At 42.7% G+C, this 144179-nt stretch overlaps 2 protein-coding genes across 3 annotated transcripts; one reads left to right on the forward strand and one right to left on the reverse strand.

Moving 5' to 3' along the window:
- The first annotated feature begins 5795 nt into the window (after positions 1–5795).
- Positions 5796–74353, forward strand: Zdhhc17 (zinc finger DHHC-type palmitoyltransferase 17). 2 transcript variants are annotated; one of them, XM_059245255.1, is made up of 17 exons: positions 5796–5914; positions 26907–27010; positions 27906–28028; positions 36933–37010; positions 37522–37666; positions 41882–41946; positions 42555–42717; positions 49020–49145; positions 56478–56620; positions 57772–57872; positions 61988–62112; positions 63122–63184; positions 67550–67643; positions 68682–68765; positions 69789–69946; positions 70571–70665; positions 71595–74353. In XM_059245255.1, the coding sequence occupies exons 1-17, from the start codon at positions 5822–5824 to the stop codon at positions 71731–71733; spliced, it is 1899 nt and encodes a 632-aa protein (XP_059101238.1). In that variant the 5' UTR covers positions 5796–5821; the 3' UTR covers positions 71734–74353. The 2 variants fall into 2 exon arrangements, with proteins under 2 accessions (XP_059101238.1, XP_059101239.1); XM_059245256.1 differs by lacking the exons at positions 5796–5914; positions 26907–27010; positions 27906–28028; ... (2 more) ...; positions 41882–41946; positions 42555–42717 and adding an exon at positions 47772–47864.
- A 3014-nt stretch (positions 74354–77367) lies between these two features.
- Positions 77368–96800, reverse strand: Csrp2 (cysteine and glycine rich protein 2). Its single transcript, XM_059245216.1, has 6 exons — positions 96713–96800; positions 84755–84867; positions 81724–81892; positions 78935–79064; positions 78206–78299; positions 77368–77669 (listed from the first exon to the last, which is right to left on the reverse strand). Exons 2-6 carry the CDS (start codon positions 84864–84866, stop codon positions 77593–77595), a joined length of 582 nt encoding a protein of 193 aa, XP_059101199.1. The 5' UTR covers position 84867; positions 96713–96800; the 3' UTR covers positions 77368–77592.
- Between the last annotated feature and the right edge of the window lie 47379 nt (positions 96801–144179).

Genomic DNA, 144179 nt, shown 5'->3' on the forward strand with positions numbered 1-144179 from the left:
TGTGGGTAGAGGACAGGAAACTAGAAAATGACTGAGGATGGAAAAAAGGAGGCTTTAAGGGAGGAAGGTAGAGGAGGCAACAGAAGACATGAGATACAAAAACAGAAGCTCCTACGGGAGCTGAAACGCACATCCGGGAAGCAGGAACGAGGAGATGGGGGAGAGGAGATGGGAGGGACTCTACGTACGAAAATACCAGAAGAAAACCTACTATTCTGTAACCTAATAAAGAAAACTCTAAAATGTAAAAACCAACCAACCGACCAGACACAGAAAACCTAAAACAGCAACCGGCGTTTGCAAGGAAGTGGAGAAATGGGACCCCTTGCTACAACGGCTCTTCTTGGTTGTCAACTTGATTACACCCGGGACTCGTGAAAATCCAAGGGGCTGGGTACACCTGTGGGAGATTTTTTTTTTTTTTAATTACATCGTTTGATGTGAGAAGACTGACTTCTAATCTGGATCTTTAGAGGTGGGAAGATCCACCTTTAATCTGGGCCACACCCTCGGTGGGTAGCCTAAATGGCATGGAAGAAGGAAGCTTGCTCTCTTACATTGCCTTCTTGCCCTCGCTCTTGCGGGCAAGACCCTCAGAATACTGGCATGTACTGAACATCAGCTGGGACCTTCAGCCTCATGGAATGAACAACTAACTACAGGATTCTTGGCCATTGGTAGACAGCCATTGTTGGATCACAGCCTGTAAGCCGTTCTAATAAATCCCGCATTTTGTTTTCCAAAGTGACTGCACCATTGTGCATGTCAACCAACATTGTTCGCAATAGCCAAGAGATGAAGTATGGGGGCATACAGAGGCTCCCTACCTTAGTCAAGGTCAGAGAATCTGTGCTTGGTTTACTCAGCAGGGCTGCATAACGGGATGATTTGGCCACAGGCGTGGTTACTAGGTGTTTTGAAGGGTCTACACTTGGCTGTATGTTGTGCTTTGATCTTGAAATGGGAGGTTTTCTGCCTCTTCCTTTGGTAGTGTATAAAAAGACCATTAGACTAAAGGACGAGGGGTTGGGTATTTAGCTCAGTGGTAGAGTGCTTGCCTAGCAAGCTCCAGGCCCTGGGTTCAGTCCTCATCTCCTGGAAAAAAAAAAAAAAAAGGACGAGGCAGCTGGGTAATGACCCAGGGCCCTCCCAAAGCTATCCTGTGTCTCTGTCTTTCTTGTCTCTGCCGATATTTCTGTCTAATACTTCCTCATTCCTCTCTCTCCTACCCCCCAAGAACCCTTTGACAGGTCAGAGCTGGTCTCTGACAATGAAGAACACTCTCTGCGAGGTGAATGGATAATGCAAATGTGCTGTGCAATTACAGTGGAATATTGTTCAGTTCTTAAAAAGAAGAAATTGCTATCATATACAACACAGATAAACCTCCGGATTACATTATGTTAAGCAAAATAAACCAGCCATAGGAAATACTACATGCTTCTACTTAAGGAATATGAAGACAGTCAAAAGTATAGAAGAAGAAAGCATGGTAGTTGGCAGGAGCTAGAGTAGTGTAAAGATGAAGGTGCTGGGGTTGGGGATTTAGCTCAGTGGTAGAGCGCTTGCCTAGCAAGCACAAGGCCCTGGGTTTGATCCTCAGCTCAAAAAAAAAAAAAAAAAAAGAAAGATGGTGTTGTTCAGTGGGTATAAAGTATATCACCTGCCAGATGGTGTTGTTGGTTTTTGCTCTTTTTGGGGGCTCACCACCCAGCTCCCAAATAAGTCACACACAGAGGCTTATTATTACTTATGAATGCCCGGCCTTAACTTGGCTTAGTTTCTAGCCAGCTTTCCTTATCTTAAATTATCCTGTCTACCTTTTGCCTCTGCGCTTTTCCTTTCTCTTACTCTGTGGCTGGCTGTGTAGCTGGGTGGCTGGCCCCTGGAGCCCTCCTCCTTTCCTGGCTACTACTTCTTCCTCCCAGATTTCTCCTTCTATTTATCCTCTCTGCCTGCCAGCCCCACCTATCCTTTCTCTTGCCTTGCTATTGACTGTTCAGCTTTTTATTAGACCATCAGGTATTTTAGACAGGCACAGTAACACAGCTTCACAGAGTTAAACAAATGCAACGTAAACAAAAGTAACACACCTTAAAATAATATTCTACAACAAGATGGGATCTAGGGATCTGTGGCACAACATTGTGCCTACAGTTAATAGTGCCGTACCGTGCAGTTAACAGTTCACATCTCATGTGAAATGCTTTTTACCATAATTAAAAAAAAAACCCCACTAAATAAGGGCTAGAGAGATTACTCAATGGTTAAGAACATTTGCTGCTCTTCCAGAGTTTGGTTCCTAGAACCCACACCTGGCCCCTCACAACCTTCTGTAATTTCAACTCAAGGGGCTCCAATACCTCTGGTCCCCATGGGCAACTACACTCACATACATATACTCACACGCAGACACACATACCTGTAGTGGGTAGCCATTCCAGCTTTGACCTGGAAGTTCCAACCCCCATTGAGGCTTCGGTAACTGTCACGCCTACAAGGCGGGGCCGAGAGAGAGCCCTGAAGACCTGAGATCCTGATGCGTGGGCTCTCTTGGTTCCTGGACCTTGGACGCTGGAGGTAGACCGAGCAGAGTTCTCCAGAGAACACCGCCGGACTGCGCCACACCTTTCCCAGACCCTGTACCCTATCCCTTCACTTGTAAGTTACTCCACAAAATAAACCTCCCTTTTAACTATGTGGAGTGGCCTTAATAATTTCACCAATACATACCTACACATAATTTTTCTTAAATTACCTAATAAACTAAATAGTTCATTGCAGACAATTATAACAGAAGAAATATGGGATGGCAGTAAAGTAGTAGACGAGGATCCTCAGGCATCTTCCAGATGTAATTATGTAACAGCCTGGTTGTGTGGCTTTAAGCAAGTCTCTAGACTCCCCATCATTTGACCATTTGTGAAATGGTGACATTGGACTAGAATTAAATGACAGCTAAAGATTGCCTCTCAGGTTACCTATTAAACCATATCCACACCGCTGGAGCCCATTCCTTCCACTCTTCCTGTCCCCACACCCACTTCACTACTCTTTCCTTAAGAGGTCAATACTTCTCTTTCTTATCTATGGATGCCATTCCTTCATCATCAGTACAATCAGCACACTTGCTGTACTTATGGTCCCTTGGAAATGTTATCTCAGATTCAGCCTGTGTAGATAAGAACCCTGCAATGACCAAGGCGGAGCCTGCTCAGAGTCAACAGCTTCATTTTGGTCCGTACTGAACCTCGTCCAATCTAACATGCTTTCCCAAGACCAGTTGCTTTGTGTGTGTGTGTGTGTGTGTGTGTGTGTGTGTGTGTGTGTGTGTGTGTGTGTTTTGAGACAAGAGTCATGCAATGAAGCCCCGGCTGGCTAGTAAACTCCCGATTTCCTTATCTTCACCTCTGGAGTGTGCCACTGGGTGAAGACCAGCATGGCTGCTTTGGCTCCTGGTTTACCAGTTGTCCCTCTAGTAATTTTATCTCCACCTTACTGTAGGGAGGAAGGACGACATGGATTGTTCATTTTCACTTTCCGTTTCATTTCCCTGTCAGCCACTTTTGGCATTAATATTTTCCTTGATAAGTTGTAGATTTCTCAGAAGTTACAAACATAAATGTCTCCTATAATAGCCAATCAGATAATGAGTAAGGCAGGACTATGCCCGGCAGTGGCGGAACAAGAAGGCTCAGGTACCCCATGCTCGAGACTTAGACATTCTTTTCAGAGGAAGGTTTATTTTGGTTCCCAGTTTTGGAGGTTTTGGCCAGTAGTCTTTATCTTCACTGGTTCTGGGTCTGAGCGACGCAGAGCATCGTGGTGGTGGGAGCAATATGAGGGAGGTTGTCCAACCAATGATGGACAGAAAGCAAGAGGAGCCAAAAAATCTGCATTTTTAAAAAATTGAAACTTTTTTTTTTTTTTACTTAATTTTGGTTATCTAGTTAAGCTGTATTTTGAAAACTACCAGACTACTATGTGGGCTAAATGGTAGATTTTTGCTGACTCAGTTTGACTCTGACCCAAACACCCTGGGAACCTAGGGTTCCCACCCTGAACACCTCTTTTATGACTATTCTCACTACGTCCTGCACTAACATTTCTAGTCCATGGGCACTCATGGAATGCTTTTTTGTTTTTTGTTATCTTCATGTCTATTTTCCTCATTCACTTCATTCAATGTGGGATTTTTGTTCGTTTTAATCCCACAGCCCCTCCCCGTACCTTTCACTCGACTTTCTCTCTTTACTCTTTTCTCTAGATTTAAGTAAATGAAAAGAGCGTCAGGGTAAGGAGATGCGGCCCGGAATATGCCGATAAAACGGATTCTGTCCATGTTGACGCATGATTGAAAAAAAATAAATGGAGCTGTAAACGGAAAACTCGAAATTCTGTTTAGGTTTGCATGATTCCTGGTGTCTGCCGGACTAAAAGAGTGAAAATCGGTCCACGCCCGAAGGAAAGGCTGTGCTGAGGATACACACGGATACCGCATCTTTTCCCCCACCAGAAGCAGCTACAAAACAGCATTCATCATTTCTGAATGATCACTGCTCTTTTACCCACGAACACTAGGTGTACCTTGTCATTCGCGTTTGTTATGAAATTGTCCTAGCCTCATGATCGCATCCAATGCCTTCCTATTCCCCGTTTTTCCTCACCTCCTCAGAATCGAGGTCCAATCCAGAACCGATCCCAGCTCTCCCTAGACCCTCCTCAGATTCTTTTGGCGGGAACCTAAACCTTACAAAGGGGTTTTCTCCTCCATCTCCCTTTTTTTTTTTTAAACTTCTGGCGCCTTCCTCCCGATTTACAAATAAATCTGGTTTTGTCCGATTGCAGGTTTCTTCCTGGTGACCTTTGGTTGATTTGGCTTTAACTGGCTAGTGTTAGGATCTCTAATCGGTCGTTTCCCGGTCGCTCTCTGCTCAATGTGCCCCGGGCGCTGTACAGATTTACAATCCCTCCTAGCCCAAACCAGAAACCAAATCCTTTTCTACAATTGTTCCATCAGCCTCCCTCCCAGCCCTAATATCCTCTTAAAGATGGCTTTAGTCATTTTTATCTAGGTCACACTCCGGGGGCTTTCAGTTCTGAATTCCTGGGTCGTATCAAAACGTAGCAGATGGCAACGTGCGGGGCTTTGACCTTGCAAAACAATCATTTAGAAACGCACCAGAGCTCAGCACCAAAGCGGGCGTCCCATAACAAAAAGCTTTCCCAGGAAGGCAGGTTCGGCCCTTGTTTCTTCGGGTGTCCCCGAGGCCAGGGGCAGAATGCACCCTTGACCTCGGGGGTGGGGTGGGGTGGGGGTCATGCCCGTGGCCCTCGGAGCTGCCCAAGGAGGAGGGGCCCGGCCTTGCATTGCACCGCTTTTTCTGGGGTGGCCGGAACCAGCCGAGCAGCATCGGCCTCGGACCGGGGACCGGGACCGGGACCCGTCCCCCGGACCGCGGCGAGCGCCCACGCCCAGCGCGCGGTCCCGTTGTCCCGGCGCAGTGCAGCAGAGCGCACACACTCTCCCGGACCGCGCAGGCGCACGCGCATCGGGACCCGCGCCCTGGGCGAGCGGGAGGGCGGGGCTGAGGGGGGGGGCGTCCCGGGGGCTTGGCGCGGGGAGGAGGAGGAAGAGGTGGAGGAGGAGGTGGAGGAGGAGGAGGAGGAGGAGGAAGAGGTGGAGGAGGAGGAGGAGGAGGAGGAGGAGGCGGAGGCGGCCGCCGCGTCGCCCTCGCCGGGGCTCGCGCAGCGCCCGCGCGCTCGCCCTCCGCCTCCGCCTCCGCCGAGCCCCCGCGCGGCTGAAACGCTTTCTCCCGGCATGCCGCGGGAGGAGGGATTTAACACCAAGATGGCGGACGGCCCGGATGAGTACGATACCGACACGGGCTGCGTGCCCCTTCTCCACCCCGAGGTGAGCGGGGCCCGACACCGCGCCCCGAGCGAGCGCCTTCCGGCCCCCCGGCCCCCCTCCCCCAGGCCCCCGGGGCCCACGCGTGCGGCCCCGCGGTTCCCCGCTCCCTCCGGCCTCGCCCAGGGCGGCGGTGGGCCGTGGGTTGGTGGTGGTGGGGAAGGCTGGAAGGAGCGAGTCCAGGCCCGAGCGCCGCGGCGGCGAGCGGATAACGGGGGAGGAGATAGCGGGGCGGGCCCGGGCCGGGGCGGGCTCACTCATGCTGGGACGCCGTCCCTGGCGGTGCCTGGATGGAGGAGGAGGAGGAGGAGGAGGAGGGCAGAGGTGGGGATGTGGACGGGTCCGCTTTGTCGCCGAGCTGCTTTGCTGCTGGTGGGTGCAGGGGCGACGCGGACCCTTTGCAACCTCAGCCGGAGACCCCTGGGCGCCTCGCTCCAAGCCTCGCCAGGGCGAGGAGGGAGCGCTGGCCTGCTTTTGATTTTTTTTTCTTCTCCATCCCTTCTTCATCGTGGGGAATGACACTCCTCTCTCCGTTAGTTAGTTCACCCGTGGTGACAGGGGGCGGGGGGAGGTGGGGAGAGTAGTTTGTTGGGCAAAGTGATGTCCTTCCAGGATATGTCACAGCCACCACCGCGCCGCTCAGGATGTCGAATTTCGGTGTTTTAAGTATTTGCCTTTAAGCCATTAATAAAAAGAAAACAAGACAAAACAGGGGTCAGAACTTTCGGGATAACCCACCCCCACCCCACCCCCGCACACGTTAGGTTGTCAAAGTATAGCTGTTTTAGGAACCGGGTGTGTGTTGGGGAGGTTAGACAGTGCAACACGTTTCCCATCGTTTCTTTTGTATCTTCTCATGCAAGTGAACGTTTCTGTCCCAGATCGGTCACGTCCCGTAGTTGTTTACCTCCCGGTGTGTGGCCGAGTTGGTGTTGAGTGAAGACCTGGAAGCAATGCTTCATGCACTCGGGGGTTTTTAACGGTGCCCCGGTGAGGTGCGGGGAAGGGAACAGGGGTAGCGCAGCTCCGTGCAGAACTCAGGTCGTGTCTTGAGGTTGGACATCGTGCCCAAATCTGTGGTGTTCACCGACAGGGTGAACAAAGGTGGTTACATGGTGTGACATTGAGTTTTCTTTCTGGATTTTGTGTCTTGCGAAAATTGTGAATATCAAGGACCGCTTTCTCATCGTATGTTCATTCTCCGTCATCATCTTCATTCATAACTTGATTATACACACACACACACACACACACACACACACACACACACAACTGGACAGTTTCTTAGAAATATATGCTTAGACAAGTCCCATTAGAAAAAGTGATTTTGGGTTTCTGACAGAACTATGCAGTAGAATAAACTTTGTAAAAAATTGGAGTGGTAGGGACTGGAAAAATGGCTCAGTGGTTGAGAGCACTGGCTGTTCTTCCAGAGGACCTGGGTTCAATTCCCAGCACCCACATGGCAGCTCCCATGTGTCTGTAACTTCAGTTCCAGGGGATCTGACACCCCTACACAAACATACATGCAGGCAAAACACCAGTGCACATAAAATAAGAATAAATCATTAAAAAAAATTGAAGTGGTAACAGTCTTAGGTTTGGCATTAGAAGTATTTCTTTTGGTTTACACTTAAGCCCTAAAAACATGTCCAGAAAGTTTTCAGACATTGCGTTGTAACTGTGGTTAGGGAATATTTCTATTCATCTGTTCCTGTGGGTATATTTCAAACACTTAAAGTATTTTATATATTTTATTGTTCTGTGACACTCAGCGGCAGTTTGGAGGTGGAAAGAGTGGGATTAGGCATTCAAGACTATCCTTAACAGTATAATGAGTTGGAGGCCAGCTTGGGCCAGCTTGGGCTAAATGATACCCTATCTCAAAAAAATCAGACCAAACTAAAAAAAAACTTTCAGCTTTGTAAAAGTGTATGTTGTTTGTTAACCTAAACATAATTTTGCAGGGCGTGGTAGGGTCAGGAATGTCTCTGAGTTTGAAGTCAGACTGGTCTACATAGCAAGTTTCAGGCTATCCTGGGCTACATAGTGAGACCGAGTCTCAAAAACTTTTTTGGTTTTTTTTAGCCTGCTAATAAGTCTAGAGATTGGTCGATATGATAGAAAGCTTGAAGTTTAGGTGTCATCAGTCTGTTATTTAATAGATGGTGTATTACTAGAAAGTCAACTTCCCTCCTGTTCAGTTGAAATTGGTATGGTGTAGATTCCTTTTACCAGTACGCACAAGGTCTAGTGGTTTCAGTTCTGGAACTCTGGGGGCGAACTGAAATGTCATTATTTTCTCTGGTTAGTTTCTCGCACCTGCTGTAGACCTGGCATTACTCTGCTCCTTACATGTGTTAGGAGCAGAGCAGGGCATGCTGTTATTTCTCTTGAGTTTGAAATTGGGACGACGACGACGACGACGACGATGATGATGATGATGATGATGATAATGATATTTATGCACTTCACTAATGGTCCCTTAAGGAGGTTAAATGAGATAATGGAGAACACAGGCTTTGGGGCCAGAATGATTGGGATTACACGTCTGATGCTTCTGTTTTATCTCCTCCTCTTCCTCCTCTTCCTCCTCCAGACAGGGTGTCTTTGTAGCCTAGCTTCCAACCCCCTATGTAACAAAGGATGACCTTGAGCTCTGATCCTCATAACCTGGATCATAGGTATGTGTAGGTATGTGCCTCAGCACGGTACTGGGGGTTGAACCCAGTGCTTTGTGTACACTAGGCAAGTGCTCTGCCAGTGGAGCCTCCTTCCCAGGCCTGGGTTCCAGTTTGGAGTCCTCAGCAATGAAATGATAGGAAGTCAAAACTTCTTGAAGCTTCTATTTGTTCATGAGAAACTGTTGATGTTGCCAGAATTTGTTGAGCTGTAAGAGAATATATGTTGGAATATGAGTGAATGCGCTTTAGGCGCTCTGTTAAGGCTATCTTTCCACTCACTACCAGAAGAATTGTTACTTTCTGAGTAATTTAGAAATGCATGTGGGTTTTTATTTTGTCGGCTTTGCGTGTTGTAGAAGCGTTTCATTTTACTTTTTTCTTTAGATTTAATACTGTCACAAAAATAGTTTCTAAGTATTTGTTAAATAGATGAATTACTTGTAGGATAGAGGGTTTAGCTGTTGCCAACATGGTAGAACACATCTGTTATACAAATACTTGAGGAGCTGAAACAGGAAGATTGTGAGCTCCCCACTAGCCAGGCTACAAGGCAAGACTGTCCCGTCTACTTTAGCTAGAGAGACTCCAGATAGATAGTCAGCTATTGCTAAATCACCAATTGTGTGTAAACGACCCACTGTTAAAACTTGTTTCAGACAAACAGGGACAATGACATAGTTTTAGAGATATTTTTGGTAAGAAAACCTTACTTTTTAAATGAGATGCCATTTATTTAGTGAGTTATGTAAATACTTGTTTATTAGATTTGGACCAGGTGTGTGTCCTGAACTCAGAATTGTGTGATTGTGCGTGCGTACGTACGTATTCAAGAAGAGGCACTAGAGGATACTGGTTAAAAGTGGGTTTTGCTGTTCACTGTCATCGAGGTCAAATTATATTTTCCTCATTTGTAAAGCTAGGTTGCTGTTACCTACCTTTTAGAGTCACTGTGAGCATTCATATTAGACAAGCTATGTTTGAAAAGCAGCTCCATCACACATTCGGACAGATCACATAGTAAATACTGAAAGGGAAGCTGATATTACCATTGCTCTGTTGAAATAGGTGATAATTCATTTTGTCACAGAAGAAGAATTAGAGGCTATTTGGAACTAGATAAATTGTCCATCCGTGGATTAGGGCTGGTCCTGGCTCTGTAACACTGAGTTAGCAGATGCTTAACTGCTGTGAGTTTCTTTGCTTTTTAGACAAAGAGACTAGACTAGATGATCCCTATGATCTCTTTGAGCTCTGATGTTCTGATTGAAGTCGTGATTGTTTTTTTTCAGGGTAATCAACTCGAACATCTAACTGTTGTAGCAGTTATAACAACACTATTTTAGATCATGTGAATTAAAATAAAGTGAAATGGGTACTGTTTTCCAGAAAGTAATAATCTAGTTGGGAACGATAATGTCTGTCAGACCCTCGATGGAGTCCAGGTCAGTGCTGACTGAGGTAGTAGAGCCTGCTGTCAGTGTCAGGTTCCCGTCACTCAGGCTAACCTGTCAGGAGGTGTAGAAGAGGGACAGACCGTGGGCTGGTCTGCAGTCCAGCAGTCTCTCGTTTCATTGTAGCGGAGCTTCCGCAGATCAGATCAGCTCTGTAATAGATGATCACAACACCCCTCTGCCAGCATATCGTGGAGCTCTGTGCTTCAGAAATCTGACAGCATTGGACTGGACTGCCTAGATCATCTGGGCTTTCCACTCCCTGCTTTCTTCCTTCGTCCCTCGTTTTTAAAGTCTGATACTGCATCTCCTCCAACCCCCATAGCCTGTGTATTTTAAATGGGGGCACTTTATTTTACATTTGTTTCTAATCCATTTTCTTTTCTCATGATTTGTCTTGGTTGAATAGTGAAGTAAAACATTACTGTACTTGCTGACTTCACAGGTTTTCTTCATAAAGTCTCCCTTTTCAGGCTTTAGTAGTGATGACTTTGCTTTTTTACATCTGTACGTTCCATTCTATTATGTAGTTGTTTTCTTATGTTAGGTCATTGGCAACTCTGTCATCAGATTCGTGTTTGTAGACGGTCGATAGGATCTCTTTTTTCTTGTTAGCATTTTTTTTTCCCTTGAGACAGTGTAGTTTTGGTGCCTGCCCTGGATCTCTCTCTGTAGACCAGGCTGGCCTTGAACTCACAGAGATCCACCTGCCTCTGCCTCCTGAGTGCTGGGATCAAAGGCGTGCGCCACCACTGCCCAGCTTAGCATTGTTTTTTAACTGGGTGTGGTGGTGCACACCTTTTTTTTTTTTTTTTTTTTTTTTTTGGTTTTTCGAGACAGGATTTCTCTGTGTGGTGCACACCTTTAATCCCAGCACTCGGAGGCAGAGGCTGGTGGATCTCTTGAGTTTGAGGCCAGCCTGGTCTACAGAGTGAATTCCCAGACAGCCAGAGTTAAGCAGAAAAGCCCTGTTTCGAAAAACAAAGGAACAAGATTTATTTTTATTTGTTTATGTGCATTGTGTGTGAGTGTGTGTGCATGCTTATGGAGGCCAGATGGGGGCAGCAGAGCCCCCTTGAGCTGGGCAGTGTGAGTGAGCTCTGTCATGTGGGTGCTGGGAACCGAACATGGGTCCTCTTCAAGACCAGCAAGTGCTCTCCTTCTCTTTTTTAATTGAAGCAAAAATGCTCTAAATCATATCATTGTAATTTAGATTTTAAAGGCATAATAACTACTGAGTCTCTTATATAAATTGAAAACAAGATTAACCATTGACCTTATGGAGTGTAATAAATTCAAAGTTGAAAAATATTAGGACCAAAATTCTTACTTGGTTTGAGAAAAATAAAATACCATTTTTCTGTTATATTTTTATTTATTATTATTATTATTACTATTTTTTTTTTTTTTTTTTTTTTTTTTTTTTTTTTTGGTTTTTCGAGACAGAGTTTCTCTGTGTAGCTTTGCGCCTTTCCTGGGACTCACTTGGTAGTCCAGGCTGGCCTCGAACTCACAGAGATCCGCCTGGCTCTGCCTCCCAAGTGCTGGGATTAAAGGTGTGCGCCACCACCGCCCGGCTATTATTACTATTATTTTAGGCAGAGCCTGATGTAGTTCAGGCTGGCCTGTAGTTGACGATGTAGTTTAGGTTGACCTGGAGCTCCAGATTCCTTTCTCTGCACCTCCTGAAGTACCTGGCTTACAGGTGTGGCCCAGGTGATGGTTTATTTTAATTGTCAACTTGACACAATATAGAATCACCTGAAAAGAGTCTCATTGAGGAGCTGTCTAGATTAGGTTGGCTTTGGAGGATTGTCTTGACTGCATTAATTGATGTAGGAAGACCCAGCCTTGAGAGTGGGTGACACCATTTCTGCTGCAAGCCACAGGAAAATGTAATGGAATTCAGCTACTATCACAAAAGCTACTACTTGGAAAAGTCAAGAACTTCTCCATAGGTCAAGCCATGGCTTAAGAAGTCTTGGTGATATTTTAGCTTGTGCTCGTGTGTGTGTGTGTGTGTGTGTGTGTGTGTGTGTGTGTGTGTGTGTATGTGTGTATTAGCTGGTTCCTAAAATGATTTTCTTGTGTGCTTCCAAGAACTCCTAACAGTGTATTTATCTAAAATGCCTATCAAGCACCTGTCTCCTAGGTCAGGCGGATAGCTTTATTTCTTGTGCAATTAATTTATGGTGAGACCCTCTTTCCTTACAGCCTTACTAATAGACCCCTAACTTCTTGCCTAACCACTTCTAGGAATGTAGACTGAGCACATAGATCCCCTTTTTGGTATACTAATCGGTCATTAGCACTCAGTTGACCTCCTCTGTTACCACTCCCATTTTGGGTGGTAAAAGAAAGGCTGACAGTCACTGCCTGAGGGAAATTCTTAGCTATCTTTATGACCCTGAGAATTCAAGCCTGGTGACCTTGCTCCGATTGCTTGGGTTTATAACTGGATTCCTGAGATACTTGGGGAGAACTGAGAGGGAGAAGGAGGATTTTAACTAGAGAACTTGAAGACGAGAAGGAGAAAAGATAACAGGAGAACTAGATGGGGAAGAACTAGATTGAAGGGCTAGAAGAGAGTACTAGAGGAACGAGATGGAAGATGAGGAAGAGCCAGATGGGGAAGAACAAGATGAAGAAGAACAAGATAAGAGAGAAGGAGATGGGAGAGGAGCTGATATGGGAAGGAACTAGATGGATGAGAACCTAGAAGGGGCAGAACTAAGATGAAGGAATTAAGATAGAACCTAGAGGAGAGAGCAGATAAATGTAGAGAGAAATCAGGCAAGAAAGGAGCTAGGTGTGAGAGCAGGACAGAAGCTTATAGAGAGAACTGACACAGAATAATAAAGTGTATGGACTAAGGAGTTTCGTGTGCATAGATTTATTTCTTATCCTCAAAGATTCAATTATCAGCTGGTTGTAGATTCTTCCCAGACCCTGGGAGGACTATCGAGGGGCTGGACCCCCTAGTCCCGTTACATTCCCCCAGGTTAGGGTCCTGGACAGTGGGCACTCATGCATTCTCTCTCTGCTCTTGACTGGATGTGACTCTTCCTGATTTCTTGACTTCCTGTTATGACTGACTGTAGCCTGGAATCATGAACTACAATAAACCCTCTCTCCCTTAGAGGTTTTTTTTGGAGGTGGGATGGTGTCAGGGCATTTTATCATAGCAACAGAGATGAGAGTAGGACACCCAAATTCTCAAATTATTGAAGATGATTTGTGAGAATTATCTTTAAAGTCTTGAGTGGACCATGGAGTGTGTAGATAGAAAAATGTGAGTGTGAGCAGTGAAGGAAGTTAGGGTACTTGTATTCAAATCCCAGTTCTGTTACTTACTGTGACCTGGGCAAGTTTTGAACTCTTGTGTACCAGCTGTCTATGCTAACACCAAAATATAATAGTAGATTATTGTAATGACTAAATGAGCTGATTTATGCAGTTTTGTGTCTAGCCGTTGATAGATTAGATCTTAGCTATTAATGTAATCGTCTTAGTTACGGTTTTTATTGCTGTGAAGAGATACTGTGACCATGACAACTCCTATAAAGGCAAACATTTAATTGGGGTGGCTAGAGTACAGTTCGGAGGTTCAGTCCATTATCGTGGCGAGGAGCATGGCGGTATGCAAGCGGACATGGTGCTGGAGCTGAGAGTCCTACATCTTGCAGGCAACAGGAAGTCAACTGAGACACTGGGTGGTATCCTGAGTATAGGAATCCTCAAAGCCTGTCCCCACAGTGACATACTTCCTCCAGCAAAGCCACTAACAGTGCTAATAGTGCCTTCTAATAGTGCCACTCCCTATATGAGGTTATGGGGCCAATTCATTCAAACTACCGCAGTAATAATAGATAATACCCAGACTGACAAATTGAGCAGTAGTGGTACATCTCTACATATATGTGCACACACACACATACATGTTAGGTTAGAGACAAGAGAGACTGAACGACTGAAGTAAGTAATACTGATTGTCTTAAGGAGAAGCAGAGGACTTTTTGATGAACCTTTTGCCTTACTTTGTCGTCTTAACTTGTATGAGTGTTTGTAGAACATCTGAGTATGACTTTGACCCTTTGGTAAGTCACAGAGTAATGAAGTTTGTGAAGTAACACATCGTGAAACAAAGATTGTAGGTTTTCAGATATTTCAGGATAGATGAAGAGGAGTGAGATTGAACATTAAATTTAAAAAGTGGATTGTAGGCTTCTAGGGTTTGCTGAGGGTGCTGTGGTTGGACAGTTAAGGTGTCTTTAAAATGTAAGATGGCCCAGCAGGTAAAGGCACTTACTGACAGCCTGACCACCTGAGTTTGATCCCAGGACCCACATGGTAGAAGGAGAGCGCTAACTCTAGAAATTGTCCCCCACGTGAAGGCCGTGGCACCCCCCCCCACGTAAAATAATGAATAAATGTAAAAAATGTAAAAATATATTAAGTGTAACGTGCTTTAAGCAGAATGCCAAATGATCTCAATATCAGTCACAAAAATGTTTTGCTCTTAAGATGCATAAATTCTCTTTAAAAGCATCATGTCAAGATACATGATGTGAAAAACACATAGAATAAATAGAAAAGCATCACGTCATTGTATGACTATGAAATCAGTTGAAATAAAGTACGGTGAAACCTTAGGCTCTGTGAAAGGGCCTAACTGCAAAGAAGTCAGTCCCTGGGACTGCCAAGAGTTAAACAGTAGTTTCTATGCAGAAAGGAGTTTCTAGTTCCATCAAAAATAAAAATTCAGAAGAAAAGAAAAAGAAAACTTGCCACTCAGTCCGCTTTCTTTAGAGTTAATCCATGCCTACTGGAGTGCTTCTCTGATACTCACAGTGTGCTCCCCAACGGGTCTGAGTGTCACTGTCGATGTGGAGATGAGATGGCTGAGTGGAGCCAAAGCATTTAGGCATATCAGATGGCTTACGTTTTTAGTAGTTGCCATATTCTAGGGCACTTCTAGGGCAAGTGTATAATTTTCTGATTATGACCACTTTCTGATTTACAAAGGATTTAATGAGAGATGAACAAAACTAATTTGATTATCCCTATTTTCATGGGGGTTAAACCCTGTTTTTATACTGATATTGAGTTATTCTTACTTCATTAGAAACTTCTAGTTGCAGATGTCAACAACTCAATTGAAAGTTAGCTGGGTAAGAAGGAGGATTTAATATATTTTCTCAGATATCTCATAGGGCCACGTCAGGGTGCAGTTGCACTGAAGGACAGCCGCACAGGGGCTCAGACTCGTTCTTTTCTCTCTGTCTGTCTTTCCTAATAGAGAGCAGCTCTCTCTAGTCTCTGATGTAGACATGGACGCCAGGTTTATTTATTTATTTTTATTGTTTGGCCACACCTCTCAAACCGTCTCAGCAGAGAGGGACTATGTTGTCTCTCGTTCCACACTGGAGAAGAGCACAGACTCAGGTTTAGTTTCTGAGTCTACTGAAGACCACCAGTATAGCAGTTGTCGGTCAGGACACCGTGACTGCAGCTGGGGGAGGACTAGCTGGGCACACCAGCCTAGCTGTCATCTGTGATTTCCAGCAGTCATGTGTCATTTCCATGCATACTTGGAGATGTTACATTGAACTCAGTTGTGCTGCACAATACAACTTCTAATGAAGTACCGAGCGGCATTTGTTATGAATAACCTAGACCAGGAATTGATAAACCCTTTTGTGCAATGCCACATAGTTAACTTATACATTTTTTCAAAACTTCAGACTGTGTAGTTTCTGTAGCAATTGCTGGACTGTGCAGTTGTCTGAAAGCAGCTGTAAGCAGTATGGAAATAAATATACATGCTGTGTTCCTGTAACAGCTATTATAAACTCAGATGATGGGGCCATGCCTCACCAACCTCTGATTTAGAAGAAGATGAGTAGAAACTCACAAGAAGTTTATGTTAAAGAACATTTCAGCATATTGGAAGCTCTTACTCTCCTATCTTAACTTTATCATAACTTCTTCAGGAAGACTTGGGTTAGATGAAGAATATATGTGTATATTTAAATCTGAAGGAGAGCCTTGCCGCATTAAACATGTTTCCATACAGAACTCTCTAATATATGTGTTTATGTTACTTTTTTTAAAAAGGATCCAAGGGGATTCTTTTTTGGTTTTTCGAGACAGGGTTTCTCTGTGTAGCTTTGCGCCTTTTCCTGGAACTCACTTGGTTGCCCAGGCTGGCCTCGAACTCACAGAGATCCGCCTGGCTCTGCCTCCCGAGTGCTGGGATCAAAGGCGTGTGCCACCAACGCCCGGCTTCCAAGGGGATTCTTATAAGCACCCCTCCATTTTATCCTCTACTCTTCAATTCCCATTTTGATATATGGGCAGAGTTGTATACAGGAAGAGGAAGAGTACTAATCTGACATTTAATGTATGAGACATTATGCCAAGTTCTTTTAATGTTATCACCTCAGTGTGATACATAATAATAGCAATGCTAACACTGACATGAGCTAACATTATTCTAAACATTTTTACATATTGTTTATTTTCACTGCTTTTGTGTGCCTATTTTACAGATGAGATGATTGATGTATATGGAAGTCAGACTTGCTGGCAAATGGCAGAATTATATATAAATCCAGGTTACCCTTGTATTTATATCATATTTCAGTGTCATAGAAATGACAGTTACACAGTTTGGTTATGGTTTGGTAGGCACCAGCTAGCTGTTGTTGCAAATGTCTCATCTATGTTGTTTTTAGTCTTTTATTGAAGTTTTTTAAAGCTATTTTGGTTTGGTTTAAGTTATAGTCTGTAACCTTGAGCAGAAGTACAGGGAATTCCCACATCCCTCTTGTCCCCACTTCTTCCTAGTCTTCCCCATTATCAGCACACAGCAACAGAGGTACATTTGAGAATATTTCGTTCTCACTCAGACTCCATACTTTTCACTCTTGGGGTTGTACAGCCTATGGCTTTAACAGATGTGTGTTTACTATTGTAGGAGACTCCCTAAAATTTATTTTTTACTTACTGTGGAGCAAAAGTCACCTACATTAAATAGAAACCACACTTGAGATTTTGTTCCTTGGACAACAGTATGCAGATAGTGTGTGTGATGATGTTCATAGCTCTAGCCTGGTCAATCAGTACTCAAGCTGGGCATGGTAGCTCACATCTGCTGTAAGCCCGAAACTCTGGAGGGTGTGGCAAATGGTTATTGGACGTTTGAGGCCAACCTGAGTTTTATATATATATGTATATATACATATATATATATACACATATACACATATATATGTATGTATGTATGTTACAGGCCAGTTTGAGTTACATAAGATCCTATCTGAATTCTTGTAAAATGGAATACTATTCAGCTCTACAGAAAAAATACAGTCAATAGAATTCGCAGGAAAATTAATAGAATATATACTATTAAGTGAGTTCACACAGACTCAGGACAAAATGTATATTCTCTCCCATATGCAGACTCTAGACAACAGTGTAGGCATGTATGTAAACAAATGTGCGTGTGGGGACAGTGTAGCATGTAGAGGTGAGGACAAGAAAGGCTAAATGTTAGGGCATGAGGAAGGACTGAGTGCAGGTAGTAGACATGAGTTAGGAAAGCGGATATAAAACTAACTTTTTCTGATTTTAAGTCTGTCCAGATTTTTCAGTTTTGGTGGTAGATGACTACATAAAAATGTATTTGATAGTAAAAGTACTAAGTCCAATATAAAGCAGCACAGCTTTCACAGAGTGACTACTCAAAGGTATAGAAGAAGTTCATCGAGATCTATAGACTGAGTCTGGTTAATTTTGGCTGGTGATGTTTTTTGTTCATTTGTTTTATATTTTTCTGGGACAGGGTCTTACTATGTAGCCCTGGCTGTCCTTGAACTCACTACGTAGAGCAGGATGGCCTCGAACTCACAGAGATCCACCTGCCTCTGCCTCTTGGAGTGCTGGGATTAAAGGCGTGCACCACTATGCCCAGCTAGCTTGTGATATTTTTTATTTGCAAGTTTTTTATAATAAAGGCAACCAGTATTCTAGATTTGGTATATTGAGAGAGAGAGAGAGAGAGAGAGAGAGAGAGAGAGAGAGAGAGAGAGAGAATGAATGAATGAATGAATGTGTATACATAGATGTATATGTATGCATGCACATTGTATGTGGAGACCAGAGGACCTTAAGTGATATTTTTCAGGAACTGTCTACCTTGTCTTTTGAGAAAGGGTCTCATTGGCATGAAGCTCAGTGATTAGGCTAGGCTGCTTGGCCGAAGTGCCCCCGGAAATTCTGTCTGTGTCTCCCCAGTGCTGGGCTTACTAGTGCATACATGCTACTTCACTTTTTTATGTGGGTCTGGAGATCTGAACTCAGGTCTTTATGATTGCATGGCAAGTATTTTATTGACTGAGCATTTCCAACCCTAACTACGTTTTTCAACTTTGGATGTTGTTGAGTTTAAAAGAACATGGATGCTTATGATCCAAGTTCAGGTCCTCTTGCTTATACAGCAAACACTTGACTAACTGAGCCATTGAGGTCATGAAATGATATGTTGTTCCAAACGTCACATCCATTGCTAGAAACTCTGTTCTTGGGCAAATTACTATTAGTTTAGGTGTCTTGGTTTTCTTTCCTGAAAAACGACAATAATAGAAGACATATGTCTTAAGGGCTCTTTATAAAATTGAATGAGTTATGTACTAAGTGCTGTGGGTTTATCGTTTCCAAACTCGGAAATTGAGATTTGTGTTTTGCAGTGAGTGGTGCCTTTTGCTTTGGCCGTGTAGTAGTAAATGGCTAGTTGTCACCCTAGTACATAGGCTGTCTTTGATTGTTCCTGACAGCATAATTGAACACCTGCAGCCCTTCATTTCAGCCATCAGTCCAGTGAAAGAGTATTTGAGAATGTGTGATTGTTGGCTCTGTTCAAACTATCCTAAGTTCTAGGAAGATGAAGGAAATTGCAGTTCTGGAACGTGGAGAGTGTAGCTTGGAAGGAGAGCCCAGAGGTACCAGGTCTTAGGAAATGCTGTATTCTGTTGTTTTGGGTGGCTTCTACATGGTATTGACAATTGTAGGTTAAACAGTGATGGAGAGGAGACCCACTCTGACCTTGAAGATTTGGCAGTACAGCAACCAATTAAATCTGTCTCCAACCATAAAAGATCTTTTTTTTTTTTTTTTTTTAAAGATTTATTTTTATTTATTATGTATACAGTGTTCTGTCTGCATATGCACCTGCAGGCCAGAAGAGGGCGCCAGATTTCATTATGGATGGTAGTGAGCCACCATGTGGTTGCTGGGAATTGAACTCAGGACCTCTGGAAGAACAGGCAGTGCTCTTAACCGCTGAGCCATCTCTCCAGCCCCCCATAAAAGATCTTTTAATTACTATAAATAATCCTCCAATTCATATGCAACAATTCTAAGTGATAAAAGCGTCTTGTAAGTAGTTCCACTGGCAGTGGTTTCTCTTTGTGACACATTATGGTTAGTAATGGTGTGCCTTACAGTTGTAACCTCTCTAATTCTTCGAAACTGTCAGTATCTATTCCAAAGGAAACTCTGCTCCCCACATTCTGGTGGGGAGAAAAAGCCAGCGTTCCTCAGGAACTTGTGAAGCCAGTTCCCTTCCAACAAAGGAGTCAGTTCTTTTATCACTGGCAGAAGGTACAAATGGCTATTTGTAGTGCCTATCAGCATACCAAAGCACACACTGGCCTCCAGGCTCCCTCTATAGGTAGCTCTTCTACCCTCCTTCCTCACCGTATTTAACCTCTCCAGCTCTGGAGCTCCATTTTCCCTCACCCCCAGGCTACTCATTTCTCCTTATAACCTGGCTCTTGGTCCCCTCTTTGTCCGTCGTGTCCCACCCCTCTCCCCTGGCCAAGTCCAGTCTGCTGGCCACATTCAGTCTTGTACTTTCTCTCCCTGCTCTGGACGCTTCCAGATGCCCCTGGCTGCTCTCTCCCTCATGTCTACAGTAAAATCCTTCCTTCCCCTGGCCCTGCATCATGTCCTAAGTTTATAGTGTGCAGATAAAGTTTAGAATAGTACCCAGGAAGTAAACTTGGATGTATATCCTTTAAATGTTACGTTTTTAAAGATGTAGTTAGGTTTTAGAATTAGGTGTATGTGCTGCAGTGGGGGTTGTACATGAATGCAGATGTGTCAGAATCCTGGAGCAGGAGCTCCTGAACTTGTCCTTGAGGAGACACTGGGAACAGCGGTTCTCTGTCAGAACTGTGCTCCTCTCCGCTGCTGAGCCACCTCTCACTCCAGCCTGTGAAATTAGTTTTCCTGTGCATTTCAAAAGGAGTGCACGGGAATGAGAATCTTGCTTTTGTTTTTGTTTTTGCTTTTTCACTCTGAGATTTTGTTTGTCCATGTACCTTCCCTGAAATTGTAAACACTCACCACTCTTGAGTGTTTTGTAGATCCAATTATGACTAAATTGTAAACACTGAATTACAAATTTGGAACATTTGGATATGTTGGTATAGAGATGCAGGATCTTGTTTACTTAGAGAGTTAACTAACTTGATTTCAAAATTTTCCATTGTTTAACTTGTGTGGATGTGAGACAAAGTCTCATTTAGTTCAGGCTGGCCTTGGATTTGTGATGTAATCCAGAATGACCTTGAACTTTCGATTTGATTGCTTTAAAAAGTGCTGAGATTGCAGGTGCTCCACTACCTGGGGTTTAAACCAGGCTCCTGCATATCAGGGGAGAACTCTACCAACTGAGCTACATCCCCAGCCCCTCTTTTGGGGTGTGTGGTGTGTGTGTGTGTGTGTGTGTTACTGAATGTAGTCTAGTCCAAGAAAAGGAGCATAATTGTGGGGAAAATGGAGCAGCCTAGAGCCTAGCATTCTAGCACAGCTGACTGAATATAAACGTAAGCTTTCTGAATGATCTATCACCCTAATGTGATTTGTTCTGTTTTATTGGATGGCATATGGATTTTTTTTTTTTTTTTTTTTTTTTTTGAGATAGGGTTTCTCTGTGTAGCTTTACACCTTTCCTGGAACTCACTTGGTAGCCCAGGCTGGCCTCGAACTCACAGGATCCGCCTGCCTCTGCCTCCCGAGTGCTGGGATTAAAGGCGTGCGACACCACCGCCCGGCCATTGAATTGTTTTTATATTGTTAGAAAAATAGTTGTGCATACGTGTGGGTTTTAATTTCTGGGTTTGTTGTTGTTGTTGTTGTTGTGTTTCTTGGGTCTCTGTGTCTAAAACTAAGCCAGCACTGTACAGTTTTGATGACTTTTGCTACGTGATTGTTCTTAAAAATGACTTTTAGATGACTTTTAGAAAAGTAACAGCCAGCCGGGCAGTGGTGGCGCACGCCTTTAATCCCAGCTCTCGGGAGGCAGAGGCAGGTGGATCTTTGTGAGTTCGAGGCCAGCCTGGTCTACAGAGCGAGATCCAGGAAAGGCACCAAAACTACACAGAGAAACCCTGTCTCGAAGAACAAAGAAAAAAAAAAAGAAAAGTAACAGCCATCCTCCCATATAAATAACCTGTCTGTAGCCACAAAGACTCTTGGGGGAGTCTTGATAGAAACTGCATTCAACTTGTATTATAAACTTGGGGAGAATGGGCATCCTTATGATGGGTATTCTAGTTGATAAGTATGGTATGTGTGTCTGTTTATCCAGGCTTTGATTTCTTTCATTTGCATTTAACATGAACTACCGCCTATGTCTGGCCATCCTGACTTGTGTCCCTCACTCATTCTTTTCTCTTGTGTAGCTTTCATTCTTGGCTTCACCACAGCATTTCTACTAGTGAAAACAATTCCCAGTTTTGAAACTCAACCCAACACTGTTATTTTCCTTAGATCTTGTCTCTGGTCTGACTTCTGCTCTCACTGGTGACAACACTTCCCCGAAAGAGTTGTAGGCGCTCTTTGTCTGTAATTCCCTTCCGTCTGTCCGTCTTAAGCCGTCTCTGGTCAAGCACACGTGCCCTTGTCGGAAGAATCTGACCTCCGTGTGCTGAGTCCCAAGGCCTCTCTCCGTGCAGCTTGATGTTTGCTGCAGAGGCTTTCCTCATTTGCCTGCAGGGAAATAGAAACCAAAATGGTAAATTGTGCTGTTTCCTAGGGCTCCCCAAATGAAGAAGTCTGATAAATCTTAAGTATAGTGGAAAGAAAACATTTGCGTTGTTAGTGAAGAGTATAAATTGGTACTACTATCTTGGAATACAATTTAATGATGAAGTTCAAGAAACTGAATCATTTTATCTGTTGGTAAGTGTTTTCCTAATTTGATAAAAATATAACCAGGACAGCATCAAAAAGAATCAGCAGCTGTACCCAGTAGGGCAGTGTTTTTGTGTGGTTTACTGATGTAATGAAATATCGTTTACAGTTGAGTGAAGGAGAGCTGTTTGTATCAGTCCTGGTCAATCTCAGGAAGGGAGGTTCACTTCTGGGTGTGAGAGATCAATGCGTCTGCTCCACCTGTGGAGACTAGGGTGTTCGGGACTCCGTTTCTCTCCTCTCAGCTGGGCTTTTGGAGCACAGTGCTGAGCACAGGATCTGATGAGAGGTTGGACTTGCTGGAGGTAACTGTGATCTGCCCCACACCTTTTCATCACCGCCAGCCTGTCCAGTAGAGAGAGTGTAATGTGAGGAAAGATTCTTGGAAGGATTTAAAGAGGTTCTCTCTCAACTGAGCTAATAGGATTCCTGCTAAAATTGGGCTGTGCGACCGACCAAACAAGGACCAGAGTCGAGGTTGATCCCTCGTCAACTGAACACGGTGGCTCCCTCCCATCATAGCACCAGCATGTGGGAACACGAAGCTGAAGGGGGTTCCCATGTTTGAAGCCAGTGTTCTGTCAGCCCTGCAGAGTCGACCTCAGAACTCCGAAGATGTCCCAGTTGAGAAAGTTGTACTTGAATAGCTCCATAGGTATTCAGGAGTTGAGAGACAACCACATGCAGAGCCAATTCTGCAGCTTGGACTTTGTCTCTTCTCCAGTCTTGTTTATCCTCTGGTGGGCAAGTACCCCTTTCCCCCCCTAAGATAGTGGGACCTAACTCTTGGAACCAACGACTATTACTTCTGAAGGAAAGTCTTTGCAGAGATGCCGAAGGATCTGAGATGGGGAGTTGTTCCTGCCTTTAGCAAGCAAGAGCAGTGATGTGGGGTTTCTGATCCAGAAGCCTAAAATCATACATTCGTGTTGCTTGAAGCCACTGGGTTTGTTACAGCAGTGATAACTAACATCATTCCTTCCCACAATGCTTCGTGAGTCATTTTCACAGTGACGGGAGCTCAGGTAATAGGGTAGCTAGCTAGATGCCCGAGGGCAACAAGAGGAGGGGTAAGTGAACCTGAACTGTGAAAACCCAGTGCTACTTCCAATTAGGATGACTAACGAGCTAAGATGGAAGACAGCACGGTTTTTAAAGTATGCAGCATGCAAACGTATAGGAGAAGGAGAGCAGTAGAGACAAGTTGAAAAACATAAGCTGGGACAGGTTCATGGAGGATTTGTACGATTGCTAAAATAGTCTCACTTACTTGATAGACCCGATCATGAACATTTGAAGAGAGTAATGGGGCAGTAGTCTGGACAGAGTGAGAGAGTGTTTAAAGGGGGATACAGAGAAAGGGGCCAGGGAGGATTTGTTTAGAGAAAAGCATTCTTGAGCTTTGGGTCAAGAGTCAAGGTTGAATGAGTTCTCTAGCTAGGACATTTCATTAGGCAGAAATAAATGCCTTTTAGCAAACAAGAAAACCTGGGAGTGTAGCTCAGTGAAGAGCAGTAGCTCAACAGAAGTGGGACACCACTAGTCTCCTCCACAGGACAGGCAGGAAAGGACTAGCTGGTGTCAGAGTCAGGAGATGCTTTTGCATTAGTTGGCAGGATTACTTGTGTATCTAATCTTGTTATTTCTTGCATAAGCCTTGCTAATTGATCTCTGCTACATATTACATTAGATTCGTATTGCCTTTGTTTATTCTCAAAGATGTGAGTTTTACATTCTTCTAAGAAATTGTTCATAATGCTTAGAATTTTTAACCCTGTTTCTGCACCACTCAGATTACATTTTGGTAATTGAGTTTAAATAACAATGTATGCATGTATATAACTCTTAGGTTTTAAAAGAAAAGACATCTTATAATTATAGTTCCTCAGAATCTTTCAGAATCATTTTGTATCTGACTCAGTATTTTGGAACTCACTGGAAATATGTTGAGGACTTGAGTTAGAATGCTGGTATGTACTGTTGGTCAAGAAGGAGGAAAAAGGACTTCCAAGATCATTTCCATCCACTGAGATGTAGTAAAAGGATGCTGTTCAGAATCTTGAGTTGGAAGATAAAACTGATAATTGCTCTCAAGTGAAAAGCCAAAACATTGTTCTCACCTGAAAAGGAGTAAGAAATTGTTTTAGATCTAAGTATGGCCTCGAAGCACAGATTTAGATTACCCCAGGTACCATGTTCTAAAGTTGTGACAAGCTTCAAGGTTTTATAGGAATAGAACAGAGAATTTTAACTCCAGACACCTTTACAGTACATTAATGGAAGTGTCAAGAAAATGGGTTCACAAAGCAGGGATGTCTTTCTCATAGACCTCGAATGCTGTCTAAGGTCATTCTTAGTTTGGGGATTGATGGAAAGAAACTAGGGTTCTATTCGGACAATCCAGAAGTGTTTGCCTTATAGTTAAAAGGTGTTAGTTCGTGTACAGTTAGACTGCAAGGAGTCATTCAGGAAGCTAAGCTAGTCTAAGATAATTTGTCTCTGGACCTGTACCATTCCAACTCCACACAGTCATTGGCAAGAATCAGTTAGACTTATAAAATGTTCAGTGTTAAGTGACTTAATGATTTTGCTAATGCTATGGGCATGAAAATGAGAAAACAATACCACTTATTTTTAGGAAATTGGATTGTACTTTAGACTATTCAAAGAGATATTCTAAAATAATTTCTTATGTATAGCCACATATATAAGATATTTGTGAACATAAATTAGTAAAACCATATTGTGGTTACAGCCATCTCTAAAATATAATTTAGATTTATAAAGATCTATCTGTATAGTACTTCCCAAAATAAATAGCTCTCACGATTATATTAGTTAGGGTGAAGTAGGTTTCCTGCAGTCTCAACCCTAAAATGTTAACAGCTTCAATGCTGCCGGTTCATGCAGCACATACATTATGGGGTAAGCAGTGGCTGCTTTTGGAATAGCATGACTGTTTTGACTCTTTAAAAGGATTGCGAGTGTCTGTGACACAGGAAGTGAGAGTGAGGCATATATTCTTTGTTGATACTCAGTTAAAAATAAAACCTATCACTTACACAGATTTCTTTCAAATGGCCAGGGGTGTACAGTATAGTAATATGTACCTGAGAAGACAAGGGGGAATATTTGGTAAGTGGCATTAATAATTATAGTTGTATTTAAATATAAAAACTGAGACTAGAGAAGCCCAAGGAAAAGATGAATGTATGTAACTATTAATCGTATGTCAGAAATACATTGAAGCCATAAATCAGCAATTCTAGAAATGGGACAGACATCTCTAAGTAAGAAAATAGGTAATATCTAATCTTGCATATAGAAGTCTAGTTCAGACATGTTAAATGAATCTCAGGACTCTAGCAGAATAAAGTCCTCCTACTCGAAAGTATGTTAATAGGAAATTCTCAAAAATAATACAGTAGAAAATTTCTTTCTTTCTTTCTTTCTTTCTTTCTTTCTTTCTTTCTTTCTTTCTTTCTTTCTTTCTTTCTTTCTTCCTTCCTTCCTTCCTTCCTTCCTTCCTTCCTTCCTTCCTTCCTTCCTTCCTTCCTTCCTTCTTTCCCTCCTTCCTTTCATTTTGAGACCTTCTATGTAGTCTTGGCTGTCCTGGAACTGACTGTGTAGACCAGGCTGGCCTCAAACTCTCACTATGTAGCTCTAGCTACCTTGGAATTTGCTCTGTAGGCCAGTTGTCCTTGAACTCATGGAGATCCGCCTGCCTCTGCCTCCCGAGTGGAGTGTCAGGGGTTAAAGGCATGCACCACCATGCTTAGAAGAGGAATCTTCTTACATGTTAAATTTCTCAAAGAGAAATGTATTATATTTTATCTGAGACATAGAGTTGGAGGTAAGGTTATTCTGGAGTAATAGAAAAGTTGGCACAAAAGAATGAGAATTTCAGAAAAACGTTAAAGAGTTTTGTGGTACAAAAGACAGTTACTAATTTATCATTAATTTTTAGTCTCAGCTTTCTAGTTTGGGGAATATATAAAGAGGAAGTGTAAGATGAATTGTTAAATGATCTTATTAATAAAAACCTGGAGCCAGATATTGGGGTGAAAAACTGAGAGATCAGAGGAATAGGACAAACCACAGACAACCTCACCTCACCCACACCTCAGTCTCCAAAGAGACCTCTCTCTGCCCAGCTACATCACTTCCTATCTGTCTCTACAGACCTCCAGACCTTTGTGGTTAGCTAGTGTTGGAATTTAAGGCATGTACCACCATGCCTGGCTCTGTTCCCAGTGTGGCCTTGAACTCACAGAGATCCAGATGGATCTCTGCCTCCCGAGTGATAGGATTAAAGGCGTGTGCTACCATTGTCTGACCTCTATGTTTACTATAGTGACTGGCTTTTTCCTCTGATCCTCAGATAGACTTGATTAGAGTGCACAATATTTTGGGAGAAACAATATATCACCACAGGGAAGATTTATTTGACCATGCTTTTTCTTTAGACTAGGGATGGTTGAGTAAGTTAAACATAATTATTTCAATAATGAATATTTGTCAAATAACACAAAAATAAAAATATGAAAATATTTTCTGCAGTTTTTCATTTCTTGCTTATGTGCTTTTTGTCTTTGATAGGAAATCAAACCACAAAGCCATTATAACCATGGATACGGTGAACCTCTTGGGCGAAAGACTCACATTGATGACTATAGCACATGGGACATAGTCAAGGCTACACAGTAAGGTTTTTGTTGTGGTGGTTTTCTTCTTGACATTTGTTTGAAGTGAAGTATGATTATGAGATATGGTATTCTATTGCCTTGGGGAAAATGTCAGTATCTCAGGTAAATTGCTGTAATTCCCATGAGCTGTTCACTTTTGCTACTTGCAATTTTGTGGAAGTTTGTTATTTTACCTTAAGAATATTCAGTGTGAACTAGAAAACATTTCCAACTTTAAAAGTAACTTTCAGTTAAAAACATAAGGGTCCATCCCATATTCCCTACCACTCAGCCAGGTATATAAATACAGTGTAGTCAATGTTATATATGCATATATATTTATTATACAAAGGGGGATATCACAAAAATGTTCAAAATCTGATCTTCCCAATGTCAGATTATATTGGTCTTTGAGACTGGACAAGAAAGTGATGAATCTAAGAATATTATAATTCAAATCACATGGAAGTTGAAATGCAACAGGTGTTTCTATCTGCAGACAGGGGAGAAACATGAGGTTATGATATAAAGAAATTAGCTGATTCGTGGGTTTTTTTTTCTGATTTTTTTAAATCTTGAACCTCATGAAATTTTACATTGTTACAAATGAAATATTTTCAAATTGTAAAAAAAAGGGTTAGTTAGTGAAAGATGTTGAAATACTAATAATTTCAAAGTAATGTTATATGTTGGAAAATAGTTTTAATTCTAAGTATGAAAATGAAGCACTAAGCCAACCAAGTGTGATGTCACCCACATGTAATTCCAGCAATGTGGGAGCTGAGTCAAGGGGTTGCTGTGTGTTGAAGGCCAACCTGGACTGTCCTGTCTCCAAAAATGCATTGCTTCTGAAAACACCGAGCTCAGCTCTCGGTGTTTAAGGAGTTGTAGCATTTCTTGTTCTCTTTTCTAGATACGGAATATACGAACGCTGCCGAGAACTGGTGGAAGCAGGCTACGATGTTCGGCAACCAGACAAAGAGAATGTCACGCTTCTGCACTGGGCTGCCATCAATAACAGGATAGATTTAGTCAAGTATGTGCTTCCTGTGCTCGCTCATCGTTAATAAGCTTCTGGGTTAAGTAATCATCATAAGAATTAATGATTTCTAAAATCCGTAGCTTTCATAGTTTATATTCTGTATACCTTGAAGAAAACCAACTTAGGTTTAACATACATTGAAAGCTTGTATGAGTCCAGTTATACAGAGTACTTCTCCACATGTATTTCCTTTCCACCATAATTGTTGAAATAACGCCATTTCTGATGTAACTAACAGTTTCTGTGTGTAAGGAAACTGAAGCAGAAAGCTTAACTGTGCTTCCCAATATCACAGCTAATAAAGGTTCAACTCAGACATGAATTTGAGTAATGTCACTTGGCTCCTGCCTTCTGAGTATGGATTCTAGATAGGAAAAGCAGCAAAGGAGAGCTGTGTTCAAACAGTAACAGGTGATATTCTTTCCTGGTCCACACAGGGCTGTGGGCTAAGTACTTCACATCCTAAGGATAAAGTGGTTTCTGTGCTTTAGTGTAAATCTGCTTACCATTGATAAGAAAGAGATACGCAAGAGCCGAGTGATAGGAGTCTATGGTCATAATCTCTGGATAATTTTGATGTAGATTTTTTAGATGAGGACATGAATCTAAAAGAAACTGCTTGGAGTGGACATGTGAATGCAGCACAGAGAGTGAGGAGCAGACAGGTATTGAAGCCAGGGGAAGAACTGGCCACCCAAGTCCTAGCAGAGATGACAGTGACAGCATGGGAGTGCTGAAGTCCCCGAGGGGGCTTCCTGTGGAGCGCGCTCTGTTTGCTCCTCCTTCCCTCCTTCAGTTTCCTGACAGGCTTCACCCTCAGTGTGCACTCTCGTATCTAATTCGGCTTTGTTAGGGAGGACTGTATTTCGTCTTTATGAAGGAAGCTGTCACAGGAAATAGAAAGCTTCAATCGAAAGGTTCATAGATCTGGTATGTCTTGTTTTCTTTGTTGTGCCCATCCCAACGGTCATTGGTCTGTTTTCTGGCTGTTGTCACCGTTGAGAAATCCATCTAAGCATTGTGCTTTTCAGGTTTTGTTTTGTTTGCTTCCTCTTAAGATTTTCTATTTCTTGTTTCTGCAGTTTGATATAAAGAATCCAAAAAGTATGAATTTCTTTTCATTTATCTTGAATGAGAATTCAAGTAATTTTGATTTTTTTTTTTTTTGTGGGTTAACATTTTTTAAATTAAAGTTACTCTTTTTTTTTTTTTGCCTTCCCTTTCTTCCTCTAGTCCTTCCCATGTACCCCCTTGCTCTCTCTCAAACTCGTAACTAATTATTGTTACCATGTATGGCTCTACATACATCTCTAAATAAATAAATACAACCTGCTCAGTTCATATAGTGTCAGTGGTATTACGTCTGTGATTTCAGGGCTGACCACTTTGTAGAGGATAACCAGCCAATCTGGGGCTCTTCTCTGGAGAATAAATACTGTGTCTCCTTCTCTGTTTCCTTTAGTCGTCTGTAGTTCTTTTCTAGGGTTGAGGCCTCATGAGCTTTCCCCCTTGGGTCATGTTTAGTAGCCATGTTGATGAGACTTCATAGGTGCAGCTTCTCTGCTATTTCTAAGAGATTCAGTCTCAGAGCCGACTTCCTGTTCCTTTAGCTTGTCCAACATTCCCATCTCCTCTTCTGCTGTGATCCATGAGCCTTCGGTGCAGGAATTGTATCTGTTGGGGCTGGGTAGCACAGGGTCACTTGTTGTCTGCGTTTTGAATGGTTGTGGTTTTCTATAATGGCCTCCATCTGTTGCAAGATGTTTCTTTAATGAGAGAGAAGATGGATATTTACATGTGGATATAAGGATAAGCTTTTAGAATGTAGTTGGGAATTATGCTGGTTTAGTAAAGGGGTTGTTGTAGGTTCTCTAAGATGGACAACTTTGCTAGCCTTGGGTAGTTGGCTAGGATTCTAGTTCCATACATGATTTCCATCTTGTTGTGGGCCTTAAGTTAAATTAGAGAGCTGGTGGTTACTGCCAAGGTATGCATGCTAATACTGTACCCTTAGGGACATTGTGCCATGCTCTGGTTATCATGGTCCGGTAAGAACTGTGGTTGTTTCCCTCTCTCAGAAGCTTTTATGGCACCATTTGGTATTATGAAAACTAAATAGAAGTAAAAAGGGATCATGGCAGGGACAGAGAAGCAACAGAGAAGGGAACAGCAAGGTGCAAGGAAAAACAGAGGACATTTAATTAGGGAGGGAGGAAGAAGGGAGATAAATACAGAAGGAGGGAGAAAGGTTAAATCAAGAGAGGAGGCTTTCCACTCAGACCCATTTCAGATTCTCTGGGACCTACGTCCAAATGCACAGTGTCTTCAACAATAGAGAGTTCCCTTCAACCTCTGTGACCAAAGGCAATAGCAGTAGCCTATAATGTTCTAGAATCGGTTTGGGCAACACTGACTGGCACAGGGAGCTTCCTGTGCCTGGTGCTGGGATTTTCCTTAGATGGTCTATGGCTCTTTGAGGTAAGCATTGGCATCTCAGATGGGATATTTCACTTGAACTATATGTGCATACTTGGACTTACGTATTATATGTAATTTCTGGTGAATATATAATATGATTCCCTAGGACCTTTTCAGACATCACTATTGTGATTTAACCTTTCTCCCTCCTTCTGTATTTATCTCCCTTCTTCCTCCCTCCCTAATTAAATGTCCTCTGTTTTTCCTTGCACCTTGCTGTTCCCTTCTCTGTTGCTTCTCTGTCCCTGCCATGATCCCTTTTTACTTCTGTTTATGTAGTTACTCCAAGTTATATACTCACATCTGAAGATTTGGTGCTAGGATCCACAGATGAGAAAGAAATTGTAATATTTGTCTTTCTAGGTCTGTGCTGTCGTACTCAATATGATCTATTCCATGATGGTTCCACCCATTTACCTGCAAATTCCATGGTTTCATTTTTCCTTACAGCTCAGTAGTACTCCATCGTGTATATGTACCATATTTTCATTATGTGCCTATCAGCTGAAGGACATATAGGTTGTTTGCATTTCCTAGTTATTGTGAATAAAGTGGTAGTGAACCTGGCTGAGCAAGTATCTGTGGAGTGGGGTTTTGAGTGAATCCTTTAGGCATACACCGAGGAAGGAGATATATATATATAGATAGATATATATATATCTATCTATATATATATATCTATATATATATATGGGATCATATGATACATTAATCTTTAGATTTTTGAAGATTCTCTACTCTGACTTCCAGAGTGGCTGAACTAATTTGTAATTCCTCCAGTAGTGAATGAGGGTTCACTTTCCCCCACATCCTCTCCAGTGTTTGTTCTGTTGATGTTTGCCATTCTGACTGGGATAAGATGAATTCTCAGAATTGTTTTGATTTGCAGTTCCCTAGTTGCTAGCACTGATGAACAGTTCTTGAGATATTTCTTTTTTTTTTTTTGAGACAAGATCTCTTTATGTAGTCTTGATTGTCCTGGAACTTGCTATATAGACCATGCTGGCCTTGAACTCACAGAAATCTGCTTGCTTCTCTACCTCCTGAGTGCTGGGATTAAAGGCATGTGCCACCATGCCTGGCCAGTGTATTTCTTACTCAGTTTTATTTCTTTTTTTGAAAACTGTTCAGGTCTTATCTCAAACCCATTTTTTAAAAATGGGTCATTTGGATTGTTTTTGACTCTTTATATTTTGAATTCCTAATATATTCTGAATATTAATCATCTGTCATTATATATATGTATGTATGTATGTGTATCTATCTATGTATATATAGATATCAGGCAAAGATTCTGTTCCAGTTTGTGGGCTTCCTGTTTATTTGATTGTTTTTTTTTAGCTGTGTTGAAGAAGCCTTTTAATTTTATGGGGTCCCTGTTGCAATTGTTGGCTTGAATTCCTGAGCAGATGGGATCCTCTTTAGGAAATTCTTTCCTATACCTATGTCTTGTAGGGTGCTACCTGTTTTCTTCTAAAAGTTTCCGTGTTTCACATTTAGATCTTTGATTCCTGTGATTCCTTTTTGTGCAATGTGATAGGTATGAGTCTAATTTCATTCTTCTGCACATGGACATCCAATGTTCCCAGCACCATTGATTGCAGATGCTGTCTTTTCTCCAGTATATGTTTTTGGCATCTTTGTCAAATATTAGATTAATCACAGTACTCATGAGTTTGTGCACTTGGAAGTTTTATTGCATTGTGGTCAGATAAAGGTACACAGAGACATTCCAGCCTTTCTGAATTTTTTAAGACTTGTTTTTTTCTATGATTTGATTTAGTTTAGAGATGCTTCCATGTGCTGAGTAGAATGTGTATTCTTTGGTGTTTGGATGGAATATTCTGTAGATAACTGTTAAGTCCATTTGATATATGATGCCATTTAATTTTGATGTTTCTGTGCTATTTTTTGTCCAGATGACGTGTGCATTGGAGAAAAGTGGGATACTGAAATCACCTCCTATTGATGAATTGATGTTAATCTTTGCCTTTCATTCCAATGGTACACTTTCTACGAAGTTGGGGGCACCAGAGTTTGGTGCCTGTGTCTTTAGGATGGTATACCTTTTTGGTTGATTGTTTTCTTAGTTAGAATGAAGTGTCCTTCTTTATTACTTACAATTAGCTTTAGTTTGAAGTCTGTTGTCACTTATTAGGGTATTGACCCTGCTTGCCTCCTTGTCCTTCCTTGCTTGATCGGAGTACTTTTGTCCATCTTTTCACTCGGAGGTGCATGAGGTGTTGACTCTTTAAAGGTAAGATTGTTTATTGTAGACAACAGACGGGTTTTTGTTCCTTGGTCCATTCAGCCAACCGTATCTTTTGATTGGAGAGTTGAAGTTATTATTACTTAAAGTTATCAACGAAGGTGTGTGTTGAATTCAGTAATTGTGTTGTTGACTTTCAGTGGTGCTTGTGTTCTCAGTGGTACCTTTTGTTTCGGTAATTATAGCTTCATTTTTTTTTTTTTTTTTTTAAGTATCTTTGGCAGTGCGTATTCTTTTCAGCTATTGCTTCTTCCTGTGTTTTCTTTAGGTTTGGTCTGCTGATACAGTTTTATTGTAGGCTGTTTGTATTGTGGAAAGTTTTTCTTTCTCCTTCAGTCATGGGAGATAGTTTTGCTGGGTCTGTCAGTCGAGGTTAGCAGTCTGGGTTTAGAATTAGGATGCACTGCTTTAAGTTCTTCTGGCTTTCAGAGTTTCCGTTGAGAAATCAGCTGCAGTTCTGATGGTTTTCTTCTGTCTGTGATTTGTGTTTTTTCCTTGAAGCTTTCAGTACTCTTCTTTGTCTTTATAGCGTTTTAACTTTGAAATACCATGAGAAGTTTCTTTTTTGGTCTTGTCTGTTTAGTGTTCTGTGTGATTGGATTTTGTGTAAAGTCTGTCTATGCCACTGACCTGTGGTTCTTCCTCCTCGTAATGAGAAGGTTTGGTCTTTTGATGGTGTTACACACTTCCTGTATTGTAATTGTTTTTCACGTTCTTTGCTTATTTCATGTAGGGTCTCTGCTGTGTCTTGGAGTCCTGATAGTCTGTGTTGTGCTTGATTCATTCTACCTGAAAAAATTTTCTCTTGAGTTTAGAACTGAGTTTGGGGCTTTCCAGTTCCATCTTTATTTCAGCTTGAGTGCTCTTCAGTGTTTCTCTGTATTGAATTCCATGTGCAAATCCTGGATTGTTTCTGTCATTTCCAATACATACCTTGTGTTTCCATGTATTTTTTTAACTTTATCCATCAAAATGCTATCTTAATTCTATGTTAGCACATAAAGATACTTGATAATATTTTATTTTACAGTTGATTTTAATACCTCTAGAGTTATCTTTTCTCTCTTCTTTCACATGTGGCCTTATGATAGACATGAATAAAGCTCTTTCCATAGAGGAAAGCTTTTGTAGGGCAGTCCTATTGAGGCAACTGGAACCTCACAGTTGCGCACAAATATTTTTTAAAATGCTCTACATATCACCAAGGTATACATCATTTCTTTATTTGACAGTATGTTTGTCTTTTCTTGGGTATCATTCAGGTGTTTATTCTTTTAAAGTTCATTGAGCTATTTGTGTCTTTAAACTCTTTTAATTCTTCGATGACATTTATGATTGCTCTTTTACATTCTCTGTCCTGGCGTTCCTCTAGTAATTCTCATCAGCAAACATTTCTATTGCACTCACTGGTGGAGTGTGTGTGTGTGTGTGTGTGTGTGTGTGTGTGTGTAGTTGGTTTTTCATATTCTTTGTATTTTTGTGATGAAATTTGGAAAGGTGGACTTACTTTTGTTAGTTGCATGTTGCCCAGACCCTCGCAAAGGCTGTGCAGGATCTGGCTGCAGCTTCTTTAAATACTGTGTCTGCCATATGTTCTTGGCTGGCCTGCTCTAGCTCCAGTAGAACATGTGTTAACCCTTTCACCTGATACTGTCTCTCCTACATGTGTGTTCTTTCTTTTCATCTCTTTCATTGGAGAAACTTCTTCTAACTTATTTATAGTTCTGTTATTCTTACTTTTATTTGTATTAGTTTTTAAAAATTCTTACTTAAATCACTAGTTGCTGGAATTTTCAGCCTTGTTTTCTATATGTGAACAAACTAAGTTTATTTCTTTTGTGATCCTTGTCTACAACGTGATTTTGTTTCTTTTATGTTGTTCTTTCATGTTCCTGGCTATCTTTGGTAAATAACTGGAAACCTAAGCTAGCTACAAGGATATTTATCTGATTCAGCCAGGTTCATGTTAAAGTCTGTATTTTCCAGAGCCCACAGGGGTGGCTTGGAGCCTTTTCTGTTACCAGTGGTCTGGGCCAAGTCTTTTAAGTTCTTGGCTTCTTCTTATTCAAAAAATTGAACAGAGGTGTGAACAGTTTTACAGAGTAGCAAAGAAACTGTTCAGAAGCAAAGCAATAATACAGATCAGAAAGAAAAACACTGTCAGGAGTGACAGTGGCCCCAGGACGGAGAGAGGCCCTGTCTTAGTTAGGGTTTCTGTTCTGTGAAAAGACACCATGACCACAGCAACTCTTTAGAGCTGCTGCTTCTTTTTTTTACAGTTCTTCATTGAGTCTTTGGGAGTTTCACATCATGCACCCCAGTTCTGCTCACCTCCCAGCCCCCCATCCTCCTCTCACCCCTCTAGCCCCCCCAAAAGAAAACAAAGCAAACAAACAAAAACAAGGACAAAAAAACCCAACAAACCCCTTAACTCCTCCATCTTTCCCGCCTCTCCAACACATCTTTATTCATCCTGGTGACACCTCTGTGTGTCATCATATAGTACGTCCTTTGGTCCAATCAGCTTTACTAGCCTGTTCTTTGCATTGTTCACTGGTCTGGTTCAAGGCGTCTGGTTTCTGGTACACCATCATCACTGGAGTCATGGAGATCCTGCAGATATTGTTCCAGAGGACCAGTCCCTTCAGCAGGTCCTTGATGGGTAGATGTTAGTTTGGGCCAACCCAAGGCTAGGCTGTGGGCCTGAATAGTACCTAAGCTGATCAGTCTGGGCCACTGGGGCCACCTGCCTCAGGTGAGGGGGCAGAGTCAGCTCCCCTATGCCCATGCCCTCAGGATCTGGTCACCCTCACCTGTGGTTAGGGATGGGGCCATCTCTCGCAGGTGCAGGAGCCAACTCTCTTGCTGCAGTGTCCAGAGAGAGGCAAAGCCAGCTTTCCCTGGGGCAGCAAAGGGCAGGGCAGGCTCAGCATGGCCCTGATTTCATCTCACGTGGTTCCTAAGGTCCCCTGAAGTGACACGGACTCCAGCTGCTGCTGGACTACAGACCCAGACACAGCAACTCTTATAAAAGAAAACATTTAATTGGGAAGGCTTGCTTACAGTCAGAGGTTTAGTCAGTTATCATCATGGTGGGGAGCAAGGCAGCATGCAGGTGGACATGGTGCTGGAGAGGTAGCTGAGAGTTATACCTCTTGCACAGGCGACAGGAAGTGGTCTGAGGTGCTGGATGTGGCTTGAGCATAAATGAGACCTCAAAGCCCACTTCTATAGTGACACACTTCTTCCAACAAGCCACTCAGTGCCACTCTCTTCGGGGGCCATTTTCCTTCAAACCACCACAGGCCCTGATTGTTTAGGGCTTCCTTTTGTAGGGTTCAGAAGGAGGAGGAACTTGGTTGTTAAGGAGCATATAATATTCAGTTCTCAGTTCTAATTATCATGCTCAGATTCTGTAAGCTTTTGTTCCCAGACTGTGTCCCTTCCAGTGATCTTCCATTGATGTATCTGATTTTAACTATTTATGTTTGATTATCAGGCATAAGATGGTAAATAGGGCATAGTCCCCAGAAGTTCAGTTTGTCTTATTGTGTGTACTGAAAACTTATTCCCTCTGGGTCCTTGGCAGTGCGGACTGCTGACACAGATGTCCTTACCGACTGTGTACACTGTTCTTGGCTCTTGTATGGACAACTACCTCATCCCAAAAGTTTGTGTGTTGCTCAGATCCCTGTGATTGTCTGATTGTTTCTATATGATTAGTTGGCTTTTTTGTTTGTTTGTTTGTTTGTTGTTGTTTTTGTTTTTCGAGACAGGGTTTCTCTGTGCAGCTTTGTGCCTTTCCTGGAACTCACTCTGTAGCCCAGGCTGGCCTCGAACTCACAGAGATCCGCCTGCCTCTGCCTCCCGAGTGCTGGGATTAAAAGCATGTGCCACCACTGCCTGCCTTGCCACTTTTTTTTAATAGTTTTAAAAATTATTTCCTTTTTTTTCTAGTACATGAATGTATGTACTATGTACATATATAATATGAAATTCTACTAAACATGTTTTTTAAACTTTCAAAAGACCGTTTATCTTCAAAGGCACAAAATCAGTTGATACTCAAGTGGAAAACATTTTATTTTTCAAATAATTTTCTAAAGTTGAAGATGAAAACTATCTAAATTACTGTAAACTTCATTTTACAGATACTATATTTCGAAAGGTGCTATTGTGGATCAACTTGGAGGAGACCTGAACTCAACTCCATTGCACTGGGCCACAAGGTTAACATTTACTTCTATTCACCCTTCCCCTGGGCCTCCTTTATTTTTTGTTTTTAATGGTATGTCTGTACTTGATATAGTTGTCATCTATTTATTGCTGCCCAGTGGAACCTTCATTGGAAGCAGAGTTACCAGCTGTCCTCAGAAAGCATTCTAATCCAGTTGTAAGGGCTGAGTCATTTTGGTTAGTAAATGTAATACTTTGGAAGTGTGTGTGTGTTTACAGTTAAGCAGGTTAGGTTAGTTCTTGGGACTTTTACGGTCATATTGGAATGGAACTAACTTAGTAATTGTGATATTTAAAGAAGTGAGGATCGTTTTCATTAAGTTATCAAGGCTGTTCTTCCATTTAAGACTTTCAAGAGCCATAAACTCCTTTGTCTTGTTTTAAAGCAACTTCATAAAATACATGATTTAACTTCCCATCATTACCTTCCCCAAGTATTCTCTTTTCCAGAAGACTGTCTTTGAAATAACTTTAGGTCTAAATGTTTGTCTTTCTATTTTTTAGACAAGGCCATTTATCCATGGTTGTGCAACTAATGAAATATGGTGCAGATCCCTCATTAATTGATGGGGAAGGATGCAGCTGTATCCATTTGGCTGCTCAGTTTGGACATACCTCAATTGTTGCTTATCTTATAGCAAAAGGACAGGTAAAAAAAAGTCTTACTAGTGTGTGTTTTAATCAGATATTCTTCATGGCTTAAATGCCTGATAGTCTTAGCATTACATTTGTAAAACCTGGAAATGCTTAAGTACTATTTTCTGGTGAATGGAGAAATGAATGTAGTTATTTTGATACTGAGTTTTTAGTGAACTTAAAAGCAAATATAGTCACAAATTAGCTAATTCTCCATTAATTTGGTTTTTAATTTTTGTTTTTGGTTTTGGTTTTTCGAGACAGGGTTTCTCTGTGTAGCTTTGGAGCTTGTCCTGGAACTCGCTCTGTAGACCACGCTGGCCTTGAACTCACAGAGATCTCCTGGCTCTGCCTCCCGAGTGCTGGGATTAAAGGCGTGTGCCACCACCGCCCGGCGGTTTTTAATTTGTAAGTGTGATAGAAATAAATAGTGGAAAATAAGGGGAACATTTATAATCTATTAATTTTTTCCCTTTAACTATTTCCCTTAAATATTCTTAAGATTTCTGTTGCTGTGATAAAACACCAAGACTAAAAGCAACTTTGAGAGGAAAGGCTTTGTTTTACTTACACTTCATATCACAGTCCATCATGAAAGGGAGTCGGGACAGGAACTAATGCAGAGCCCATGGAGGGCACACTGCTTACTGGCTACTCTTCGTGGTGTGCTCAGCCTTTCTTATAGCACCAGGACTTCGAGATGACCAGGTGTGGCACTGCCCATAGTGAGCTGGGCCCTCCCATGTCAATCATTGATCAAGAAACTACATCACAGGCTTGCCAACAGGCCAGTCTGATAGAACATTTGTTTTTCAATTGAGGTTCCCTCTGCTAAACTGACTGTAGTTTGTTTCATGTTGACATAAAACTAATCAGCACAATTGACCCCTTGTCAACTTGATGTAGAATCATCACAGTTCAGCTAGAACCTTTCCTTTCTCATTTGTCCTCAAGACAGCATGTTAATATTATCATAATATAAAACATGTTCCAACTTACAAAGTCCCAGTCCTTTAAAAAATTTATACTTTAAAAGTTGTCTCTTTAAAATATCCAGTCTCTAAAATATCCAAGGTATCATAACTGCAGGCTCCTGTAAAATCAAAAAACCAAGTTAAATACTTTCTGACTTCAAGTAGGAAGAACCAGGGTAGAGTCACAGCCTGAACAAAGCGAAATCAAAGTCTAAGTCAGTGTAAAGAGCCAAGTGTTGGACACCTGGGATTAACTCACAACCTTCTCGGCTCCGTGAAAGGACTTTTCACAGCCATCCATCTCTAAGATGCTATAGTCTTGCTGTAGCTGGGCTGTTGTACTTATTAGCCTCTTTTATTAGCCTCTTGTGGCCTCTCTTCAGGGACTCCAGTCCCACCAACAGTGCCAAGCCTCAGTTGTTCTCTGTGATCCCTTCATGCCTTCAAAACTAGTACCACCTGCATGATTTCTTCGACTCTTAAGTTCAGCTGCCAGCATAAGATCGCTCCTCCATCCCCTGTAGACCGTGGCTTCTGTATGCTGACCTTGAGGAACTACTCCTAGGTTTACTGTCTACATGATGCTGCCAGTCTCTTCTGCATCGCCGCTAATTTCTCAGCTCTGGCTCACCAATGTAAATCATTCTAGTAAAGCAAAGGTTTCATTTCTGTGGTGCTGGTCTCTTGTTAACCACAGGCAGCTCTCCAGCTCCAGCTAAGCGGAACCACAGTCTTAAAATCTGATTGTCCCTGCAGGTTCTTTAAGGGACTCGCAGAACTTCCCTCTGAAACTGCACAAGCCAGACCTCCATCGCTTGTGTTTATTTCTTTGAACATCCTTGTCTTCCACGCTCCCACAGAGCAGCCCACTGAGCTCTCAGCCCTCAACAACTATTCCAGCACAAAGACAGTGGCACCACAGTCCTCCCCAGTACACATGGTCAAGTCTATCACCAAAGTACCCCAAGACCTGGTACCAATTTCTGTCTCAGCCAGTGTTTCTGTTGCTGTGACACAACACCAAGACCAAAGGCAGCTTGGGGAGGGGAGGGTCATTTGCTCACATTTTCAGGCAATAGTCCATCATTAAAAGGGGGTCGGGGCAGGAGCCTGGAGGCGGGAGCCATTGAGGAACACTGCTTCCTGGCTCGTTCGGCCTGCTTTTCACCAGGACCACCAGCCAGGTGACATCACCCATAGTGAACTGAGCCCTCCCAAATCAGTCATATAGAAAATGTACCACAGGCAAGTCTGTGGACATTTTCTCAATTGAGAGTCCCCTTCTGAAATGACCCTAGCTTGTGTCATGATGACCTAAAACTCACCAGCACAAACATTGGAACTTGTCATCTGAATTTATGTAAACTTGACTTTCATTTTCTGTTTTGATAACCTCTTGAGGAGAATGATTTAAAATGAAACAAAACAAACCATGTTTCCTCTTTCTGCTGCATCAAATAATGAAGTTTCTGTCAGGAAACATGGGATTTAAGTTACTGGTCTTGATTTGTTTTTCTGAGTGTGCATCATAAAATCACAATAGTTATATACCTATTAATCTTATTATGCTTTTATAGTAAATAGATTTTGTTAAGAGAAGCACTGCCTAGGTTTTCTTCTTTTTTTTTCTGGTTGTATTACAGTCAGAATGTGTTGTGTATATATTCCTTGTATTGATAAAATGGCTAGAGGCCTGTTCTTAGCTGGGGTGCTGGGCCCCCTAGTCCTCTGCCTTTCCTTATGCATTGTCCAAACTCTACAATACCACTCTTCAACAGGGAAGTAGACCTCTTATGTGGTGCCTCAGAGTTCCCTGAAGAACACAGACAGAAGCTGTTCTGCTGACTTGAACCTATAAAGCAGCATTTCTTTCTGTCAGCTAAAGCTGGGACATTCTAGCTCATGTTCAGTGAGGGAAATGTCAGCACAGCACAAGAATTGAATACTATAGGAACCATCTTTGGAAACTGTCATAGATTAGCCTTATTCTAGTTTCTTTGTTACACCAGGGCTTGGAGAATTTATATTTACTTAATTTTTTCTTTCCCCTTTTAGCTGGGAAAGAAAAAATGATAACATTTTCAAGTGTTCATTGTCTTTTTGCTAATGCAGTTGGTTTGGAAGTTTGGCTCATTTCACTAGTCTTTTTAAAATCTGGAGAAGCAGGCAGGTTATAAAAATACCAAGGGAATGAGGCTGGGAGATGGATGGCTCAGAGTTAGAGTCCCAGCTGTGCCACCATGAGCAGCACCTCCAGCCCGCAGGTAAAATTGGCCGGCTGTGGAGGGGTAATCCCACTGTTGCAGCAGGTGGATCTTGAGCTCTCTAGCCAGTCAGTCTAGCTGACCCTGTCTCAGACAATCAAGCGGAGTTAGCTTTAGAGGAAGATATCCGATACCTGCCTCCGGCCTCTGCACCAGCGTGTGTGGACAAGTGTGCTTGCACAGACACACACAGCCAGCCCGGAGAGAGACACGCACAGGTGCACACAGAATCAAGCACGTGCCCGTCGTCCTACTGCTTGGGAGGCTGAGAGGCAGGAGCACCACCACAAGTTTGAGCCCAGTCAGGCCTGCATGGTTAATGCCAGGCCAGCCTGGACTACAGGGTGAGACACTAGCACAAAATAAAGCAACTTAACAGGAAAAAATACGAGAAGATCAAAGAACAGAACTTTACTAGCATGATAGTGTTTTATATAAAAGGTAAAATACGATGGTCTGAGTTTTTAAATTAGTTGTTTTCTGAGTAATTTTTTTCTACATAAAAAAGCAATACATACTTAAAATATTTAGGCATAGTTTGTGTGACTTAACAGGTATAGTATTTACAAATGCCTAAAAGTTGTCAAGGAAATTAAAATGTAAAACTATGGTATATCTTTTACCTTCTGAAAAATGAAGACTGCAAAACAATGTCACATGGCAAGTTTCATCTTGTGAAAGACTAGTAGAACTTGTCTTTTATTCTAAATTAAGATTGTGTAATAATAGTGTTTGAGGACCACTTAGAATTCTAAAATAGCTAAGATCTTTAAATATAAAACATTAAAGGGGAAGATTGAAAGTATAATTTGTAAGCCAGTTAGGCTAATTAGTGGCAGTACTTAGTTTTATTTTAAAGTTAAGAAAGAAACTTTCATAAAGCATTCTTGATTGAGTAGTAATGTTTTAGATTGCATAATGTATAAATTAGATGTTTCCAATTAATTTTGGTTAGGATCTTAAAACTCTGCTGTCTGACTTTATTATCAGGATGTAGATATGATGGATCAGAATGGAATGACACCTTTAATGTGGGCAGCTTATAGAACACATAGGTATGTAATCACTATGGACTATTGAGATCACTTCAGCATAACACAGCGGGAAACCAGTGCTTAGAAAGACCAGCGGATGTCACACTTAGTCCTCTTTAAAGCTTCTGTAGCCATGACTGACTGGTGCAGAACAGACCTTACTCTCGGGCTGTTTGGGTGTCTCTACTTCGGCCCAGTAATCCTCTTAATTCTGAAAATGGAAGAAAAGTTCACTTTTTTTTTTTAAGTAATTACCTTTTCATGTGATTGTATTGTAAAATTTTATGTATTCATTTTAAGTTGTTTTAAATCATTTTTGTATCAGTCCAAATTGAAATGAAGTTTTTTTATTCTTTAAATGTGTAGGTGTTAATAACATGAATTCTTAGTTTAAGTTAGGAGCAAGTATGCTGTCTCTTGGCACCGTATTACTTTATATAGGGTTGCATATCATGATAATTCATGTTAGAACATTATTTAATTACTGACTGTAATGTTACTGAGGCTAGAATAGAGCGTTCCAAGATGGAATGAGAATGCAGCAGCCACAATCAGTGTAGTCTCTGTAATGATTTCGATAATTGAAATTAGGGTTGTTGTTGTTGTTTGTTTGTTTTTTTCCTTTTCAGTGTGGATCCAACTAGATTGCTTTTAACATTCAATGTTTCAGTTAACCTTGGTGACAAGTATCACAAAAACACTGCTCTGCACTGGGCAGTTCTAGCAGGGAACACCACAGTCATTAGTCTCCTTCTGGAAGCTGGAGGGAACGTGGATGCCCAGAATATTAAGGTAAATACGTCCTGCTGTTGAAGGAAAGGAAGGCACTAATGGATGAGTCTCTCCATAAAACATGTTGTTTGTTGTTGGCTTTTTTTTCTTTTTAAAGACTGAACATTAGAAGAAACGTTTTATTTAGTTTAGTCCTTTGCTTCTACAAAAAATTTGTTTTCAAATCTCGGGTCATTTACTTTCATCTTATATTTAAATAGTTTTTCGTTTTGGGGTGGCCTTTTTATTGTGGAATTATACTGGATTTTAGAAATTTCATACTTTAACTTCTATAAATGAACGACAGTAGCTTTCTGGTTTCTTAAGAATATCATTACATGTAAGTTTATAGTTAGCAAGCACATTATCTGTCAGCACAGTGGCACAGCTGGTAAAATCACTGGTTTGTAAAAGGCTGGCAACCTAAGCTGAATGACTCCCAGACCCATCCAGGTAAAGATGTGGAAGGAGAGCGCCAACTCCACAAGGCGATCCTCTGACCTACCTGCATGCCAAGGCACAAGCATCCGTGTGTGCATCATACCTTCACACATAATAACAACAGCAATAATAAAAACACATCATTCGTAATAAGTTCTAGTGATTCTGTGACTTGGTCATTTTAGTAACTTATTTCTTTAAAGAGCAAGACTTTAAAATTTGATAAAACCCTTTATGATGTTTACAGAGTGGTGAGTTAACCCAAGATAAGTATACAGAATTAATTAATCTAAGAGCCAAGTACAATATAACATGTATACTTTGAGTTTTTAAAATTTGTAGACATCATAATTGTCTGCGAACCCAAGGTTCTGCTGAGGGACTGGCAAGGTGACTCGGTGGGCAAACAGCACTGGCTGCCACGCCTCATGACCTGAGCTCCCTTCAGGACACAGTGGAAGGAGACAGCGCTCCAGTTGCACTCCGACCTCCGCATGTGTGCTGTGGCTTGTTTTCGTGCACACGCAAACACAACATAAATGTCAAAAGTTGATTCTGTTGGTAATCTCAACTTTTTGCATTCTTAAAGACTTACGATCCACTGTGTCCTTTAGCAGAAATTGGAATGACCACAAAAATTGTCAGGAATCACTGTCTTTTGACAAATGTTTAGAAGAATTAGCTGTAATTTATAGTATTTTATGAACCATGTTTTATAAATGCCTAAAGGATATGTGCTAATTAAATGTGAAGGGAGTTTAAGCTAATACTAACCTGAAATAGCTAATCAAAAAGTAGGTACCTCTTGCTGGATCAAGGCATCTCTTTATGTTATAGTGAAAATTCTTCCTTTATTGGGTTACTTTAAGAAGAGAAGGTTAGACTATTAAAAATGACTTGGGCTTTTTTTTTTTTTAAACTTATTTCATAGCTTAGTGAATTTTTAGAAACTGGTCTAATTATAAAGTTTGAGTTTAGTTTAAATATTATAAACTATAAATTTGATAAAATCACGTGTTTTCTTTCTGTTTTTTAAGTCTTTTTCCTACCCAGAATGATCAGAATGCTCTACTAAACACGTGGCTGAGGGAAAGTTGGCATACCATAATAACTGACGTGATGGGCACTTAACAAATATCGATTGGCTAAAGATTGAAAATTTGCGTAGTCTTCAATTTTGCCTAGGTTGACATTTATGGCAGCCAGTACACTGTTCTGCTACTTCAGAAAGGATAGAGTAATATTTGCCATTGCAAAGATTAATTTTAAGGTGATTCTCTCTCTGAAAAATCTTAACACCAGCTTCAGTAACCTATGCCTAGCCCAGCCCAAAAGAAGAAGGAAGATACGTAACTAAACTTGACCAGTGTTCCTTTGGGTCAGTTAACTGAGATTCTCTCATTTTTACCATTTGTGTTCCATCCCATCTTTGACTTCCCAGATGCCCAGTCTTGAATTTCTTGTACTAGAAGTACATTTCAAGATATTGCTTGCATCACTGAAAAAAAAAAATAGAACCAATTTTTTTACAGCAAGTAATTAATTTCAATTTGCTTTTTTCTAATTGCTATGTTAATGTATTTGAATTACAGTATGTCAAATAATTATGAAAGCAAGATGGCTATATACAGTTTGGTAATTTGGAACCAGTGATATTTTTACACAAAAGCTTAGGACAGTTCAGTCATGCTCTTTAAGTATTTACAATGTGTTTGCAAATTTTAACATCTTTTAAAGTAAGTAATGGAAAGTTGTGAACCATTGCATAAACTCTTAATGTTGGTAAGATAGAAAAGTCCATAATGAATTTCAATAGAAAGGTAATGAATGACAAGAGTAGAGGTATTTGAAAGTATTCATGTGATTTTTTTTTTTTTTTACTTTTTTTTAAAGTGTGTTCTAGGTTCAGGCATATTACTTATATGGTACCAAGATTAGAATACCTTGTAGACTCTACAGTGCCAAATGATTGAGCTCACTAATGTGCCTGTAGACATTTTATTCAAACCCATGCCTTTTAAAATCATTTTATTGTATCTGACACAGATTCAGGGTTGACTATTGGGTAAAAAGGAAAGAGTCCGCATGCCTGTATTAGAGACTGAGTCCAGGACTTCATGCATGCAGGGCAAGCGTTCTGCGCACTCTGTTGGGTCTAGCCTTCTCTGTTGGGTCTAGCCTTCTCTGTATAATTGCAGCGTAAACACCACTTCTAATAGAAACCATTTTCATTCAGTAAATATTGGTAGGCTGTCTCGGTGGTCAAAACAGACTAAGGCCTGTGTTGTTTTCGAATGTACATTCTGTTGAAGAGGTGAAATAGTAAATAAATGAATCATGAGATGCAGTTGAATGGCAGGGCTGAGGTGGTGATGGTGACAGGAGAATTGCTCTGAGGTGATATTTTCTTCGCAGGCTGTGATGAGAAGGAATCAGTTGCAGAGGTCAGTGGTTCACACATTTTCCATGTAAAGAAATGCAAGCACTCCAAGGCCTAGGAGGCTAAGATGATGAGTTTTAGGTGTGGTAACTGAGGCTGGCTTAGTAGTACAGTGAGCGAGAAGCGACTTGAGAGGCAGGTGCCAGATCGTATAGACGCTAAGGTAAGATGCTAAATTGTTTTTCAAGTCCTAGGAGCCAGGAGGGTTTGTATAGACTGTCATAGGGTGTGTTTTTTGTTTTGGTACTGTTTCGGTTGAAGAAGTCATTGAATCATTAAGACAGTAGGGAGATTGGTAAATCAGTTAGGCTGGTGGTTTTTGTTGTTGTTTTTGTAAGGACCATGTTAGCTTAGCCAAGGAGTAGAGGTGGAGATAACTGAAAGGATTTGAAATAATATCTATTATATTTTAGAGTAGGAACGACACGATAGATTATATTTGAGAGTGAAAGAAAGCATCTTTGGTGAGACAGCTTTTGTCTTAGTTAACTTGTCTTTTCACACGTGTTGAGGTTGTGAATGCTGAGGGGAAAGTACTATTTTGAGTTGAAGATGATAGGATTTCATTCTGTTTCAATAATATTCAGCATGAAGTATGCCTTTTCACTGTGTACCATATAAAGCGAATTATTTAGGTAACTGCAAATTTTGAAAAGGAAAAATTAATTTTAAAAGCTCCAACATTATTCTTTGTTCATAATTTTGACAACATTTATTTATTTCAGTTTTCATTTTAAATACTAGGAAAGATCATCTTACCAAAAATGAATTGTAGGGGCTGGAGAGATGGTTCAGCAGTTAGGAGCACTTGCTGCTCTTGCAGAGGACCCGGGTTCATTTTCTAGCACCACCATGGTGGTTCACAACCATCTGGAACTCCAGTGTCAGGGGCTCTAACCCCCTCTTCTGACTTTGGCAGGCACCTGTCAGTCATGTAGTATATGTACACATATGCAGGCAAAACACTAATACACATAGAATAAAATAAGTATAGCTTTAAAATGTAAAGTAAAAATGAATTGTAAGGGTAGGATGTAGCTACAAATCTAGATTTGATTTTAAAAGCTATAAAAGTTACGTTCTTCAGACAAGATAAAACAAACATTTTCTGTGCTATAACTATGTAACTATTTGGCCCTTTCCTAAAATAAATATTTTAAAAATCAGGTTAAGTTTCTTTTAAATCTGTCTAGGTTAACTAGAAATTGCTTCTGTAAATTTCTTGTTTGAAAAAGGAATTAGATTCCTTTATTGTATAAAGCAAATTTCTTCCATCAGAATAAGACAACTTATTTTGAAGACTACTTTAATAATAGATAACTTTAAAATATTTTAAAGTTGATATTTGGAAGCATAAGAAGTAGCCAAATACCCTAGATTAGGTTCACAATGAATCTAGGATGAGATAGACCCACAAACCCCTTAGACTTGTTTAAAGTACTACTGTGACAGCATTTGGGGGGGAGAAGATCATTGGTTTTCATCAGATAAGTGTCAGAAGAATTTTACAGCCACAGCCCTAGGTTATGGTTAAATATTAACCATAGGGTAAAAAAGTAATTTGTATTCTAAGAATGAAAACACATTTATGGCTTATGTCATAATTCTTTTTTACTATGGTGGTTTTGTTACATCGATAAATTTAGAAATTTTAATTTGGTAAGAACAATTGATCTGAGTGCTCCCCAAGCATTTCCAGTCTTTTCTTTCTAAACCTGTCAAGGGATGGATGTAGACAGAAGGAGCCCTGTAGTTTCTTGGAAGGAGGTGAGAATCGTTGGAGAATGCAGTTGTTCATTAGTTCTTGAATACCTGGACCTCAATGGTCTCCAACTAGTGTTAGTTTTGACAGTGAGATTGTCCCACTAGGGCATAACTTGAAGTGATCTTCCACCTTACCCATGGTTAGTTGACCAAAACCCTGAAGAATTTGTCTACTGCCAGTGACATAGTCTATAAATACTCCATGTGGATTCTTGTGATGTTACTTTTGTTAGTAGTATTTACTATTTTGGCTGCAACATGGAGTGACCAAATGTAGACGTGACTCTGAACTCTGGTTTTAGTACAACTCTTGAATTGTTTGTCTGTTTACCAGCCGACTGAAAGAACTATACGAACGTGGTCGGATGACTAGAGGAGTCGAAGGTTTTAAAGCTCCCTCAATCTTTCTGTCTAGGCAATCCTTAGGTGTCACATGGCCCTCTAGTGGAAGGGGTGCTCAGCTGGACCGAGGCAACTGCAGGATAATCTGGGAGTGGTTACCCAAGGGATTGCTATTATTCAGGTAATATTTATAGTTCGGATTCATTAGCCGCTTCTGAAAACTCAGGTGATGGAATTCTGGAATAAGCAAGGACTCTCTAAAAGAAATATCCCTAGATTAGCCCATTCCTTATTAAATACCATTGGTTTTGTATTAAAAATCTGCCTGGGCTTTTGAAAAAAATTATTGTTGTTTGATTGTATTTCTTTGTTGTTGTATGGTAGTGTTATGCTTAATTTTTTTTTTTTTTTAAAAACTGTTCCATACTTGATAAGTGCCTTAGGATTCCCTGTTTCTTTCTTTTTTAATCCAGCATTTTGAAGTAAAATTTCAATTGTTATTTTTTTTAAAAATAATTGGAATATTATTCTTCAAATTTTGGCAAACAGTTTTAATTTGTCTTTTTTGTTTAAAGTATCAGATAGAGGACATTAAATAGATTGGAAATGTAGGGGTCTAATTTACAAAAGATATAGAAAATTTAACTGAGTAAGAGCAAAAGGGAACATCTAGGACTGAGCTGTGTACTTGTTGTCTCTTGACTTGTTCCTGTACTCCTGGCCTTCCTGGCAGTCCTGTTTTAGGATTAAAGGGACCTCTAGCTTCTAACTGCAATGGAAGGATTGTCAGTCGCTCGCTCTCGTGTTCTCTTCGGGAATTTCTCTCTGGGTGGATGAGTTTCTGGTAGGCTGAATGCCAGCACAGTGGTTGAAGTAGAGGTTGACTTTTCCTTCCTTCCCTAATCTCTTCTGAAGGCTCCCACCATCCCTGAAGTAAGCAGACTTCTGACAACTTGGTAGATAGAGTGTTAGGATGCTTTACAGCACTCATGTATGCTAGTGAAGTCTGTAAGGAATGTGCCGTAACTGATGAGCTTAAGGATAGCCTCTGATCCAGCAGGTACTAAAATACCTACTTTGTGATTTGCTCTCTAATTTGTCAAAATGCAAGCAAAAATAGAATCTTTAGTGTAAGATGAAAAAATGTATTTCCAGTTGTATTTTAAATGGGAAATGATAACAGGTATGTAATGATTTTTAAATTGATTTACCTGATGTCAGAAACCACTGTCAATGAATTTGTGTAGTCAATTTATTTTATGTAATTTCTTTAAAAGTTATTAATGACAGTATTAGTTTTATTTTTAATGTGAATATCTTCTGTTTCCATCACCAGGGTGAGTCAGCACTTGATTTGGCAAAGCAAAGAAAAAACGTGTGGATGATCAACCATTTGCAAGAAGCAAGGCAAGCGAAAGGGTACGACAACCCATCTTTCCTTAGAAAGCTGAAGGCCGATAAGGTAACTCGTGGCTGAAAAGCTTTCAGTCTTCAATCTGTGCTTTAGTTGGTGTAGATATTCACACACCTTAAGTTTTACATTCTCCACTGTAATGTTTCAAGTATTATTTCAGCCAGAATAAAACGGAGTATGTAGCACAGTTTCTTGTCTCTGCTGTATGATACTTAGGGAGGATGGGTACGTAAAAGTGGGTTTCAGTTGAACTGGTCTTGTAGATGAAAGCATTCTGTGCACGTGTGCGTTGGTTAGTGTGATAATGAACTATGGGCCATCCTAGTCTCACTGTGAATCTATTTAAACTGAGCACTATAGCTCTAGTTAATTGAGCTTTTTATTCTCTGTGAAGCAGTGTAACTTTAAGACAGAAAGCTTCCATTTTGGGCTGTTTTATAGAAAGTCTATTTTTTTCCATAAACCTTTAGTTTTAAATTTTATGGCTGTTGACTTAACTGTCTACTTATAATGCGGTTTTAAAACTTACAAACATTTTTTCTAAACACAGAGTCTGTGTTCCTAAGAAAACATTATTTCCACTAAAAAGGAAGATATTACTTAACCGGCATTTAAAAAAATCTGCTTAAGTAATTAAATAATAACTAAATATTTAAGCTTGACAGCAATCACGTGAGGGATATTAGTTGTTGTTTGTTATTAATTTTTTATAGAGAAGTTGAGTACTTTAGCCTTACTAGTGGCAGTACTAAAATACACAGAGGTTAACATTAACCCCCCACCGGCCAGTGTGACAGAAACAGAAGTTCTGAATGAAGTGTGACACACTGGAAAGCAGCAGCTCATTTGTGTGCACAAATTCCCGCTCCCTTCTGAGTGGAGAGTCCCAGTCCATCACACTGATACCAGAATAGCTGGGCTTGTGGTTTGTTAACTCACACTGCTGTTCTGAAACTTCACAAATGAGGATGATGAACTGCTTCCGCAGCCATGTTAATGCTTCCAGTCATTTACTAGCTGTATGCAGAGATGGACTGATTTTGATTTCATCTGTCTGCCACACTTTAAAACAGCTTGTTCCATGCAGTGTACTAATTAGTCCAGTGCTAAGAATACCTTGACTTACTTTATAAAGCGCCATAATTGTTGATTTTGCTGAATGTAAATATTCCAAACTTTTATTTTTCTGTAGGGTCAGGTGCAAATTTTTTTAAATTTAAAGATGATATATTAATACATAAACTTCCCTATTAATATATTTGAGGTTATATATAAATTAATATATATATATATTTTTTCCTATGTGAGCTTAAGTTTTCATGTCTGAGATAAAAGCAATTCTGTACTCTATGGATCACAAACTATTTTCTATAGAATTGTATGATTTCACAATCTCACCAGCAACATTTGAGTAGTCCAGTCTTTCTGCATCATCAGACGTGTCTTAAGACTTTTTTCTTCTCTCTCTCTCTATACATATGTACTTGAGATAGCATTTTGCCATGTAGCCCACAATGGCCTGGAAGTCTTGATCCTCCTTCCTCAGCCTCCCAAGTGCTAGATTACATATACCTTTAATCCCAGAACTTTGGAGGCAGAGGCAGGCAGATCTCTGTGAGTTCAAAGTAAGCCTGATCTTCATAACAACTTCCAGGCTCTCCAGGGATACACAGTAAGACTGTGTCTCAAAGCTACTGAAGGAAAAACAAGAAACCAAACTTTTCAGCTCAAGTCACTGTAACACACACTGTTAGAACTGCAGAACACAATGAAGCTCGCGTGTGTCTATGTGTGAGTATAGTGTGCAGGTGCATGGGTGAGCATGTACATATGGAGACCTGAGGCTGATATTAGGTGTCTCCCTTACCACTTTTTACCTGATAGACTCAGTCAGGGCCTCTCGGCTGTTCTGCTCTTCTGACCAGCCAGCTTGCTCCATGGATCCCTTTCTTTGGTGCACTGGGATCATGGGGTTGTGGGATGTGACACCCCCCACCCCCAGCTCACACGTGGATTCTAGGGATCCAACCTCTAGCCCTCATGCTTGGGAGACAAGTCCTCTACTTGCTGTGCCGTCCTTCCAGCCCCTGAAGCTCTTTCTCTCACTTTTCATTTATTTTCATTTTTTTAAATTTATTTATTGTGTATACAGCATGTATGACTGCAGGCCAGAAGAGAGCACCAGATCTCATTACAAATGGTTATGAGCCACCATGTGGTTGCTGGGAATTGAACTCAGGACCTCTGGAAGAGCAGTCAGTGCTCTTAACCTCTGAGCCATCTCTCCAGCCCCCTTATTTTCATTGTGTTGAGGAGGAAGCCAATGACTGCAGGTGCCTCTAGAGGCCAGAGGGGCTGGCATCACAGGGTGCTGTGAGCTGCCTTATGTGGTTGCTGGAATTGAACTCAGGTACTCTGCAAGAACACAGTGTGTTCTTAACCACTGAGCCATCTCTCCAGCCCCCAAGGCTCTCTTTTTTTACAGAGAAACAATATCCAAATACACACACACACCCCACTGTTTATTATTTATTTATATGCATCTTTATTTATGGTAACTCCAAACTAGACAATTTGATGTTCTTCAATAGGTAAATGGTTAAACAGACTGTGATGTACCCATACCGTGAAAGTTAGATCACATGGAAGCCACGTGTGGTGACTTATATCTTTAATCTCAGTACTCTGAGGAGGCAGAGGCCGGCAGATCTCTCTGAGGTTGAGGCCAGCCTGGGCTACACCATAAGACTGTCTCAAAAAAAGAAAGAACATTCACAGCTAAGTATCTTTATGTAGTTTTGTCACCTAAGATGATTCAAGGAAGATATTGAAGTTTGTGAAGAGCTATTCTGTAAACAAGACAATATTGATGTTTATTGATTGTGTGATGGTATAATTGTGACAGGCATTACAGAGTGGTGTGTGCATTTGTATATTACAAGTGTGGACTTCTGACAACCAGACAATGTTAATGTTTCTGTCATCCTCTTAGCCACTTCTGGGGTCCCACAGACACACATGAACCATGGGCAGTCAGGCAAAATGCTTACTCACCCTAGGGACTTCTGTCCTGTGTAATGTATGCACATGCACAAAGTGGCTTGGCTATCTAAGCCCTGATAGCATTCACTGAGCTACCTTTGAAAGCAGGTCCCTCCCATCCCTTACTCTCTTCCATCACTCCTCTTCCAGGCCGGCCCTTGCACCCTCCCCCCCTTCCCTCACTCTCTACAAATAAACTCTTAAAGTGGGTTTCGCTGTATTTGTGGTCCATTCTTGCAGCTGGTAAACACAACAGTCTACAAAGGATACAGAAGTGTCTCTTGGAGTTCTGAACACTGACTTGATGAGAGGTTTTCAGAGCCCGTTGTAACAGACTTTCTTTTGGGCCACCAACCAAAATCATGACATGGAAACTTACTATTAGTTATGAATGCTTGGCCTTATGCTCATTTCTAGCTAGCTCTCATGACTTAATTTAACCTGTTTCTCTTCATCTACATTTTGCATCAGGGCTTTTTACCTTCCTTTCATCCATGTCTGGATGGTTGGTGGCCGCCTGGCTGGCTCTTTTTCTCCCTCATCTCCCCACCCCCCTTCTTTCTCTGTCTCTCCTAGATTCTTCCTCCTACTTATTCTCTCTGCCCTCCAGTCCTGCCTATCCCTCTACTGCCTAGTGGCCATTCAGCTTCTTATTAGACCGATCAGGCACTTTAGACAGGCAAGGTATAACAGCAACACATCTTTACATCACTAAACAAATGCAGCATAAACAAATGTAACATATCTTTGCCTAGTTACAATAATATTCCACATTTCTTCCTTTCTGTCTAAATAAAAAGAAAGGTTTTTAACTTTAACATTGTAAAACTATATATAATAAGAACAATTATCAGGTAAGAATTAAATTCACAATGTCCAATCCATTTTGTATTTGGCAAATTCAGAGAAAATACTCCAGTATTTATTCTATCTTGGTGAGTCCAAAGTTTTGTATCTAATTTACCTTCTATCATAACTAAGGAAAACTATAACTACCTAGTTTTCACTTCATCAAAGACCCTAGAAGGATGTAATATTACCTGAGTAAATAGGAAGTGCAGAGCAAGCAACTTATAACTATAGAAATGACAGAGATATCTGGCTTCCTGAACAGTCACCCAGGGTTCCTCTGCAACATTGGGGCATCCATCTTTTGCCTACAGACCTAGAATATCTGGCAGGTTTTTCTATGAAGCAGGAATTTTGAAGGACTATCCCACCTTGTTTTGGCAAAGTTTGGCAGTCTTTTTCCTTTGTGTCCTGCATGTCCAGTTTATACAGCATACTGTCAGCAGTCAGGGCAAGGGCAGTTTCTTTGCCCAGTGGCTAGTTTTGCCACAGTGAAAGCAAACTCCATATGGAGGTTCTTTGACACCCATCATCCTTTTATGAAGTAGATTGGTGCTGCCGGGAGCAGACGTGTCTCACTGTTATGAAAAGTCTTAGGTTATTAAACATCTTAAATGTCATATCTGTAGGTCTCTGAAGTGTTTGAAGAGCATCTATCTATCTAAAATATATCTTTTTAACCTTGAAAACATACTTAACATGACTGCAAGTTTGGTTATTGTGGATGACTAACTGCTAACTGCATTCTTAATTATACATCACATTTTTAAGTGAACTGCATAGTATAATACCTTAATCAAGAATAGAAACATATATGCAGTATAACAAATAACTTTAAATTTGTATCATTATATCAAAGTCTATACCATTGTAAAATATTTGAGGTTAATAGTTGTCTTTTTATCCTATATTCCTATATTAACCCCTAAATGATGACAAACATCCATAATCCACTGAATGACCAAAAACTACCCACCCCACCTCTTGGGAATGTGGGTGTTGTGGTCTCTAGACTACTTCCTGTTGTCTGGGGGTGACAGCATCTTTAGGGAATCCTGAGAAAATTGAGATAATGGTCAGGTCTTGGGAAAACTAGTTATAACATTTGTTCTCCACTCTCAGAACTGTTCCCATACAGAGGGATCAGTATATACGTCACCTGTCTTGTAGCTTTCCTTGGTTTAGGTTTATTTCTTTATGTCTGTAACCAAGATTTTCAGGAGGTCTCCTTGGTTGAAACTGATCTCCTGATGGAATCCACAACCTTTCGTTTTTTGTGGAAACAAAAGCACAACCTCTTCCCCAACACAATACATTTTTTGAATTCCATTGTAAAGTTAGGACATTCCTAAAGTACCTAGGCTGGTTTAATTCAGAAGTCCCTTTCATAATCCAGTGTCTCTCAGCAGCTGCCATTTGCTTGTCAGCATTTAAAAAATTCAAAGTCAGCACAACACCATACAAGATCCAGATGCCCTGTGTATTTCTCATCTTTATGTGGCTTTTTTCTTTTCTTTACTCTCCATTTAAAGACTTGACTTTATTATTTTTAAACTAATTATTTTTTCCTATGGCTGTCTAAACCCATTTTCTTTTCTTTCTTAAGCCCATGCACATTTTTAAACACACTGTAACCTGTTTAGAGGTATATTTTTTACATCTGGACCTGTCTTTACTGCGTGTTTCTAGCCTTTTCTGACCGCGTGAGCCAAACCTTAAACTGCTAAACGGCTTGTCTGCTGGCTCTGCCTTGAGCCTGGCTGAGAGCGGCATTCAGCTGGGAGCTGCGTCTAACCAGGAGCTGCATTCAACTGCCCCAGCTCTAGGAAACTGGTACCTGCACCGTGGCAGGTGTTTTTACTTAGCTTCTTGCTACTCAAGTGCTCGTTGTAAGGTAGAGCCTCCTAAAGGAGCTATATCTGTTTGTTTTGTTTTGTTTTATTTTTGGTTGTTATGTTTTCAACTTTTTCAGACCTTATGTGGAAATATGTGCCCCATGTTGGACACCAAATTTAACAGGCTTTCTTTGGGCCACCAACCAGCTCCAAAATCATGACATGGAGACTTATTATTGGTTTTGAATGCTCAGCTTTATCTTACGCTATTTCTAGCTAACTCTTAGAACTTAATGTAACCTGTTTCTCTTCATCTGCATTTTGCCTTGGAGCTTTTTACCTTTCTTTCATTCTATATGTCCTGCTCCATGTCTGGCTGGCTCCAGGCGTCTCCCTCTCTCCCTTGTTCTCTCCCAAGCCTAGATTCCTCCTCCTACTTATTCCATCTGCCTGCCAGCCCATCCCATCCCTCTAATGCCTAGCTATTGACCATTCAGCATTTTATTAGACCAATCAGATGCCTTAGGCAGATAAAGCAATACATCTTTACATTGTTAAACAAATGCAGCATAAACAAATGTACCACATCTTTGCTTAGTTAAAGTAATATTCCACAACAACCTATTCTTCCATTCTGTGCACTGAGAAACCCTGCTGATTGTTTGGTGGGTTTTGTTTTTGTTGTGTGTGGTTGTGTGTGTGTGTGTGTGTGTGTGTGCGCGCACACGCCTTTACAGACATGGTATATGTATAGAGGTCAGAGGACAAGTTTTGGGGAATCATTTCCCCCCTTTCATTGTGGGTTTCAGGGATCAGACTCAAGTGGTCAGATTTGTGTGGCAAGCACTTTTACCCATTGAACTATCTTATTGGCCTTGATTTTATTCTTTATATCATTTTATAGTTTTAATATACTGTTAATGTATATCATTTTGAATGCCTTCTCCGAGTTAAGCATCTCCTGTTTTCTACTGTGTGATAAAGTTATGAGACCATACATTCAGATTGTAGTTAGCAAAGCCTCTATTAAAACGGGTTGTTGGCATTATGAACTATTTCCTAACTAGTCATCCTAACCCATCCTACTATTTTCTACCTAGCCATTCTAACCCATCCTACTATTTCCTAACTAGCCATCCTAACCCATCCTACTATTTTCTAACTAGCCATCCTAACCCATCCTACTATTTCCTAACTACCATCCTAACCCATCCTACTATTTCCTAACTAGCCATCCTAACCCATCCTACTATTTTCTAACTAGCCATCCTAACCCATCCTACTATTTCCTAACTAGCCATCCTAACCCATCCTACTATTTTCTAACTAGCCATCTTAACCCATCCTGCTATTTTCTAACTAGCCATCCTAACCCATCCTGCTATTTTCTAACTAACCATCTTAATCTTAACCCATCCTGTTGTTTGTTGTCTGTTATGTCTGACTGTGTAGAACTCACTCCCATAATTCCAGCTTCTGTTCGTTCTCATTTTCCACAATCTTAAAAACCCTCTGAAAATGTCGGGTGTTGTGTGCTACCTGAACACTGTCGGCAAATTTGAATGAATTCTGCTTTCGGTTGCACACTTTCATAAAGATAGCTGTGGTTAACATTTGAAACACACAACAACTTTTTAATGTTTGTTTTTTACAGGAATTTCGGCAGAAAGTGATGCTAGGAACTCCATTCCTAGTTATTTGGCTTGTTGGGTTTATAGCAGACCTAAATATTGATTCTTGGCTCATTAAAGGGCTAATGTATGGTGGTGTTTGGGCTACAGTACAATTTCTTTCCAAGTAAGTATGTTATGTTTAACTTTAAATTTATGAGAGAACATAATTTGTACCTTGCTATGTCAAATTAATGTTGTCTATGTTTAGAATATTGTCTTTATTGATAATTCGTGAAATTCTCTAGGTCTTTTAGCATTAAAATTATTCAGAAAGTTCTTTAATGACAAAAATCTAGTATATGATTTTTGAAGATTAAAATACATTCTTAGAAATAGTTACATTTTCTTTAAAAGTGAATGTGAGTTTGTTGAATTGTAAATGTGATGTATTACTGATTTCTTAGGTAATTATTATACTTACCTTGCTGTAGGTATTGCCTTTGTTTATCAGCATGTAAAAGCGATGAGCTCTGACTGTACTGGCAGAGTGGACTGTGTCTACACCATCACGAAGCAGCTTAGACCTTTAAAAAAGTCTTTCCTTGCTTTCAGCACTGACCATTTCCTTTCTCATTAAGTCTCTCTGCCCTGAAAGTTGCCCAGTTCAGCAAACCTAAGAAGGTGTCTGACCCACATCTCCATTTCACTTACCGCCTTTTAGCATCTTATTGTCACTGGAATTTTAGGAAAGACTTTGGAAATAGTTCACACAGGAATAAGAATGACTAGTCATCTGCTAGTGTTAGTTCTCAGAGGGAGCTGACTGCTGGTTAATTCATCTCTATAATCTCCTAGGAACGCTGACAGATGGTTTGTTAAATAGGAAAACATCAAGACTACTTGATCTGCGTGGATAAAGGTTCCTGTTTGTCCTGACATTTATCAGTATTTCTTCCTAGGTTTTAAGTATTACAAATATAAGCCTCCAGTTGCACTGAATCAGCCAGTTCATTTTACTTGAAAAGATGGGCCCCAACCTTAACTGAACTGGGTAGGTTAGGAGAGATAAGCACTCTTGCCAGAATTATAATGTCCTTGAACAATGTGCTGGATGATGAAGTTGCTGTATCCTAAAGTGCAACAAGGTAGAGTACACTGAAATTCTAAAACTGCAAAGTATGTTTGGTTCTTGTTAGGTTAAGAGGATCTTGTGACGTCATTGTTACTGTGAAAACAATCTCAGTATTGAAATATTCTCAGCTTTTGTAATTTTACTCTCTATTCATTTTATAATGAAATATAGCACTTATGTTGTATAAAATGTTTGTTTTCCAGGTCCTTTTTTGACCATTCAATGCACAGTGCATTACCTCTTGGGATATATTTGGCAACCAAATTCTGGATGTATGTGACATGGTTCTTCTGGTTTTGGAATGATATCCTTTGCTGTAAAAGGATGTGTTTAAAGCACAGCCCTATCCAAGCAAATGTTTGATGATTTGACATTAGTACTGAGCTCATGATTTATTACAGTGAATCAGTATTCCTAGAAAAACGTGAACTAATATAAAAAGTTTGTAAATATTTGTATTTAGTAGGATGCTTTTAAACACTGTTTTTAACAACCACAATAATATCAGCCAATATTAACTCAGTTTTAAAGAAACATTTACCCACATCTTGTAAACTAGTGTTAATTCATTTTATTGATGGGAAAATTTAGGCCTTAGGAGCCCAAGGCCATATAGCTGGTCTTCGTTAAAGCTAGAATTGAAAGCTGTCAAAGTATTTTTAACTTTTTTATCCAACACTGGCTTCCATGTTTTAATATCCAACTATTTTCTCTAAGGACCACCTGCCCCCCTTGTTTGCAGTGGGGTCTTTTATGTAGCACAAACTTGCCTTGAACTCAAGGCAATCCTCCTGCTTCATTTTCCCAACCAAGAATTAAGATTACACACATGAGCTACCATATTGGATTCTAAGGACTTTCTAATTTCACTTTTTTCTTTAAACTTAGTAGATAGCTTTTCATTTCCTTTTACACATACTGAATCTCTTCTGCTTCATTAAAAACAGTACTATTATGTGTCAATATATATGTTAATCATCACCGAGTTATCAACATAAAATCCTAATTTATTTATTTTTATTTTTATTTTTATTTTTTTATTTTGAAACAGATTCTTTCTAAATAACTTTGGCTGTCCTGGAATTCACTATGTAGACCAGGATGGCCTTGAACTCAAAGAGATCCGCCCCTCACTGCATCCCATTGTTAGGATTAAAGGTGTGTACCACTATACCCAGCATAAAATACTTACTAAAAACTATAATTTGGGATCGTAAGTACACACGAACCTGTTTACCACATCTGGCTCGTTTGGATTTGAAAAGGTTTTATGATGTTGCCCAGCCTGGCCTGGAACTCCTGTACTCAAGGGAGTTCTGTCTCTGTTTCCATGTACCTTGGACTGTAGGTGTGTGCCACTGTGTCCTTTTGAAGTTCTTAATTTGTCCTTTAACTCAACAAGTTAGAAAGGAATACTCTGTGTGCTTTTCCAGCACATTCTGTGCATAAGACTGAGTGTTCTGGTTCTTCAGGTCATTCTGTCATGACCTGAACTAACTGGAGAGGATTGCATTCAGTTTTCCAGTGTATTGATGTGTTTAGCAGTTTCTCCCCATGCGTAGTCAGTTTTTCCTTGTCATTTTGTAGGCATTGCTAAGTGTATATTGATTTAGGTTTCTTCCTTATACATTGAGCCTTAGCACTAGTATGGAAAAACTGAAAGTCCAAAGCACTAACTCACTCACTCACTCACTCTCCCCTCTCTCTCTCTCTCTCTCTCTCTCTCTCTCTCTCTCTCTCTCTCTATATATATATATATATATATATATATATATATATATATATTATATTAAATATATATATTAAAATCAGCATTTTATTGTTTGAGAAGATCATTTTCTTCTAACCTTTGTTAGGTTGACATTAGAAAGGAGTCTGTAAACATGCAGGCATAAGCGTACACCCTCGGGATAGACGCCAGCTTTTAGGACTAGTTCACCTCTAGACTTGGATTCATAGTTCCTGGCTGTGAGTGCATCTCTCTGGTTCTCCTGAGGCTCAGGCGCATTCAAAAGCGCAGACAAACGGGAGTCTACCTTTACTCAAGAAAGAAGTCAGTAAGATTGGGTTATCTGGGTGCGGTGGCTCACAGCCATCATCCCAGCACTTCAGAGGCGGGGAGGACAGCCTGAGTTGTTAGCCTCTTTATGCTCTGTGTGTGTTTAGTTTTTCTTAGTTTATGGTTTCATAATTGTTTTGTTTGGTCTCAATTTGTTTTCTTACTTCTAGAAGCAACACCTTTATCTTATTGCCTTATCCTTAAATTATTTGGTAGGGTTCATATTTCAACTTAAAATGTACCTTTGATTAGCATTGTGTATGAGCTGCCAGGGTACGCGGTAGGGGTCGGAGGACCACTCTGGGGTGGTTCTCTTCTCCCACGGTGGGCTGTGTGATTGAGCTCAGGTGTTCGTGTTTGCCCAGCAAGGGCTTTTACCCACAGAGTCACCTCACTGGCCCCCCGTGTTTAAATTCAGTTATGGAACATCGTTGGTTCATTTGCTTTTTCCTTAGGTTATGTTTTCTTGGAGACTGGATTCTTTGGCTTATGGCTGCTATATACCTTTTTTTCTCCTTTGATTTTTTTTCTTGAAAGTATTCTAACATAATTATTATGCCATTTCTCTTCATCTTTCCTCTTTCCTGTGATTAACTGAAGTGAATTTACCGAGACTTTCATGTTTTCTGTGATAGGCTGTAGGGTAATTGTTGGCTTTTCCTGTCTGCTTTGGTGCCAGGATGACACCACCTCCCCGTCTGATCTGGCTGTTTCCATCCACCTTTTCTTTGCCCGAGAGAAAAAGCTTAGTTGTGGACTCTTGCGCAGGAGTCTGTTCAAGTTCTGCGGGCGGTTCCCTTCTTCCTCAAACAGGATGGAGCTGGGGTCCCCTGCCACAGCCACCCCTGTACACACAGAAATGAAAACATTAACGGCGGTGAGTTCAGTCTCTCTCGCTGTGGCCTGCTAAAGCATAAACACTCATCCTTGAAAGAGTAAGATAAAGCTTTTTACCGGAAAAGTTGGCAGCAGCTTTTCTTAGTGCCCGCGTAAAGATCAGGCAGGGTGTCGCCAATGGGCATAAGTTGGTGTTGCTTAGTAGGTGCTAAGGATGAATTTTCCCCCTTTTGCTTCTCTGGTGTTTGATGTTCAGATATTTACCAAATACATGTGGGGTTATTTCATTCAAGTTCTTTTTATAACTGTCCTTCAGGAGAAATAGAAGCAGTGTATGTACGTGTGAAGGGAAATCTTTCAGTCTTGTCTGTTAATTTCTATATCACACCTTGAGAATGCTATTGAGTAAACCAGATATTCTGTATTTCAGGACTCTTATTGCCTTAGCAATATTTTTTTATAGTTTTTGATTCTTTTATATTTATAAATGCCTGGTACATTTGTTGTATTTTTATTAGGTAAAAATCTTTCTATTTTAGGAAGGTTTAAAAATATTTTCTAAAATTAACATCAACTTGAATAAGTTCAGAAAAAGGCAAAGGAAAAAAATTTATCTTTGTTGGCTTTCCTGTAGTAATGCATCCTTTAAATATATAACAATATAAATGTTATTATATTATAAATATTTAACTTGTCAGTTAAACACATAACTCTGCTGTTACCCTGGTGTTGTCTGGTTCTGTGACCCTCAGTTAAAAGCAACTTGGAGCTGCTAGAGAGACAGTGACTCAGCGGTTACTCTTGCTGTACTCCCAGAGGCCAGAGTTCAGCTCCCAGTGCCTGGGTCAGGGGCTCACAACTGCCTGTAATTCTAGCTCCAGAGGAGCTAGTACCTCCTTCACCTGTCCGTGGGCACTACACTCACACTCACAACCCCCCACCACACACACACCCACACCCACACACACACACACACACACACACACCTCCCTCTCCCTGAGATTCAGATAAATGAAAATAAATACAAATCAATGAAAAGGAAATTTTTTTGTAAAAGAAAATCTACCATAGAAGTGTACACAGGCCAACCTAATTTAGATAATCCCCAACTGGGACACTTCCCAGGTGACTCTAGGTTATGTCACGTGGACGATTAAAGCTAATCATCACAGATATCTGAAGAGTTTGATATCTATATATTTACATAATATATACAAGTTTTGGTGCAAGAAGAACAGTATGTGTCTAACTGTGAAAATGCCTTCATTTTGTAAAGAGCAATATTGATCTACTGAATTTTTTAATATTTACTGACTTTTAAAGTGTCATAAGACTTTGTGACTTAAATTTATTAGAAAGTTACATTTTATCTTTTTGTACTTAATTATGGACGTTATGGGAAGTGTATTTTGACTTAGAAAAGTTTACCTATTTTGGTTGGTAGGTGTTCTTGTGTGGTAACACCATATGGGGTATAAATCTCTGTGTAAAGATGTCTGCTTTAGATTCCTTAACTTGGACACATCTCAACTTTTTGTTTATTCACCTTCCTTTCCTTGCTAATAGTGTCGCACTTTTCTACAATTTCGGGAAGTCTTGGAAATCAGATCCAGGGATTATTAAAGCAACAGAAGAACAAAAGAAGAAGGTGGTGATGTATTCAGTTGACTGACAGTTTTTCAGTGGTCATAGTAGAGATCTAGATAGAAAGGAAGACACTCTTAGAATCAGTGACATTTTCAGCAGAATTGTTCTCGTCCATATTTTCTGTGGTGTTCCCTCCTGTGCCCTTGTTATGCCTGGCCTTACATTTTATGATTTAACCTTTCTTCTCTTTTTTTTTTTTTTTTTTTTTTGGTTTTTCGAGACAGGGTTTCTCTGTGTAGCTTTGAGCCTTTCCTGGAACTCACTTGGTAGCCCAGGCTGGCCTCGAACTCACAGAGATCCACCTGGCTCTGCCTCCCGAGTGCTGGGATTAAAGGCGTGCGCCACCACCGCCCGGCTAACCTTTCTTCTCTTGACCAAGGGTGCTCTGGTTGTTTTCAGAGGTGAATATCACAGCTGAAACATTTCTCTAACCCCATACCCCAAGGAATGGTGGGTGAATTACCTGTTAAACTAGAAAGCCAGTAAACTGGTAGTGCTAATCCTCCGTTCCAGGAGCCAGAGCACCCTGTCCATGACTGATGGAGGGCGTCCTTCTTCATGACACAGGGGCTTGAAGCTGGATGCGTGTGAAGTATTGTGGTCCTCCAGTAGAGACCTGGACCAGGCGTTTTAGAGTACTGTAAGGACTATTTTAGCTGCTGTGGGAGAAATATACCTGTCATCTCAGTACCCGCCTCAACTCCAGGAGACCAAAACCAGAGAGCTCATTGAAAAAGGAAATGAATCTAAATGAGTCATTCCTGTCCCTAATTAACTGACGTCATGAATTCTGTGGTCTGCTCCCATTTGGTAGACTGTGGAGAGGTTGCGGTGCTGATGTGCCTCTGCTTCCATACAGTAATGACAGCAAGAATGAGTCAGTCAGGATATCTTATTTGAGCTTAAAAGATGGATAAAGATGGCATGTTTATTGATTCACAGTAATAATGAAAGAGTTGGTGAGCGTTACTCAGTTTTGAGTAAAATGTTTTCTGTTTTTTAATTCACAGACAATAGTTGAACTTGCAGAGACTGGAAGTCTGGACCTCAGTATATTCTGCAGTACCTGCTTGGTAATATTTATTATTTTCTCTTCTTTCTCTCCTCTTCCTCCTGGCAGTATCTCAGCATAGAGGGAGTCTGGGGATGGGAAAGAGTCCTACTCCCCAGACTCTCCGAGCTTCTTGTAGTCTGTGGGAGAAGAGGGGAATTAGGGACTGTCTGTCTGGAGTGTGCTTGTTCCTGTAGCAGACCTGGCTGTACTTCAGAGCCCTGCTCATGTCTGTTCTCATTCTCTTCATCCTTCGGTGAAAACCTACTAATATTTAAAGTCAAAAGTTTAAACAAATTCTTGAGTGTCAAAGTCACAGTATAAAAATTCCAGAAAGGATTTTTCAGACGACAGTCTTGTAGCAAATTCAATTTGAGTATTTATCTGGAAGTGTCTGTGCAACTGGAGGTACTGTATTGTCATGAAATTTAAAAATGGTCTTTTTGAATTGCCATACACTAAGACTTGAAAGTATTGTTTATGAAATCAGTTAAGGTTATGATTATTTTACTGTAGACATTTTAAATTTAGATTTTTGTTTCAGTTATTTTATAGTATTTGTGAAAATACTTTAAACACAAGCACATTGGTTGCATTTCCCCAAATCATACATAAAACTAAATGCATTTAAATTATATACTGTAAGTAAACCAATGTCTTGTTACTAGTACATAATAGTAAATAAGTTAATAAGTTGTTGACATGGCTTAGGATTAATTTTCCATTTGTCAGTGAGTGTTCAAAGTGTGCACTGCTCTGCTCTTGCCAGTGGTTTCTGGCACTGGCTGCCTTCTTTTGCACATTCAGGCATTGTTGTCTAAGTTTGGCTTCTGTGCTTTACCATGGATGATATATAAGATCATTACTGTTCTCTTATTCTGTGGAGTAATCAGGTTCCACAGAGTCATGCATATACCATAAGTGCTTGCATGTGACATGCAGATTTTATAGTCAGTACAGATAGAAGTTTCCTTGTTAAATAAATAACTGATGCCTTTTTGTCATTGTGGCATAAACTTTTTATTATATATTATTATAAACCATGTACTTTTGGGTAGGTAATTCCTCATTATAAAGAGCATATTCTTTTATAAAGATAATTTTCACTGTATAGGTGTGCTTTTTGTTTATTTATCACATTGATAACTAGATGAGTTCCTAAGAAGACTTGATTGGGTTTTTAGAAATGAGTTAGTGTTGGTTACAGGCCAAGGATATTATGTTCAAGAACCTTGAGACTGCTGGGTGGCAGTGGTGGCACACACCTTTAATCCCAGCACGCAGGAGGCAGAGGCAGGTGGATCTCTGTGAGTTCGAGGCCAGCCTGGTCTACAGAGGGAGTTCCAGGACAGGCACCAAAACTACACAGAGAAACCCTGTCTTGAAAACAACAAAAACAAAAAACAAAAAAACCTTGAGACCAGCTCACCCTTTGCATTGTTATTCTTGCTCAGATTTTTTTTTTCATGTTTCATTTTCATTTGAAATTTGGTGCTCTTGTAAGGTGTTTTTTGTGCCCCTCAAATATCATTTAATGAAGGAGACTTGGGAATCTCCACAGCCAGAGCCCCTCCCACCAGGGTGGTTATTGCGGTCTGGGGGAAGGTCCATCAGAGGGTCAGAGGACTATGGGTAGGCTCCTGTTTGGGGCCTCCCCTCAGCCCCACGAACATATCAGAGACAATTAAAAGAATCATTAAAAAGGAAAACAGAACCCCAAACAAAACATACATGGGTATCCAAGACAGCTTTTTAAAATGCCTCCACTTTCCCCTCTCCCCTTTTCTGTTTGGAAAAACATTGAAAAATTGAATTCTTGGCCTCTACATTTCAGGATCTAAACTCCCCCAACACGCACGCGCGCGTGTGCGCACACACACATAGTTGCACACATGTACACTTTGCAGCAATAGTCAACACATGCTCACATCCAAAACCTTTAAGTTTAAACATGCAGTTTGAGGTGGTGGACATCTGGGCTTTACCTACTAGAACAAAGGAGGTGGGGACAGGTGGACCCTAGAAAAAACTGATAGGCGTGTGCATGTAGTGGGGGCACACATCCACAAGATTAAAAGAGATAAAAAATATATCCCCCTCCCAAAAAAAAAAGGTTCACTCTTGCTGAAATATCCCAGTAATGTGTGTGTGTGTGTGGGGGTTTCTGTCTGTCACCCAAGAACAAGCACGCCCTGCCCAGGGTGGAGTTAATGCATTCCCAACCCAGCACCCCACACTCCATCCTAGCTGCAGGTGAGATCAGCCCTCAATACATCTCTGAGACTGGGCCTCCCTCCTACCACCCACTCCAGTTCAGTTCAGTTCAGTTCAGTTCAGTGTGTGTGTGTGTGTGTGTGTTTTCGTGTGTTCGTTCCTCCTTAGAGAATAACAGCCATGACTGGCCCAGACAAAAAAGTGAAATCTACACATTTTTACAGGACCTCTAGTCCCCTCAGCCCCACTGGGAAGGAAGGTTGGGGAATAAATGGGTGTCAGGAGGAAGGGAGGGGCCAGGAGGGCCAGTGGCCAGAAAGAGGGTGGGTGACCAGAGGCCTGTCCTTCCTTGTCCTTTCCTGCCAATCCCCACCTGACAGAAGGTACCTACCTGCCTCCACAGTCTCCTTTAAACCAGTTTTGCTTTGAAGTGATGTTGTCTAAGGGAAAACATAGGTGAGGACCTGAAGTGGGGTAGGTTTTGATACATCCTGCTGCCTTCTAACAGATTTAGTCACAGCTATGAGAAAGAACAGCTCATCCTTCTCCTTGGTCCACAGATCATTCTCACTGGTGTAAGGGCTACAGTCTGCTTTTTCCTGGCTACCTCAGGATGGTACCTAAGCTATGCAGAGTAATGGGGAAAGGTAGTATGACCAATGAAGGGTCTCAGGACATTTGCTTTGTTGTAGCTTAATAGTGCTAGCTCTTGTCATAAATTCAGCATTGGAGTTGGAACTCTTGAAGAATACCTGTAAGTTTGTGTATTCCTTTGGCTGATTTAGCATACACAGTAGAGGGAGAGGTACTATAAATAGCATTTTAGTGCTTGTAAAGACCAGAGTAATGACTTTTTGTTTAGAAATAGTGACTCCCAACCCCTGAGTGTTGTCTTTCTTCAGTATGGCCATCAGTTCTGACGGGAGATGCTGCACCTAATTGGAGACCGCGGGAGGCAGAGAAAGAGAACACTCCTGTGTTTTGCTAGATTTGTTAATTTGGGGAAGGGACCTTCATCAGTGATTCCTAATATGAACAGCTGTTGTACTCAGTTTTAAGGTGACCTTCCTTTTATTAAAAGAAACATTTATTAAAGGGCAACCAGCATCATGATCATTAATCAAATGAATTTTCGTGTAAGAGTTTAGAAAGGCTGATGTTTGTATTATGTAGAAACTTGAGTGATACAAATTAAGTGTGTAATCATTTATTGTAACAAATTGAACTTCATTCTTATTTGTGGAGTTAGCACAGCAGTAGAACACTTGTCTTGCACAGTGTTCAGTCCTAGAAGAAACAGCGATAAAGCTCACTTGTTACCTTCTGTAAATCAATTGTAGACAAATTCCTAAACGTCTTATTAAATAAAAAACACGGAGCCAGATACAGGTGTGAAAGCCTTAGAGAGATCAGGGAAATAGGGAAAGCCACCATCCCACCTTTCCTCACCAGCTCTGCAGCTTCCCAATGCAAGCTACTTCCTGTCTGCCTTGATGTTCTGCCCTCTCATTGGCTCTTAGCCCAGCTACCTCACTTCCTTGTCACTGCCTGTCTGTACAGACCTCCAGGTCTCCATGGTTGGTACTGGGATTAAAGGTGCGTGTCACCAGGCTTGGCTCTGTACCCTAGTGTGGCCATGAACACACAGAGAACAGACACAGTGATTGGATTAAGGGCATGTACTGCCTTTCTTTGTTTACTTAAAATGACTGGCCTGTTCCCCCTGATCTCCAGGCAAACTTTACTTATCAAAGTATAAATAAAATATCACCACAATCAATTCTCCATTCTTTCCTTTTTTAAAAATTGTTTTAAGATTTCATATTATGGAGGACCTTTACCTTCTTTGTTGCTGTAGTTTTTGTTTTGAACAAATTAACAATAATTTTATTAGCTTGGAAATGTTGGTGTAATTCTAAAAAAAATATAGTGCTCTTTTCTCAGTTGTATTTTGAAAATAAAAATGTTCAGCTTTTCTTTTCTTCTTCTTTCTCTGTGTGGCCCTGGCTGTCCTGGAATTCATTCTGTAGACCAGGCTGGCCTCGAACTCACAGAGATCCGATTATCTCTGCCTCCAGAGTGCTGGGATTAGAGGCGTTCACCACCATGCCTGGCCAGCTTTTCTTCTTTATATGCAGTGTTTTTCATAATCCTTTAATGTGTCTGTTAACAGATTCGGAAGCCGGTGAGGTCCAAACACTGTGGTGTGTGTAACCGCTGTATAGCGAAATTTGATCATCATTGCCCATGGGTGGGTAACTGTGTAGGTAAGTTGTGTTAGCAGTCTCTAAGTATCTTGTTAAGTTAAATTACTTTAGGTAACTAATGAAAAATATCATTTAAAAGATAATCTTTTTTTGAAAAAAAATTTTTTTAATTTATTTTTATTATATATGCACTGGTGTTTTGCCTGAATATATATGTCTGTGTGAGGATGCTGGATCCCCTGGAAATGGAGTTACAGACGATTGTGAGCTGCCTTGTGGTTGCTGGGAATTGAACCCGGGTCCTCTGGAAGAGCAGCCGGTGCTCTCAACCGCTGAGCTATCTCTCCAGCTCCCTAGATAGTTATTCTTACATCCCACATGCTTCCTAAAATAACTTCTGGTGGTCTGTATAGCAGCTCACGGAGGTGCATGTACATGTGGGGGGGGGTGTGTGTGTGTGAGACCATCAGTCGGGAAGAGTCTGATTGTTTCACTACACATTTGTTCTGGTGTCTGCTCTGGCCTTGTTTCCCCACTGAGTAACAGTGAAATTCATCTGATGTGGGAAGTAATATTGGAAGCATTAAACTGGAAAAAGTAAGGCAGTGATACTGTTTGGAAAGATGTGTGCAGAGGCAGAGAGGAATGACAGTGGGTTTACACAGCTCAGCATAGGTCCCCAATCTGAAAGTGGCTTTGGATGCAAGGGTGACAGAAGGGGACTGTTCACAGTGACTGCATGACTGTGGAGAGAAGATCTGGACTGTAAGGGTGCGAAAGGAAGCCAGAGTAGGTTTAGTAGACCCTCACACCAAAGAGAAGGATTGGAAGCTGTAATGCCGTTTTGTGTTATTTTGGGGATTCCCTTGCCTTCAGGTTGAGTATCAGTGTTCTCATCATACCATGAGTGTAACTGCAAGCATTCTTATCTTAAAACTTTTACTAAAACAATGTTCTTGAAAACTATTTTACAAAGTAAGTAATACATGTATGTGATTGTTGTCCAAGTTGTACCATCCCTTCCCTAGCATATCCGGTAAAGGTGTGTTGCCAGTTGTTTTTTCTTAGCTGACGTAAATTGCTTCTGTGTTGTTTCAGGTGCAGGCAACCATAGGTATTTTATGGGATACCTGTTCTTCTTGCTTTTTATGATCTGCTGGATGATTTATGGTTGTATTTCTTGTGAGTACAGTTAGTTTCTGCCTTCTTAAAACACAAATGTTTATATGCTTAGATTACATTTACTGCATTAACAAATTAATAACAAAAGTCTTTTAATAAAAAATATATTGTTTGGGGCATCGAATGAAACATAAAGGAAACTGTATCCAGTGTCTAGTACAAGCAAACCGTGGCCAGTGAGCCGCCTTTTAGTATGAATGTCCTTTGTTGGTTTATTAGTCTTGGAAAGCTTCTGGGTAAAATACACCAGCACTTCACACTCGCGTGCTTGCTCTACTAGCCAGAGTGGATACAGTGATTGTGTTAGGTCTTCTTTCTCACCAACAGCTGAGAAAGCAAACTCACAGTTAAATTCACATGCACTTGAAATGCTTTGGAAAGTGTGGTGTGAGTATCAGAAGTTATTTTCTAAAGATAAGATTTCACTTGTTTTCTCAGCGGGCTTGGTTCCATGAGAGTTTAAATGAAGGTGCGTGGAAGGTCTAGCAGAATGATGCTGTCTGCCGAGATAGCAATAAATAAAAGGATAGTAAGAAATACAATCCCCAAATAGAGATGACGAAAAAGATTTGGTTCAAGAACTTCATCTAATTTCCAGATCAACATACCTAACAGAGAACACTTTCCTACCAACAAAAGTCATCATTTGTATTACTAATTCTTTATGCCAGATTTTGTGTTAGAGAAATCCCACCTTACTGAGGTGCCTGTTGTGACTCATGTGCTCCGCCATCCACCAAAAGCAGCTCATGATCTCGTTTAAAGACCACGTTCTCTCCAGGGCTGGGAATAATACTCTGCTTATTCTTATCAGACAGGAATTTCTTTTGAAGTTTACCAGCTGTGTGCCGAGTTTTTGCTCTGGTATATTTTTTATTGGTGTTAGGGAATTACTAAGATTATAAAAACACTTGCTATTCTATGTCATGAATTAAATCTGATTAGATCCCGTTCCTTAGTGGTGTCACCCTAACACCTGAGGTGACTGGAAGAGTAATTGTGTCACCTGTCTTCTGCGTTTAGACTGGGGACTTCACTGTGAGACCACTTACACCAAGGATGGATTTTGGACATACATTACTCAGATCGCCACGTGCTCCCCTTGGATGTTTTGGATGTTCCTGAACAGCGTGTTTCACTTCATGTGGGTGGCCGTGTTACTCATGTGTCAGATGTACCAGGTATGCGCAAGTGCTTTTCCCTGGGGTAAAACTTCTCTTTCTAGACACTGTGGATTGTTAGGGATCAGTTTGGGTTTATTTGCTTTGCCTTTCTGACTTCTTTCCCCCTCATACTCTGCTTTTAGCAGAAATTTTTACTCCTGATGAAGATACTTGCAGTTGGACATGTGTGAATTTACATTGTGATACTATTGATTTTCTCTTTATTTTAATGATACTGTTTTATTATGTACAAATACTAGTATTTATTCAAAAACCTTTAAGAGATCTCCTCCTCCTCTTCGGTTTTTGGGGACAGTATCACTTTGTAGACCAGGTGGACTCTGAATTTGGGATCTTCCTGCCTCAGCTTTTTGAATACTAGGATGACAGGCATATTTAAAAAGAATTTAACTACGAATCTGTTGGGGGAGGCAGTCTGTGTTCATAGTGTCTGTTAGTATACATGCAGTGTTCAATAAAAGTCTTTTCATATTTAATTGGCTGCTTTTCACAGTTACCGTGATGTGTGTGAACTAGCTTGATGATCTCCTCTGGAAAACCAAACACAGATTGTGTCTTTTTTATTCTGTGCTTACATTAACTATTCAGAAGGGCTGACGGGCTGCTCTTTCTTCTTCTTAGATAACATGCTTAGGCATTACTACAAACGAGAGAATGAACGCCAGGAGGTACAAGCACTTCAAAGTCACGACGACATCGATTGAGAGCCCGTTCAAGTAGGTACACATTCCCAAACGCAGTGTTCCCTGTGCTGATGCTTCGTTAGAAACAAACTCCGTCAGAGGAGAGTGTTTTCTGAAGAACAGCATCTGAAGGAGGGGTGTTTCTTTTAGCTGTGCTTAGAAAAGGTTTAATATTACTGAACACCATGATGTAGAATCTGGCACATTAACTGAGTACACATTTTACTCTTAATATATATACACTGTAAAATTTTAACCTCTAGCCTGATGCTTAGAAGTAGTAGTGCCCTAATTTTGTGCAATATTTAAAACTGAATTTTGTGTAAGCTCTTACCCACCTTCAAAGCTTCTCTAGTATGATTAGTTATTGCATGCTTCTGGAAGGGAGACAACTTTTACATAAAAATGAAAACTCTTATAGAGGTACAGTTATTACATATAAGGTGGAAATGGACTGCTTTTCCAAGTGTTACTGAAGACGTAAAGCCCCTGAGCTCCCCTGACATTCTTTATCCATTGTTACTTTTATTAAAGCCCATTGTCAGGTTCATACTGTATATAGTTTTCCTCACTTTGACTTCTTTTCTCAGTTTGGGACATAGTTTGGTTCATTGGCAAAGAGCCAGTAATCAAGGGAGTGTGCTTTTAGTTGATGTTTTTGCTGTTGTGTGTGTTTGTGTGTGCGTGTGTGTGTGTTTAGGAGCAAACAGTGAGTATGGCATGGGAGTGAAGTGGTTGGGTCACTTTAAAGTATACTTGTGTAGTGTTTTAAAGTAGCAGAAGAAAGGACAAATGCTGATAGAGCTGTGGAGAGACGTGAAAGCAAGCCTGTCTGTTTGCAGTGATACTTCTTTCTTGAGAGCAGCCTGAAGTTTTAAGCTTAGAAAAAAGTGTTAACATGAAAAGTTATATTAAGTCATTCATACTAACTGAAGTCTCTTTCTTTTGGGGTCTGATTTTAGCCATGGATGTGTAAGGAATATTATAGACTTCTTTGAATTTCGATGCTGTGGCCTCTTTCGTCCTGTTATCGTGGACTGGACCAGGCAGTATACCATAGAATATGACCAAATATCAGGATCTGGGTACCAGCTCGTGTAGCAGCGTCTTTATCCTGTGAAACAATATTGCTGAGTGGTGCCTGAAGATTGTGTCTGTCCGTGTCTCTCTCTCACTCGAATCCACATCCTTGGAACAAAAAGCATGCTGTATGTAGGGCTAACAGTGACTTTTACAGTCTTTTTTTCAATACTTTTATTAACAAAAGCAAACATGGACAGAACACACTGCCACTTCTAGGAAGAATAAAGATCATAAAAAGAATTGTCATGGTTCTTAATTTAGGAATTCATCACATACTCAACTTTTTGGTTTTGTTCTCATAACATTTGTCATGAAAAAGTGAACTTATTCTGTTACTAGAGATGGCATACCAAGGATAAATTGTTGTTATAACTAAAACTAAATTTATGTTATACAGCTAAATTGTATTATGCAGTACTTATAAGAGTATTGTATCTAATTCCAGGAGAATTGTCTTAAATTGCTGACTGGTATTATGTACATTTTAGATGTACATGTAAATACTGTGATGAAATCATGTGGTTTTATTAGAGATCTACTGTACTGTGTTCTCAAGGCACAGGGAAATAATGTCACGGAAATGTGCGTGCTCTTCTGTTTCCACCAGCTGGTGCACTGCCGGCTGATTTCTAGCTCGGTGAAAGAATTTCTAGTAACCTTGCTCTGAGGTCTCACGGTCTGATAATAAAGCACTTGCATGAGTATACTAAGTCATACTATTTTGTTGAAATTTAAAGCCCTACTAAGTGCATGTTACACTGCATAGATTGTATACTAGCAGATACTGTCCAGTGAAGCATAAATTAGGATTTCTTTTCATGTGCAAAACAGCCCAATTTTTTTAAGAGTTGAGGTGGATTTTCAACAAGAGGCAAAACAAATAAGCTAATGCAAAATTCTTACTAATAGAGATAAGTGGATATGCTTCTTTTTAAATTCTGAGCTGAAAAATAAATTGTAGACAAAATAATGGAGTTTAAGCTAAAGATGGAGCATGATCTCTGTACATAGCACATGTGAATAAACGAAAAGCTAATGGAATATTCTTTTTTTTTTTTTTTTAATGACCTATCAGAAAGTAGAATTCAAACCCCAGGGTTGTTTTAGTTTTTCCAATCTTGAGTATGTTTTGAAGTTTGTAACACTTTCTGACACAGTCTCTGATTTTACTGTTCAATGTGACGCACTGATCAAGTTCTGTGGCAGCATTTCCACACCCTCATGAATACTGTTTACAGGGAGACTTGGTTGAGTCCTCTTAAATGCTGGAGCAAACTGTGGTTCGAGCAACCTGTGGGGGATGGAGGAGGGGGCAGACTGAGACAGATCCTAGACCAGTGTAAAGAATGTGTATGTGTATATAAATAATTTATCAAATAGTTTTCTCTTTGTGTCTATATGTATTAGTGTTTTTAAAGCTGCTCATTTCATTTTGTCCAACCAAAAAGAAAAGGGAGATCCATCAATGAGCTTCTAGTGATGTTCAATATTGCTGTTAATAGGCACTATACCCTGCAAGTTCACTGCATGTCCAGTGCTAGGTAAAATTAGTATTCCCTGTAAAATGCTGGTTACAGGTATTCAAGCAATCTAGTGGTATACCCGCCCCTTGCCTTAGTAAGAGGAGCAGTGAAGATGTATATAGTTGATGTTCAGTATTTCCAAGTACTACCATTTTTATAGTAATTTCTTTGATCATAAGTCACCCCCCCCAAAATATGACCCTTATTATATTTGAGGGTTTTAATATTAGAATTGGCATATGTACTTTATTTTTGAAAAGGGAAGAGACGGGTGTGGGGTGGTAATAGCATTGTACCATTTTGTCATAGAATGTAAAAAAATTGGTCAACTGTACAAATGTCCTTGCTAGTTTTGGCTAATAACGGGGGGAAATTTTAGGTAATTTTTAAATTCAAATGTTATTTATAAAATGCTAGGATTTGTTTTAATTTTGTATTTCGAGTCACTTCACACGAAGACTCAGTTGCAATTTTTATCAGATACATTTTTACCAACAGTTAAAGATTATGGTGGTCCTCTGTTTGAATAAGAATGTTGTTACCATGTTCTTTCTTTGTGGTACAATATTCCTTCAGTGTAAAAAGAGATGCTTCTCAGTCAAGCAGACAAACCCTGTAGATGTGTAATTACATGGAAAATATTTGCAAGGAGATGCTTTTAGTACTAACCATTTCATAGTCTCCATGAGTCTGTAGCAGAATTGTCCGAGGGCCCGGAGGCCTCTGCGCAGCATCTTCTGTTACTTGGAGGTCTCGTGAGGGGCAGTTTAACCCAGCTCTCAGGCTCTGTGGGGGCAGCGCTCTGAGGGCAGTTCTTGCTGCTCAGCCGGATTCTCAGCCAGAGCGTGAATTCTTTGGAGGTTTTTCATCCATATTTTCGTTGTTTGTAGGAGTTTATTTTAAATACTAGGCATAAAAATGCATCCGACTTAAGCTATGAATATTTTTATTTTATATTTTCTTTATTTATAACTGTGCCAAGTATTATTTTGCTACTTATTGTGTTACTCTGTGGAAAGAAAAACTTGTAAAGTGTTTAATAATTAGTCCTCCTTACATAAATTAAACCTGTCAAAATTTTGTAAAATATTAATCAAAATAAATATTGACTCTTACATGTGGTGGTTGCTCAATTCACTTAGAAGAAATTGATGAAACTGTGATCTGTAAAGATTCTATATTTCTGTCTTGATCAGATTGGAGTCAAGTGCTATGGGATTTTATAGGAATTTGCATAAGTGAGTAAAACTGGTGGTATTCTAAAATTTCTGTGTGTGTGTGTGTGTGTGTGTGTGTGTGTGTGTGAGAGAGAGAGAGAGAGAGAGAGACAGAGAGAGAGAGAGAGAGAGAGAGATTCTTTTTCAATTTAAAGATACATTTTTTTTCTTAGCATATTTTGGATTCCGTGGAGTTAATGAGGACCTCAGGAAGTATATGAATATAGATTTTGAATGTAAGTGTGTCTAAAGCCTTATAATAACATAATGCAAAGTGATAGCGATGAATTTTGATCCCGGTCACTTCAGATGCTAGGCGTGGCAAAGAAGGCATCTTTGCAGATTTAAAAGGCAAAATGATGATGAGCCCCCTGCCCATCAGTCCTGTGTTTCCCTGCGGTCTGAGGCTGGTGGTAAATCAGTAGTTGCAGGCTGGACTAACACTCAGTTCGTAATCCCTTTGACATGAAACAGAGGCGCTCTGGTGCTTTGCCCTTCACTTTGACGTCCTGACCAGCCCCTGCATACTGGTAGGCCTTGTCTGTGAGGTGGCTGGGTGCTTGGGTTAGTCTATAGAGTTCCTTAGCTTCACCAAGTGCTTACATGTCTGTTAAATATATTTGTGACTTTTCAAATAGAAAGTCTATAGTTGCAAGTAAAATACCCAGTGCTGGTCTAAGTCACAAACTCAAAGAAACCTGATCTGGCTCTTAGAAAGCCCTCACCTCTGCACTGGATGGGTGTTCTGCTAAATGACTTTACTCAGATTAGTCTCTATTTGTCATCACACGTTACTAGAATTGAAGAGCTTTTGCTTTGTTGCCCAAGCTGGCTATGAACTTGGAATCCACCTGCCTCTGCTTCCCAGGTAGCAGGGCTTTTAAACGTGCATCGCCACACCTTGCCTGATGCAGTTCTAATAGGTGACAGCATTTTAATTCCTAGTTATTTGCATTTATGTCATCAGAAAGGTTCACTGTGGCTTGGCTATATAAATGTACAGTTTTACCAAATACACAGCTGCGTGGTTCTATTGATTTACAGCTTCACCAAATTGGAAAATTTCAGTTAGGCCTGCAACTCTCTTGGGTAGCAAGGTAGCAGGTCCTGTGAGAGGTCACCAAGTTCCATGGCTGCGTAAGTGCTCTTTTCTGTTTGGATGGTTTCTGTCACTGTCCGGGGATTTTTCCTGCTGTCTAATCCCCCATTACTATTACTCAGTATTTTCACCTTGTACTTTGTAGTTTTTTAGCTGTAATGTCTGATTTGGAAGTTTCTTTTCTCTTTGAAAATATATAGGTGTTTCCATAACCTCCTCACCTTTTTCTTTTTTTTTCCTCACATCTCTGCTTGTTTTGATGACTTTTGGTAGTTTCCTTCCTTGTCATTGATGGTGTGGTTTTAGTGGGTTCCCCCTTTTCATGCCTAGTAATTTTTTTTATTACTGCTAGATTTTTGTATTATAAACATCTTGAGCTTTGTTTTGGAATTCAGATAAGTTCTTGGAAAGTTTATCCTTTTTGGTCTTGATTTTAAAATGTGTCCGGCAAAGCTAGAGCATGGCGCAGTTTAGTGATAGCCTTCCTTCTGTGTGAAGTACACTAGCCAGAGCCCCAGCAGTGCTTTCCTTAGAGTCCTGCCTGTGGGGTGGAGACCTGCTGTGCCATGGGAGCAGCAGACGTTGTCCTAAGGACAGTGGAATCCCCCCTCCCCCAACACTGTGTGGAGGCCAGAAGTGGATGTCCAGTGTCTGGCTGGATCACTTTATTTTCAAGACAGGGTCTCTGGACCTGGAGCTCATCAGTTCGGCTGGTCTAGCTGGTCAGTGAGCTCCAGGGACCTCTCCCCCGAACCCCAGGGTCACAGATGTATACTGCTGCAGAAGCTTCTGTCTGGGTGCTGGGGACCCAGCCAAACTTACGCTTGCACATTCACCGAGCCATCTTGCTAGTCCTCGCCGCGTACCCCAGTGATCCTAATGAAGATAGTTTCCACCTACACTTGGGGAACTGTCTCTGGGAGGCCAGCTCCCACCTTTAACAGGGTTCCTATGAGAAGGAGAGAGGCGTAAGGAATTTGTAGATAGAAAGATAGTGGAGATGAGACAGACAGAAACACAGGATAGCTTTGGGAGGACCTGGATCAAAATCCACCGGCCCCTTCTGTCTCTTCAAAAGGGCTTTTTATAACAATGCCAAGGGGAGAGGCAAAAGACCTCCCCCTTGCTAGATCAAAGCGCACAGACAGCCAAGTGCAGACCCTTCCACACACCTGGAAACCACGCATGTGGTCAAGTCATCCCCTATGCAGCCCTGCTGGGTAAAGCAAGCTCAGATCTCACCAGGAAACCTCTGTGGGCCGGCCTCCACAACTGTCCCATTGAAGAGGAGTACCTACCACCAGACTGTAGCGGGCAGAAGGGGAAGAGGAGCTGCAGTGGTGCCTGCCGCCTCTGAGATGCGATGCCTGGCAGCCGTGAGCTGATGCAGCTTGACTGATACAAGGATCTGCCCGTGAGTGTGTGTGGGTGTGGGAACATGGGAACCTGCTAGTGGCCATACCTTCAAGAGAGAATGAAAGCCCACTCCCACCCCAAGCAGCTACTAATGGCCAGTAGCTCCTCAAGGAGAGCTGATGGAGGGCACCTCAAAACAAGAACCATGACATCTGGGGGGCGATGTGTTAGGAGTGATACGATTGCACTTTCTGTATAGATACGAGATTCTCAAAAATGATTTTTTAAAGCCTTCTTCAACTTCCACAGTGTAAATGTTAGCCTAGCGCCGAAAGGAGACGATTGCCTTTTTAACACTTTTTTTTTTTTTTTTTTTTTAAATCTCAAAATTTGGTTCCTTTGGAGGAAGGAACTAAAATCACAACAGCTCCTCCAAAAGGTTAACTGAGAGACAGTACCCAGATCAAGCCGAAACTTTATTTCAGATGTAAAAGAGATGCTCTTAAATGCTAGCGAATGAGCGAGCGAGCGAGCGAGCACAGTGCTGTTTCGTCCAGCCCGCCTGTGCAGGTAGGGGTGTGGTGCACGGTGCTGGTCGAGTTTCACAGTAGTGAGTGCTGGAAGGCCATCTGTGTTGGTGGTGAAGATTCCGTGTGCGGTGCCTCGTTCTGGGTTCACACCATCACTGCGCATGAACAAGGGCCCCTGCTCCTTGACCATAGCCAAATCCCTTGGGCCCAAAGTTCTTTGCATAGCACCCTACAGAGGAGAGGGAGAGTTAGTCGGAGTTCTTAACTGTTGCTCCCCCCGCTGGAGACAAATGTCCATAAACTTCAAAGCCAACTGTAGACTCTGTCAGAGGTCAGTGTAAGATCTAAAGTGTACACGGTTACAAGCATCCTTGTGTGAAGCAAGGCCAGGAATTTCCACTGCAGTGTAGTTCGGTCCTGCTGAGTTATAAACATGAAGTCCTGCTAAGTTATAGGTCTGTTATCTTCATACGCTCAAATGTTTTTGCTTTAAAGCAGGAAGTCAAGGCTGTTGGGGAGGCCGTGCTGAGGACGGGGCTCAGCCTTGTGAATGTGCTCCACAAGCACTTTACTGTTCGGCCAAATTCCCAGCCCTGTGGGAGTTACACAGAGGAATGGGAGAGTGCACTCCCTGTCACACACATCTCCCTCTGCATCTGATTTTCAAACAGCGACACTCCACCAGTTCAGGGCTCTTATATCAGATGCCCCATCAACCTAGAAGGTTGTGAGATACGTTGGAGAGCCGAAACAAAGGAATTTTACCTTTACAATAGATTTCACCTTCTTTCTCAGTCAGAGTTGTAGATTCAAGGCTCTTCCCACACTTGGCACATCGGAAGCAGTTTTTGTGCCAGGGCTGGAAGAGACAGATGTGTTAGGACGTTTAAGAGGCTTGTTTCCTTTGGTCTGATTAATGCAGCAAGTGGCTGGGGAAAATCAGCCCACAAGCAAGTTCCTCATGCTACCATTTGGTCAGCTAGAAAGCCAGACCTGGCCGTCCTCCCTGCCCATATTCTGAGCACCCATAAAGGGCAGTTTGCCTGGGAGCAGGCTCTAGCCTTGCCGCAAACCCAGTCTGCTCCTTTGAAGTTGCCATCTTCCTGGATGAAAGTTTAGCACCTTAAAGGAATGAAGTGGTGATTTCTTTAAATCCAGATAACTGGACCATCTGATGTCCCAGCCCTGATTATACTGCAGAACCTGGACAAAGCAGGATGCTCGCAGTTTGGCCTTTGGAGAGAACCCGCCTGATGAGAAAGTTCCTTTAAACATGATGGCTGAGCATGGCTATCACTTCCATAAATTAGTGATTCTGAAGGGAATTCAGTTGGAAAAGCTTAATCTAAGTGAGAAATGGAAATGGGTGTGGGGGGAGGGGTAGGAGTGGGGTTGGGATGGGGGTGGGGTTTACAGTTACCAGTAAGAAATGGAAATGGGTGGGGCAGGGGTGGGGAGCTTACAGTGACCAGTGAGAAACAGCAGCTTATATACCTTTCCAGCTCCGATTATCTTCTCGGCAGCATAGACAGAATCCCCACACCTGGAACACTTCTCAGCACCTCCATATTTCTGGGCAAATTTAGAAGTGTTTGGGTTTGTTGTAGGCCTGTGAGGCTGAGCGCTTGAGGAAAGGGAGAAAGAATGAATGAGGCCACATTTCCCCAAATGTCTTGCAAGCTAACGGAGGAGGAGCACTGTCCCGTGACCATGTCAGAAGTCTGCGGGGTGCGGCAGCCAGCAGAGTAAAGGAAGAGCCCAGGTGCTCAGCTGGACTGACTGACCTAGCCTGTGTACGGATTCATCAGGGCTGGAAGTCAAGCCCAAGCCGGAACTTGAGTATCTTTCCCTGAGTGTGAACAGAATTGATGAAATCCTTAGCGCTGCCCTAAGCAGTTCTGTCTCCCCCACAGTCATTAATCCAATTTGATCATTGCTAGCTCTGTATTTCACAGGAGATGGCAAAGTCGACACTAAGCTATTCTGGAGGTAAAAATACCTGCAAACACATTGCTGGTCTAAGTCATTCATAACTACGAAAGGGAGACATATTTTACAGATTATTTGCTCAGTATATCTTTGGCAGGTGAAGTGTGAGTCAGCTATTTTCTTCATGGGAAATACTTCTGGAAATTCCCTGCTACTCTCTGTTTTGGTTTTTACATTTTCTTGTGGCAAGGTGGTATTTTTGTCACTACTTACAGGTTATGAGGGTAAGTCATATTTAGCAGAATTATTTCCCCCATTCATAAGCAGGCACACTAAAATATGCTAAACATCCTCTTGGCCACAGGGGCCTTTTAGAACCTGAAGTTGGCAGGTGTACTGCAGGACTGTGTAATACATTGTTAAAGCACACACATGAATCAAATTTTAATATAGAAATGCTGATTTTTTTATTAAATAAATTTTCAAAGACTTTGCCTGCTCCTTCATCTCTCTTCACTCTGTATTAGAGTCACTTAGGAGTTTTCTACACGAATCTTTCAATCTGTGTGTGTGTGTCTGTCTGTCTGTCTGTCTGATTCAGAGTATGAAATCACGGCATGTTTCTTCAGTTGTACTTAATGGTGTACATTCAAATCATTTCCACAACCTACTGATACAGTTACTTTTTAAAGTGATAGTTAAAAACTTACTAAAAAAAATGACATCTAACACTTGAAGATTTGAGTCCCAAGAAAAAAATTCCAAATATATCCTTAAGAACTTTACACAGGGGTGCTAGAGAGATGACTCAGCAGTTTACGAGCACTGACTGCTCTTCCAGAGGTCCTGAGTTCAATTCCCAGCAACCACATGGTGGCTCACAATCATCCATAATGAGATCTGGTGCCCTCTTCTGGCCTGGAGCATATATGCAGACAGAACACTGTATACATGATAATAAGTAAATAATATTAAAACAAACAAAAAAACAACTTTACACAGGCCAGGTGGTAGTGGTGGCGAACACCTTTAATCCCAGCACTCGGGAGGCAGAGGCAGGTGGATCTCTGTGAGTTCAAGGCCAGCCTGGTCTACAGAGTTAGTTTTAGGATAGCCAGAGCTACTCAAACCCTATCTCAAAAAAAACTGAAAAAAGAACTTTACACAGATCACCTCCTTCTGGCCTTTTAACAGCTTCACAGGGTGTGGATACTTCATGTCACAGATGAGAAATGGGGGCTCGGATGTTAAACAACTTGCTGATGGGCTAAAACAGTAAGTTGAAAGCCTGACCTGAAAACACTGCCTGTCTAAATGACAGTGTTCTTTACTTTGGTGCTACCTCTCAAGGAGACCCTGTGAAAGCAGCCCTTTCATCTGTGTATTAAAAGGCTTCTGGGAAAAGAAGGAAGAGCAGAACGTGGCCCCACCGAGAAGGAACGGGGGGGGGGGGGGGGGGGGTACAGCTGGACAGCTGGACACAGGTCATGCACACACAGCTTGCACACAGCTGGCTTATTTCGGGAAAGGGGGAGAAACGGCAGAAAGAGCACCCCCTTTGTCATCATGTTTTTCCAGTTATGGCTACATACAAACACTGACTTTGGGGGTCATGGATGGAATTAGTTGTCATCGACGGGAAGGATTAGAGGTAACATGTATTTTGAAAATTTTGAGATTAAACCTTGGGAATCAGGAATGCACTTAAAAAGTGTGGGTAAAAAGCACAATACATTTTAACAGTGTCCGCGAGAGCTACAGTGGCAGTCCCTGGACCACGCAGGGAGACCCCATTTCAAAATCGGGGAAGGAGGAAGAAGGAAGGAGATGGAGAGGAAGTCCCAAATGAAACCCTCTCACATGAAATGAAGCACTAAGTAACGAACAGATTAGCACCCTGGTCCTTTGTCCCTCAAATCATCAGAAACAGGAAATAGTTTCAATTTTAAGTTAATGGACAGTAATTTCCTGAGGAAAGAGTGACTAAGGACTTTCCATGGACTGCTCAGCTTCCTACCAGAACCATCTCGTGATTCAGACACTTAATTTCAGGATAGTCGCTCTCCAAAGTGCTATGGAATGTTAATTTAAGTCACTTTGCCTGAGACTTGTGGTTTCCCGATAAAACCAGGGCTAGAAGTCCCTGCAATAATCACTAAGACTTTGAGTACAAAACTGTCAATATTTTGACATTAAAGAATGTCACAGAGTTCACACTGGCATTTAGTAGAGGTTCTGTTACATCTTGCTTGCTTAGTTGAAGCTAAATGCGTGGACATTCCCAGGCTCCTGGCTGGTGAACAGCAGCCACTGTACTACCCACTTTTAAGACAGTAACAAGCATTCTCTCTCACCTCTCTGGCTTGATGCCCAGCCTCTCACCACGGTCCATGTTGAGCGTGCCAGCACCCTGGCCGTAACCATAGCCTTTCGGTCCGTACTTCTTCCCATAGCAAGATTTGCAGTAGATCTCTTCATCATGAATTGCCACTGTGGTGCTGTCTAAATTTTTCCTGCAGACCACTAAGGGGGTGGAGGGGGGGGAGTTAGATTTTTCAACATCATTTAACTGTGTGTGTGTGTGTGTGTGTGTGTGTGTGTGTAATACATAATACATAATACATACTTAAAACAGCGGTGTCTCCAAATGACAAAGGCTGGCTCCCTCCCAGTTTATCCTGTGGTTTCCCAGAAGCCATGAGGCAGCATCTACGCCAGCCCACTCCACCTACAGATTCAGTCACCTTCCTCTGTGGTATGTACGAGAGCTGCTTCACAACAATGTCAAAATTTCCGCATCACAGAGTCAAACGTTGTCTGTACAGAATCTGCCTCTCGGCAGCAGCAAAGCCTTCCTCCCCACCTTTACCGCTCATTCTTTCTGCCGTGTCATACCAGATATTTACATCACAACCTGATAAGGAACGAAAGAGTAGCGAGTGCCTCGGAGTTGCCTCTGGGCTCCCTTTCCCCTAAAAGCACATTCCAGATAAAAAGTTTTCAATGCAAAAGCCTAGTGTTCATCTCTAGTCTAGAATGAGAAATAATCTATCCTCCTTCCAGCTTCTCCCCAGCCGTGATGAGCGGGTCTGAAACTCATCACGTGGTCTGAGTCCAGCATTTGTTTCCCGTCTCAAAGGAGAACGCATTCTTTCTTGATGGATTTCTTACCACAAGACAGTTCTACGTACCCCGCTTCATAAAACTGCCAAATGTCATCAGGCTTTATCCAGACATTAGTTCACTTTCTAAAACTTCAAATCAGCTTGAGAAGAAGGAGGGAAAAAAAAAAACCCAAACCAAAAAACATTGTGAGGGAACTCACTGGTGGCATGGTCTGGCAGCTGGAAACCAAAGCTTAGTGGGACAGAGAGAGGAATTTCACCCCCTTAAAAGAGAGGGCAGGGAGGTGGACAGAAGACCAGCTGGCTGGCTGGTTTGCCATGGCTTCTAATATCTTAGACTACCGTGTTCTCTAGAAGAATAAAAAGAGCTACGGTGGACGGCAGCTTCAGGCTCAGTGCTAACATGTAGTTGCTTAGACGTTATTAATCTCTAGGCTTAATAGCCTTAATAGAGCGTAAGTACATACGAAACCTGCCCTCAAGAACATGTATGTTAGGGCTGGGGATATTGCTCACTGATAGAGCACTTACCTAGCAAGTACAAGACCCTAAATTCAAATTCGAGATGGCAAACGCCAAAAATTCCCATGTATATTAGTTACCACAGCACAGGTTTAAAAACCACGATTTCCTGGGGTGTCACCCTCTTCCCTGATCTCTGCAGTGAATTGTCACAGATTGGTAAGTGACCCCGAATTCCCTTGTAAGGTTTCAGTCAGCTGAGAGAAGCATTAGGAAAGAGTTGTAAATAAACACTGATTTTGTTACGGTACAAGCAGCGGGGCTTAACCTAGAAGAAAATGAGAACAATTCCGGAAGTATTTGCATTTCAGATTTTCAACATTTTGCTTAGTTACGTGCCTGTTAAAATATGGATTCCTCTTTTAAAAAAAAAAAAAAATCACAAAGAGAAAAAAGCCATGGCCTCGGAAAAGAAACAGTTCAACCAAATCTGAGGAACAGCCATTATGAAGTCACGAAAAACGTGCCTGTGTAATAATTTTACTTTTTGTAAGCACGGCGTCCTGTTAGTTTTTACTGGGAAGCTGTCATACTGTATGTACGTTGGTCCAGACAACTTGAAATGTTGGCATCTATGGAGATGAGACAAACCACATTTGAAAGGTTTTTGTTTTTGTTTTCCCCTGACGTTTAATTCTTAATGTAAGCAGTTTTTGGAGACAGGGTCTCAGTGTTTCCTCAATGTCACATGGCTGCCTTGGAACTTGATATGCAGACCAGGATAGCCTCAAACTCAGAGATCTGCCTGTCTCTGCCTCCTGAGTGCTGGGATTAAAAGGTCTGTGCTACCACACCTGGCCCAGTAAATTGATGCTTAAAATATGGACTCTTTATCTTTAGACTGTGTTTACAATACAGTACTTCTCACTGTATTACGCTATAAATAAGGCAGAATCTGCATGCATGGATTCTTCATTAAGGAAAGTTCTATCATTTGACTCATGGTGACTGATGAGGAGGATTTCTCAAGCCATGAAGCTACTGCTTTGAAACTTTAGACTTCTGGGTCTTGTGAAGGGGGTTTCTCTCTTCTTATTTCTTTTATTATGGGGGTGTTGACTCTTCAGAGCACACAGATATATGTTGTTATGTAAATAACAATAATTCCCATCATGCCTATAGGGACCCTCGGTGTCCTATACTCTCCCAAATTAAGAATACCAGTAACCACTAGTACCTAACAATACCACAGAAGGTCAAATTTGAGCTTCTGAAGTTAAGCTCATAGACTGAACCTCAGTCTGCGGTATGCTAAGAACATGTCAGATGGCCAGGCGGTGGTGGCGCACGCCTTTAACCCCAGCACTCCGGAGGCAGAGCCAAGCGGATCTCTGTGAGTTCGAGGCCAGCCTGGGCTACAGAGTGAGTTCCAGGACAGGCACCAAAATACAGAGAAACCCTGTCTCGAACCCTCCCCCCAAAAACAAAACAAAACAAAACGTCACAAAGGAACTCGGCCAACTAGCCAAGATCAACTTACTTATCAAAACCAAGCCACACACACACAGGGTGTGCCGGACTGCCAACCGCCACCAAGCCCTCACTGAAACGGGGACACGGGTGACAAACTGCAGAGGACAAATGGCCAGAGTGGAGGGCCGGGCACTCAGTGTCCTAAGACCCAAGACACATAAGAACGACTTGCCGCTCTAAAATGCGACTCTTGGCTGGAGTCAATTTTTCTTCACAAGGTAACCTGGAGCTTTTTATACACGGTTCTCGTGGGGACGATACTCACTGCACAGGAAGCAGCAGCGGTGGAAGCTCCGCCCATCGCACTGCACCTCCTCGGCGTGGTACACGGTCCTCGCGCAGGCCCCGCACTTATTTCCACCGCCCCAGACAGGCATTCTGCGGAACCAAGGATGCAAGGATGCGTTAGGGTGCCCTGCGCTTACTTCTCCTAAGTTCCCCACGCCCAGGAGAAGTGCAGGATCAGATCCTGCTTCTTCCTGAGCCACGCATTTCAAAGGCCTGCTGCGTTCCCCCAGCATAGCCCCGTCTCTCCCCAAATTATAGCTCTCATTAGGAAACTGGCTCGGACAGCCTCTTTTTCCAGGAGACAAAGGACTTGCATTCAGTGGAAGAGTCGGGTCATCCAAGTAGAATGCAGAACAGGCCGCTAGAATCCACAGGAATTAACCCGGGGGGGGGGGGGCAGCCGCTGGCCCTCCCACACCCGCTTCTTCATGAACCCTTTAAACACTCAGCTGGCAATCTCACGTGTAAGTAGAGTCATTTGCTATATGCACGCTTCATTCACTGTAAAGACGTTCAATTCTTAACATGTAATGTACGTAAGCTATGAGCATGCTTCTATGTGCCTGCTGGCTGTTCGGGCCAATTGCAGCTCTCCTCACCGTCTGTGGTTAGTACAACTGCAAGCACCCAGCCCCGCGGTCACCACAACAAACCGCCCAGATGGCTGCCAAGTTAGTTGCTGTGCGCTTCACTCACCCCAGAGTCCCCTAATCCAGCCAAACTCTGGCGGGTTTGTCAGGCCTACAGGAAATGCTACCAAGTCCCCTCCTCAGCAGTGACTGAGGAAGCATGTTGGGGGCGATCTGGGAATAGGGTCTGATGTGATGGGAAATACAAGATTAATCCCAGATTGCCTATGACCGAGGGGCATCAGTCTCTAATGCTCCTTAACAAACTGGCCTCCGGGGACACCTCTAATGGCCCCACTTCCGAGTGCCAGCATTCTTAGCTGTTTGAGCTAAGAAGGGACCTTGTATCTGACATCCCCCGACCGGTGTGTACACACGCAGTGGAATCATCCTTTTTCCCAACACTTTTCTTTTTTTTTGGCCCGCCCTTTTGTGAGGGGTATTTGGAACCCTCTGCCCGCTAAGTTTCTGGGTGTGTTGCTTGCCTCTCTAGGAAACGGCTAGTTATAAAAGCTGACATTTCCTTACAAATATAAACCTAATTAGAACACACCGGAAGTACTAATAAGCAGGGGGAGGGGGAAAGCTTCAATCTTGAACATTAAAGGAGGATGGATTTCCACACAACCAGTAAGGTGGGTCCAGAACTCTTTAAGGTTTCCCAATGAGGCCTTTATTAAATATTTATACAATTAAAAATGTATACAATTTATACAATCCCTCTTCTGGTGGTACCACCCTAGACTTTCGTCCAGAGTAGCATGGAAGAAACATCTCTCTCAGCTCACGTGAGTTAGAAACTGACCAGTTCAAGCCAAAATTCAGGCAAGCATGTAAGAAACTGGATAGGACTGGAGTGTCATTAGTGTCCACCAAACTCCTTCTGGAATTTAAGTTCTCCATGTGGCAGCCTGAGGGGATGGTCCTTGTGGTAGGTATTTGGCTCCTGGGGGTTCCACTATTGTGTGTCCGGAGGGAATGGACTGGTTCTCACAACAGAGGGCTGTTAGAAAGCAATGCTCTGTATGAACACACTTCCTGTACACCCTTCCACTCTGCTGCACACGGGACAGCGCGCAGCTCTGTGGTAACCAATCCTAGACTTCACAGCCACCAGAACTCTCAGCCAAAATAGACTCCTTGATAATGCAATCCAGCTCCGGGTATGTTAGAGCAAAAGAAAACAGAGCAAGGCAGAGACGTCATGCTGTGCCATGGTGACCAGGGGTGTGCATCGCCAGTGTACCCATCCTCTTGAAAACATCAGTACTTCTGTTTTAGAAAAAAAAAAAAAAAAACCTACTCCTGGTATATGACAGTAGGCCACCCAAGGGGCCGAGGGACCGAGGCAAGGCTGATGGACAGAAGCATGTCTTAGGCACCAGCAAGAAAGGCTGAGCCGCACACCCCGGGGCAGGAGGAAGGGGCTTACACGCTGAGCTAGACAAACACGGGGCTCCAGCCAACCAGAATATATCTGGACTTTCTCAAAAGCACTGGCGTGTGCGGTGTCTGCTAAGAAACAATCCGGGCATCCTACTGTCTTTGTTTGGTCTAGTGTCTCTTCTAGGAGCCTGGGATCGTGCCAGAGTCATTTGCTGAGCAGAACAGGTCATGTCAAGTGGGATTCCCGTACAGAACGTCACCACACACAGCTTGAAAGCACTCATTCCCACGGCACTGGCTCTGCTGATCTCAGCCCGGTTTGTGCCGCTCTGACAGATTCAGTCTGGATGATTGGTAAAAAGCAGAAATGTATTTTTCAGAGTTCTGAAGCCAGGAAGGTTCAAGACCAAGAGGCTGGCAGGCTTGGCGTCCGCTGTGGGACCCTGGTCTCTGCTTCCAAGACTGTGTCTTCAATACAGGGACACTGTCCTCACACGGCTGAAGAGCAAGGAAAGAAACCCACCCCCAGAACCTTTTTAGAGTGGCATTAATCCATTCAGTCCTCAGTTTTTCTGCTGGGCCCCACCTCCCAACACTGGGAGTTTGAGTTACAACATGAATTCTGGACCAAAACAACCGCTCACACCATGGCAACCCTCAACCAGGTATGAACACAAAACCTCTTGCCAATCCAGCTCAGCGAAAGGTAAACCCAGAGCTGCGCTTTAAAACGGGGTGAATAAGGAATAGAGGGGCTGGTTCCTGTAAACAGAGAACCCAAGGAGCCAACCTAGAGGAAGAGAGACACCCTTCGAATCCCTGAGCCCCTGATTTGGCTATACTTAACTTCTCCTGAACACCTCGGTTTTATGAGCCATTGAAGTTAATTTCCAAACCCTGTGAAATCAGAGCCTGTTCCTTGAGATAAACAAGTTCAACACTGCTCCACACAAACACTTGACAGATATCACTAGTGACCACTAAGCACTAGGTATTGATTTGAAAAACAAAACAAAACAAAAACCAAACCCTACTTCGGCCCAGACAGGAATAAAAGCATCCCAAGGGTCTGTAACTGTTAAAGGCTTGCTGTGAGACCATCCCCTCCGCCCAGCATTTTGATGTGGCCTCAATCTTTTATCCTCTCTGTGGAAACAGGTACTTCATTGTTGCAACTGTGATTGAAACTTCCACCTGACTTAACCCAATGCACAAAACACTAGCTAGCTCCAACAGCCCGCCGTGGCTTGAGTCTGAAGGGCCACTGCCAATACTGACTGCCCTGGCCTTCAAGGATACCCACTTGGGTTCTGCAGTGCTCACGGGTGCAAGAGGTGTCTGCTGGAGGGAGGGTCCCTCGTGAGTCCTAGCCAGAGGTTCGGTCCAGGTTTATAGGTGATCACTGGGCTACTGAGACACCCCTGTTATCAAGGTGTGTCCCTCATATTAAACACCAACGATTTAGTCTCAGCCGGGTTGCCAGCTTCCTTTTGATCCTGTTATCTCTGGAGCAATCTCAATGAGGAAAGAGAACTCTAGCAAGACCAAGGTTAGATTACGTTGTCCTTGATAAGGTTCAGACACATTTTAAACAAAAGAAACCCAACTGATCATTTATGCTGTGAAAAGCAGTCTGGATTTAGTTTTTTTAAAAAGGAGTTAGTATGTCCCTTTCTTTATGTGGCAACAGGTATTTTAAATTCACTGATAAGTCCGCCCTTACCCACCCTGTACATGCCACTGCAGCCAATTGTGACTATGGCCAAGCTCAGGAAATACCCAGGCCTTCTACAACATTCCGATTACTATGTTCCTTGATTCCTCAAGTCTGCAACATCTCGGTCTTGGCCACTTGTTAGCAGTTCATATCGTGTGTATCTAGACATTTAAGTCCCACCCATCTTGAGGGCTTTCCTAAAGAGTCTTGAAGAACCTTTTCTTCGTTATAGGGCAAAAACAGCCCTCAGGAAGCCTCAGTGGGATTTCTGCTCTCTGTTTTAGGACAGCGGACGAGTAGCTATCATCAGTTGCTCTTCCTGTGACCCTGTTTTGTATGTATACCCATTCTACAATGGAAAGAAGAGCAGGGGGACCGGCTGGTTTGGACTTTTTTTTTTTTTTTTGCAACGTTGGGCTTGTCTTATAAACCGGGGAAGGTAGCTCTCACTACAGAGATGCTGTAAAGATAAAATCTTCCATCGGTAAGAAAACCCACAAAACAACCTCCAAACATCATAGCCACAGGACCACCAAGTCAAGGAAACCCGTAGCTGATCAGTCACTCATAAGCCTCCTTCCCGGACATTAAAATGCGTAAGTGTAACAACGCTCTCACTCCCAGCACTGGCTGTCTAAAGAAATGAAGTTCAACTTCACACATTTGGTCTGCACCCCTGGGGACGGGACCCGAATCTGGCAGGAGAACATATGATAACCCTCTATCCCTGTCGCTCTTGGCATCACTGTGCACATTTGTAAGAAATGCAAGGAAGGCTTCAGGTTTTTCTCTTTCTTTTCCTTTTCTTGGCCACGCTCCTGGACAACAGCTGCCATTAATCACGGCAGACTGGATCTGCACCGAGCAGTCTGGGCTGCGTGCCTTGCCCCAAATCCTACGGGCTCCTTGACAGAACGCTAAGACCACAAATGAAATCCCTCTCCCTACGTCGTGCGGCGTGGGCCAAACCCCGGGGTTTTCTGCTCTCGCTCTCGTTCTCGGGTTTTCACTGTGGCCCGCGGAACTAGGATTTGCCCGGTGCACTAGACGAAAATGCTTGGTTTCCATGCCAACGCGTATGCGAAACCTTCCTGGTCTAAAGCACCAATCCAAATCCAAGAGACTTACCCCTTACTGACTAGAGGCTGACTGGCTCACCTGGTGTGAAGTCACCCTTCTCTAGGGAACCAATGAGACCTGCAAAGTGACCACATGGGTCAAGTCATTCTCAGTGTTTTGTTTTCTTTTTTTAGATCTATTTTTACTTCATATATGTGAGGGTTTTTTGCCTGCTCCTACGTCTTTGTTCACATGGATGCAATGCCGGTAGAGGCCAGAAGGGGGCAACAGATTCCCTGAAACTGGACCAACAGCTGGTTTGGAGACATCTGGTGGGTCCTGGGAACCAAATCCCAAATCCTCTTAACCAGTGAGCCATCTCTCCAGCCCCATGGGTCAAGTCATTCTTATACTGCTGATTCTGTCTTTGGCACCTCAGGACTGGACCTGTGCATTCAAGTGTCCGTGCCCCCCACTTAGGCGGTTTTAAGTCACCTGATCTAACACTAACGTTTTTGGCGTGGCTCTGTGCATAAACCCAGACTTTAAACGTTTCCAGCTTCAACACTTCCGCGGAAAACACTTCACTGTTACCCTAGAAACCTGGCTATTGTCTGCTCTCTCAAAAGGGGAATTTTTTTTAACCAGCCAGTGTCATCTTGAGCCCGATTTGGGGAACAGTGGCTCATTAAAGGATATAAATTAAATATAATATAAATTATTATAATAAATAATTTATATTATTTATATTTATATATAATTGTTTCTTATTATTTATATTTATTATATATTTTATATAAGTATTTATTATTTATATTTATATTTTTATATATAATTTTATATATAAAATAAATATAAATAAAGGATATAATTAAAGGATATAAATGGCACTGCCCTATACACTAGCTTTTGGCTACGCTTATATTTGAAAGGTGCCATTAAAGAGAAATTAGGCTGCACGTCATCCTAGCTGAAGATTTTTTTTTCTGCTGCTGCTCCAGTTACCTATTTAGTCTAATGTTCTTAATAAACACAACAGCGTCTAGAACGGTTTCTGTGTCTTGGTAACCTGCTACCCACTCATTCCACCGGGCTTCTAAGACAGCCAGCTCCTCACCCTGGCCCTCCAACACTAAACCCTGGCTGAGGAACTGTGCCGTGAGAACCCGAGCCGTGTAGCCCACACGGTGTCTGCCGCTGCCCTCATGGAAAGTGGGGACAGCGGGGCCTTCTTGACTGAGCTCTGAGAATTTGGTAGGATGGTGTTTGCGCAGCAGACACCCAGAGGACAGTGTCTCACATCATGTCACAATATTCAACATCTGTGGATGTTACTGAGGACTGAACCCCGGGCCTTGCGCATGCTAGGCAAAGCGCTCCACCACTGACTTATATCCCCCAGCCTAGTATTTACTTCTTTAAAAATTCTGAGACACTTAAACTGTCTCCCCGAGTTGTTTCAGCTAGCCGTGACCCTGCTCTTAGCTCGGGTAGGCCATGGGCTGTGATCCTCCTGACACAGCCTCTCCAAGTAGCCGGGGTGACTGGCCTATGCCACCAGGCCTAAAGGAATGTGTAAACTTCATTCTAAATACTCATATATCCATTCTCTCTCTATCTTCCTAACTCTTGCCTATGAAGGCAATTGACCTCCCTCCATCCATCCATCCATCTGGGGGAGAGGCGGCTTCTAAGTGTGTAATTATTTGCTGTTTATGAAATAATCAATCTAAATATAATTCAACAACTACATCCTGGGGGCTGGAGGTGTGCCTCACTGAGCACCCATGTCACATGCACGAGACTTCAGTTTTGGGTAGCGCACCAAACCAAGGCATTATCTATCAGCCGTATACCATATATTGGTTTAGGAGCTGAAGACAGATTTAGGGGCTAGAGAGACGGCTCAGTAAGCAATGAACAAGGACCTGAGTTCAGATCTCCAGCATCCACATAAAAAGGTGATGGTGTGCACTATAATTCCAAAGCTAGGGGTGGAAGGCTTTAGGATCTCAGGGGCTCTCTAGCCAGCCAGTCCAGCTTTTAAAAACAAATGGTGAGCTCCATGCCTGGTGAGGTCTTGTCTCAAAAAAATATAAATGGATAGCAATAAAGACACTGTGGACTATGGGCAAACACACCCACACACACACAAGTGTACACACACACACACAAAAGTATTATATGGGAGAGTGTCTGTTTTTAGGGACTTGTACTTTGGTGGTAAAGATACGTAAACAGACTGGAGAGGTGACTCCGTGGTTAAAAGCACTTGCTGCTCTTCCAGAGGACCTGGGTTCAGTTCCTAGCACCCCCATGACAGCTTACAACCTTTGTAACTCCATTTCTGGCCATCCAGCACCTTCTCCTGGCCTCCTCAGAGAGCAGACACACCTGTGTCGTACACATGCCTCCATGCAAGCAGAATATCCACATACACAAAATGATTTTTTTTAAAAAATATGGAAACAGGGCTGTTGACACAGCACAGTCAGCAAAGCGTCCGTGGCACGGGCTCACGGGGGAGCAACCTGAGTACGGATCCCCAGTACGGACACAAAAGCTGGCCACAGCAGCATGTGTGTGCAGTATCAACACTGTGGAAACAGAGGTAGAGCTCTAAAACTCGTTGGCTTAGCCGTCATAGCTGAATTCATGAGCTCCAGGGTTAGTGAGAGACCTTATCAAAAATAAATAAATAATAAATAAAGTAGACAGTGATCAGGGTAGACACCCAACTCTGACTGCTGGTCTCTACCTGCATGTACACACACATGCACACACCCATACAAACGTGTTTACACCACACACACACACACACACACACACACACACACACACACACACACACGATGGAAACAAATTTTAGCACCGTTTTCATTTTACTGAGGTAGTAAAATGGTTTTATCTTGCATATCATTGGAGTGCGTTCCTTGAGGAAGGTCAGGTTCGGTCCAGGTGGTGCACTAACAATCACTGTAACATGTCTGCCCTGAAAACTGAAGTACACACTACCTCGAGACCTCTTACTGACACTTCTGGTACAATACCCCGAATGTGGAAGTTAGAATTGGAAATACTTAGGTCTTCGTCACCACCTCTGGGATCCTAGCAACGTCCTTCACCTCTGAGCTGCGACTTTCTGAACTGTAATTTGGAAACGGAGGAGGATTTAATGAGACAGCAGGTAAAAGGGCCTGGAAGAGGACCAGCAACTTCACTAAGGCCTCCTCCTCTTCAGAAACACCACTGGGCCTGGACATGGCACCAAGTTCAACTGTGCGTGACTCCTGAGGTCACTGACTTCCAAAGCAGCAGAGCACACTCACGTTTTGAAGCTATCCCTAAAATTCCCCGTTTTTTGTTTGTTTGTTTGTTTGAGAAGAACGTTAAAGACTGAGATCATTCAAATCACCGAGAGTTCTCTGTCTTTGAGTTCCCATATTACATGTCCAGGAATATATTCCTGCCCACCCAGAATTCACCCATTCAATGAAGTCAACGCACACTCAAACTGTAACTTCCAACAAAAACTCCTTCTCCTCTCTGTTAACCCAAGTCTAATTTCACCACGGAAAGAAACCTCCCTTCAACGGAGTAAACTCGGCCTCTCCGTTTTAAATAATGTCCATGTTGTTACCACAATGCCTTCAATGGGAGTATGGCAAAATTTTTGATATGGATGTGAACAGTACCTGCCCAGTCACATACTATGATTAAATGTAGCTATGCTGTAAATCTGGTAATCTCTGGACCCAACATATGCCATAGCAATCCCCAGTCTGTGAATATGACCAGATACACTATTCAAACAATTCAACATCTTCATGACCTTTACATGGACTTAGATGCTATGATTCCTGCTTATTTGGCAAACGATAAAGGTTGACTAGGTCGCATCTGCTTGTTCTCTTATTTCAATAATGCTTGTTTATATCATAAAGCGGTTCTGAAATTAAACAATATATGCAAAACCCTTACAACAGTGTCTGTAGCGCAGCAGGTAGTGGCCATCACAAATGCTCCTGTAATGTTTACCATCTTCACTCACGTTAAGTAGCTTATTAACTTAATCCTAACTGAAGTAGGCACTATCATGATCCCATTCTATGGATGGAAGACCTGACATATTAACTGTGCATTAACTATGAAAACAAAATTACCAACGTGACTTAGAACACCAACAAAGCTCACTGCCAGCCACAAAGAAATAGTGGCACTGTCATCTTTGGCTATGGCAAAGATTCTTAGTCTTGGCTATCCTGGATTCCACTCTCTCTCCATTTTTCTCTGGTGAAGCCACCAGGAAACCTGTCCTACAGTTAACTGTCAAGTCCCTTCATCTTCATGTATCATAATCTGTCTGACCATCTATTACTAATCAAAAGCAGTTAATTAGTACTGTTGACACAAGGAGATCATGAGAATGCAAGAACCCTGCTAGTCTTTGAAAATAATTCACACGCAATGCATTGTGGTCGGTTCTTCCTCTAGGACTTACAACCAGAAATTGCGCCATGCTTCCCAGAGTACGAATGAGAAACACTCCTCTAGATCTAAGTTTTTAATGTAAGAAACACAATTCCTTTAAATCTGGGTCTGGTTAACTCATTCCTACACACATTATCTTTTATAGATTTAAAAGCGTTTTGGATCAGGCACAGTGGCACATACTCGTAATCCCAGCTAGTTGGGAGACTATGGCAGGACAATCTAACGTTCAAGGCCAGCTTTGGAAACTTTGCAAAACCTTGTCTCATAATGGAAAATCAAAAGGGCTGATTGTAGCTCCACTCAGATTCCTTCCTTAGTATTCACAATGTCCTGGGTTCGATCCCCAGTACTACAAACACCACAAAACAAAAAAGCACACATTTAGAGTAGAGGTCCAGATACTTCACAGGACTGTAAAAAGGCCTGTGACACACAAAAAAAGGATCCCTAGGGAGTTAAGGCACAGAGAGGATGCCTGGTGACGCCCAACCAAAAGAACCCAAGAGGTGGCAAGCAAATGCAGGTCCAGGCAGTGGTGAGCCTTGAGGAAAGCTCTGAAGGTCTGCAGATGGAGGGAAGGTCTGGGAGATGCTGTTCCAGGGGAAGCCAGCTCTCTCTCAGAAGACTTCCACTAAGAACCATTCAAGTTTCAGGAAAGTCAGAATGTGGTCTAAAAGCACGAGGAATCCAACACACACACACACACACACACATACACACACACACACACACACCAGGGCTGTGGTCTAAAAGCACGAGGAATCCAACACACACACACACCCTCCCTTCCCACCCCCTACCCTTTCACACACACACACACACACACCCAGCAAGTATGCTATTACACCCATTTCATAAGAGGAAGTAACTGAGACCAGAGAGTAAGTTAACTTGTTAAGGGCACCGAACCCGGTGGGTACTGACCCGGGAGTCACATTCCTGCCTTTATCTCTACCCTCCCATGCAGTCTCCTCTCCCTTAGAGGGCTCCCTCCCTCCATTTCATCTGATTCGTCTAAATTGTAACAACAAAAATGAAAGATTCGAGCTCTCCATGACTATTTATTGACAGGGTTATGCCTGGACCTAGCGTCTCATTTTCTGCTGTTCCCCCTCCCCCGGCCCTATACGAACATGTATGCTATCTTTTGATAAAGATCTGATTTCCCTCAAGTCCACAGTTGTGCAATTTCACCAGGAAAGTTCTCCAATCAGTACGGCTTTGAGTGTGGTCTCCAGCATATTCCCTATCAGCCAAAAAAAAAAAAAAATTGAAAACACCGGGAGGAATCTGCTAACAATTTATGGTAAGAACTTTGGACAAACTCTGTTAACAAATCTCTGCTGCTCCCCACAACTGCACCTCATTTCATCTGTTCCTTCCTTATTAGTTAACTAGTGAACCATATTCAAGATAACTAAGTAAACAGTGTTCCAAAGACTCCTGGGACATAGACTTCTATGGCTACTGGCCATAAAAAGAATACAGGGGCCAAAAAGCCTTGAGAGGTAGTAATGGAATTATCAGTAACAACTCCAGGAGAATGGTAGAGAGTAAGATCACAAATACCACTTGTATGCAGTTTTGAGACTGTGCGACTTATTGGAGATCTACCTGTTAACTTTCTTGAAGAATCTGGGTAGAAGGATATCTGGGTACAACCTTGTGGTTGTCCTTTTTAGAGTCTTGATTTTTAACGTAAGTAGAGACTTAACACAGATCAGGAAAGTCAATAACTAAACTATTTTCGTTGCCCAAGTTAAAAAATTACTACATCCAGTATGTTCTGTTTTCTGTATTAAAAAAAAAAAAAGCATTTATAAAGTTTAAAAAAAATGTACGTGGTTCTCAGTTCAAACAAAACAGGTCAGACTTTTGAGTAATCATGTAAACAAACACGGTTCAACGTCCTGGCTTCCAAGGGGGACAGAAGTTCCGAGAGCACACTCCCCTCCACTCCAGGAGTGCCTACACCAGACTCCAGCTCTGAACCCCAGGTGGTGACTCTTCGGACCTGTTGCAGAATTTCTCAATCGAGCAATTTTGCATCCCCCGTTGTACCTCAAAGGTAGAAAGTACCGGGAAAAGCTAGGAACGACCCACTGGAATTGCACTAGGGTTTCTTCTACAGTCAAGATCCCGTGCCTGGTGGGCAGAGACCACCGAACAAAGGCCATGGCCAGGAGCTCCGTTCCGCGGCAGGGGAAGAACTGGGGCTGGGTTTGGGGGGAGGCAGGCGGCTGTGGAGGCGCCTACCACCCACCCTAGAGCACCCCCACCCAGATCCCGAGAAGCTCGGCCAGCCTGGTCATGCACACCCACTCGGGGTCCAGGAGCACCGGAACTTCTAACCCCCTCCTACCCGAAGGCAAGGGGAAAATCGACCTGGGGAGGGAGCCTAAGGCTACAAAAAAAAAGAGCTGGGCAGCCACAGGAAACTCGCCAGCTCGCCTCTTCCCCAGGTCACGGGGGGATGATTTACCTGCCCCCCGAGGACACGAGGTCACAGGGCAGGGATGGGCATGGGGCGACAGCAGGTGTGCTGGAGGACCCCAGGGCAGAAGTGGGAGGAGGATGAGTGGGAGCACCGTCGGGAGCAGGGGTGGAGATGACAGGGATCGCAGGGCGGCGCGGGCTGCCTAGGACTCACCCGAGAGGGAGGCGGGAGCACGCGGCGAGCGGGCGGAGCTAGCGAGGCCGGGGAACCGAGGACAAACCCGCGGGCGGATCGAGGAAACCGGCGGGAGCGCGCGCGCCCGCTTTTAAAGACTCGCCGTGGGGGGCGTGGTCTCTTACCACGCCCACCGCCCCGGCCACGCCCACCGCGGGGTCCCGGGCCGGCTCGCACAGCTAGGCTCCCGCTGCGGGTGCCGAGCTCTGGCCGCGAGACAAAAGACCGGAATCCCGCCTCTTCCTGCGGCTTCCCGCGCACCGGCGGCTCTCCCCCTCCAATCACCTCCCCATCCCCAGTCGTCCCTACCCTCCGCGTCCGGAGCCACCGAGATCGGGTGTGTCGCCCCACGGGGTTCCCGCCACCCTCTGCGAGGCAAAGGCCACATGATGGACTCCGGGGTGCAGGACGCCCCGGTGCAGGCTAGTCTCCGGTCGGAGTTTGCAGCTTCTGGAATCCACAGCTTTCCTGTCGTGAAAGAGCAACATTCCTCATCTAGACTAAACAGATGACGTTATGAAAACACCTCATTCCCCAAGTGTTTTGCTTTCCCCACCGCTCATGGCTGAAAGGGGGGAAGAAGCCCACAACCCACGCAGTAACCCTGGCGCCAAAGGGCTTCGGGTTTCGGTTTGCCATTGTCAGAAAAGCCCAAGGAGGCCGCTGCCGGCGATGACAGCAGAAAGAACCCAAAAACCTGGTCTTGAGGATGACGTATTGTTTTAGACAAAAAGGAAATAGTGTCGCCTCCATCTGGTTTGCATTCCAGGACTTCTGGTGATCCATTTCTCTGCCATCAGTAGTGGGTTGGCTTAAGAATTAGTATTTGAAGATTGGTGACCCCCAATAGGCAGCGGCCAAAACCACTCCCTCCTGTCACAAATCAATCACCCCTTCTATTCAGGCGCGACATCAGGCCATTAACAGGCTCGTTGATTCTTTGGTGGGGGTTAAGGGGGCGAAGTAGGATGCCTTTACCTGCTAGATGCCAGTAGATGCCAGTACCCTCACGTTGCTACACTACAAAAATGTCCCGCTTACATTGCCAAAGGCCCTGTTGGGGGAGAGCAGGGTTGAGAAACGCCCTGCTGGGGTGTATGTCTGTGTGACAAAGTGCAGACCTTGGTTTATGGTACTGTTTTATGCTGTATGCTGGGCCCAATCCAGAATAAACCCATAATTGCAGCCAGATTCTCTCTCCACCAAGTATTGTACAAAAATGCTGCGCATGGTGATTGGCATCTCCCGAGACTGTGGCAGGAGTTTGAAAGTGTGGGTGCCTGCTGTGAGCTTTTCTAAAAATGGCAAGTCTTATGCTCAGGGTTCCAGTCTGTTTCCTTTACCCCCTCAGCTTTACTGTCCTTACCTGAGTAGCTGGTGGTTTTGTTTTCACTGAAGGAAGCAGGGTTGTCGCATTATGTGAATACTTGTTTTTCAGCAAGCGATTGTCCTTTTCCGGCTACTCCCGAGGTCATCTAGAGTCTCCTTGTGGAAGGGGCCTCAGGACCTGACCTGTTGCCTTTCTGTCAAACTATTTGATGGCTGAAAAAAATAAATAAATAAAAGGAAAGGAGAGGACGTGACTGCTCCTAGGTACGGTAGAGGAGAACATTTATTATAGATATGTGGGACAGCATAGCCAGAGGCAGGGACATCTGGAAGAGTCCTGAGTGGACATGACCAGACTGAGCTGGGCCATGTAGGGAGAGGGTGAGGACAAGGCACAGCAGCCAGGAGGTCAAAGGTATAAAAGGGGTGGGTAACCAAAATGTCTGAATTATATACAGAAGAGCCTCTGGAGGAAGGGCAGCCCAGCCTCAGGGCTGGAGAGTTCAGGACAGAGGATGGGATATGCCAGACATACTCTATAACAGGTAGGGGCTGAGGGATGCTGGGAGAACCTGGTGGCCAGGCCAGGTCTGCTTTGACTTTTTAAATAGGCACCTCAGACTTTTTTTTTTTTTTTTTTTTTTTTTGGTTTTTCGAGACAGGGTTTCTCTGTGTAGCTTTGCGCCTTTCCTGGAACTCACTTGGTAGCCCAGGCTGGCCTCGAACTCACAGAGATCTGCCTGGCTCTGCCTCCTAAGTGCTGGGATTAAAGGCGTGCGCCACCACCGCCCGGCTCACCTCAGACTTTTTAAACTTGAATTTCAGTTGTGAACGTGAATAAATTCTTTTCAACTTTTAAAGACAGAAGTGTGGTAAGAAAAAGTGGGGCTTTCGTGTGGAAGATGTGGTTTCAACGTTCAGCTCTGCAGTGTGCTGGCTGGGTTCTGAAATAGCCTCTCAGGCACTGGTTCTCAGCCTTCCTAATGTTGCAACCCTTTAATACAGTTCCTCGTGTTGTGGTGACCCCCAAAACCATAAAATGATTTCGTTGCTTCTTCACAACTGTAATTTTGCTACTGTGATGAATGGTAATGTAAATATCTGATATGTAGGATAACTGATATGGGACCACTGTGAAAGGGTCGTTCCACCCCCAAAGGGGTCACAACCCACAGAATAAGAAACACTGCTCTAAGGCCTGGGATAAAGACTTTGTGCCCATTGGGACAAAGTGGGACTTACAAGAGGTAGGGCCTGGTGAAGATCTAGGGTCCTTAGGAGTGTGCCCTCAAAAGGGATTGCAGATCCTGACCTCTTCCTCCCCATTCACTTCCCAAGATACCCCGAGAGCATGGAGCTTCCTTTCCCACGTGCTCTGGGCTGTGATGTGCTGTGTTCTTTCACCATAGCTCCCAAACTATAAACCCTAACAAACCTCTGCTCCTTTGTTTTGAGATGCTGGGAGTCCCATCCAGGGCCTTGCACGATCTAAGTGTGTGCTGTACCACCAAGCTACATAAGAAAAACTTTTCTCGTGTGAATTGATTTATCTTAGGTATTTGCAGTAAGGGAAGCTGACCTTCACCTGGTAACTCTGTGAGCTTGAAATAAGTATTTAATAAGTTTTAGTCATGTTATGCCCAGATTGCAGGGACCCCCAAAAGACCAGCACCGAGACTGAATCTCTTTTGTAAAAGCAAAGAACCTAAGCTGGGCGGTGGTGGCACACGCCTTTAATCCCAGCACTCGGGAGGCAGAGACGGGCGGATCTCTGTGAGTTCGAGGCCAGCCTGGTCTCCAAAGCGAGTTCCAGGAAAGGCACAAAGCTACACAGAGAAACCCTGTCTTGAAAAAACAAAAAAACAAAACAAAACAAGCAAAGAATTTTTATTTTCAAGCTCAAAGTTTGGGCTCTCTGTCTGACACAGCAGTAAGAACAGAGAGCTCAGAGCCCAGGCAGGGTGGAGTTTTTGTCATAGCAGAGATTGGGGTGAGGGGATTTCCAGGGTTCAGGACCCTGATTGGCTGACATTTGTCTAGGGGTATGGGGAATGTTTGGAATGTCAGGTATTTCCTCTTAGATATAGGCCCCTCTGGGTGTGGTCAGCTTATGGCTCTTCCTGGGTTCAGGTGTTACCTGCCAGAAGCTGTGTCTGGACCTCTAAACCTATCATGGCAGCTGTGTGGTCAAGCTGTTTTGCCCTCATCCCCCACCCCACAGTCACTGTTCCATTGCTGTGAAGAGACTCCATGATCACGGGAACTCTCACAAAAAGCAAGCCTTTAAATGGGGGCTGGCTTACAGTTTCAGAGGTTTGTAGTCCATTATCATCACGACAGGGAGCACGGTGGCATGCTCGCATGGGGCTAGAGAAATAGATGAGAGCTACATCCTGATCTGCAAGCACTGAGAAAGAGGCACAGGGCCTGGTGTGGGCCTTTGAAACATAAAGCCCACCCCCCAGTGACACACTTCCTCCAACAAGGCCACACCTCCTAGTCCTTCTCAAATAGGGCCTCTTGCTGATGACTAAGCATTCAAATATATGAGCCTATGGATGATAGGAATTCCAACCACGCCCCATGGTCTCCATGCCTGGTGGGACACTTAGATGACTCTGCCTAGTGACCCACGCCCCATGGTTACGAGTGACCGTGTGATCTCTGCACGAGCCTGTGTGCACAGGTGCGACCTGGCCTTTATAAGGTGGCACCATGATCCCCCTGTCTCTGTCTTGCAAGTGTCTTTCCACAGGCCTGATCACATCTATCCCTTTATCTTGATAAAACTCTTGTTAGTGGATTCTGTCCAGTGTCGTGACCTTTCCTTTGGGGCAAGAGCGCCGTGAAAACCATCAATGGCGATGATTCTTATTCAAAGCACCATTATCTGTAAAATAATACTACGCATCTTGTAGGTGAACAAATCGAGTGGTATATGTAAAATGCCAAGCATAGCGCCTGGCCCATGGTAAATACTCGCTGAATGATTGTTATGTTAGGAATGGATATCATAAAATCCTTTTTTGCTTCTGTTGAGAAAGAAACAGATGATGCCTTTTGCTAACCAGCCACGATGCCTCCTTAAAGGTTTTGTAGTAGAAATGTATGAAGTGTTCTCTAAAACAAATAAGAGACTTCAGTAGAAAAAAAAATCCGTGTGCCTTGAGAAGGGCTAGTTGGAAAAATGTGCCCTTGTGGGTAAGAATGAGTCCTATTTACTGCTGCGTACGTAGTCCTTGTCTGTCTGACCCTTTCAACCTTGAAGGCAAAATGGAGAGTTTAAAAAAAAAACATCTAGAAGGAGGTTTCATTTTCCCACTCAAAACACATGGTATCTTTGTAACAGATTCTTTGTTATCTGGAACCAATTTTCAGTCAAAATTCTGTGTCAAGGCCAGCGTCCTGAGGCAATCGAACAAAGGTTGCGTTTCTTCATAACCTTGTGCTTGAAGCTGAGATTTTTCACATAGTTCCATTGTTTTCATTTCTTGCCACCTTCCCTCAAAACTTTCAGTCAGATGGCTGTGAACAGAAGCCCAAGGCCTCTTTATTTTAAGGCCAAGCGTTCTTTCCTAGAAGCCAGCAAGGCTAGATGGAGAGGAATTTTTTAGTGCATACTCATCTAAGAGGGAGAGTTCTCATTTTGCTAACGGACAGCACAGAAAACAACAAAACAAAAACAAAAACAAACAAAAACACAGACGCTCTATCGTGTAGCCAAGGTTTAGTAGCAATGGCGGCGATTTTAACATGTTGATGCCCAACGGTGATGCTCTCTGAGGCATTTTCTGACAAAGGAAACAAGTTTCCTATGCTTAAATGCTGAGATCGGAGAATCTCATTCTAGGTACTTGTCATGGTTGTGTGTTTTTTAAATCTTCCACAGACTCCTGCTGCCTCATACATGCTTCTTTTTCTAACCCAGTCTCATCAGTGGGTACTAATTTTACCTTTCGTTACCATGTTATTTTTGCCTTCTTTTAGACAAGGGCTCCCCATGCATTTTTCGTCATAGTTGAGTTCAGCTCTACCCGTGTGAGAAGGTGACTCATTTCATCTCTGTTATCATAACCTCTCGAATGCTGTCTCACTTTTCTCTATTGTTTTCAATTCACCGCATCAGCTTCTTCATTGACATTCAGAGTCACCAGGCGACATCACCTCAGCCTTCATCCGCTGTGTCTCAAAATGTCTGTCTATGTTTTCTCTAGATTTTGTATTGACCATCCCTAGTCTTGGGAGCATGTGTGGCTTTCCCACTTCAGATTCTCCTTTGACTGTTTCAGTGTTTGGTGTTTCTTATTGTCTGGTTTGGGTTGGTTTGAGCCGTGTCTTGTTACAGTATACAGGCTATTGGCAAGTTCCCGGGCGTAAAGTGTCTTCCTGCCTCAATCTTACAAATACTGGGACTACAAGTGTCTACCATCATGTCTGGTTTATTTTGCATTCTTTAATCCTGTCCCCTTGCTTTTCAATTCTGTTTCTAGGGGATGTTTTCCTTTCAGGTTGCAGCAAAAATGCTATCTTATATTATAAAAACAAAACAAAAACCAATAGAAGTGTCCTCAAGCCTTGTATGTTTTAGCTGAAAAGAAGAAGAGGATACTAAAAGGTACATTAATACAGGAGTTAGGGCTTAACGGTGCTGCTTAATGATGCTTGTCTCGCTTAGCGACTGCCCACCCTCCTTACACTTTCTGGAGGGGAGATTAGCGGCCATGTTTGGAAGACACTCAGGCAGCCTCAGGAGGGTTCACAGATTGAGGAACAGAGGCCCCGGGCCAACAGGCGCAGAGAAGTTGAAGCCCTTGGCCAACAAAAACAAGACTGAGCTTGTATGACCCTCTGGTCCTGTCAAATGAAATGATTTCAGCCCTGGCTCACACTTCAACAGCCTTGGGAGAGACCCCGAGCCTCTTGTGGCCATCAAAGAGCTCCTGGCTACCCAACCAACTGAGGTTTTTTCAGGCCTCCCTCCACAAGACTCTCTCATTCTTCAGCAACACTGAATAAGTACGTAATTATATAGACATAATTTTCTGAAGTTTCGCACAAATGTTAACATCCATCTTTAAGTACTGGTATAGTGAGACATGGGAATAAATTCCAACCACTAGGAAACACCTGCCTTCCCCTTAAAGATTTATGCTGTGAGGGACAGAGTACATTAGACCATATGGTAAGTAATTATTATCTTACTTGTTACTAGAAACATCAGGAATATTTTAATTGTTTTATATTACTTATTTTATGGGTTTTTTTGTGGGGGGGTCATCCCCCACCCCCATATTTCCCCAGAATATTCTTAAGCAGAAGCGGCAGGAAATGTTAGATAGAAGGATAGTGGGGAGAGAAACAGAGACCCTGACTGTCTCTGCCCTAGGGTTTTTAAAGGAATGCCAAGGGGTGGAGCAAAAGACCTCCCCCCAGCACAGCCAAGTGCAGATCATCTCAGACACCTGGTACTGGGGCCCGTGGTCCAATCATCCTCTTTATGCAGACCTGCTAGGTAAAGCCTAAATGGGGTCCAACAGATTTTGGGCTGCGTGCATCTGTGCACCAAGTGCATGTCTGTGCACCAAGTGCATGTCTGTGCACCAAGTGCATGTCTGTGTACCACGCACATGCCTGGTGCCTGCAGAGACCAGAAGAGGGCATTGGATCCTCTGGAACGAGAGTTACACAGACTCTCATAGTTGTGAGCCACCATGTGGGTTCCAGAAATCAAACCCAGGTCCTCTAGAAGAGCAGCCAGTGCTTTTAACCACTGAGTCATCTCTCCAGCCCCAAATAACCAGACATTTTGAAGAAAAATAAAATGTCTTTATTTTCCTTTATATCACATTTTTGTTGTTGTTGTTCATGCTGAGATTAAATAAAAACATCCGCATTTATCTACAAAAGTTTAAGAAAAACATTTTTACAATGTGCAATAGGGCTTATCACACACACACAAAAAGTATTTTTTCCTCATTCAGGAAAATATTAGAAAAAAAAATCACTGCAATTTGAGATTTTAAAATTAACTTATAGGTGTATGTTTCATTTTAAATGTAGGTAATGGGATTTCCATATGTCTTGGCCACTGAAACAAAGCTCCAGAGAAAACCTCATAAAAATGTCCACTTAGAGCCATGTGCGTGTGCTTGTGGGTGAGCGTCTCTGTGGGAACAGAGGTTGGGAAAGGTGACTCAATTTTAGTAACAATAATGAATTGTGTAATTAATAGGTACTTAATTGTGTATGACATGCCTGCAAGGATTTTTGTGTAATCCTCACACATGGGATTAAGAGTCATTTGTAAAATGAACCTTTTCTCATAAAAGAAAATAAAATCTGTCATATCTCCGTAGCTCTCACATCATAAGAGAAGTGTTGAGCTACAGGGGAAAAATTAATGTTAAAAAGAAACCAAAAAATCTCCTGTAAATCATACAATTATGCACTTAAAAAACCCTATAGGCTTAGGTTTTACTTTCAATGTTATTGGACCACAGTGTTCCAAAGAGTGTAGGACAGTGGTTCTCAATCTTCCTAATGTTTTGACCCTTTACTACAATTCCTCAGGTTGTGGTGACCCCTCTCTGCAACCATAAAAGTATTTCATTGCTGCTTCCTAACTGTAATTCTGCTACTGTTATGAATCATAATATAAATATCTGACACGCAGGATACCTGATATGTGATCCCTGTTAAAAGGGTTGTCTGATGCCAAAGGGGTCATGACCCACAGTTTGAGAACCACCGATGTAGGACGATGTAATTCCCATGCCCAGTTCTTCATGTTTTATGTTGGAAGACTCAGGTTTTTTATTTCCTTGCCCTTACGTTCTTACTGCATTTGCTGACATCATATCCGTACTGCATTTACACAGCTTTAAGCTCTGTAGCAAGACCGACTCCACCGATTCCTAATGAGGGAGTTGGCTTTGTCCGTTCTGCGCTTTTGTAGCAGGATGCCTGAGGCCGGGTAATTTATAAATAGAAAACAAAACAGAGATGAATTTCTCACAGGCCTGGACGCTGGGAGTCCAAGGCAAAAGACTCTTCTGCAGAAGATGGAAGGGCGAGAAAAAAGAGAAGAGTTCCTAACCTGAGCCCATTTGAAAAATCAGGAACCTACTCGTCCAATAACTAACACACTCCCAAGATAATAGTACGAATTATAAGAGCAAAGCCCGCAAGACAGTATCTCCCCTTAGAACTTCCTGGCTCACCGGAAGCCTCCTCACAATGTTCAACACATAGCAAATGGGTCTCAAGGCCTCTGAAAGAGGGTATTGGGCTATACTGGAACCCTCTTGTGACCTACTTCAGCTGTGAAATCATAAATGAGAAAGGACCAAAATCCACCTCATCGGCTGTTCTTCAAGCCAACAATATTTCAATAAAATTACAGTAATCATTCGTTAAATTTTTTTCTTTTTGGCCTGTCAAACATTGTAGGGATATTTTTCCTGGCCCTTCCAACAGTCTTGCAAGTTTGTTATTATTTCACATGGGAGAGGTGAGCTATTGAATAACTTATCCAAGCTCACATAAATGAATAAATGGCAGAATAGGAATTTAAATCCAGTCTGGATCTAATATCACATTCTTTCCACTATTAAATCCTTTCAACAATGGCTCTCTGATGTCCTACTAGAAGAACTTTAAAAACAAAACAAAAAACAAAAACAAAAAAACAAAGGTTAAGTTCTTCTTAACTTGAAGAAACTTACAGAACTCTTGCTTCTTGGGAAGATACCCTCTGCAAAACAAAGCATAGACATTTCCACCCGACAGAGAGGCCTCTATATGATGCCCTATATCAACGCAGACTGAAAAAGCACTGTTACCCTGCAGCAATCTAGGTAAGCTTCAGACAGGGGGGCAGCTGTGGAAATGGGGCCTCTGCTGAGGAGGCGGAGGATGAGGTGGATGGAAAGAGGAAGTCAGCTCATAAAGGTATCACATTCTGTCTACCCCTGACAAAAGCCAGCAAGACAACAGATGAACACATTATACTAACACAAAAAAATGCCAACATGTAACCCGGAGCATAGCCAGGTGGTCATTTGTCCCATCTCCTTTTGGGGCATAAGAAAGCTATAAATTCTTTATGTAGGACTAGAATAAGGAGACCATCTGTGGTTTTGCCTCTGCCTCCATTTATGGAAGCTTGGGTAAATTACTTTTTGAGATTAATTTAAGTAGAGTTTACTGCTAAGGTCCTGCTTAGCTTTAAAACTCTGCAGTTCAACTAGTAGTACTGATTATATAATATTACAGTCATGTGATCTTGGACAAGGGCATGTGCTCACATGCATCCAACAAGGTTCTCGGTTGTAGATCATGGAATTACTGTGAACAAGAAAGCAAATGGCCGGGCGGTGGTGGCGCACGCCTTTAATCCCAGCACTCGGGAGGCAGAGCCAGGCGGATCTCTGTGAGTTCGAGGCCAGCCTGGGCTACCAAGTGAGTTCCAGGAAAGGCGCAAAGCTACACAGGGAAACCCTGTCTCGAAAAAACCAAAAAAAAAAAAAAAAAAAAAAAAAAAGAAAGCAAATGATAGGCCAGGCAGGGTGGCGCACACCCTTAATCCCAGCACCTGGGAAGGAGAAGCATGCAGATCTGGGTGAGTTCAAGGTCAGTCTGGTCTACACAGCAAGTTCCGGGCCAATCAGGGAACATAGGGAGACCAAGCAAGCTATCAGTGTCCAGTCCCACGATGATACTGCTAGGCACGCCTGCCTCTCCATCTATTATGCCAGATCCAGACAATAGCCTTTACTTTAGCTGCTGGCAATCTGCTGTCCTTGAGCGTGACCACCACTTATGACAGACAGGCCTAGATGAGACTAGGTTACATGTGGAACTTTGTTTACCTTTCCGTCTAGTCTCCGGCATACAGAAGTTGTATTTAAAGAGTGAATGGACATTAAGAAAACCTGTGTGTAATGTCTATGTGTTGCAATGGTATATATATTGAAGGAGACCAGCTCCCTCTTATTCTCCCAGGGTACTCTTGTGCAGGGAGAAATGAGAAATTTGTAGATAGACGTGTGTGTGTGTGTGTGTGTGTGTGTGTATGTTTATATATATATATATATATATATATATATATATATATATATATATATATATATATAGAGAGAGAGAGAGAGAGAGAGAGAGAGAGAGAAAACATAGGCTAGCCTCGAGAGGGCCTGGGTCCAAACCTACCAGCTCCTTCTGTCTCTACTAAAGGGCTTTTTAAAGGAATGCCAAAGGGTGGAGCCAAAGACACCCCCCACTCCCTCCCCCTCCCCCACCCCCACCCTCGGTACAGCCAAGTACAGACCATTCCAAATACCTGGTGACCATGCACGTGGTCCAGCCATCCCCTAATGCAGCCCTGCTGTGTAAAGCAAGCTCAGATCTCACCAGGAAACCTTTGTGGGCTCCCACAGTATACCAAAAAAAGGGAGACATATGCATAACATAGCTTATTTTGATATATAGGTCATGTTTTATTTAATGAGTAGGTTATATTCTGGGGAATAAATAGTTGGACAGTTTCATTGCACACATATGGTAACGGGCAAAGGAAGACGGCTATAATGTCACCGGGTGGTGTCATCTTAGTGAATCATCTTTGTATATGTGGACCATCACTGAATGAAAGACATAGACATTGTTGTGCGACCCGTGATTATGTGTAAGGCTATGCAGGGCCAGGGTGTAGACCATGATAGTCTACTTGCCATCGTGTCGAAGGCTCCATATTCCACTTGCAAAACTGCAATCTAAGAAGAACAAAAAGTCTGATTTTTTTTTAAAGTATGAATTAAAATTTGAGTAAAATTTTGCTCTGAATCAGAAAGCTCTGCGTGTTTTAATTTTCCTTTTGCTTCTCTGCGTTGGCTGTTTTTTTTTATTTTTTAACTAAAAATATTACTTGTTTGGGGCTTGAGAGATGGTTCAGGGGTTAAGAGTACCGGCTGCTTTGCAGAGGACACAGGTTCAATTCCCAGCACCCACATGGCTGCTCATAAACATCTGTAACTCAAGTTCCAGGGGATCCAATACTCTCTAATCTCCATGGGTACCAGGCACGCACATGGGGCACATTCATACCTGCAGGCAAACTGCTTGTGCACATAGGTAAATCTAAAAAAATTTAAAATATTACTTGTATAATTTCATGAAGGATCAATGCCTATTATTCATCTATCTATGATTCTATATAACATAAAGGTAAAACCCTGCTTTTTTGAGTCTCACAGACAACTGTCTTGAAGACATAAGCCACAGGATTAGACTTTGAAAGTGAGCAAACAGCATTCAAGACATTATTCCAACTCAGATCGTGTTTTCAAAGTTCTATGTATTTGGGTGAGTTTTCCCAATGGTGATTCCGAGACAATATAGTAGCATTGGAGAGGGAGAGATGTTGAAGATGTAGAATTTTTACTAACGTCATTTCTCTCATTGCTCATATTAAAATGAGTGGCAACTCATCTCGTGAAGTAAAAGTCTGTGGTATTGTGTGCTGGTTTTAAACAAATGAGGATAAATATGAATGGCATATTATTTATATGAAGATTGCACAACCCGGTTCACAGCAACGGTGTAACACAATGGAAGACGGAGTTGGAAAGGGTGGCCTCAATACCATGCTGAGGATTCGAGATGCAATCCAGTCTTGGTCCCTCTGTCTCCCTAAGCAGATCTTGATTTATCTTTCCAGCTAGTTTGGCATATTGTTGTTTCAACTTAAAGCCTCAATGTAAGGAGAACAACTTATGAATTTTCTGACCTTGTACATAATTATAATTCATAAAACCTCGCTTCAATGATTTGATTTATTTAGTGCCGTAGAGAACATGTTACTTATTTGGGTGTTAGAGGTGAAAGTTGTTTTTCTTTTAAAAATTCTCAATTTGATTAAATCTAGGCCTTTTCTCTTTTAAAATTTTGTTTATTCCTATTATCATCATTAATGTGTATATGCGTATTCAAGGTGGGAGTCATCGCCTGTGGCAGTCAGCGGTCAACTCTGTGATGTCAGTAGTCTCTATTACATGGGTTCCGGGATCGAACTTGAGTCTCCTAGCTTGCCTAGCAAGTGCCTTTACCCCCTCAGCCATCTTGCTCACCCCAAATCTAGCCTTATCCAAGTGCTTGTTGTGTAAGAGTCATTGTTAGGCTCTGAGAGATGGAACAGTTAAAGAAGTGTTCTGTTCTTAGAGCATCGTGTAGTTTATTTAAGAGAGTCAAGACATTCCCAGAAGCCTGGAGTGTTGAGTATGAGGCTTGTCATAACAGGAGTAGGAACCTGGATGGGGAAAGGCTTTGATACTGTTTGCAAGGTGTGGGAAGGTAACATTGTCAGAAAGTTAGCATATGAGAGGGTGGCCAGTGATCCATCCAGGAGCATTCCTCTGTAACTATGAGTTTAATCCCCTAGGAAACCAGGAAGTGATAATGAACACAGGGGGAGAGTTACTCTACCCAAGGGGCAGAGGGGCCGAAGTGTCTGTTCACAAGCTCCTACCAGTTTTGGACTTCGCCCACTCTTATAAAGGAAAACATTTCATTGGGATGGGTCACTTACAAGTTCAGAGTTTTAGTCTGTTATCATCATGGTGGGAAGCATGGCAGCATGCAGGCAGACATGGTGCTGGAGAAGGAGCTGAGAGTTCTACATCTGGATCCAAAGGCAACAGGAAGTGGCCTGTGTCACTGGATGTGACCGCCCCTAAGACCCGCCCCCACAGTGACATACTTCCTCCAAGAAGACCACACCTACTCCAACAAGGCCACACATCCTAATAGTGCCACTCCCTTTGGGGGCCATTTTCTTTCAAACCACCACAGAAATGGAGCAAAATTAACCCTCAAAGGCTTTGCTAACCCCAGTTAAGCTTAAATGAGCCGGTCTTGAAAGCAGCAAATTGTTGGGCCCTGGCCCCCCACCACCACAGTTTTGGGTAGCTGTTGCCTTGCTTGCTGACCTTGATCAGGTGTCCTCCCTATGCTGATTCCCTGCCCGTTTCCTTCCTCCTGAAGGCTCACCGGAGGTTCTTTGTTTGTATATTCTGCATTTGGTGTAAACAGCTAGTATGCAAGTATGTAAAACATCTTTAGGGAACTTCTGCCCTCCCATTGTGCTGTAAGCCTGTATTTAAGGCCTCCTCCCTCCTTCAATAAACGGCATTTGGCATTCTGCTGAGAGGAAAGACCCGCTGTTCTTGTCTCTTGTTTTTGATCCTCAGCCCCTCGCTCGGAAATGGTGAACGGGTGGTGGTAGCACGGGCGTTACTGCTACAGCAAATCATTTCCGAATGCCACGTCCACATCAGAGGCAGATGAGGCTCAAGAATATTGAGAGGGGAGACACAGTGATCGGGATCAAATAAAAATTTACTAGGAAAATAGAGCCCATAAAAATAACAAGGTAAGAGCCGGGCGGCAGTGGTGCATGTCTTTAATCCCAGCACTCGGGAGGCAGAGCCAGGAGGATCTCTGTGAGTTCGAGGCCAGCCTGGTCTACAGAACAAGATCCAGGACAGGCACCAAAACTACACAGAGAAACCCTGTCTCGGAAAAACTAAATAAATAAATAAATAACCAGGTAAAAGTGAATAAACAAATAAGAGAAATCAGTACCAAGGGTGTTGTTAATAGTCATAGCCATTTTCCACTTGTTCTCATGACAGAGAAGTTCGAGAAAGGATTAAGCGTGTCAACATGGGAAATACACGATTATCCAAATGAAACGCCTGAGATGAAGTATAATCTGCTCAGTCCCACAGGGTGAAAGATTAAATAAAGACACAGCAGCGGAAAGCATCCAAACGAAACGCACGCAGGAAGGACAGGAAAGACGAGTGGAGCCTTAGTGATCTGTGGGACAGTTTTAAATGACCTGATGGGTGTACAGAGAGCCTCTAGGAAAGAGGGTCAGGAAGAGCATTAATAACTGACTACAAGAAAATTCCCAAAATGCCTGAAAACCAAATCATTGAACTCTAAGAACAAAAAACCACGAAAGGACAGCACCAAATATAAATTATTAGCGATGACAAGTTTATTAAAAGCAGTTGAAGAGGGGCTGGGCAATGGCTTAGTGGTGAAGAGCACTTGTTGCTCCTGAAGAGGACCCGGGTTTAGTTCCCAGCACCCACAGCATGGCTCACAACCATCAGTAACTCCAGGAGGATGTGATGCCCTCTTCTGACACACATGGTGCATATCCATGTGTGCAGGCAAAACACTCACACACACATAAAAACAAATTGATTAACTTTTTAAAAAAGCAGTTGAACAGTAAACCACTGCAATACATGTAGCTGGGTAAAGTGTAACAACTTGTCTGAATCAGCCTCCTGGGCAATGAGTGGAGTGGGGCCACATGCCTTTAACCCAGCACTCAGGAGGCAGAGGCAGGGAGATTCCTGAGTTTGAGGCCAGCCTGGTCTACAGAGTGAGTTCCAGGACAGCCAGGTCTACACAGAGAAACCCTGTCTTGAAAAACAAACCAGAAAGGACATAGAGAGCTCATAATGGAGCAATATCTTTACCAAAGGGGAAAAAAGTGTCAACTTGGATTTCAAAACCCAACAAAAATGCCTTGAAAATTGAAAGTGAATTAATGTTTCTTCACATGAATGCTGAAATAACTCATCACAGCAGAATTGAAATACAAGCAATGATAAAATAGTTCCTTTTCACCAGAGGAAAATGATCCTAAGAGGAAATCTGTGCCTAGAAAAGGAGTGAAGAGCCTCGTTTAAAGAAAAAAAGGCAGATAACTGTAAAAAGATCATTAAAAACAAATGACTTCAAAGGTATCTGGGCAGTTTAACAAGAAGGCTCTGAAAATGTGTACAAGGTATTGTATAGAAAGTTTATAATATAATGCAAAACGTAAATACAAAGGAGATGCCTGACAAGGATTTCAGAAAAGCCTGGAGGTGGATGAAGAAAAGTTCTGTTAGGCTTTTGTGCTTACGTAGTGATACATTGTCATTTAAGGAAGACTGTAGTAAGTTGAGGATAAACCCCAAGGCTATCACCAACGCCAAGCAACACAAAGAGTTTCAGCTAATAGGCCGCCGAAGGGAGTAGAGGGAATCGTAAAAATATTCACATCGTCTAAAAGAAGGCAGAAAAGAAGAAACAGGGAACAAAGAGATGAGTCACACCAAAAATGGATCGGGAGATGGGGCTGTAAGCCATGTTGCTAGGGCACCAGCCTGAACTCTTACACAAGTCAACCAGTTGACTTTGATCTTTCGCCGCATCCACATTCTCTTCCAGAGTCGAAGAGCAGAGGATTAGAAACGTGCATTCACCGTGGTTACAACAGCCAAACGCCCCTGGCAACGACTCCTTCTCTGACTTAAGCATTTCACGGAAAGACGCTTAGCAGGTTCCGCCGCTGAGAGACCACACAGAGCTCGCACTTAATTTGGGTTGCTGTAGCCTAACAACCCAGGCAGGGTTCAAAAGGGAAAGGCTTTCCCTCTGTCATCTTGAGGTTTCAAGAGACTCCGAAGACCCTCTGGCCGGATGATTGTTTCGTGGAGCAATTCCAGCTCTTCTGCAATCCTCTGCTTGGGGGTGACCCCGAAGGGGCTTTTCCTGTGCCCTGCCACCCTCACTTGGAATCCTGACTGTGGCTTCCTCCAGTGGCTGGGTCTTATCTGACGTTACATCTGCTTCAAAAACAGTTTTATCTCTTCCTGTCTTCCTCACTGACTTCATTCCCATTTGCTTTTCCCATCGTCTTGGGTGGTGTTGAAAAGTCAAATGAGGCCTTGCACCACACAGGGCAAGCTCTCCCAACTAATGGGCTAGCCTGTCCCATCCTCAGCATCCTAATTCAAAACCTGCCGCTGCCCAGCCCAGAGCTTCATCCGATCCCAGATTTTTATCACAGTTGGAAACCACGGAGTGCGGAGCGTGATTGGATGGCGGAGGTGGAGGCACAGACGTTCTGAGTGTGTTTATCACCGGCACAGATTGGAATAGTCATCTTCGGCCCCCAACTCTTTCCTCCAACGACTGCTGTTTAGGAAAATTGGTGGACTTCATTACTTACGGAGCCTGGGTAAATCAGCGAAGGAAAAACCTGAAAAACAGGAAAGCCTGGAGAGGAGGGGGGAAAGTCCTAGGCCTGGGAGAATAATGGGCCCAAAGGGAGCTGAGGCACCATAAATAAGGGGCAGGCAGCTGGGACACGAGGGAAGGCTGGAATGTGGGCAGGGCCTGGATTATAGGATGCTCAGAGAAACCCTGGGAAAGCTACAGGGAAAAGGAATGTGAACAGCTAATGTGTCTCTAGGTCGCTCAAAACCCTGTGATAGTCCTTGAGAGGCAGGCAGCCAGGAAGGGTAGAAATTACCTCGGTAGAATTTTGGTTGCCGCGTTTGCTAGAATAGGGAGCACAGACGGTTCCTCGGGGGCACACTGAACTGGACAACAACTGGTGTGTTTGGTGGCCAATGTCCATTCCTTTTCCCCTTATGAGGCATTTACACCTCTTCTAGGGACTAACTGACCCATTTGCCCTGGCTTCCCCCAGCAGCTAACCCAGCTCCAGTGACAAGCATAAGACATAGGCATGCTCAGTCAGAGAGCCACAGTCTACTGGCTCCGAGTGGCTGAGAAGTGTGTGTGTGTGTGTGTGTGTGTGTGTGTGTGTGTGTGTGTGTGTGTGTGATTTATTTTGAGTCACACTCAAAGCAGTGGAGAAAGAGAAATTCTGCTGATCTCCAAATTTGACCATGGTGCTAAATACCTGAAGGAAGGTAACAGGGCAAAAATCTGAGGAATCGGGTCTCTCGGTGGTGACATTGAGACTCTGTTCTGGCCTGTGCTGTGGCTGACCCTTGGCTTTTAAACTACATGAGTCAACCTCTACCCCATCCTCCACCTTTGGTTTATGTAAGTCTGAGCAGTGTGAGCAGGATTTGGGCCACTTGGAGTGCAAAGAGGTCTAATTATACACCATTTGCCTTATACTTGTGCCGCCTACGATAATGACATGTCCCCATAATAATTAGTTACATTTCATGAGGTCAGAGACTGTATGTACCTTATTGTGTTCTCTACTGTACCCCCCGACACTTAATGTGATGTCTGGAATATTGTGTGTAAGTCATTAAACGCATCCTAATTAGTTCATGGCATGGTGCCTGGAAGACTCTTCTCAAAGAAAATACCCCTTTAAGTTTTAGGGGGAGAGCCGATGATATCTCAGTGGTGGAATCTTAAGTCTGCATGACCATGGAAGGCTGTCCCTTTCCCACCCCAAAGACCCAGTGATCTTTCCCATCAGAGAAGAAAGGTTTATTTTGGCACACAGTTTGAGAATATAGTCTGTCATGGTGGGAAGAAAGTCACGGATGTGGGAGCTTGAGGCGACTGGTCACGTTGTGTTCAGAGTCAGGATGAAGGAATGGGTGCTGGTGTTCGGGTCCCCAGCCTCTGTAGCATGGTGTTGCCCACATTTAGGGGAGATTTTCTTACCCCAATTAACCCAACGTACATAATCGCTCACAGACATGCCAAGAGATCTGTCTCCAGGGTGATTCTGGAGTCTGTCAAGTTGACAACCAATATAAACCATGACAGTCTTATTTTTTTTTTAAAGGGTGCTTAACCTACTATTACACGGTCTGTACGTTTACAGTATCTGAAGCAGCAATGGAAGCCCGGTGGGATTTACAGTCCCCGAGGAGTGGGCTCCTGATGCCGGGCGGAGCAACCTTCTTCTCTAAGCAGCTCAGCCAAAACCAAAGCAAAGCCCGAGGGGGGAAAGCAAAGAGGAGGCAAAACAGGGCTCCCAGCTTGTGACTGCCTCTCTCGCCCACTTATCTGTCCCGCCTTTTGGTCCTTTCTCTCAAAATGAAGCGATCCGCTAAGTTCACGGAGCTAAGCATGCGGTGCACAGATAGCTCATGTTTCATAGGTTGATGTTTATCAATTCCTGAGTGCATAGTGTTGCTGGAAGCTGTAGTTAGTCAATTCCTAGTGTACGGAGCTTAGTAAGCAATTCCTCTAAATGCTCATCTGGCCTTTTTAAAAATCTCCTCCTTCTCTCCCACCCGCCACCCATCCTCCTTACTGATAAGGCTAAGTGGATAGGATGTGTACATCTATTCTAACAGGGTACCTAGACAGTCCACAAATATCTAAAGCCTGCCTGACAGCCTTCTTAACATTACATTTAAGCATTCGCTAACATCACTTTAGTAGCTTTGGCTGCCAACATTAGTTAATGGTTACTCCCACAACTCAGACTCAGGAGATACAGTTTCTTCTGGCAAATTTTGCAAACTTGCAAGGAATAACCTTGAGCAAGCTGTTTTATCCTCAACCAATATTTTGTATGAGAGAGGGGAATTAGCTGCTCAGCTGTCAGGTGTGGCTTTGCTTTATTAGACTGGATCTTTGAGATGTGTTGTTTTAGAGGCTTGATAGTAATAAAACTCTTCCCTAAAATTTACAATATGCTTAGTAGTCTTCCCACCTTGATCTTCACCGTGGAGATTAAGGTATAAGGAGGACGAGGTATTTGGAGATTGCTTTTCCCGGAGATGTGACTGCACTAGACCCTCCCTTGCACGATGTGATACCAACAGATACTCCTGCTATCAGAAGGTGGCATTCACCTTTCTTTTTCTTGGATCTGACACCTGCGACTATGCTGAAAGAAGCCCCGAGTGACCTCGTAGGTTAAGTCATTAAGGTGAAGTAGCTTGTACTTCAGGACTTTTGGGTAGAGGATCTTCAAACCCAGCCACCACGCTGTGAGAACACATGCAGGGCTGTGGGCAGGCATCTCACATCACAGCTTTGGCTGACCTCCTAGTGAGCTGTCAATCCACGGGGATGGGAACCAGAAAGACTCCAACAGGCTTCGAGCAGCAAAAACCAAACTGTGTACGAAAGAAAAGCCCAGGAGAGGTTGCCCAGCTGGACTAGGTATACCCCAGAATAGGAAGAGCTGGTAGCTGTGGGGCTAGTTGTATGCCAACTTGAGACAAGCTGGCATCATTAGAGAGGAGAGAACCTCCAATAAGAAAATACACTCCCTGCTTCCTTAAGATGGGGCTGCAGACAAACCTGTGGAGCATCTTCTTAACTAGTGGTTGATGTGGGAGGGACCAGTGCATTGTGGGTGGTGCTATCATGGGGCTGGTGGTCCTGAGTGCTATAAGAAAGCAGGCTAAGCAGGTGAGAGGGAACAGTACTCCTCCATGGTCTCTGCTTCAGCTCCTGCCTCCAGATTCCTGCCCTGCTTGAGTTCCTGTCCTGACTTCCTTCTACAATGAACAGTGATGTAGAAGTGTAAGCCAAATAAACCCTTTCCTCCCCAAGTTGCTTTGGTCACGGTGTTTCAGCAGAGCAATAGAAACCCTAACGAAGACAGAAATTGGTACCAGGATAGTGGGTTATCACTGTGACAGACCTGACCATGTTTTTGGAAGCATTGTGGAAGGACTTTGGAACTTTGGGCTAGAAAAGCTGCTGATTGTTCAAAGCTTAGTGAGCTGTTCTGTGGGGGTTTAGAAGGTAAAAATGTTGAGAGAAATGCAGATTCTGGAGGCCTGGCTTGTGAAGTTCCAGAGAGAAGTTTGAGAGTCACTTAAAGACTCTGTCAGGGCCCTTAGTTATTTTGAGTTAAGAAACAGTGGTTCTGGTTAGTTGGGGCTGAAGAACCAGCTGGAATTAACACAATACCAGGACCACTAAAGTGAAACTCTTGCTTTGCTGGAATACTTGATGCTGGTTTAGCTGGAGCTGAGAAATTAGTGGTGAATAAGAGACCAGCAGCATCGTTGAGGAGAAATCTTCTGGGAAGTGTTTCCTGAGAGCACAGAGAAGCTGTGTTCCAGAGACGGCCATGGTTGTACCTTGCACTGGCAGCTGAACTCTGTAATGTGCCAGAGTCACCCAGGTGGTCCTGGTTTTGAAGGCATCAAGGGGTCATGGAGAGCAGCTGAGGCTTAACACTGTGTGGCGGGGCCGGAGTCCCTGAAGAGAGCCCAGGAGAGGCTGTAGGTGAAAGTGCAGCCTAGTTGCAGCAGAGACCCCAGCATTTTGGAGATGCCAGTACGGTGGGATGACCACCAAGAACAGCAGCAGCAGTGGAGTGGAGCCAGCCGGAGCCTAGAAGACAAGCTGTGTGTTTTGCAGAGGGCAGAGCTGGAGAAGTGGACCCAGGCCCTTTGGAGGAGTCCAGAACAGTGTATGTAGGTCCTAGACATTGGTCACTGAATTATTTACACAGCAGTTTGGTTTTACTTTGTTCAGATTCATCTTCTTCCCTCTTGAAATGAGGGAATATTTAACTTAGTTTTTATTTTACAGGAGCCCACCATTGAGTGACTTTGAATTTCTAAAGAGATTTTTGGATTTTAAAAGAGATTAAATTTTAAAGTTTTTGAATTTGTAAAGACTGGGACTTTTTACATTTGTGAAATGTTTTATTTTGTAGCGCCAATATTAATGTATAATCTTGGGCATGAATAAGAAAGGAAAGATTGTGGCTTAATAGTGATGTGTTGGCGTGTCAAGTTGTCAGTTGTGCTGGGTAGTCTGTCAACTTGACACACAAGCCAGAATGATCTTGGAAGAGGGAACCTCAATTGAGAAAATGCCTCCATAATATCGGGCTGCAGGCAAACCTGCATTTTCTTAACTAGTCATTGATGTGGGAGGGCCCAGTGCATTGTGGGTGGGGTCCCCCTGGTCTGGTAGTTCTGTGTTCCATAGGAAAGCAGGCTGAGGGGGCTGGAGAGATGGCTCAGAAGTTAAGAGCAATAGCGGCTCTTCCGTAGGTCCTGAGTTCAATTCCCAGCAACTACATGGTGGCTTACAACCAGCTATAATAGGATCTGATGCCCTCTTTTGACATGCAGGTATACATACAGAGCACTCATACATAAAATATTAATAAAATTAAGGGAGCAGACTTAGCAAGCTATGCGGAGTAAGCCAGTAAGCAGCATCCCTCCATGACCTCTGTATCAGTTCCTGCCTCCTTGTTTAAGTTCCCATCTTGACTTACTCTGATGATGAACAGTGATGTGGAAGTGTAAGCTGAATAAACCCTTTCCTCTCACAAGCTGCTGTAATTTTAAGTTGCTAAGTTGGAACACATTATACAGTAGTAGGTTACTGGAACAAGAATGGTGTTCTCTTTAGTGTTCTAAGTGGGCTTTTGTGGTCTACAGTGGTCACCAAATTATCTATTTGGGGGACTGAGGGGTTGAGAGAAGGGTTTCTTTTGATCACACAGCAACAAACGATAGAAAGAGCAGTCCGATTAGGCTGTCTGTGATGTAGCACATAGTGATCATCTTAGCTCTTAGTTCAGTCAAGCCTGTTGAGAAAACCACAAGAGCCCAACAAGATTAGAGCCATGCTTCCAAAAATTATGACATAGAGAAAAACAGCAATTACACACCACATACAAAAGTATGATATCATATTTGACTTTTAAAAATGTTTTCTGTATATAGCTGAGTCTGTTGTGGGTGTAGATTTTTTTTTGTCTGCTTTATTAATGCCATACCCTCATAGCCTAGAGGAGTGCCTTGCTCAAGTACTCAATAAAAATATGTTTAATGAATGAATGACTATTGTAATACTTAGTGTTAATTGCTAACTTGAGAAAAATCTAGAATTACCGGGGATATTACTGAGAGTATCTATGTGGGGTTGTGTTGATTATGTTAATTGAGGTGGAAAAAAACCCATCCACTGTGGGTGGTACCCATTCCTAGGCAGGGATGCTGAACTGTGTAAGGGTAGAGAAAGTGAGCTCAGGGGCGTGTGTGTATACATACATTCATTGCTCTCTGGTCCTGATTACAGACACTACGTGACCAGCTCCCTCAAGCTCCTGGGCTGTGACATCACTGTGACATCACTGCTATGATGGACTGTACCCTGAAACTGTGAGTTGAATAAACCCTTTCTCCTGTAAGTTGCATTTGGCAGAATACTTTGTCACCACAACAGGGAAAGAAACTAGGGCAAAGGTTAACATATCTGGCAGAAAATTTATTCCTGGAGGGTAGAATTATACGCAGGTTTTGTTTGTTGGTTTCTTTTTTTCCTCTCTCTTAATTTCTCCATCATGATCATGGACTGCTTGCATAACATACGTATAAAATGCCACAGTGCTCTGTTTTAGAATAACAGCAACTCTAGAAAGGGCCTTGGGAGAATCTCTTCCTGCTGTAAGTGTTCCTATGTGGAAAGAAAAACAGAGCTCCGTTTGCGCGCCAGTTCTCCTTGGCTATTCCTAATGGTGATTACCTAGCAAGCCCTATGGAGGATTTTAAAGTTACACCTGGTTGATGAGTAATGTCTGCCATGGAGCAAGTATGGAGGGAAGGAGGGTATCCTTGCCTTGTGAACACATGCCTTGGGTAGTTACTGCTGTCTTGTATCTTTACCAAACAGTGATCCTGATTAGCTGTACCAGGTGAATTAAAAATTCAGTAGGGGTTAGCACTTGTGTGTGTGTTTGTTGAACTGGTAGACTCAGACATAAAGCAGGTTTGAAAATAACCCGCCTTTTGCAATCCAGAGCTCATGCTTCAGTATGAGTTTTTGTGGTGGCCCACAGAGGCTATCTAGTGAGAAATTACTCAAGGTCAGAGAATCTGAGCTTGCTTTACCCAGCAGGGCTGCATAAGGGGATGATTTGACCACGGGCGTGTTTACCAGGTGTTTGGAAGGGTCTACACTTGGCTGTGTGGTGTGCTTTGATCTTGTAAGGGGAAGGTCTTTTGCCCCGCCCCTTGGCATTGTTATAAAAAGCCTTTTTGAATAAATGGAAGAGGCCACTGGGTATTGATCCAGGCCCTCCTGAAGCTATCCTGTGTTTCTGTCTTTCTTCTTGTCCACTAGGTCTCTCTTTCTATCTAATATTTCTTATCCCTCTCTCATAAGAACCCTATAAAAGGTGGGAGCTGGCCTCCCACAAGTTTTCATATATTTAAGAAAGAATATGAACTCAAGAGAGTTCAAAGTGATGATGCTATTGAATGAAGAGCTGATAATTTAAAAGCAAAGAAAGGCTAGAGAGATGTCTCATTGGTTAGGAGCACGTATTGCTCTGAAAGTTGACCTAGGTTCAAACATCCATGTCAGGTGCCTCACAACTACCTGTAACTCAAACTCCAGCGGGTATCTGTCACCTCTGGCCTCCATGGGTACTAGCACTGCCATTCACATACCCACACATAGACTACACACATGCACATAATTATAAATAATAGATTTAAAAAAAATAAAAGCAGAGACAATGTGAAAACCAGACGTACTGGATCAGCATTCCAAATTTCATGTGATAAATGAAGATTTTACCTCATTTTTTAAGGAAGCAAAACTTCAACGTGGTTAGTCAGACTGATGCCCACCTCCTCTAACCAAGAATGCCTACATCATAGTCCTTGGACTTGAGATACAGTAGTCAGTCTTGACTGAGCATGTTCACTGGTTGCTATGGCCGTCTAGTTGGACTTGTCTCTGCATTGTTGGTGCAATGGGACTGTTAGGTCACGTGACAAAGGCAAAATTAAGGGGCAGATGAAGTAAAGTTGCCAATCATTTAACGTTAAAGTAGAGAAAGGACCTTGAGTTTCCATTAAAATCACAGTTCTTTAAAAGTAGAAGAGAAAGCCAAAATAAATCAACAAAAACCAGCCAGAGAGATGACTTTTTTTTAACTGGAAAAGAGAATCAGGAGACAGCAAGCTGGGTGACCTGAGCAGTCCGCTTGAAGGCAGATGAGGGGAGCCAAGAATTAGGAACTAGAGAGGCTGAAAAGGCCAGAAAATTGAACCCCAGAACCAGGGAAAGGAATGTAGCCTGCTCCCACGTTGATATTAGCCCGCTGGGATCCATGTCAGATTTCTAACCCACAACACTATGTAATAATAAATTTGTGTTGTTTAAACCACCCAGTAACTGATTACAGCTGAACTGGAAAACCAGTCTGTGAAATATGCTGGCTTTACTTTAAAAAGGAAACGACTGTTCCGCATCCCTTGCAGCTGCTCATCTTGGTCTTCTGTAGCCCTCCCTTTACAATTCATCCCTAGTTGGTTCTAAAAGTTTTAGGATCACGCCTCTCAACCTTGAACATTGTATGGAGTGATATGAGAAAAAAAAGCAACTTTCCACCCTGCTGATAAATGGTTTTTACTCTCCTTTCCTCTCAAATAATTTTTGTCTATCCAGTAAGACAGACCACAAGTCATTGCGTAATTGTAGTTGTGTGTGGCATAATGGTGGGGGGGGGTATGCTCTGAAAATGAGATGTTACTGAAGTGTGTCACTGTGTGAACAAGAGAGCATGCTTATCCAAGTTGTGGGGCTAAAATGTCACAGGTGCTGTACTCCTGGGGACCCATCATTGCGTATGATGCTGACCAAAACATTGTTATTTGGTGGGTGGTAGAAGCATCATGCTTATCTGCTGACCCATCTCCCCAACTTATACGGTTGGTTCTTAAGGGTGCAATATCCTAATAATTAATGATAGTCAATGCATTGCTTCATGTTTTTGGTTATGTTCTATTTCCTTTCTTCCTTCCTTCCTCCCTCCCTCCCTTCTTGCTTCCTTCCTTCTTCCCTCCCTTCCTTCCTTCCTTCCTTCCTTCCTTCCTTCCTCCCTCCCTCCCTCTTTTCCTTCCTTCCTTCCTCCCTCCCTCCCTCCTTTTCTTCCTTCCTTCCTTCCTATTTACTTCCTAAGTTGTTAAGGAAGACCTTGAACTCCTGATCCTTCTGCCTTCTCCTTCCAAGTGCTGGGATCCCAAGCTATGTGACGTCATACCTTGTTTGTCCAATTTTCGATGCATATGAGAAACTTTTGGAAACGAATGTCTAGGCTCTACCTCACACCATCTATATCTGAATTTTTGGAGTAAATTTAGCCACTAGCTTCCCCCCGCCCCAGTTTTTTGAGACAGGGTTTCTGTGTGTAGCCTTGGCTGTCCTGGGTCTCGTTCTGTAGACCAGGCTGGCCTCACACTCACAGAGATCTGCCTTCCTCTGCCTCCTGAGTGCTGGGATTAAAGGAGGTGTGTGCCACCACTGCCTGGCTGATGTGTAAACCTCTGATCTAGAATTGCAGGCTGAAGTTCGGGTAGATATCTTCCTAGCCTCTAACTGGTTTGTTTTCTGAAGATTCAGTTTATACACATTTTATTTTTGTATAGATGCATGCATATATGTATATACACAAAATATGACAGTTGTATATATATATGTGTATATATACATACACACACACACACACACACACACACACGCGTGCGCGCATTTGTTTATATAAAACTGTCTTGTTTTAGAATTTACCAGAAAGTAAGTTCTTTAGGTACTCAAGCTTGATATTTTGTTTCTCTTCAACTGCAGATTTGTGTGTTTGAGGTGTGTGTGTGTGTGTGTGTGTGTGTGTGTGTGTGTGTGTGTGTGCATGTAGGTGTGGGGTGTGTGTGTTGCTGAGAATTAAAACCAGGAATCAGCCCTCTGCACACTACATAATTGCTTTACCACTGAGCTACATCTTCTGCTCACAGATTTGTTTATAAGTTTCTTGAGTCTGCTGGGGTATTTATGACTTTTTTCTTAAATTTAGATATTATATGTTTTTTCAATTGCAATACGTTTATTGCTTCTGCTTTCATTGTCTATATTACTAGTGTACATTTAAAGACTATCTTTATAGTCTATTTCTGTTGGGCCAGCCATATTATACTGATACCAAGACCTCAGAAACAGGAAAACCTTTTAAACTGTACTGTAAATAGAGGAAATCCCCACAAAGATGACTCCAGCCTCAGGGAACCTTGATTCTTTCAGCAGGCCTGGAAAGTTCCTATCTCCTGGGGCTAAGCAGGAAATCTAAGTAAATGAAATAGACCAGTGTGTTTAAGGTGGGACCAGAGAGAAGCCAAGGTAGGCAGTTTGCTAGACAGTCCACTTTTAAAAGAAGTTCATGAAGAACCTGTTTAAACTATTTCATCATTCAAATCAAACGTGTTTGGGCTTGGGACTTTGCCCACTGACGTCCAAGTTGCCCTGTTTTAACCACAGACAATGGTGGATGGGTGGGGTGAGCATCCTCCAGGCATTCTCCTTAGAATCCAGCCTTGATAGATTGACAGGAGGTGGTGTAATCCTGCTTCTTATGTTTTTTTTTTCCTTCCCTTAAGAAATAAGAAGAGCTGGGTCTCCTTGACAACAGTCATGAAAAACAGAGATTAGTTTATGTGATCATTTAACATGCTCTATTTACATGATCACATAATTCATCCACATTTTATGAAGCATAACTATTTGATTTCATCACTAGAGATGTTATCTTGAGACAGAACTCTTTGTGTTAGTGGATGGAATTGCCTGGAGTACAGACTTTGCGTGTTCTGCAGAGCTAATATTTATTGTTTTCTAGCAGAATTAGTTGATATGTAATTAGGGATAAGCCTAATCCATGCCATCATCAGAGTCGAGTATAGATCCATTTAAGAAAAAACTTGTAGTCAGCAGAACAGGATCTCTGGCCTGGGAGGAGCCTAACATTGCAATTGGTCCAGGTCCATCACCTGCCCAAGGAAGCACCCCTAGGAAGGTGGATTCACCTTAATCCACGATGTAGAGATAGGAATCAATTCTTTAATGAGAAACTGTGATTCTTCTCACCCCAAATTCTTTCCTCTGAGCCCAGTCCCTAGGAGCCCCTGTGAATTTGGCTGGGTCTGCCCACTTTTCTGAGGCCATCAGAAAGGTGCAACTTTGCTTTTTTTCTGTCCCTTTCTTTTGGATGCTGGACAGACCTAAGTATGCTTTCGTTCTTATTTTGAGCTTCTTACTCTACTTAAAGCTTTCCTCCCCACCATGTGTCTACTGGTCCCCTGCGTCAGACCTCTGGACTAGCTTAAACATCATGGCTCCCTCCCCCGCCCCCTCTCCCCGGTCTTCCCCTCCCTCCCGTTTTCCTACCAAAGTGGATAGCTTGCCTGCCCTGGGAGTATTTCTTTTAAACTCTAACAACTGTGTTCTTGAGTTTCTGTTTGAGTCCATTCTAAAATTGTTTTTATTAATGAGATGAAGAACCCCAAGAAGGGAGACTCAGAACCCCGAGAGAAGGGATCCCGGTTTTCCTGGTGTCACCGTGTACGAGCTCATGGCATCGTGGCAACAATATCTTCTGAGGAAGAGCAATTGTGTATGGAGCAGGTCCACACGTGGGCAAAGAACGGCCCGTGACAGAGCGGGACTCGTGGTACAGGCACTTGAGAGGCTAATGCTGAGGACCACAAGTTCGAGGCTAGCCTGGCTTACCTTGCAGATCCGGGACAGCCTGGGGTGTAAAGGGAGATTTTGTTTTAAGAACATAAAAACAGCAAAAAGAAAGCGGTGGAATCATTCTTGACTTAAAAGAGGTTTTTAAATGGACCTCTTGCCTCTTTTTAGTCTTTATCTGGCAAATTAGATGTAGGCATTCTTTTTTCCCCTTGTCCCATTATCTGCCCTAATCCACTGCCTCTCTGAAATTCTCCCCTTCGGCTCTGCTCTCTTTGGTACTAGTGTTTTAGATGATGCCTAAGGATCCACACACACTGGCTGTCCTTGGTTGGTCTGGAGTTCTAAACAGTGTTTATATGAGTTACTTGCCACCCAAATTAGTTAGAAGTCTAAGAATCTTTTTTTTCCCCCCACCCACTGACTTACAAAATGCTGTTTGTCAATAATCATAACTGCTACCTTCCTCTCGGCTCAACCTGGTGGCTGGGTTCCTGAGCGCGCTAATGGTAAGCTTCTAATTCCATATCATACACTCGATACTCAGCAAAACTAGTTTGGCTTTCCCTTTTGTTATAAACAAGGAAGCAGCTTCTACAACTGACATGGTATTGATGGCTGTAGTTTCTGCTGCATAGCTGCCAGGATTAAGGCTACAGCTCAGAGATTCCTGTTTACAACCGGGAAGAGAGACTTGGGGAGGGGGGGGGGCGAAGGTCGTAACAGCTGGCCTGTGGAAGTGCTAGTCCCTAACTGTAGCATGAATCTTAAAAAGTCTTATTAATAAGAACAAACCTGGAGCCAGGTATTGGGGTGAACGCTGGAAGATCAGAGAAGCAGAACAAGCCACAGCTACCTCACCTCGCCAATTCCTCAGCTGATCCTGTTTCCTCAGACTGGAAGCCTCTGAGTCTTCATCCAGAATCTCAGCTGAACTGCTGCTCCAAAGCCTGAAAGCTTAACCAGCTAAAAAGTTTCTAGTTTCTGGTCTTCATGTCTTATATATCTTTCTGTTTTCTGCCATCACTCCCTGGGATTAAAGGCTCGCTTTCTGGGATTAAAGGCGTGAGTCACCATGCTTGGCTGTGTCCTATGTGGCCTTGAACTCACAGAGATCCAGACAGATTTCTGCCTCTGGAATTCTAGGATTAAAGGCGTGTCGTGTGCTACCACTGCCTATCCTCTATGTTTAATATTGTGGCTGTTCTGTTCTCTGACCCCAGATAAGTTTATTAGCGTGCGTAATATTTTGGGGAACACAATACCACCACAACACCTAACTCCCGTGTCTTGACAAATACCTTGCTGTGGAGCCCCTACAAAGCTTTAAAGACATTTCTCTGTTCACTACTTTTAACACAATTTTGGGCAGGTTGGGGATTATTACCCTTGCTTAGACATCATTAAACTAGATTTCCAAAATAGAAATTATAGGTCAGATAACTACAAGCCAAAGTTCTCTACTACTTAGGGCCTTTTAGATGTTGATAAAACCCCAGACAAGTTCATTTCTTTGATTCCTTTTTTTTAAAAGATTTATTTATTTTTATTTTATGTATATGGATGTTTTGCCTGCATGTGTGTCTGTGTACCACATATGTGCAGGGTGTCCACAGGGACTAGAAGAGGGCACTAGATTGCCTGGAACTGGAGTTATAGACTGTCTTAGGGTACCATGTGGTGCTGGGAACTGAACTGGGCTCCCTGAAAGAGCACCCAGGGCTTTTAACTGCTGAGACATTTCCCCAGCCCTAATTTTAACTCTTGAGACTTCTGTTATCTTTAAAAATAAGAAATGCTCCAAAGCATCATATATACTTAAAAAATGTTTACAATAAAGAAGCCACTGTAGATTGGACTTTGAATATTCCCCAAAAGTCCATATGTGCAAAGCCTAGTCTCTAATTTGTGGTATAACTGGTAGAGGGAGGAACCTTTGGAGCACTGGTTCTCAATCTTCCTAATGCTGCGACCCTTTAATACAGTTCCTCATGTGGTGGGGACCCCCAACCTTAAAATTATATTCATTGCTGCTTCGTAACTGTAATTTTGCTACTGTTAGGACTCTTCATATAAACATCTCTTGTTTTCTGATGGTCTTAAGCAGCCCCTGTGAAAGAGTCATTCAACCCCCAAAGGGGTCACAGCCCCCAGGTTGAGGACCACTGATTTAGAGTGTAAGGTCTGTTGGAAGGAAGGTAGAGTTTTGAGGACATGCCCTTGACAGAGAGATAAGGACACTGGCCGCTTCCTGTGTCTCTCTTTGCTTCCTGTTTGGCACAAGATGAACATCTCTGTTCTATCACATGCTAGTGCCATGGCGGACCACCTTGCCACAGGCCCAAAGCGAAGAGTCAGTGACCATGGACTGAGACCTCTGAAATCATGAGCTGAAATGACCCTTTTCTCTTTACTAGGTGACTGTCTCAGATATTTTGTCACAGTGATATCATAGCTGACTAACACAGAAAATATCTCTTTAAACACGGCTCTTAGCCTCAAAGACATCAAGTACAAACCTGCGTCTTATAATACTTCAGTCATCATGAAGCTCAGGACAACCTGTCTGTGCGAATGAGCTCTGCCTTTGGTATAGAGGGTGTAGAGAAGGATGGTCAAAGAAGGAAATGGGGGGAGAGACACAGACACACTAATCGAGACATGCTCGGATCAGAGCGTCTTCATTTGACGCTATAGCACTTGCTAAACTAAAGCAAAATTTGGAGTTTCTTAGATGGCTTCAAAAGTGCTGTGTAGAAGGGGCAACCATGGTTGGGACCGTGGGCTTGGAGATGTGTTTGCATAGCATGTCGATATTAAGAACATCCATCAGGGAATATAGGTGAGGGTGGAGGTAGTCACCAGCAGGAGTTACTGACTGTGGATGGAGGGTGTGGGAAGATGGGAATAAATGTTTGGTTGTTTTCTTCCTTTCCTGGCACACAGAACTTAAAACTCGTGGAATATCCAGAATGCTATGAGAGTGTCTTTTGTTTGCTAGTGGTATGCTTGGTGACTTGTAGCTTTAGGATGATTGCTGGTTGCCAGAAGAACTAGGCATGATCTTAGGGAGTTGAAGAGTTGAATTTAGTCACTAATGACCAGTGATTTAATCATGTATGCATTAAAAAAAATCTCTCTTTTAAATAATGCCACTCCCAAGATCTTCTGGGTTGGTGAAGGCATGGGAAACTGGGTAGGCGACACTCTCAGAGAGGGCCCGAAAGGTCTATTTCCCTTTCCTGTGCTTTGACTCTGTATTGACAGCACTTAGCTCCAAGGAAACCTTTTTTGTCAGTTCTGTGAGCTGCTCTAGCAAATGGTTGACCATGAGGAGGGGATTATGGGCGCCCCCAACCCCAACTTTTAGCTGAAGAGGCAACCGGACATTGGCGTGGTGTCTGACGTAGCAATGGTCTGAAGGACTGAGCTTTAACATGGGGCTTCTGAAGTAATATTGGGTCGTTAGTATCAGAACTGAACGGAATGCACGGAAGTTGGTGTCTGGTAAGCTGGAGAATGGGTTAGTCTGGGGAAACTCCCACACACTTGGCGTCAGATGGGAGTAAAAAGCAGGTCAGGTGGAGGGAGGAAGTGTTTACGTCACCCTGGTTTGGATTTAATGCAAACTGAACCAGCAGCTGACTTTTTTTTTTTTTTTTTTTTTTGGTTTTTCGAGACAGGGTTTCTCTGTGTAGCTTTGCGCCTTTCCTGGAACTCGCTTTGGAGACCAGGCTGGCCTCGAACTCACAGAGATCCGCCTGGCTCTGCCTCCCGAGTGCTGGGATTAAAGGCGTGCGCCACCACCGCCCGGCCAGCAGCTGACTTTTATCACAGAGGAGAGGAATATCACCTCAGCCCAGACGTAGAAGCCACCCCCCCCCTTTTCTTTTCCTTCTGCTGGCCCCCATTTCGTTCTCCCTATTTCTCTGAAAAAGTTTTTATCAAGATTTCTTATGTTCCAGGCCTTGAGCTGTGGAGATGAATAAAACCCACAAGGCCCTTCTCATGTGTTGCAGAGAGTCCAGCTGGGGGCGGGGGAAAGAAAACAAACAAGAAACCACGAGATAAGAAACCGTCCTGCTGAAAACAAGAAGCAAGGCAATTTGATGGAGATGAAGGACCACACTGGGACTATGCATTCTCTTCCCAAGTAGTTCCGAGTAACCCACAAGACCTTGCTGGTCAAGCGACAATGGGGGGAGCGTGACTCAGATGGTCAAAGTTCTATCATCCACTCCAGGCAAAGTAGCAGCAGTTTAGACAATACTAAAAAGCACAGGCTATGATCCATGTGTATGTATAGGTGGCTGCAGATGTATACAGTTGAACTTAAGAGCACAAATGCATGAGGGAATGTCACGCATGACTGCCATGGGTAGAATAGTACAGGAACTTACTTAACAGTCTCTTTGAGGAAGGCATTACACTGCAGAGACACCCCAAAGGAACTCAGTGTATGTCGTGATCTGAGAACTCAGGAAAGAGGAAAATCAACAGTTCAAGATCAGCTCACTAGACTTAAAACTTCGTCTCCAACATCAACAACAACAACAGCAACAACAACAACAGCAACAACAACAACAACAGCAACAACAAAACCTGGGCATGCTGGCACGTGACTGTCACACCAGTACTCAGGTGGACCAAGCAATTCAGGGCCATCCTGGGCTACATGAGACCTCGTGTTTGCTTGGGTTGGGGGTGGGAGTATATTTCAACCCATCGTTTTCGGGGTTTGGTTGGTTGGTCCAGTTGCTGTTGGCCATGGCGCCACATCACGATAGGTATGTGGCACTACGAAGCCTCAGAAGGAAGTCTCGTCACCTCAGCGTGACTAGGAAGGAAAAATTAGAAAGTGCAGAGATGGAGGGAGGGCTCAGCAGTTAAGGGCATGTGCCGTCCTTGCAAGAGGACCCGAGTTTACTTTCCAGTGCCCACATCGGGCAGCTTACGACCACCTGTAACTCTAGCTCCAGGGGATCTGACACCTCTGGTCTCAGAGGGCACCTGCAACTCATGTGTGCATAGCACACATAGACACCCACCCACACACACACACACACTTAAAAATAAAAATAAATCCTAAAAGAAGAGAGAGACTTCCTAATCATGTTCCCAGTTACCACACTTAGCTCTTCAAAGCCCCCCACCTCCCGTAGTCTTCTCCCGTTTAGTTTTGGTCAAATTCAGCTTTCTAATGGGTTATTTGACCTGATTTTAGAATTTATTGTACGCTTAGCCACAGTCTTGCTGAGGTCTTTGTGGAGGAGGGATTGACAGAATTTCGCGCGTAGAATTCAACTACCTGTTTGATGTTTTTCTTCCAAGTTTGTCAATTTCAGTTTCGTAAGACCACCGTATTTTTTAATTTTTTGTTCCCTGACTACAGTGTCCTTTTTTTTAAACCTCAAAATAATGTCCAGCGTCAGATGGCCAGTTTCAAATGTCTACTCCGAGGGCCAGATGGTTAATAGGAGCCAGGGCAAAAGGAAAACATTGAAGGAGGAGAGGAAGGTACTTCTAGAGGAACTAAAATAGAACGCTCTCCTCTCTCAGAGTGTTTTATTATTTATAAAACTAAATAAAGGACATAGCGAGACAGGTGACAATATAAATTTGCAAATTGCAAGAAGAATATTTTTTTGGGGTGAGGGGCATCATTTAGTTTCTGTATACTTGCTTTTGACATATGCTCAAGAGGTTTTAAAAGCAGAGATGCTGGACTCTTTTCATTACTTCTAATGATGATGCTCCCATATCGTCTGCTTCCAGGCTGGTGTAGTAACTCACAGACAGTTCAGCACCGGAGCGCTGGCCCTTGTAATCCCAGGGCTCCAGCACGGGCGTGGGTGGTGGTGGGGAGGGGTTGGGGGTGTATATACATCTTTGTGCAACCATGCCCGGACAGGCCTTGGGGTAGAGGGGCAAGCAGGGCTTCCTTCCCCAGGGGCTGCTGGTCCTTAAAAAGCTGTCAGCTGTCCATCGATCTTATTATAACTCCTGTTGCTGCTGTTACCATTGCTCGTCTAGGCCCAGGTCCCAGTCCAGCTATTCCAAAGATCCTTGGTGCCCCATGGTCAGACTGCTCTGCATCCTGCCTCAGCAGGGACCCAGTTGGAGCCTTTTGTCTATTGGCTGCTGCCAGACCATAATAACTCCTTGAACCCTTGCTTTTCTCTTCTGCTCATGCGTCATTGCTCCTCTGGCCTTCATTAGAAACAGAGGTTCAAGGACAAAATTCCAAGAATTTTAAGTCAGAGCAAAAACATTGCAGCGCGCACAAGCCCTGTGCGGAGAAGCTGCTTCCACGCCCTTCAAGCCGCACCTCTTGATTAATCCTTACCGTGAGTGCTACAGCCTTTGAGTCGAAGGTTGCAAGGTTTCGCAAGGACGTGATTGCTTGCCAGTCTTTGCTTTGCCGAGCTGTGTGATACGGGACCAGCCCAGCCCACTCTCTCCTCCTGGCCTGCCCCATCAAGGTTGATGGCTCTACTCTTCGGCACCTCAGACTTTCATTCTCGCTTCCTTTATCTGTCTTAGCATCATCGTTCTGAGGGCACTATCCCTTGTCAGTCCTGACTTCCCGGTCTGCTTCTCTAACTGGTGTTTACTTCACTCCTTTATGCCCCTCCTGTGTGATGGTTAGAGCCACTTCTGAGCAGACAACCTGTGCTCATGCCGTTATCTCCGGGTCTGCTTTCGGCACGCGCCCTGAGGGGATTTTGAATAAGACTAATATATGTGTGTGTGTGTGTGTGTGTGTGTGTGTGTGTGTGTGTGTGTGAGAGAGAGAGAGAGAGAGAGAGAGAGAGAGAGAGAGAGAGAGAGAGAGAGAGAGAGAGAGAGAGAGATGGGGTTTCTCTGTGTAGCTCTGACTGTCTTGGAATTCACTCTGTAGACCAGGCTGGCCTCGAACTCACAGAGATCCACCTGCCTCTGCCTCTCGAGTGCTGGGATTAAAGACGTGTGCCACCACCACCGGATGACTGTGACTAATTTTACTAAGAGATGATCTACTTTATAGCTAACAATGCCTGTGGCTCCATCTTCGGATTCCAGCTCTAATGATTAATCCATGTTGCTAATTTGAATCCCTTTGAAACAGCGATTCTCAACCCTTGGACTGCGACCCCTTTGGGGGGTCTAATGACCCTTTCACAGGAATTTTCTAAGACCATCGGAAAACACAGATGTTTACATGATGATTCATAGCAGTAGCAAAATTACAGTTATGAGGTAGCAATGAAAATGATTTTATGGTTGGGGGTCAGCACCACGTGAGAAACTGTATTAAAGGGTCACAGCGTTGGGAAGGTTGAGAACCACTGCTTTAGAATCAGCAGGGAAACACACCCATGGATGCGTCTGTGAGGCTGGGAAGGTTTGCTGTTTTAAGTAGGGTATCCAGGAAGAGCCTCAGTGAGGAATGAAGGATGGAAAGAGCCATGTTGTAGCCTGAAGAAGCATGTTCTCAGTGTAGATGAGGACAAACAGCACAGCATAGTCCTGGGAAACAACAGCGTCTGGCCGTGTCCCGGGAGCCACGGGGAGGCTGCCGAGCAGTGAGTGGTTAGAGGCAGAGCTGTGGATGAGGCACAGAGAGACAAGGCCGGGTGGTGTAGTAGGACCTGCAAGGGTACTAGCCGGGTAACACTGACAGCTGTGCCATATCGGGACGTGGTCCTCTGTGTGCAGACACAACCCCTTTGCGCGTACAAACCATTTCAACGGGGCTCTACGAACTCGACTCCTCTCTATTTCTTTCTCAAAAGCGTCAAGTAGGAATCTCTAAATGTTTTCTGTGAAACAGTGTCCATGTTTTATTCCTCACACTGGTGCGACAACTCTAATTTTGTTTTATAAAAATAGTTTAGTTACTGCACCAAATAGTTACATCATTGTGACATTTTAATATATATGTACACGTATATGTATGTAATTGTCCTTTGCTCATATTTGTATTAATTTCTTAACATATAATTAGGGAAGCATTTTGGTCGTGTTCAGTGAGAAGTATAAATTGTATCTACATTTTTTATTTTAAAGAGATCTTTTGTTTACTGGTAGAAATATTTTACATCAATCATTGTCTTTATTGTTTGAAGACTAGCTTATTATGTTATAATTATTCTTGTTTGAAATGCCTAGTCTCCACCATTAGACTATGCATTTTGATTTTCTTTCCTTTGTTTTTTAAATCAAATATCACTTGTTAGCCAAGTATGTAAGAGAGCACGAAAGTGAATTGTTTTAGCTAAGAAGTATGGCATGAATATAACATGAAATTTTATACGGAGTCAATTATTCTCTGCGGTAATTGAGTCATGATGGCATGAAATTAGTTTTCTGTGTCTTCGGTCAATAGCGCTTTTGTTCAAAGTTTTAAGATCATTTGAAAGATTCACTGAACCGGTCAAAGGAAGCGTCCTTCCAGAACTCTAATAGCTGACAATGGGTACGGAGGAATATTTATTCAGGTTCCAGAAGGCAGGATTTAATCTGTCACCTACACTTGTTTAAAATTCCACCCACCATTCCCTAACTTTCTATTGCTCTTTTTACGTTTCTAGTCCGTTGTCCCTTTTTTCACCCGGCTCTCTTCCCCCAGACCCCCCCCCCTCACCTCACCCCCCCACCCTTCAAAGTCTATGGTGTTGCACTCGGGAGTGGTCTGGGCTCTAGAAAACAGCCTGGACAAATTGTTCTGGTTCTCCTCATTCTCCAGGGAATTGGGCTAAATGCTAAAGGCACATTTCACAGTGACCACAGAACTTCCCACTGGAACAAAATGTTCTCACTTGGCCGGATTAACGACCCATGAAATCTGCAGCGTGAGCTGTGAGGGAGGGCGTTAGAAGTCATCTCAGTGCTGGGACAGTGGGGGTGTTTATTTTGATCTTCAGCTGGCTACTGTCAGCTGCGGGAGGGCAAAGGTCAAGGCCGTTAAGAATTGCAATGTGAGAATCCAGGCTCTCTGCTCAGGTCCCCATAACTGCAGCCGCCTGCCTCTTCCCTTGACAGGTCCAGACAGACACTCTGCTGAAACACTGCCCCTCCATAACAGACCGGCCTGGAGCTGGGCTATCTCATCTGGGAAGTGAATTTACGTGAAACTCACACTTCTTGTTCCATTCCCCCTTGTCTGCCTCCTGCCTGGGAATCCCTGAGCTGGGCTGCAGCTCTGTCTGTGAAACCTCCCTCATCCTCAGAGGGAGGATGTAAGTGGTAAGAAGAGGCACGCTCCTCTGCCTATGAGCTATGGCTGGTTTCTCTGGTGCTCTGATCTGACCGCTGCTCCTCAGAACTCTCCATCACACGGTTACTTCTCCGTCTGTCTGTCCACAGCACTCATAAATCTTCTAATAATCTCCTCACTCCCTAGTAATCCATCTCAGTGTTCTCTTGAGTACCCCCCTACCCCAAATAACAGAGGTCTTGGTCCTTTGTTTTTATTTCCCCATTTGTAAATGAAATGCCCAGAGCAGACAGCGCTTGAGGGGGGCATTTTCCATAAATAAGAACAAACTTCATAGAGCACTGTGCTGTTTTTTAAGTAAAAATATTCTGTTTGTATAGACAAACCTGGAAGGGACCGAGTGTCTTGGAGTTGGACTTTGAGAACTTTTTTTTGGCAAACAGCTCTTAAAAACAATCCAGTACCAAATTTAACCAAACCCAAATAGACACTTCTGGCGAATCACTTGTGTTTAGGTAGGCAGGGTAGTATTGTTGGAATAGCAGTGAACCTCATTAAAGGAAAACTTCAGGTCAAGAGAATAGAGTTTCTGTCCTGAGTGCAGACCCACATTCTTGTCAGGTCAGGTCAATTGTCTGGCCAAGGGACCACTGCTAGGCAGGCAGGCTTACCTTAATTAAGCCAGGCTGAAGAGATAGGCAGAAATAGTCAGATAGCTTTTCCTTGGACGCCTGCCTGAGGCCTGAGACAGCAAGGTGTGTGACGCTTCCTTTCTCATTTTGCTGTGTCTGTCTTTCAGATCCTGGCCAGAACCTAAACATACCTTCTCCCATGCTTTGGGCCATCCTTACGCTTGGTCTCTACAGCAGTGGTTCTCAACCTGTGGGTCACGACATTTTGGGGTCGAATAACCCTTTCTTCACAGGCGTCGCATATCAGATATCGTGAATATCAGATATTTTCATTAAAATTCTTAACAGTACCAAAATGACCGTTACGAAGCAGCCACAAAATACTTTTATGGTCAGAGGTCACCACAAAATGAGGAACTGTATTAAAGGGTCGCGTCATTAGGAAGATTGAGAACCAGTGTTCTAAGGCTTCCGTCCCTGCCATATGGATCCCCGAGCCGGCTTAAGCAGCATACCTTGCTCCTCCATTGTCCTTCTTCAGGCAGCTGCTGAGATTTATGGCTTGTCTGCCCTGGGAGTTTTTCTTTAAAACTCTAGTAGAATTTTCTTTGCGCTTCTGTTAGAATCCAATCTTAAATTCTTTTACTAATGAGACTAAGAACCCAACGTGGTGGCCCCAGTTCCCCCTGTATCATTAGGTGATGAAGGGAACCCCCTCAAATTCCAGGAACAGTACTGAATCATTTCCTGTAAAAAACAAAAACAAAAACAAAAACAAAAAACAAACAAAAAAACAAAACAAAACCCTCTTGGCTTCTTGGTGAGCTGATAGGGTTAGAGCTTGCTTGGAAATCAAACATTTGCCCAAAGCAGTCGGCAAGCACAAGACCGTTAGCTTTGCCGGATGGCCAGTCATGGTTCTTCCCTCGCTGCGTGGAGTTATCAAGATCCAGCAGAATGTGTGTGATCCAAGCTCAGTCCATTGGAGCATCACAGTTACTGAGTGAAGATGAGCTCCTGAGATCAAGCCTAGGCAATAATGCGTGAAGACCCGGCTACTGAGACACTGAGGTCTTTTACTTTGCTCTGGAGTGTGGTTGGAAGATATTATAGATACGTCACCCTACCAGGAGAGTATTTAACAGTAATGGAACTACTACCATGAAGGAGAATAAATGTGAGAGATTGAGAGAAATGGTCAAGTCTGAGTTATCGCAGGAGAAGAGTTAGATCATTCCTATGCTAAACTGCCTATCCCTGAACCTTTCTTTAATAGGAGTCACCAAATGCAGCGTTTATTGGAACTAGCTTTTGTTGAGGTTTTTTTTTATCTATTTTGTCAAAAAGAGCTAAAAAGTAACATGATTTAAAGAAAAAGTCTACTGGCTTCTTTAAAAATTCCTAATATACTTGCGCAGTCTATATATTTTTTTCCTCTTAATAGAGTTAGCAGGTTTTCTATTTGTTCATCTTTTGTTTTATTAGTTTCATAAAGCCCCCCAGCTTTTGGTCCTCTGGTGTTCATTTTCCATTTCCATTCTTATTTTTAGTATTCCTTTTCTTACAAGTCTTTTGATGACACAGTTTTGTGTGCTTTAAATTCCTGTTTTGAGGGCATTAATATTTAGTCCCCCCCTTTTTTAAACTGTATGTTGAAGAATGTAGATGGATCGGTTGATTTCTGTTGTTATTGTTGCTGAAACGAGGTCTCCTGTAGCTCAGGCTGGCCCCCAAATTGCCATGTCACTGAAGCTGACCTTAAATTCTTGATCCTCCTGCCTCTGCTTCCTGAGTGCTGGTATTATAGGCAGAAAGCACCAGTTTTATATGGTACTCTAGGGATTAGAGCAATGAACCCAGGGCTTTGTGCCTGCTAGGCAAACCCCTCCTGGCTAAGCTGTCTCCAGCCAGCTTATGGCCAACTTTAGCTTATCAGATAAGTTCATATATATTGGTTTTTCGAGACAGGGTTTCTCTGTGTAGTTTTGGTGCCTGCCCTGGATCTCACTCTATAGACCAGGCTGTCCTCGAACTCACAGGGATCCGCCTGTCTCTGCCTCCCAAGTACTGGGATCAAAGGTGTGTGCCACCAGCACCCGGCAAGTTTTAATCTTTTTTTATGGTTTCGTGTTTTTTAAATTTCCATTTTGATTTATTCCTCCCTTCTCAGATTCCTCACAATCACATTTAGAAATTTCCAAATGTGGGTATTTGCGACGTTATCTGTTTTTTTGTTTGTTTGTTTTTTTTTTTTTTTTGGTTTTTCGAGACAGGGTTTCTCTGTGTAGCTTTGCGCCTTTCCTGGAACTCACTTGGTAGCCCAGGCTGGCCTCGAACTCACAGAGATCCACCTGGCTCTGCCTCCTGAGTGCTGGGATTAAAGGCGTGCGCCACCACCGCCCGGCAATCTGTTTTCTTAATATCATGCGTCTCAATGTGTTGTGGAATAGGCACCTCGGTATTTTGTTGATTTTTTTTTTTTATGGTAATGCTGAGGGGTTGTATAAGGTCAGGCAATTTAAATATTTCCTGTGTTTGAAAAGTTGTGTTCAAGATTCACATATAGTCTTCACCTGTATAGGCTCCCCATTTATAGATTCAACCAACTGTGAATAGAAATATTTAAAAAAATTTTTACCTGCACTGAGGATGTTAACTTTTCCTTTGGTCATTATTTCTCGAGTGATACAGTGTGACACTTATTCACAGGGCACATGGGTTCTGTTAGGCATCGTACTGAATCCAGAAGTCGTTTTGAAGTGTGGGAATGGTGTGTAGGTGATACACAAATGCTACTCTGTTTTATGTGAGACAAGTATCCTAGGATTTGGAAACTCTGGGGTGGTCTTGGGACAAATCCCCCACAGTCAAGGAAGACAACTGCTTATAATCCCATTAGGTCACAAGCTTCTTTGCTACTTTGTTTAAATCCATAATGTCCTCATAGCCACTGTGCTTAAGGAATTGTACAGTTTCTTTTTAAATATGTTCTAATGCTCTAAAAACATATTTTGGCTCTATAGTTAGGTAATTACAAGCCCAAATTATTATTTTCTTTTTTGGTTTTCTGAGACAGGGTTTCTCTGTGTAGCTTTGCACCTTTCCTGGAACTCACTCTGTAGTCCAGGCTGGCCTTGAACTCACAGATATCCGCCTGGCTCTGCCTCCAAAGTGCTGGGATTAAAGGCGTGCGCCACCACCGCCTGGCAAATTTTTAGTCAGACTGTGTCTTCATCACTGTTCTTGTATTTGTGTCTGTGGTGTTCATACCATTGTACCAGGTTCTTATGGTTGGTGTGTTTTCTTATTTCTTTTCCAATTCCTTGTCTATGAATTTTTCCATGTTATAACATTGAATTTTTTTTTCTTTTTCAATCAACAGTGTATATTTTATAACAAGCTTTAAATTTTACCGGTCAGACAAACACAGAAACATGAAAAGAATATATTAACTGAAAAACCTGATTGGATGATGAGATGCTTGGTGGATCCAGGGGGGAAAAAATACATGAAGGACTAAAAGAACCCAGACAGGGCAAATAGAAAACCAACAGTGTGAATAGGGATGTGAACCCAACAGTAGATTTAATAACTATAAATAGAATTCACAGCCCATCTAGAAGACCAGACTACTATATCATCTGTGCTCTCCTTATCAAGTGGGATCACTCAAGAGAGCTCCATTTGGACCGTCTGACTTGAGTCTATAAATGCTTGCTTATCTATCCTGGAATACCACGTTTTCTGCTTGGAGTGTGGTTGAAAGCAGACATGACCATAAAAGGAGTACTTCTGTGTTATCTGTAGTCCTGCGAGATGTTCTGAGTGGGTCCATGTCTCAGATGAGGTTTCCTAGGACTAATCCCTCCTCAAGGAGCTGGAACGAAGTTTGGTTTCCTGACAAACTGAACGGTTTCTCGTAGCAGAGTTATAAAAAGGAATTTTCCTCTCCTGACTTTTATGCGGTAACCTTAAGGGTAAATTTTGTGATCATTTTTAGCTCCTGTGCTGAGTTGTCAAGAGCACTCCTTCATCCTCCCAGTTGGCCAATATAATTAGACCGAGCACTGGGCTGGATTGGAGATTAAAGAAACAGGCTTATAAGGATAAAAACGTGTGGAGACAGATGCCGAAAGGAACTCGGGCATGACGGGATGGCTGCTGTGGTGGCGGGATCAGCCAAGTGCTCTGGGGACTCGGCAGGAGGGATTAATTGTACCTGCAGTGGGGGAGCTAGCCAGGGTTCCCTGAAGAGGTGACATCTTAAAACAGGGCTTTAAGCACAAATCAGATGTCCTCAGAAACTGGGAGGGGCAGGGGAGGATTATAATGACATTGCCTGAGAGAAATGTAGTGTGGACAACAGAGGAAATCACAGATGCCCATACATTAAAACAGTAAAAAGAAATAGATGAAACTCATTTTAGTAATAGTTTTTTCTGAATTCTACATATCCATTCTAAATATCATTTTTGGCCTGCAATCTTTTAAATGAAAACATTCTTGATGAAATATTTATTATCTACTTTTAATACAAAGAATTTGAGATCTGATACCTATTTTACATTCATACCAGAGCTAACCCAGGCCTGACATGTTTCAAGGGCTCAAAAGTTACACACATGGCAGCTACCATATTGGATAGCAAAGGGTGAGAAAAATTTCTCTGACAAAACAGAAGATCAGGGAAATAACCAATCTATTGTTTGTGTCATGGTTTGGATCGGAAATGCCTCCCGAAGACTCTGTCCTCAGCTCCAGGCCTTATTTTGGGACACTGTTGAGCCTTTTAGAGGTGGGGTCTGGTTGGCAAAAGGTCATTAGAGGTTAGCCCTTGAAGGTCATAGCCCAGCCCCTGGTTCCAGCCTGCCCGCTGTGCTTCCTGGTCACTGTGATGTGAGTTTCCTCTGCCACACGCGGCCTCCAGCAAAGCTCCTCTCATGTCTTCCCTGTGATGATCGACTCAAATGATCTTCTGAAACTTTGGTCCAAAATACACCTTTCCTCTCTTTGGTTGTTACTATGAGCAACAAACACAAAAGTAATGAAGTGTGTGTGTGGTGGGGGGGAGGCGCCTGCATTTTGGGGGCATGGTTGACAAACGGAAGAAGCAAGGACTAGAAAGGTCAGAATATGAAAGATTTTTCCTTTGTTCAGGGTTTTCCTGTGCAACTACGGCAAGCCTGGAACTCACTGAGTAACCAGACCTGCATCTGCCTCCCAGTGCTGGGATTAAAACCTGCACCACTAGCCAGGCGGTGGTGGCGCACGCCTTTAATCCCAGCACTCGGGAGGCAGAGCCAGGCAGATCTCTGTGAGTTCGAGGCCAGCCTGGGCTACCAAGTGAGTCCCAGGAAAGGTGCAAAGCTACACAGAGAAACCCTGTCTTGAAAAATCAAAAAAAAAAAAAAAAACAAAAACCAAAAAAAAACCAAACCTGCACCACTAAAGCCTGGCTATAGAAAGAGGCTTCGACTCTATTTGCTTAGAAGGACTTCGGGTTTCCACCACAGGAAGGACATGTTCATGTTTGTGTTTTAAAGCTAGTACTGGAGCGTGTAAAAATAGATTTAAGAGCCAGGGATTGGGAACTACATAAGGAATATTAGGTGGCAATTCCTTTAAGAGATGGACACAGCATGGGTCTGTCATTCTGAGAGGAAGAAGGGACTGGTTAGTGAAGGCTCGGGAGATGGCTCAGAGCCTAAGCGTGATTGTTGTGTATGCCCAGGACCTGAGTTTAATCCCCAGCACACACATAAAAACTGGGCATGACTGCACATGTCTGTAATCCAAGCCCTGCAGAGCAGAAGCAGCAGGATCCCGGGAGCTCACTGGCCAAGCAGCCTTGCCAACACAGTGTGGTTCGGGGAGAGTCTGTGATGATTAACTTTACTTATCAACCTGATGCAGCCTAGAGTCACCTGGGGAGAGTCTTAAGGAGGGATGGTCTACATTGGGTTGGCCTGTTTTCTTGCCTCTGGTGGGACTGTCTTAATTTATGTTGAAAGATCCAGCCTACTGTGGGCGACACCATCCCCTAGGTAGGGGTTTCTGAGCTGTGTGAGTGTGGAAAAGGCAAACTGACCATGAGCAAGTACGAATGAGTGACCTCATTTCTTTCTGGTCTTGACCGTGGATACAATGCATTCAGCTGCATCAAGCTCCTGACACTGTGATTTCCCAGATGACATGGTCTAGAACTTGGAATCATAAGATAAAATAAACTCTTTTCCCCCCTGAGTTGATTTTTGTCAGGATATTTTATCACAGCAACACAAATGAGACCTTGACTCAGGGGAATTCGAAAGAAGACCCATGTTCATCCTCTGGCCTCTATATGTGTACACAGGCACACACACAGAGACACACACATACATACACACATAAACTCCAACACACACAGACACACACATACACACACATAAATACATACACACACACACCTAAACTCAGAAACACACTCAGGTGCATACAAGCACACACGCATACATACATACATGAACACACAGACACACACTTAGACACATAAGTCACACACACATATGTAAATAACTAGAATTTGTTAGAGACTTTGCAGCTAATAGCAGGAATTGCCAACTACTTGGATGTGGAGAGCCACAAAAAATAAATGAAAATGTGTAGCTAGAGTTTTCCTGCCTGGCCCACAGTCAGGACAAATCTCTCTCACCTGCCAGTCCCACAGCTGCTCAGACCCGACCAAGTTAAACACAAAGACTTATATTGGTTACAAACTGTATGGCCGTGGCAGGCTTCTTGCTAACTTTTCTTACAGCTTAAATTAATCCATTTCTATAAATCTATACCTTGCCACATGGCTCGTGGCTTACCGGCATCTTCACACACTGTTTCTCATCGTGGCGGCTGGCAGTGTCTCCCTCACCCAGCTTCCTGTTCTCTCAATTCTCCTCTCTGTTAGTCCCACCTATAATTCCTGCCTGGCCACTGGCCAATCAGTGATTTATTTATTGACCAATCAGCAACACATTTGACATACAGACCATCCTACAGCAAAAATGACTTCAGAATTTGAACATGGGTGTAGCTGGAGAATTTTCTCCGGGTCCTGCCGAGCCCCGGCAGTCCGACAGCCCACTTATAAAATAAACACACAGACACTTATATTATTTACAAACTGTATGGCCATGGCAGGCTTCTTGCTAACTGTTCTTATACCTTAAATTAACTCATTTCTATAACTTTCCACGTGGCTTGTGGCTTACCGGCATCTTCACATGCTGTTTGTCATGGCGGTGGCTGGCAGTGACTCCCTCTGCCTTCCTGTTCTCTCAATTCTCCTCTGTTAGTCCCGCCTATACTTCCTGCCTGGCCACTGGCCAATGAGTGTTTTATTTATTGACCAATCAGAGCAATCTGACACACAGACCATCCCACAGCACATGGGTGTCTTAGTGAGTGTTCTAACTGCTGTGAAGAGACACCATGACCACGGCAACTCTTATAAAGGAAAACATTTAATTGGGGCTGGCTTACAGTTCAGAGGTTCAGTCCATTATCATCATGGCGGGAAAGCATGGTGGCGTGCAGTCGGATGGGGTGCTGGAGAGAAGCTGAGAGTTCTACATCTTGATCTGCAGGCAGCAGGAAGTGAACTGAGTTCCACACTAGCATTGCTTGAGCATGAGACCTCAAAGCCCGCTCCCATAGTGACACACTTCCTTCAGCAAGGCCACACCCACTCCCACAAGGCCACACTTCCTATAATGCCACTTTCTGTAGGCCAAGCATTCAAACACACGAGTCTCTGTGGACCATACCTGTTCAAACCACCACAGTGGGTAACTGTGAATACTGGTAAGAAAATTTAAAAAAAACAAACAAGTTAATCGGTTTTCTTCATATTGAGATGAAGGTAGTAATTGACACTTGAGAATACTGAGTTTAATAAGGGTAAAATCTGTATCATAAAAATGATAGTATTTTTAACCAAATGTAGTACAATATTAATCATAATTTTGATTTTTTGAGAATAGTATTACTTCATGCAAAAAATGAACTTTTTAATGTTTCCAGAAAAATGATGAAACAGAATAGTGTTGAAATACTTCATCAATCACATATTGTATTGAGTATTAATTAACATGTATTGAAACTCTCATAATCCTATTATATCAAATAGGCTGAAGAATAAATGGAACTCAGAGAGCTGATGGTGTGTAGGAACAGAGTCACATCCAGAGCTAGGGGAACCTCGGGGGAAGTTGAGGCACTTTGTGGCTAAGCCAGGAAGGATTGGGGGCAGTCTGACCACACTCTTGATTTTTACCTATTTTAATGCTTTGCATTGACCATAGCCAGGTTTATATCAGGAAGAGGGTGGGCCTGGGTGGTGGAGACAATGGTGTGGGTTCCTAGGGATACAATACTAGGCAGAGCATGGAGAGGGATGTGTGAGGCTTCTACACATGTGCATGCCTGATCTATGACCGCTGGAATTTGGACTCATTTGGGGTGAGGTATTGAAAAATGGTGGGACTAACTATATACCTAGAAGAGAGTGGTTGAATCGCATGCTTTATTAAATAAATTCTAGATGGATTAAAGACCTGAATTTAAACAACAGCAGATTTACAACGTCTACTTGAAGAAAGGCTTCTGAACCAAGGAAAAAAGTAAATACATGAAGTCAGAGTAATTCACATATATGATATTAAAAACCTCTTTGAATAGAAGAAGCTATTGGCTATAAAAAAACTAAAAAGAATACACTGGGAAAATATATTTGCAACATAGATGATAAATGAAGGAAATATCCCCTATCTTCAAAGAAATACAAAAAAAAAAAAAAAAAAAAAAAAAACAAAAACAAAAACCCAAAAACCAAGTTAACACAATTTTCGAAAAAGTAACACATGTCATTTTGGATCCTGAAATATGAAGGAAGCATCCAGCCTGAGTTGGATGAAAACATGCAGCCTCCAGTCTTGACAGGGAAATTCAAAGCTAAGTGACTTATTTTCACCATCAGATTGGCCAAAAGTCCCGCTTTTTTTCTGTTATTCTGAAAAGATTACGTCCACATGGAAAACAAAAGTCAACCATCAGCGAAGGTTACGGAATGAAGTAAGCCGCCTCCTTCTTCGGAAGCCCCAGTTGCCAAGACTTCGTCTCTACAGCTGCCCTGTGAGGCGTTTTCTTCTGTATTTTTTCCAAAAATAGCGTCTGTGCTCTGTAACCGCAAGTGGTTAGTGGAAAAAATAACACAGTATGAAAGTGTAAAAAGAACATGTTGAAGCCATTGCTCCAGACACTGGCCTTTTATTTCCAGCAGTCTCCATCATCGTTCTCCTTCGGTGCTGTGTCTCAGCACCCTATGCTCAGTACGCACGATCCTGTCCCCAGACATTTAGGCCATTTCTAACCTCATCCTATGCTCAGTACACACGATCCTGTCACCAGATATTTAGGCCATTTCTAACCTCACACTCCTGTTAACTAGCAATAACCTGTGTGCCAGGTTGCATGTAAGACAAATCCTGATATGTGTGCAATTCAGATTTTAGGGCTCTTACTAAATCGCCTTTCAGAGTGGTCAGGTTCATTTCTCTCGTAACCACTGGTGTTTGAGGCTGTGTACCAAACCATCAATCCCAGTGAGCTCAGGTTAGCCTAGGTGGGAGGCATACTTTAACATTTCCCTCTGGCTCCCCCACACACACACTGCCCACTCTCTTTCTCTCTCTCTCCCTCCCCTTTCCCCCTCCTTCTCCCCCTTCTCTCCCTTCCCCTTCTCTGTGTGAGAGCATGAGAATGTAGGTTAGAGGTTACCCTTGGGCATTGCTCCTTAGTGACAACCACCTTGATTTTTGAGATAGTCTCTGACTGACTTGGAACCCGCTTATTAGGCAAGGCTGGCTGGCCAGCAAACTCCAGGAGCCTCCTGTCTGCCCCAGGGGGCTGTTGGTTTTTTTGTTTTGTTTTGTTTTTTGTTTTTGTTTTT

Source organism: Peromyscus eremicus, chromosome 18 (genome assembly GCF_949786415.1).
Source record: "Peromyscus eremicus chromosome 18, PerEre_H2_v1, whole genome shotgun sequence".
Lineage (NCBI taxonomy): Eukaryota > Metazoa > Chordata > Mammalia > Rodentia > Cricetidae > Peromyscus > Peromyscus eremicus.

What these genes read in the sequence shown, in the direction of transcription:
- Zdhhc17 (XM_059245255.1), top strand. Translation starts at nt 5,822, where the DNA reads ATGCCGCGGGAGGAGGGATTTAACACCAAGATGGCGGACGGCCCGGAT. An exon ending in TGCCCCTTCTCCACCCCGAG is followed by an intron (nt 5,915 to 26,906) that starts GTGAGCGGGGCC and finishes TGTCTTTGATAG; the next exon opens with GAAATCAAACCACAAAGCCA. An exon ending in GTTCTTCTGGTTTTGGAATG is followed by an intron (nt 57,873 to 61,987) that starts ATATCCTTTGCT and finishes TAACTTGGACAC; the next exon opens with ATCTCAACTTTTTGTTTATT.
- Csrp2 (XM_059245216.1), bottom strand. Translation starts at nt 84,866, where the DNA reads ATGCCTGTCTGGGGCGGTGGAAATAAGTGCGGGGCCTGCGCGAGGACC. An exon ending in CCGCTGCTGCTTCCTGTGCA is followed by an intron (nt 81,893 to 84,754) that starts GTGAGTATCGTC and finishes CCACCCCCTTAG; the next exon opens with TGGTCTGCAGGAAAAATTTA. An exon ending in AGGTGAAATCTATTGTAAAG is followed by an intron (nt 77,670 to 78,205) that starts GTAAAATTCCTT and finishes TCTCCTCTGTAG; the next exon opens with GGTGCTATGCAAAGAACTTT.